Genomic DNA, 137,678 nt, shown 5'->3' with positions numbered 1-137,678 from the left:
ATCCTCACTTTTGAAAAATATCCTCAAACTTGAAAAATATCCTCACTTTTGAAAAATATCTTCACTTTTGAAAAATATCCTCACTTTTGAAAAATATCCTCACTTTTGAAAAATATCCTCACTTTTGAAAAATATCCTCACTTTTGAAAAATATCCTCACTTTTGAAAAATATCCTCACTTTTGAAAAATATCCTCACTTTTGTAAAAATATCCTCACTTTTGAAAAATATCCTCACTTTTGAAAAATATCCTCACTTTTGAAAAATATCCTCACTTTTGTAAAATATCCTCACTTTTGTAAAATATCCTCACTTTTGAAAAATATCCTCACTTTTGAAAAATATCGTCAATTTTGAAAAATATCCTCACTTTTGAAAAATATCATTTTTGAAAAATATCCTCACTTTTGAAAAATATCCTCACTTTTGAAAAATATCCTCACTTTTGAAAAATATCCTCACTTTTGAAAAATATCCTCACTTTTGTAAAATATCTTACTTTTGAAAAATATCCTCAATTTTGAAAAATATCCTCACTTTTGAAAAATATCCTCACTTTTGAAAAATATCCTCACTTTGAAAAATATCCTCACTTTTGAAAAATATCCTCACTTTTGAAAAATATCCTCACTTTTGAAAAATATCCTCACTTTAGTAAAATATCTACACTTTGAAAAATATCCTCACTTTTGAAAAATATCCTCACTTTGTTAAAATACCATATCTTGAAAAATATCCTCACTTTAGTAAAATATCTACAATTTTTAAAAATATCCTCACTTTTGAAAAATATCCTCACTTTTGTAAAATATCCTCACTTTTGTAAAATATCCTACTTTTGAAAAATATCCTCACTTTTGAAAATATCCTTACTTTTGAAAAATATCCTCACTTTTGAAAAATATCCTCAATTTTGAAAAATATCCTCACTTTTGAAAAATATCCTCACTTTTAAAAAATATCCTCACTTTGTTGAAAAAATATCCTCACTTTTGAAAAATATCTTCACTTTTGAAAAATATCCTAAATTTTGAAAAATATCCTCAATTTCCAAAAATATCCTCACTTTTGAAAAATATCCTCACTTTTGAAAAATATCCTCACTTTTGAAAAATATCCTCACTTTTGAAAAATATCCTCACTTTTGAAAAATATCCTCAATTTTGAAAAATATCCTCACTTTTTAAAAATATCCTCACTTTTGAAAAATATCCTCACTTTTGAAAAATATCCTCACTTTTGAAAAATATCCTCACTTTTGAAAAATATCCTCACTTTTGAAAAATATCCTCACTTTTGAAAAATATCCTCACTTTTGAAAAATATCCTCACTTTTGAAAAATATCCTCACTTTTTTAAAAATATCCTCACTTTTGAAAAATATCCTCACTTTTGAAAAATATCCTCACTTTTGAAAAATATCCTCACTTTTGAAAAATATCCTCACTTTTGAAAAATATCCTCACTTTTGAAAAATATCCTCACTTTTGAAAAATATCCTCACTTTGAAAAATATCCTCAATTTTTAAAAATATCCTCATTTTGAAAAATATCCTCACTTTTGAAAAATATCCTCACTTTAAAAATATCCTCACTTTCACTTTTGAAAAATATCCTCACTTTTGAAAAATATCCTCAATTTTGAAAAATATCCTCACTTTTGAAAAATATCCTCACTTTTGAAAAATATCCTCAAAAATTTTTTTGAAAAATATCCTCACTTTTTAAAAATATCCTCACTTTTGAAAAATATCCTCACTTTTGAAAAATATCCTCACTTTTGAAAAATATCCTCACTTTTGAAAAATATCCTCACTTTTAAAATATCCTCACTTTTGAAAAATATCCTCACTTTTGAAAAATATCCTCACTTTTGAAAAATATCCTCACTTTTGAAAAATATCCTCACTTTTGAAAAATATCCTCACTTTTGAAAAATATCCTCACTTTTGAAAAATATCCTCACTTTTGAAAAATATCCTCACTTTTGAAAAATATCCTCACTTTTGAAAAATATCCTCACTTTTTAAAAATATCCTCACTTTTGAAAAATATCCTCACTTTTTAAAAATATCCTACAATTTTTAAAAATATCCTAAATTTTTAAAAATATCCTCACTTTAGTAAAATATCTACACTTTGAAAAATATCCTCACTTTTGAAAAATATCCTCACTTTGTTAAAATACCATATCTTTAAAAATATCCTCACTTTAGTAAAATATCTACAATTTTTAAAAATATCCTCACTTTTTAAAAATATCCTCACTTTAGTAAAATATCCTCACCTTTGTAAAATATCTAAGTTTTGAAAAATATCGTCACTTTTGAAAAATATCGTCAATTTTGAAAATTACCTTACTTTTGAAAAATATCTTCACTTTTGAAAAATATCCTCAATTTTGAAAAATATCCTCACTTTTGAAAAATATCCTCACTTTTGAAAAATATCCTCACTTTTGAAAAATATCCTCACTTTGGTCAAATATCCTCACCTTTGTAAAATATGCTTACTTTTGAAAAATATCCTCACTTTTGAAAAATATCGTCAATTTTGAAAAATATCCTCAATTTTGAAAAATATCCTCACTTTTGAAAAATATCCACACTTTTGAAAAATATCCTCACATTAGTAAAATATCTACAATTTTGAAAAATATCCTCACTTTTGAAAAATATCATCTCTTTTGAAAAATATCCTACATTTTTAAAAATATCCTCACTTTCGTAAAATATGCTTACTTTTGAAAAATATCCTCACTTTTGAAAAATATCCTCACTTTTGAAAAATATCTTCACTTTGTTAAAATACCTTACTTTTGAAAAATATGTTCACTATTGAAAAATATCGTCAATTTTGAAAAATATGCTTACTTTTGAAAAATATCCTCACTTTGTTAAAATACCTTACTTTTGAAAAATATCTTCACTTTTGAAAAATATCGTCAATTTTGAAAAATACCCTCACTTTTGAAAAATATCCTCACTTTTGAAAAATATCCTCACTTTTGAAAAATATCCACACTTTTGAAAAATCGTCAATTTTGAAAAATATCCTCGCTTTTGAAAAATATCCACACTTTTGAAAAATATCCTCACATTAGTAAAATATCTACAATTTTGAAAAATATCCTCACTTTAGTAAAATATCTACACTTTTGAAAAATATCCTCGCTTTTGAAAAATATCCTCACCTTTGTAAAATATGCTTACTTTTGAAAAATATCCTCACTTTTGAAAAATACCTTACTCTTGAAAAATATCGTCAATTTTGAAAAATATGCTCACTTTGGTAAAATATCCTCACTTTGGTAAAATATCCTCACTTTGGTAAAATATTACATTACATTACATTACAGTCATTTAGCAGACGCTTTTATCCAAAGCGACTTACAGGAAGTGTATTCAACATAGGTATTCAAGAGAACTACTAGTCACCAGAAGTCATAAGTGCATCTCCTTTCTTAAACAAGCATCTCAAAGTATAAGCCAGAGCAAAAGTATAGTGCAGAGGCAGATTACTACGAAAACAATAATTGCAACAGACTAATCCGAATATAGTAAGTGCTACAAACTACTACGAATAGGATAAGTGCAGTAAACAAATACAAATTCAATAAGTGCAGCGAACTGATACGAATACAGTAAGTGCAGCAACTAATACGAGTGCCATAAGTGCTAACTTCTGAAAAATACCTTACTTTTGAAAAATATCCTAACTTTTGAAAAATATCCTAACTTTTGAAAAATATCCCAACTTTTGAAAAATATCCTCACTTTTGAAAGATATCCTCACCTTTGTAAAATATGCTTACTTTTGAAAAATATCCACGCTTTTGAAAAATATCCTCACTTTTGAAAAATATCCACACTTTTGAAAAATATCCTCACTTTCCAAAAATATCTTCACTTTGGTAAAATATCCTCACTTTGTTAAAATACCTTACTTTTGAAAAATATCCTCACTTTTTAAAAATATCCTCACATTAGTAAAATATCCTCACTTTGGTAAAATATCCTCACTTTGTTAAAATACCTTACTTTTGAAAAATATCATCTCTTTTGAAAAATATCCTCACTTTGGTAAAATATCCTCACCTTGGTAAAATAATCTCGCTTTTGAAAAATATAGTCACTTTTTAAATATATCCTAATGTCAGTAAAATATCGTCACTTTTAAAAAATATCCTCACTTTTGAGAAATATCCTCACTTTCTAAAAATGACCTCGCTTTTGAAAAATATCCTCGCTTTGGAAAATATCCTAATTTTTTAAAAATATCCTCACTTTAGTAAAATATCTACAATTTTGAAAAATATCCTCACTTTGGAAAATATCCTCACTTTAGTAAAATATCTACAATTTTGAAAAATATCCTCACTTTAGTAAAATATCTACACTTTTGGCAGCAGAAAAGCTGTAAATGCATCCAAAAGTGATGAAAGTATCATGTTTTCATGAAATCACAAGGAAACTTGTTATTATGAGTCCAGAGGCCTTTACTTGAAGAAACTCATGTAAAGTATGGTTTCCTGTCAGAAAAGACACTTTTGGGGAATTTTAAGGCTGAAACGTCTTTTGGCAGTAGAAAAGCTGTAAATGCATCTAAAAGTGATGAAAGTATCATGTTTTCATGAAATCACAAGGAAACTTGTTATTATGAGTCCAGAGGCCCTTACTTGAAGAAACTCACGTAAACTATGGTTTCGTCCCAGAAAATACACTTTTGGGGTATTTTCAGGCTGAAACGACTTTTGTGAGCAGAAAAGCCGGAAATGCATCCAAAAGTGATGAAAGTATCATGTTTTCATGAAAACACAAGGAAACTTGTTATTATGAGTCCAGAGGCCCTTACTTGAAGAAACTCACGTAAACTATGGTTTCGTCCCAGAAAATACACTTTTGGGGTATTTTCAGGCTGAAACGACTTTTGTGAGCAGAAAAGCCGGAAATGCATCTAAAAGTGATGAAAGCAGCATGTTTTCAAGAAAACGTAAGGAAATTGGTTGATATTAGACCCGAGGCCCTTACTTGAAGAAACTCATGTAAAGTATGATTTCATGTCAGAAAAGACACTTTTGGGGTATTTTAAGGCTGAAACGTCTTTTTGCAGCAGAAAAGCTGTAAATGCATCCAAAAGTGATGAAAGTGTCATGTTTTCATGAAAACACAAGGAAACTTGTTAAAATGAGTCCAGAGGCCCTTACTTGAAGAAACTCATGTAAAGTATGGTTTCCTGTCAGAAAAGACACTTTTGGGGTATTTAAAGGCTGAAACGTCTTTTGGCAGCAGAAAAGCTGTAAATGCATCTAAAAGTGATGAAAGTGTCATGTTTTCATGAAATCACAAGGAAACTTGTTATTAACTTATTAAAAGATGTAAATGCATCTAAAAGTGATGAAAGAATCATGTTTTCATGAAATCACAAGAAAACTTGTTATTATGAGTCCAGAGGCCCTTACTTGAAGAAACTCATGTAAAGTATGGTTTCCTGTCAGAAAAGACACTTTTGGGGTATTTTAAGGCTGAAACATCTTTTTGCAGCAGAAAAGCTGTAAATGCATCTAAAAGTGATGAAAGTGTCATGTTTTCATGAAATCACAAGGAAACTTGTTATTATGAGTCCAGGGGCCCTTACTTGAAGAAACTCATGTAAAGTATGGTTTCCTGTCAGAAAAGACATTTTTGGGGTATTTTAAGGCTGAAACGTCTTTTTGCAGCAGAAATGCTGTAAATGCATCTAAAAGTGATAAAAGTATCATGTTTTCATGAAAACACAAGGAAACTTGTTATTATGAGTCCAGAGGCCCTTACTTGAAGAAACTCACGTAAACTATGGTTTCGTCCCAGAAAATACACTTTTGGGTTATTTTCAGGCTGAAACGACTTTTGTGAGCAGAAAAGCCGGAAATGCATCTAAAAATGATGAAAGCAGCATGTTTTCAAGAAAACGTAAGGAAATTGGTTGATATTAGACCCGAGGCCCTTACTTGAAGAAACTCATGTAAAGCATGGTTTCCTGTCAGAAAAGACACTTTTGGGGTATTTTAAGACTGAAACGTCTTTTTGCAGCAGAAAAGCTGTAAATGCATCTAAATGTGATGAAAGTATCATGTTTTCATGAAAACACAAGGAAACTTGTTAAAATGAGTCCAGAGGCCCTTACTTGAAGAAACTCATGTAAAGTATGGTTTCCTGTCAGAAAAGACACTTTTGGGGTATTTTAAGGCTGAAACGTCTTTTTGCAGCAGAAAAGCTGTAAATGCATCTAAAAGTGATGAAAGTATCATGTTTTCATGAAATCACAAGGAAACTTGTTATTAACTTATTAAAAGATGTAAATGCATCTAAAAGTGATGAAAGAATCATGTTTTCATGAAAACACAAGGAAACTTGTTAAAATGAGTCCAGAGGCCCTTACTTGAAGAAACTCATGTAAAGTATGGTTTCCTGTCGGAAAAGACACTTTTGGGGAATTTTAAGGCTGAAACGTCTTTTGGCAGCAGAAAAGCTGTAAATGCATCTAAAAGTGATGAAAGTATCATGTTTTCATGAAATCACAAGGAAACTTGTTATTAACTTATTAAAAGATGTAAATGCATCTAAAAGTGATGAAAGTATCATGTTTTCATGAAAACACAAGGAAACTTGTTAAAATGAGTCCAGAGGCCCTTACTTGAAGAAACTCATGTAAAGTATGAATTCCTGTCAGAAAAGACACTTTTGGGGTATTTTAAGGCTGAAATGTCTTTTTGCAGCAGAAAAGCTGTAAATGCATCTAAAAGTGATGAAAGTGTCATGTTTTCATGAAATCACAAGGAAACTTGTTATTATGAGTCCAGGGGCCCTTACTTGAAGAAACTCATGTAAAGTATGGTTTCCTGTCAGAAAAGACATTTTTGGGGTATTTTAAGGCTGAAACGTCTTTTTGCAGCAGAAATGCTGTAAATGCATCTAAAAGTGATAAAAGTATCATGTTTTCATGAAAACACAAGGAAACTTGTTATTATGAGTCCAGAGGCCCTTACTTGAAGAAACTCACGTAAACTATGGTTTCGTCCCAGAAAATACACTTTTGGGTTATTTTCAGGCTGAAACGACTTTTGTGAGCAGAAAAGCCGGAAATGCATCTAAAAATGATGAAAGCAGCATGTTTTCAAGAAAACGTAAGGAAATTGGTTGATATTAGACCCGAGGCCCTTACTAGTGGGGTCGTATAAGGCTCAGTCATTTCAAATTCGTGTTAAAGTTAGGTTTTCACTTCCAAGTTGAAGTTTAGGGTCTACAGAAAAATTTGAGTCCGAGTGTCAAACACACAGATGAAAAATGGCCTCTAGGGGGCGCCGCAAAATATGTAAACTGCTACAACTTTTGATTAGATTATCCAATTTTAACATATGAGGTATGTATGGATTCAGAATTAAAAGGAGAAACAGGTATACCAAGCATTTGGTGACCAGATAAAAATAAATACACTTTTATCCCAAAATATTACATGGACACAAGCGAAATTATGCTTTTTTTGGAGATAAAGTCTGGAAATGTCCTCAAAGTTGCTATGAAACATGATTTTTAAAGTTATTGTAAATAAAGGCTGTGTAATGACTCGACTGGATTTAAGATTGGTGTTCAGAATATCCCTATAGCACAAACATATCCCACATCACGCACTGCAAGCTCATCCTTCCATGGAACTGGGATTTCACTATTTCAGTTTCCTACATCAGAGAAGCCTGGGTTGCACCAAGAATGTCTGAAAATCAACTCAAAGAAATCAGGAGAAAGCAGCATAGTAGGACCCATCCTGCCTCATTCGTATACATCTGTACCACCTGTGGGCCGGAATCTTGTTACCCAACCTCCAGTTAAAGTTGTGCAGCCAGTGGTGAGAGGTTCATTTGATGCAGAGAGACAGCATGAGGAGGCATGGATGAAGGCAGTAAATGACATCCTCTATGTCAATTCTGATTTAGAAAGTGGCACTCCAACAATGTGGTCTTCATTCCATGCTGCTCGATCTGATGTTGTTGGACAGCCGGAAAAAAGCATTGAGGCCCTCCTGCCACTTTTTCATGACAAAGCAGCAACCCCAGAAATGATTCACCATGGAATGAACCTGGTGAAGAAAAACACTGAGCACCTCAACCCACAACAAGTCCCTGTGATGGTAGTGGACCAACCCCTGTATGACCTTGCAAAAAAAATGCAGTGGACCTTCCCTGACATCTTCGGAGAAGACAAGTTTGTGGTGATGTTAGGTGGGCTCCACATTGAAATGGCTTTGTGGAGTACCATGGGAGATCTTCTGCGTGGATCAGGATGGCCTGAAGCCCTGAAAGAAGCTGGGCTAGTGAATTCAGTGGCAGCAGCCACATCATTTCTGAAGGCATCCAATGTAATGAGAACAAGATATGCCCATCAAGTTACTGTTGTGGTACTCCACAGCCTTCTACAGCGAGCCTATGAGGACAGTGGAACTGAGATGGTCCTTGAGGACTGGGTTGAGAGAGTTGCCCATGAGAGCCCAACATTCTCCTTCTGGCTGCTTGTGTACAAGTACCAACAGAGTATCTTCATGTTCATACGAGCACATCGCGAACGGAAGATCGAACTCATGGTCACAACCCTGCAGAAGCTTGTTCCTCTGTTCTTTGCTCTCGACCATCATAACTATGCCCGGTGGCTTCCAGTCTTTATAAAGGACATGGACTGTCTCCCAGATAGTATCCGGGCAGAGTTCGAAAAGGGACATTGGACGGTAACTCGCAGCAATCGACGCTTTTCAGCTATGCCGATTGACCAAGCACACGAGCAAGCCAACAAAAGGGTGAAAGGAGTGGGTGGCATAATTGGCCTCACAGAGAACCCGGACATGTTGGAACGCTGGATTGTGACAGGCCCGGAAATCAGCCGTGTCCTGGAAGAGTTTACCACTGTAAATGACAGTGATGACTCCGAATGGCGTCCTCATCACGAGGAAGGATCAGCATCACAGCAGCGTTTTCAACGTCACACCAAAGACCTGATGGAGCTGTTGCTCAGCAATGGGAATCCCTTTGAGGAGAGCAGTAAAGACCTGGTTACTTTAGATAACAAGGTGTGCGAGTCTGCAGCCGCTGCAGCATCGGTCCTTAAAGTTGAGTCAATGGGACAAGAGCAGTACAACAACTTCAAAAAGAATGTGCTGGACTCACATGACACACCACTGACAGCTCCGATCAAGCGAAACAACTTGATGTTGTTCCATGAGAAGAAAACACGCAAGAAGACAGCAGCTAAACTGAGGATGCAGCACTTCAAACGTCATGCAGAGCTTTATGGGAAAGCTTTCATTGTGCTGGAAAGCCGGAGTGGGAATTTGGAAGATTTTTTCTGCCACGAGTCTTCTCCATACCCACCTGCATTGTCATGCGAAGGATCCCTCAACTCCTGTACGAAATCAGATTTGTTGTTTTACATCCTGGGGAATCCTAAGAGTGGAGGAATATCTGACAGTGAGGAGATAGTTGCACCAGATCTTTATGATTTCATTGTCATTGATGGTGGAGCACTTATCCATTCACTGCCTGGCACGACTGTCCAAGGGAAGACCTTTGAGTCCTACTTCGACAAGGTGTTCTGCCCAAGAGTTCAACGTGACCTGAAAAGATCAACACGAGTGGACATCGTCTGGGACCAGTATCGTGCTTTGACAATCAAAGGAGGAACAAGAGAAAAGCGAGGATCAGGCACCCGACAACGCATCTCTGGCACTGCCAAAGTCCCAAGAGATTGGCAGGCATTTCTGGCAAATGAGGATAATAAGACAGAACTGTTTTCATTCCTGTCAACTGCGCTTGTAACAAATGGACAGTTCCCAGATGACAAAGATGTCTACATAACAGCAGATGATTGCGTCCACCATGTTGGAAACAGTCCTCCAATGGATCGCTGCAACCACGAGGAAGCTGACACTCGTGTCCTAGTGCATCTTCTCCATGCCCTCCAAACAGCATCAGTTGGGATGGTCTATACTGGAGACACAGATGTTGTCGTAATCCTGCTGAGTAATTTCCATCATATCAAGGCTTTGAATGCAACTGCAGAAATCTGGATCTGCTTCAAAACTGGAAAGACATCAAGAATGATCTCCCTGAACACTCTCGCCACAAAACTGGGCACAGAAACATGTAAAGCCATGGCTCTCTTCCACGCATTCACGGGATCAGACAGCACATCTTCTTTCAAGTTCAGGGGTAAGCGATCCTGCTGCAAATTGATGCACGAAGTTCCACACTTGACAGAGGAGTTCGCAACCATCATTGAAACTCCATTCCAAACCTCTCCAAGGCTGAAAGAAGTTGCAGTAAACTTTGTCTGTAGGCTGTACTCCAGTGAATCAAATGAGGAAAATGATGTTGATCTTCTTCGAATGAGGCTATTCTCACAGAAGACGAGGGATGTTGAAAGAATCCCCCCAACAATGGATGCTTTGGATCTACATCTCAAAAGGAGTGTCTTCCAAGCAAGCATCTGGACAACAGCCCACATGTAAGTATGCACCTGTATGGATTTGAGTACTATATAATCACAAAAAAACCATGCATTTATGTATTCATTCATTTAGGTCTATAATGCCTGACAACAACCCCACTGACCATGGGTGAAGAAGAGGACAGCAAACTTCTTCCCATTTGGACTACGCTACCACTTGCCAAAGACGTATTCCAACTAGATGTGAAGTGTGGTTGTACAAGTACTTGTACAAGTCGACCTGCCAGTTCTCGGTGCAAGTGCATGAAGGCGAAGTTAAAGTGCACACGTCTGTGCAAGTGCACATGTCAGAACTTCTAAGACTGACATAGAATAAATCAAAGAAGTAAATTATAGTTATCATTGTAGAGTGAAGTTCTCAGAATAAATGTTAGCCCTATGGTCCTCTGTTCATTTTTTGAATGCCAGAAAAACTATTGTTTATCTTCTTATTGTTATTGATTTACTTTCTTCCAGATATAAAGTTATTTTGTGAAAATTTCTTGTGAATAAAATGATGGCTTGTTGGCTTGTTGGCTTGATTGATTGATTGATTGATTGCTTGATTGATTGATTGATTGATTGATTGATTGACTGACTGAAAAAAGTTGAGACACCTGATCCTAAATCAATACATAGAAAGTTCATGGCTGTTACTACATTTTGCGGCGCCTCCTAGGGCATAGAATAGAAGAGTGAGGAGCATTTCAATTTCAGTTTAATCACCACACAGTCTTGACTTGTGAAATAACATTAAAAAGTAAAATTCCTTAGCAACTGTGAGGATATTTTCAGACTTTATCTTTAAAAAAGCATAATTTCGCTTGTGTCCATGTAATATTTTGGGCTAAAAGTGTATTTATTTTTATCTGGTCACCAAATGCATAGTTTCTCCTTTTAATTCTGAATCCATACATACCTCATTTGTTAAATTTGGTTAATCTAATCAAAAGTTGTAGCAGTTTACATATTTTGCGGCGCCCCCTAGAGGCCATTTTTTATCTGTGTGTTTGACACTCGGACTCAAATTTTTCTATAGACCCTAAACTTCAACTTAGAAGTGAAAACCTAACTTTAACACCAATTTGAAATGACTGAGAAAAATTACACATGCATCCGACCCCACTACTGTACTTGTATAGCGCTTTTCTAGTCTTCCGACCACTCAAAGCGCTTTTTACATTACTAATCATTCACCCAATCACACCCATTCATACACTGATGACAGGAGCTACCATGCAAGGTGCCACCTGACCATCAGGACCCTAACTAACATTCATGGGGTCCAGAGCCTTCAGCAGATCTGCCCCCCACCTCTGGAACACCCTCCCACCTGACATCCGTAATTCCGACACTCTTTCCACTTTTAAGTCTCGTCTCAAAACACATCTTTTTAAACTGACATATTCCATCTAACCCATCTCACCCCACTTATGTAAATTGTTCAATGTCTCTTGTTTTTGTGTTTTTTATGATTGTTGATTATGTTTTCTGTTTTTAAACTGCCCTGTAAGGTGACCTTGGGTGCTTTGAAAGGCGCCCTCAAATAAAATGAATTATTATTATTATTATTATTATACACATACATACACCGCAGGAAACAGCCTGCGGGAGCAATTTGGGGTTAAGTGTCTTGCCCAAGGACACATCGACATGGACTGCCGGAGCCAGGGATCGAATCGCCGATCCTCTGATTGGGGGACGACCCTGCTCTCCACTGAGCCACAGCCGCTCAGTGGAGAGCAGTAATCTAATCTAGAGGTAACAAATGCATGAACTAGTTTTTCTGCATCGCTTTGAGACAGGATTTGTCTGATTTTCGCAATGTTACGTAAATGAAAAAAGGCTGTCCTTGAGATGTTTTATATAAGAGTTAAAAGACAGATCCCGATCAAAGATAACTCCGAGGTTCTTAACGGTAGTGCTGGATGCTAGAGCAATGCCATCTAGAGAAACTATATCGTTAGATAATTGATTTCGAAGGTGACCTGGGCCTAGTAGGATAACTTCTGTTTTTTCGGAGTTTAACATTAAGAAGTTACAGGTCATCCAGGTTTTTATGTCCGTAAGACGTGCTTGAAGTTTAGAGAACTGGTTAGTTTTGTCTGGCTTAATCGATATAACTGGGTATCATCTGCATAACAATGAAAGTTTACTGAGTGTTTTCTGATAATATTCCCTAAGGGAAGCATATATAAGGTAAATAAAGAAGTTCATGAAGTCTCTACTACTGAGGTTTATAGGAATACACGGCTCAACAGAGCTGTGACTCTCTGTCAGCCTGGCTACAGTGCTGAAGAGAACCCTGGGGTTGTTCTTATTTTTCTCTATTAATGCTGAATAATAGGCTGCTCTAGCATTACGGAGTGCCTTCTTATATATTTTAAGACTGTCTCGCCAGACTAACCGCGCTTCATCCACATTGGTGGAACGCCATATCCTTTCAAGTTTTTGCGATATTTGCTTTAATTCGCGGGTTTGAGGGTTATACCATGGAGCAAACCTCCTTTCTTTTATTAGCTTATTTTTAGAGGAGCTATAGAGTCTAGTGTCATTTGCAGTGAGCATGCAGCACTATCAACAAGATGGTCAATCTGAGACGGACTAAAGTTAGCGTAGGAGTCCTCTGTTATATTGAGCAATGGTAATGAATAAAACCCTGAAGAAATCGCTTCTTTAAATTTAGCTACAGCACTATCAGATAGACATCTAGTGTAGAAACTTTTGCCTAATGGCGTACACTCTGGTAGTAAAAATTCAAAGGTTATTAGATAATGGTCCGATAAAAGAGAGTTCTGTTGAGAGACAATTATATTTTCTATTTATATATATATATTTTCTATAATACCATATACCAGAACAAGGTCGAGGGTATGGTTAAAACAGTGAGTCGGTTTATGTACACACTGACAGAAGCCAATAGAATCTAATAATGAACTAAACGCAGTACTAAGGCTATCATTATCCACATCCACATGAATATTAAAATCCCCTACAATAATAACTATCTGTTTTGAGGACTAAACGTGATAAAAACTCTGAGAATTCAGATAGGAATTCAGAATACGCACCTGGTGCACGGTACACTATGACAAATAAAATTGACTTTAATGCTTTCCCGCTCGGGTTTGAAAGACTAAGAACAAGACTTTCAAATGAGTTGTAATTTAATTTAGGTTTAGGGTTTATTAATAGTCTTGAGTCAAAGATGGCTGCTACTCCACCTCCTCGGCCTGTGCCTTGAGGAATATGAGTATTAATATAACTTGGAGGAGTTGATTCATTAAGGCTAACGTACTCTTCATGACACAGCCAGGTTTCAGTAAGACAAAATAAATCAATATGATTATCTGATATTAAATCATTTACAAGTACACCCTTAGATGACAGAGATCTGATATTTAAGAGTCAACATTTAATTGTCCTGTTTTGATGCACTGTTGCATTGGTTGCCTTAACTTTTATTAAGTTATTTTGTATAACTCCTCTTCTGTTGACTTTAAATAATTGAAGTGGCCGTGGGGCAGACACAGTCTCTATAGGGTTTTGGGTGGGTAACTGGGTGGGTAACTGCTCCAAAGGAAGCGCAGAGAAGTGTGAAAGACTGCGACTCTGCTTCTGCTTCCTGGTGTTATTTCATTTTATTTCTTAGTTTAGTTTTATCCTATTGATTGTTTTTAATGTTTCATCTATTGTACTGTTTTTCTGCCTTGTCTGTCGAAGCACTTTGTAAACCCTGTTTTTAAAGTTGCAATATAAATAAAGTTATTATTATTATTATGACTAGCACCGTTCCTCACAACCACACCCCTCCAGGTTTTTCCATCGTGACCTACATGAGCATTGAAGTCTCCCAGAAGAACTATGAAGTCCCCAGTTGGCGCCCTTTCCAGAACGCCACCCAAGGACTCCAAGAAGGCCGTGTTCCAATGAACTGCTGTTCGGTGCATAGGCACAAAACAGCGGCGCTCAGCCGGGGGCTCGTGAATATCCGGAAAAGGATAGAGTCCAGCCCCTCTCCAGGAGTTTGGTTCCAGAATCAATGCTATGCGAGGAGGTGAGCCCAACTATATCTAATTCAATTCAATTCAATTCAGTTTATTTTGTATAGCCCAGAATCACAAATGACAAATTTGCCTCAGAGGGCTTTACAATCTGTACACATGCGAATTGGTACCGCTCCACCTCCTGCACCAACTCCAGTTCCTTCCCCGCCAGAGAGGTGACCTTCCACGTCCCTAGAGCTAGTCTGCGATGACAGTGGTCAGCATGCCCAGGTCCCTGCCCCTTTCTGCCGCCCGGCTCACATTGCACTAGACCCCATACCTACCCCTGCGGATGGTGGGCCCACAGGGCGGTGGCTCCATGTCGATTTTTTCGGCCCCATGTGCCAAGGCCCGGCCAACAGAAGCTCGCCGGCGAGCTCCCCTCCCAGGTCTGACCACTTTGCCTTGGGAGACCCTACCAGGAGCTATTGCCCCCGAAAACACAGCTCTCAGGATCACTGGGGCACACAAACCCCTCCACCACGTTAAGGTGGCGATTCATTGTACAGTTACCCAGCTTTAGCTTCACTGGGTAACTACAATGCCTATAAAAAGTATTCACCCCCCTTGGATGTTTTCCCCTTTTGTTGCTTTTATTCATGAAATCATGGTCAATATAATTTGGCTTTTTTGACAAGAATTTGCAAAAAAGCTTCTTTCATGTCAAAGTAAAAACAGATTTTTACAAACAAATGTCAATTAATTAAAAATATATAGTGTAAAATAAGTAAAATAAATATTCACCCCCTTTAAAGTGACTGACCTAATTCAACAGAGGTCCAGCTAGTTGATGCCAGCAGTGTCACAATTAGTGAAATGGAGATCACCTGAGTGCAGTTGATGTGTGTCAAGTGATGTAGTATAAAAACACCTGTGTCTGCAAGGTCCGGTCTCTGGTTCATCAGTATTCCTGCTACAATTGCAACATGAAGACAAAAGAACACTCCAAGCAACTCAGAGAAAAGATCATTGAAAAGTATAAGTCAGGAGATGGCTACAAAAAGATTTCCAACTCACTGGACATCCCACAGAGTTCAGTTAAATCCATCATTAAGAAATGGAAGGAGGATGGCACTTGTTCAAATCTGCCTAGAGCTGGCCGTCCTCACAAACTGAGTGACCGGGCAAGAAGAAGACTGGTGAGGGAGGCCACCAAGACACCTACGACCACTCTGAAGGAGTTAAAAGCTTCAGTGGCTCAGATGGGAGGGACTGTACATACAACAACTGTTGCCCGGGTTCTTCACCAGTCTAAGCTGTATGGGAGAGTGGCAAAGAGAAAGCCACTGTTGAAAAAAGCTCATATGAAATCTCGCCTGGAATTCGCCCAAAGACATGTGGTAGACTCCAAGGTCAATTGGAAGAAGGTTCTTTGGTCTGATGAGACAAAAATTGAGCTTTTTGGCCATCAGACTAGACGCTATGTTTGGCAAACACCAAACACTGCACATCACCACAAACACACCATCTCCACCGTGAAGCATGGTGGTGGCAGCATCATGCTCTCGGGATGCTTCTCAGCAGCAGGCCCTGGAAGGCTTGTAAAGGTAGAGGGGAACATGAATGCAGAAAAATATCGCCAAATCCTGGAGGATAATCTGACTCAGTCTGCAAGAGAACTACGACTTGGGAGAAGATTTATTTTCCAGCAAGACAACGACCCCAAGCGTACAGCAAAAGCTACACAGAAATGGTTCAAAGACAACAAGGTGAATGTTCTGGAGTGGCCAAGTCAAAGCCCAGATCTCAATCCAATCGAGAATTTGTGGCTGGACTTGAAAAGAGCACGCCAGATCCCCGAGCAACCTGACAGAGCTTGAGCTGTTTTGCAAGGAAGAATGGAGAAAAATTGCAGTGTCCAGATGTGCCAGCCTGATTGAGACATATCCACACAGACTCAGTGCTGTGATTGCAGCCAAAGGTGCATCTACTAAATACTGACCTGAAGGGGGTGAATATTTATGCAATCATTTACTTTACCTTATACATTTTTAATGAATTGACATTATTTTGTAAAAATCTGTTTTCACTTTGATATTAAAGAGTTTTTTTTTTGCAAATTCTTGTCAAAAAAGCCAAATTATATTGACCATGATTTCATGTATAAAGGCAACAAAAGGGGAAAACATCCAAGGGGGGTGAATACTTTTTATAGGCATTGTATACCAACTGTTGCTTAATATCCAGTCCAGTAGGCAATGGTGTGTCTTCATTTGGTTCCAATATTGCATACTCTTCCCTTAATATGCTCCTGTTGAGTTGCCCACTGACCACCTTTACCATCCTGTGCTTTGGGATCATAACATCCTGTCTTCCCAGCCTTGCAATCAGACTCTCTGAGATGCCTTTTTGCTTTTTCAAGACTGAATATACTGCTCTTGCCTTTTTGTGTCCAACATCGAGGGCTGATTCCAAGACTGTGCACAAATTTGCTTGCTTCTGTTCTGTCAGTAGACATGTTTGTCTGTGCTAACTCTTCAATAACATTGAACCCTATTATTGGTTTTGTAAGTGGGTTCGTTGTTACCAATAAGGGTACTAGTATCATTGTCCTTAGTTGCTGGTAGGCTGAACTCCACTCCTATTAATCCTTCATAAGGTATTTCTGTCCCATTTGCAGTGGAAAGATCCAATATAACCTCATAAAAGCGCTCTTGCACTGATCGAATCTCAGCATCTGGTAAGTGTATCTTTTTCCAGTCCATGTCCACAATAGACACTTGGGATCCTGTATCCCATAACACTGTAGTCTGAACTCCACCAAGGTTACACTGGAAAATACTTTTGCATCCCACTAACTTGGCTGTTCTATCCTGTTTTCTTGTCAATGACGCCTGACAAAGTAGCGTCGTAGCAGGGTTCAACTTAATATCTGCCATTTCAATTTTGCATGAGCTGGCAATGTATCTTTTCTCTTTCGACATCCAATAGCCCAATGTTCACTGCTGCCACACTTGTAACAGTGTGTACATCTGGTGTCTGGGTTTGATTTTTCACACAGAACACTTTCTTGGGTTTCGTATAGCAGTACCAGAGTACGACAGGGGGCGCCCTATAACTGTCTCTGGCTGCCCACTCGTCTCCTCACGTACTGATACATTCTCTCCACCAGTGTCAGCAGTCTCCTTTCTCAAGTTGTCAATAAAATCATTATTGGGTAAAAGCACTGACAATCCTGTATCCTCCAAACCAGTAACTTCTTCACTTTCCAGGTAACCCAGGATCAGCGTTCTCAGTAACCGATTTCTGTCTCCTCACCAGGCTGACATCCTAGCTATTCACTTACTGCACTGAGATCAGTTAGTGATAAAGTTACAAGTTTCTTCTCAACATCAGCCATCAGCGATTCCTACTCACTGGTAATCTTTTCTTAGGCTTTGGATTACTCACAGCTTGAAGAAAGCAAGTGTGCTTTGGTTATTTTTACTTCCATGTGTCTTTTCTGCTGCATCGATGAGCTGGTTGCTGCTGCTGGCCGACATAACAAGCTAGCTGCGCTACCCTCGTTGTCGACAGCAATGCAATCTGCTCCATAAAATACACTTTTCTTCCAGCTGAAAACTTGCTTGGACCGGGCGGAAACACCAAAAACTATTTTGCACCCTTAAAATGAACTGTCCAAAAACACGTTATGATTCAGGGCGCTACACAAATGATGGACTGTAGTGTGTGTGTATGTATACTAATTATGTAATGTAATACAACATAAAGGGGAAAACATCCAAGGGGGGTGGATTGTAATTCAATGCACCATCAGATATCAATCGAATCTGAAGCATCTAGGTCCCCCAAGTGGTACTCCAAAAATGTATCCAGGGTTGACCAGTGTGGGTTGATCAGCAGTGCTATATTTGTTATTTAATAGAAAACTATTCACAGAACAGTGTCAATATTGAGCTTCAGGTCAGTTTAAGAGAACTATTTGAAATGCTGTATTATAATGTTTTGATTCCCTACCTCTGCTGATTATGAATTTGCAAAGCTTACAAACGGCCTAGGAGGGATCACTTCAATAAACCATGAGAGCCCCACACTGTGGAGGTCCTATTGGTCCATGGTGAAAGAGAACCACTATCACAAGATGTATATTTTCCACTGACTTGATCATTACTCATTCTATAAAAACACTGATCATATAAGTGTTGCAAATAAAACAATGATATGCAACAAAGGTCCATGGCTGGGATCAAACTTAGGATGTTATGTGGCATACACATGACTTTCAGCTACCAAGGTCCTCAGCATGGAAGCATTTTCTCTGATTTCCTGCATAACTTGATTTCTTTGACAGACTTACAGCTTGAGCCATATACAGCTGATAGTGGGGTCTCTACATTTTACATTACTTACAGAAAACTAGATATTCATTTTCTAAAAGATCTTCTACAGCCATCTAACAGAGAGCCTTCTAATGAGAATACCAAATGTAGACTCAAGCTAGCTCTTTCTTGGCCAGCTGGCACCTATACAGACACTGTTATTTAGTCCGTCTGTGCGGTTACATATCTTAGATACTAACACACTTAGAACTCTTCTGCCATCATGCAAGCTGTAAGACAACTCCTATTAAGTTGTATTCAGCCTCTTGCATCAGCCCTTAACTTTCATTCAGAATATGCAGCTTATTCCCAGGACTGCAGACATATACTGCATGTGTCTTGGGTATAAGTAGACAACATCAGCTGCAGTCTCAGTCTGTCAAAATGCAGATAAGCGCAGACCCGCACTGAAGAACTGGGGCCCTACCTCCCCCACCCTCAGGGTCTTTAAATAGACCTGCTTCGTCTGTTAACTGCAGCTGCCTGTGTGTATCTACCATGGTTTGACCCATATGAGCCTTTAAAGGCCAGTGCCATTATGCCATTTTTAGATTTAAGCTGCTTATAGACAGAACTGTAAGCTGAGTTTTAATACAGTATCCTTAAATCTTACACATAATGTGCCTGTTAAATCACCCATCAGTTGAAACTTTGAATGCTTTCAGAATAAAACATATGGTTGGATAGCAACTAAAAACTTTTTCAGTTTTTTTTAATGGTTTTAATTATATCTGAATTAGGTTTTTCCTCACCACAGTAGATAGATTTTCATATCAGAGAAGTGTTCATATAAATTGGATTTATGGACAAACCTCTGAACTGTATGGTCTAATCCTTGCATTCTTTTTTCTCTCTCTTTCTCTCTCTCTCTCTCTCTCTTTGGTTCGCTCCTTGCACTACTCCTCTGCTCTCCCCTGCCCTATCTACTATTCCACTCCTCCCCCTCACTTGGTCTCCTTTCTTTTCTGCTTGTCTTCTCTTTAGTCTGTTAAGTTTTTAGTTTCAGGTCTTCTTTCTGTACCTCCTGTCTTCATTTACATATAGTCTATTCCACTTAAATTCTTTCCAAACAGACTTTCTGAACCCACACATTCACTAGACAATCATTTTTTCACCATGGCTGACAAAGGTCGTTCGCTAATGAGAAGAAAAGAGAGAAAAGAAGAAGTGTCCGCTGAAAGCACCAAGGATGTACAGAAAATGAAGAATGAAGGAGAGCGTGCAGTAGATAATGGAGAGGTCCCTTCAGCTGAAGCGGCAGCCTCTAATGGTGCAGTAGCTAGCAGTCAGAATGGCGATTCTCAGGTTGAGCCAATGGAACTACCTCCATTTGAAATCATCCAAGGGTAAGTTCATATTAACCAAGTATGGTTCATTAAACAATTCAATAGACAGAGTTAAGGATGAGCAGGGATGAGTTATCACATTCTACATGTGCTTTATTTACATAGTTTCTCTTTTACTGAAAATGCCTTTACCCTGTCACAATCAGATTGTGTGATCACAAAGGTAAGAGGATAGAGAGGATCCACTGATCTCAAATGATTGCACTGACAAGCAATCAGAGTTGACTTGAGTGGACTGTCTGTCATTAAGGAGTGAAACCTTTACATTCCCACCGTGGAAACATTTGAGATGTGACATATTGAACATGTGGAAAAATCCAAGGACCTTACACAAACTGATAATGTGAGAAACCCAATTAAATGTCTATAATGGTAGAGAATTAGTGCAGGTTGTTTTATGCAGTTACTATAAAACATCCAAATTTAGATTAAAACCATCCTCTAACTTTAAATCGATTTGTGTTAAAACACCAAAACCTACAAGAAACTTTTCGATACTAGAACGCTTTTACTTGGAAAAGCAGCTGCATTAGATGCTTGTGGTTCAATAGAGTTTGAATTTACAAGCATTATTTATGTTGTTTAGTAGAGCTGTTCTATGTTTTCCCCGAGCTGCTTCCAATAGAAAAGTCCTGTTTGGACTTATTTTTGCAATTTTGCAGGCAAAAATTATCTGATGTCTGTCTGAGCTTGTAAATATTTACATTTGTAAGTATGACATCCTTTTTTGGAGCTAGGGCCAGCTACTTTCATTGGAGTTGGCAAAACTGGTTCTGCCTTTGTGTGTCTTCTCAGGTGCAAGCCTCTGCTCCTCAGAGTTGTGTACTTAACCATTTTTTCTCTCGACACTTCATGAGCTTTTCTAAAAAAAGTGCCGTTGAACAAAGCACATGACTTTTGAGCCGGCCGTCCTTTCACATTACTCAATTGATAATAGCTGGCATAAGTGGTTATAAGGCAAGCTTTATTTATTTATATAGCACATTTCATACTCAGATGCAACCCAAAGTGCTTTACAGCTTACAATAACAACAAACAAAGGCACACAGAATAGATAGATAAATGAGATTTAAAAGAACATGAATTCAAAGCAATGGTAAACAGATTGGATTAGCTTGGAATTGAAAGTTTTCTTACCAGTACGAATACATGATTAGCTTTCATTTAAATCATTAGGCTCTAAAAAATAACCACCCTCCCAGAACCATCCCCAAATTCCACCTAAACTGTCCTGAAATGCATGTGAACTGTCCCAAATTTTAACATTTTAATCATTCAAAGTGACCTTTTACATAAAAAAGACTGTTTTTGTTGTGTCATTTTTTTATAATTATTGATCATACATTTTTTATTTAATTAAAACATAGTGTTTTATTTTTAACAATATTTTTGTTGTGTCCTTGGGCAAGACATTAAACCTCAATTTGCTCCAGAAAGCTGTGCCTACGTTGTGTGAATGTGTGCAAATGATACATATTGTATACAGCTGATGGGCAGGTGGCACCTTGCATGGTAGCCCCTGCCATCAGTGTATGAATGGGTGAGAATGGGTGAAAAATGACAAAGCGCTTTGAGTGGTTCGAAGACAAGAAAAGTGTTACACAAGTTCAGTCCATTTACCTTTTATGTGATGATACTGTCAGTCTGGACGGGGTTATCACTGGCAGAGCGGCGGCCCTGAGCTAACCAGTGGGGTACATTCACAAGCATGTACGGCCAGCTAGCTGAGTGAACAAAGCAAATAGAAGCTCTGATAACAACCCACACAGAGGGAGAGAGACTTCCCTCTCTGCTCAGGTAGACATAACTCCTCTATATCTTTACATATATGATAGTTTTGTGCTGCTATATAAATAATCTGAATGTAAAATACACCTTTTTTAAGTACTGCAAAAACAGTTTGTTGATAATACTTACATACTTTAAGTAAAATGCAGGAACTTTTTGGACTGGTTCTGAAACTGATGCCTCTATTGACTACATACAGTGAGGAACTTTTAACTGGTTCTGAAACAGTCTCAGGTTCATGCTGATGCCTCTATTGACTCTACATACAGCGGGTAAAATAAGTATTGAACACGTCACCATTTTTCTCAGTAAATATATTTCTAAAGGTGCTATTGAATAAAGCCTGGGCCTCCAGCAGCGTGGTGTTAGTGTTGGCTCCCAGCAGGGACTGGTTTAGCAGCAAGGCTAAGCTCTGCTCGTGGCTGGAGGAAGAGACGTTGTTGCCCTACCCTGAGTTATCTTTCTACCTTGGGAGTTAAGCCTGATCTGGCACCAATGATTAAGAATAACCATAAAGAAATAGACAATCTTATCTCTAACAGTCTTTTTTTTTTTACATACAGCGGGTAAAATAAGTATTGAACACGTCACCATTTTTCTCAGTAAATATATTTCTAAAGGTGCTATTGACATGAAATTTTCACCAGATGTCGGTAACAACCCAAGTAATCCATACAAACAAAGAAAACCACACAAATAAGTTCAGAAATTAAGTTATGTGTAAAAAATGGAATGACACAGGGAAAAAGTGTTGAAAACGCTTACTGAAATTTATTTAATACTTCGTACAAAAGCCTTTGTTTGTAATGACAGCTTCAAGACGCCTCCAGTATGGAGAAACTAGTCCCATGCGTTGCTCAGGTGTGATTTTGGCCCATTCTTCCACACTGTTTGTGTGAGAGAACTTCAGCTGGTGTCTTGGCTTTCCATGCCTTTTTGCACCTCCCTTTCTTCATGTGTTCAATACTTTTTCCACTCACTGAAGCTGTCTTCAAATCTTGAAAGTAAAAATTGTATTACACATAACTTAATTTCAGAACTCATTTGTTTGGTTTTCTTTGTATGTATGGATTACTTGGGTTGTTACCGACATCTGGTGAAAATTTCATGTCAATAGCACCTATATAGCAAATATATTTACTGAGAAAAATGGTGACGTGTTCAATACTTATTTTACCCGCTGTATGTAAAAAAAAAAAAGACTGTTAGAGATAAGATTGTCTATTTCTTTATGGTTATTCTTAATGCGCATCATTGGTGCCAGATCAGGCTTAACTCCCAAGGTAGAAAGATAACTCAGGGTAGGGCAACAACGTCTCTTCCTCCAGCCACGAGCAGAGCTTCGCCTTGCTGCTAAACCAGTCCCTGCTGGGAGCCAACACTAACACCATGCTGCTGGAGGTCCAGGCTTTATTTCTGGGCCCGCTTGAGGGAAGGGAGGCATTGGAGAACCACAAACAGTACGAAGAGGGTGACGACTATCAGATCCTGCTGTAGTAAAATGAGATGTTCTCTGAAGGGACTCTGGTACTTGGAAACTCTGCCACTTTTTTACAGGGATCATCAAAATCAACACAAAAAATGATTTGTATAAACTTTAAGTTAACTTCTAAATAAAGGACTTTAATTCTAAATGGACTATTTTCAATGTGGTATCTGTTTTTGCATAAAAATATGCACCCAGAAAATAGCATAATAGGGCCTGTTTAAATAAAGGCTATTAGATTAGAAAATGTGCAGCCAACAAAATTTCATGTGGATCAGATAGGATTTATTCAAAATTGATAAATGGTCCATAATATTTGTAGATTATTTTATATTATATCCTCACCCAACTCAAGTTCCAACTCAGAAATATTAATATCCATAATGCAGAGAAAGCCTGTGACAGGGTTCAGTGGGATTATTTCTTCTCAACCCTGTCAAGGTTTGGTTTTGGCTCGCAAATTATTTCATGGATCAAACTTCTTTACACCACTCCAATGGCCTCAGTAAAAACAAAGAAACTTGGTCTGACAACATTACTTTGAAGCAATCTACCAGACAGGGCCGTCCGACATATCCGCTACTTTTTGCATTAGCTCTTGCATTTTCTTTACGAACCTCAGTTGACTACAGCAAGATTTTTGGAGGTGGGGAGCATAAAATCTTGCCGTACATTATGATTAATTATTATATATTTCCAACCTCAATAAGTCAGTTCCTGTTATTAATTCTGTTTTAAGTATATTTATACGAATATCAGGTTATAAGCTAAACATAAACAAAAGTATATAGTCCTAAGTAATGTTTTTTCTGATTAACAATCTTTGTAAAAATGTACCCTGTAAAGTTTCAATCCAGTTTAAGTCAATGTTACAAAAATTGCAGATCTTTGGAAGGAGAACTTCTTAAAATAATTTGAACAAACAACGCATGATCTGCAGAGATGGTCCCATATGCCCACAGGCAGAATTTATATATAATTACAATTTTTATATCAATGTATTGTAATAAATATCAAACAACAAAGTTTTGTTTTTTTAGCAAAATAGATAAAATTATTTTAGAGTTTGTTTGGACAAAAAAATACCCAGATTAAGGAAGGCACTCTTTTCAATTTATTTAAATTTATTTTGTATAGCCCAAAATCACAAATTACAAATTTGCCTCAGAGGGCTTTACAATCAGTACACATGCGAAATTCTCTGTCCGGGAACCCTCACATCGGCACAGGAAAAACTCCCTTAAAAAAAACCTTTAACAATGGAGAAAAAAAGAAACCTATGGGAGAGCGACAGAGGAGGAATCCTTCTCCCAGGATGGACAGAAATGCAATAGTCATGTGTACAAAATGAACAAAATAACAGAGTTACAGCACATTCAATGTATATGACATAAATTATTCATATAATCACAGTAGTAAGCAGAGTAATGAAGGAAAAAATTAAGACTACTTATAATAACAGCAACAATGACTATAGTAGAATTATAATAATGATATAGGGAATAGTAATAGTAATGTGACTAATAATAATAATTGAAGTAGCAGTGGGTGTCAGCAGGAGGCACGACCACGGTCCAGGTACCACAACGATTCATGGAAACCTGCGAGGCGAAAAAGCACAAAGACTCCAGGGTAGAAGCAAAGCCAATAAGCATAATGGTACATGGAATGGTAATGGTAATGTGACTAATAATAATAATCGAAGTAGCAATGGGTATCAGCAGGGCCACAGCAGGAGGCACGACCACAGTCCAGGTACAGCCACGATTTATGGAAACCTGCGAGGCGAGAAAGCACAAGGACTCCGGGGAAGAAGCAAAGTCAGTAATGTGCATAAATAGGACATGACTACATAACGATGGAGGGAGAGAAGAGGAGCTCAGTGTATCCTAGGTAGTCCCCCGGCAGTCTAGGCCTACAGCAGCATATCTAGGGGCTGGACCAAGGCGAACCTGAGCCAGCCCTAACTATAAGCGCTATCAGAAAGAAAGGTCTTAAGACTACTCTTAAAAGTGGTGAGTGTGTCTGCCACTGGAAGCTGGTTCCACAGAAGAGAAGCTTTATAATTCAAGGCTCTGGCTCCCATCCTACTTTTATATACTCTAGGAAGCACAAAGAACCCTGCATTGAGGGAGCGCAGCTCTCTAGTTGGGTAATATGGAACTATAAGTTAATTTGGATAAGACAGTGCCTGGCCAGTTAGATCTTTGTAGGCAAGGAGAAGAATTTTAAATTCTATTCTTGATTTAACAGGGAGCCAGTGCAGAGAAGCTAATACCGGAGTAATATGATCTCTTTTCTTAGTTTTTGTTAGAACACGTGCTGCAGCAGTCTGGATCAACTGGAGAGATTTAAGAGATTTATTAGAGCAGCCTGATAATAACGAATTGCAGTAATCTAGTCTAGAGGTAACAGCAATGCAGAAAAACTAGTTCATGCATTGCTTTGAGACAGGATTTGCCTGATTTTTGAAATGTTATGTAAATGAAAAAAGGCTGTCCTTGAAATTTTTTTATATAAGAGTTAAAAGACAGATCCCGATCAAAGATAACTCTGAGGTTCTTTACAGTAGTGCTGGATGCCGGAGCAATTTCATCTAGAGAAACTATATCGTTAGATAATTGATTTGGAAGGTGATCTGGGCCTAGGGATCTGGGAGTTTAACGTCAAGAAGTTGCAGGTCATCCAGGTTTTTATGTCCTTAAGACATGCTTGATGTTTAGAGAACTGGTTGGTTTCGTCTATCTTAATCGATAGATATAATTGGGTATCATCTGCATAACGATGAAAGTTTATTGAGTGTTTTCACGATGTTTGCTTTAATTTGCGGGTTTGAGGGTCATATCATGGAGCAAACTTCCTTTCTTTCATTATCTTCTTTTTTAGAGGAGCTATAGAGTCTAGTGTCATTTGCAGTGAGCCTGCAGCACTTTCGACAAGATGGTCAATCTGGGACGGACTAAAGTTAGTGGAGGAGTCCTCTGTTATATTGAGCAATGGTAATGAATTAAACGCTAATGAAATCATTTCTTTAAATTTAGCTACAGCACTATCAGATAGACATCTAGTGTAGAAACTTTTGCCTAATGGCGTACACTCCGGTAGTAAAAATTCAAAAGTTATTAGGTAATGGTCCAATAAAAGAGGTTATGTGAAAAGACTACTACATTTTCTATTTCAATGCCATATACCAGAACAAGGTCGAGGGTGTGGTTAAAAGAGTGAGTCGGCTAATCGAATCAAATAATGAAATAAGCGCAGTACTAAGGCTATCATTATCGACATCGACATGAACATTACAATCCCCTACAATAATTACTTTATCTGTTTTGAGGACTAAACTTGATAAGAACTCTAAAAATTCAGATAGGAATTCAGAATATGGACCTGGTGCGCGGTACACTATAACAAATGGAATTGGCTGTAATGCTTTCCAGGTCGGGTTTGAAAGACTAAGATCAAGGCTTTCAAATGAGTTATAATTTAATTTAGGTTTAGAGTTTATTAATAGGCTTGAGTCAAAGATGGCTGCTACTCCACCTCCTCGGCTTGTGCCTCGAGGAATATGAGTATTAATATAACTTGGAGGAGTTGATTCATTTAGGCTAACATATTCTTCATGACACAGCCAGGTTTCAGTAAGACAAAATCAATCAATATGATTATCTGATATTAAATAATTTACTAGTACAGCCTTAGATGACAGAGATCTGATATTTAAGAGTCCACATTGAATTGTCCTGTTTTGTTGTACTGTTGCGTTGGTTGCCTTAACTTTTATTAAGTTATTTTGTATAACTCCTCTTCTGTTTAGTTTTGATTTAAATAATTGAAGTGGCCATGGGGCAGACACGATCTCTATAGAGAGTTGTCATGGATTAGGTCCACTAATAAACTGGGTCAGATTTCTAGATATGAGATCTGCTCCATCCAAAGTGGGATGAATGCCGTCACTCCTAATTAGACCAGATTTTCCCCAGAAAGTCTGCCAATTGTCTACGAAGCCCACATTGTTTGCTGGACACCACACAGCCAGGGGCGGAATGATGACATGCGGCAATACATTTCATCATTGACCAGGTTAGGGAGAGGGCCAGAGAAAACTACGGAGTCCGACATTGTCTTTGCGTATGAACACACCGATTCCACATTAACTTTAGTGACCTCCGAGCGATGTAATCGGGTGTCATTACCGCCGACGTGAATAACAACCTTACTGTATTTACGTTTACCCTTAGCCAGCAGTTTTAAGTGGGATTCAATGTCGCCGCTCTGGCCCCGGGGATGCAAGTAACTATGGCCCCTGTCTTCGCTAACTTCACGTTTCTCAGAATGGAGCTGCCGATAACCAGAGTTGGTTTCTCAGCGGGTATGTCGCTGAGTGGGGAGAACCGGTTAGAAACGTGAAGTGGTTGGTGGTGACCCGTGTGCTTCGAGTTAGAGTTATGCTTCCTTCGGACAGTCACCCAGCCTACCGGCTGCTCGGGGTTGCCGGGGGACGGCTAGCAGAAGCTACGTCTGATCGGCCCGCACCGGCTACGAGGGTGGGCTGGCTAACTACAGTAGCTAACGACTGAGCTTCAATGGTGCGGAGCCATGCTTCTAACTCACTGAGCCTCGCCTCCAACCTAGGAAATAAACTACACTTATTACATGTACCCTTATCAGTAAGGGAGGCAGAGGAATGGCTAAACATGAGACACACTGAGCAAGAGAGAGCAGGAGAGAGGGAAGCCATTGCTAGCTGTTAAGTTAAATTGAAATTCACTCTTTTGCACCCTCATTTGAAAAAACAGTATTTGTTGATTGGTTTGAAAAATAAATTCTTTGTTTCATAGACATATTTATGTATAAGGTATTTCCATCATTTGAGCAGTTAAAAAAAACATATAATATACTTTAATCAGATTTTTTAAAATAACTGCAAGTGCAAAACATTTTTAAACACAGTGCTCCATCATATCCTAAATCCCCAAACCAGTCTCCAATGGAACAGATACTTATGGCGAGATCCTGACAACAAAGAAGGTATATCAAAAGGTTATGAGTAACTGTTTTAGTACAACAACAATGGAACAATTGAAATCATGTACCAGCATCACAAGTTAGGTCATATGTTCTGGAGTTGCCCGACGATATCAAATTATTGGAGCTATATATGGAGACTGAAACATTATGTTTGAGACTCGAATAAAATAAAAAACAGTAATGGAACTTAACATGGTTTCATTTGTTAGCCTGCAACACAAATATGTATCTTACTCAATTGAAAACAAAGAACTGCACCAACACATTCAAATCTATTGGGTGATATTATGAAACACTTTGAACTAGAGAAAGTTTATTTCTCTCTGGAAAAACAGACATTTTTTTTTACAAAATATGGCAAACTTAAACAGACCAAGTTTACCATGGTATAACATTTTCTGGGCAGAGTTGAGAGGATCCCTTTGAATTTCACAATAAAAGCAGTGGGTGACAAAATTAAGGGATTCTTTCCATAGAGGGATGCCATAGGGCTATTATTTTGAAACTGAAACATTGTAAAATTTTAAATAAAAAATGTTTTTTCATGACTGTGACATGTTCTTCAGATATAGACATTGAAACTGTAGAAATGCTGTGAACCACGTGTGCCACGTGTGTGCTTACAAATCAAAGATTCAAAAGGCCCAACGCCAACTCGAGGCTTCAATACGGCAGTAAAAAAAACAATGGATGACGTCACAACGACTGTGTCCACTTCTTATATACATTCTATGGTAGGAATACTGTCTTTATCGGAATAGGTAAAAAACGGAATAGTATATGTTTGTATGGTCCTATTCGTGTTTGTGCAGTATGTAAATGTGTATGGATGTTATTTGTTTGATTTTGTTGTGGTCTAAACTCACAGGTAACTCAAGATTAATAAGAAGTTTTGAAAAATGTTCTTGAATTGTTCAGATTGCTGTTTTTTGTCGGGCTGAGTTTTGTTCCAGTGTTACCTGTTCTGTTAAAAGATTTAACCACTGTGAGCAATGAGTTGTCTTCTTTTTTTCCAGTTTAGTAGAATAGTTTTCTTGGCATTAGCTAGGGCTAGGTGTAGAGGTGTTGCAATTGGTTTATGTGCTATTTCAAGTATTTCCATGTGTGTTCCAAGTGTGAATGATAATAAAATATTTACTCTTTTACCCATCTCATATGTTTGGCTTGTAAAACTTAGAGCTCCTTCTATGTTAAGTTAACCTGTCTAATTTGCTGATCTGTACCGTATTGAAATCCCCACCAATTTATATCATCCACTTTCCGTTACTGCTAATAACATTAGCTATGTTTTTAAAGAGCATCTCCGTTTTTTCTCAGTAGAAAATCAGTTACCAATATTCATATAAATTTACATAGGTAGTAGTACTTGTAATAGCACTTTTATCAAGCTCCGCTTATATTCCATATGCATTATATTGGGCAGATATTCTGATTGGAGGACACAACATCCAATCTTACAATCACAGACCCAACCAATCTCATGTTTTTCCTGGCATAGATAACAAGAAACAGTCTCCGATTGGTTTTGCATCGTGCCAGAATATGACACTAACATACCAATGTTTCTTTCATTTATTCTGTTTTACACAGGGACCGGATTGATCCTTTTGCCTTTAAGTTCCAGTTCAAGAACGTGGAATACTCCTCGGGCCGCAACAAGACCTTCCTGTGTTACCTGGTAGATGAAGGGAACACAGCTGACGGGCTACTGAGGGGCTATCTGGAGGATGAGCATACAGGGTCTCACGCTGAGGAGGCCTTCTTCATACAGTGCCTCCCGAATTACGACCCTGCACTCAGATACACAGTCACCTGGTACATACCTATCTTAAACTGTCAGATGGTGTGATGATTAAAAGATGACTTATTTTAAGTCTGGGCAATATTTTCCTTGTTTCCATGACCATTTTTAAAGTTTTGCCACTTGCACTTGTATAGATGCTTGTACAAATAAACCAAATAACATGCATTTTCCAGTTGTGTTCAAATATACTTCACAACCCTCTCTCAGCTTTATATTGACAGATGTCAAATTTTATCAATATATGAAATACACAATAGCTATTTATAGTTATTATAGCTAAATGAATTTCACATATTATATTATTTGTCTGTTGTAATACAAAGAACACTATCAATTGCAGTTCAGAGCTTAACAATGAATCAGTAAAAAATATGTTTTTGTCGGTATTTATAGTATTTGTTTTATGTTGACATGCCAAAAACTCAACAATCAATCAAATGCCAAAGTAACAGCATCATTCCTCTAATTCTAGAGAAATAAAAAATATGTGAAGTACCCTCTGAAATGTGAAGATTCATGGAAAGCAAGGTCAAGGTTGAGAGTCATTAAGAATTATTTCTCTCGTAGGCTACTTCCAGATGTGAATGTTTAAAGCAGATATGTGATGACCCAGCTTGGGCACTATAGTAATAGTGATTCAGATTTCTCAGATTTGAAAAAGCTCCTTCAGTGAAAATCTGACCGTGACATCTAAAATTGGTGCAGTTCCCCTTTAGCAACAGACTTGTACATAAAAATGAAAAGTTTTCTGAAAATGATTATGCTAGTAATGCACTGAAACAAGGATAGTCAGAGATATGTGAAATTGTTTTGGTAAATTAAAAAATGTTTTTTCTTCATTCTGTTCATTTAAGGTATGTGTCTTCCAGTCCATGCTCTGCTTGTGCAGCAAAGATAGCTGAAGTGTTGAAGGCCAGGAAAAACGTCAAACTGAGCATCTTTGCTGCTCGGCTGTTAGAGTGGGAGGAAACAGAAATCCAGGCTGGACTGAAGGCCCTGCACGCTGCTGGCTGTAAGCTGAGGGTGATGAAGCCTTTAGACTTCTCCTACACCTGGGAAACATTTGTGGAGAACGAGGAAGAACCTCTGAACCTGTGGGAGGACTGCAAAGAAAACTATGAGTACTACCAGGAGAAGCTGGCTGATATTCTACAGTGACCACAGTAAGTGTGATAGTGACAGCAGAGATACAGGCAGTCGATGTGAAGAGATAAAAGGTCAAACATGCACCAAAGGTCCAAACCGTTGAACTATGGACTTTGATTACAAGGTCATCTTAACCAGGTTGCCAATGCCCTTATTTTTACTTATTTGTTTTATTTATTTTATGATTGAGCACTGTTGTGTAAAGCACTTTGTGTCTTATTGTTGAACGACAATTTCCTAAAACTGTATAGACTGATACAAAATAATACTACTCTTAAACATCACTTGAGGTGTGTGGTGGTGAACAGGCAGAGACCTGGCCCTCTAAGTGTACTCTTCTCTTTTCTTCTTATTTTGAATTGTTCCAAACAGATGAGTCTGGAACAAATCAAAATAAGAAGCTTTGTGAGGTGGGCTCAAAAAGCTTTTTACTTACGTCCTCATCTGGACTTGGGTTGTTACCCTCAGCCAATAAGCACAGGGTGCAGCACGTTTTCATTCCTTGGTCAAACACTGCTGCTTTGTGTGTTTGAGCATTGTGTTGCGTCGAGAAGCGTTTATAACTTAACCACAGAGATTCTAACTAAATGGAGACAAAACTTTATTCCTACCCTGTGTAGATCATGATACGTTGCATATAAAAACAACTGTAGCATAACTGCTGTTAGCAGGTTAAATAAATAATAATTCATCAATATCAGGATATGTAACGATTATAAATAATTCAATTATGATTGATACACTCAAGAATTAGTATAAAGAAATTATGGTAATCTATAATCTATAATTTAGGCCATAAATCACCATCAATTTATCTAACTGTGGCTCAGTGGAGTGTGGCTCAGTGGAGAGAAGGGTCGTCCTACAATCAGAGGATCGGCGGTTGTCCTTGGGCAAGACACTTAACCCCGAGTTGCTCCCGAAGGCTGTGCCATTGGTGTATGAATGGGTGTGAATGATTAGATAGATCCTGATGGGCAGGTGGCACCTTGCATGGTAGCTCCTGTCATCAGTGTATGAATGGGTATGAATGGGTGAATGATTAGTAATGTGTAAAGCGCTTTGAGTGGTCGGAAGACTAGAAAAGCGCGATACAAGTACAGTCCATTTATCATTTAACAGAAGAATCAAATTTGGTTTCCAGGAGTTTTTCTCAAGTTGTACAGGGACCTATTATGTCATTTACACACAAATCAAATGATCAAGTTCTTTATAAATGAAATATTTTTTGACTTAGACTTACATAACTAAACAGAAAATAAAGGAATAAATGATAAAATGATAAAATAAAAATGGCGTAAATGAAGATTATGATGAACAGTACAATGAATACAGATATACAGAAAATAAATGAAAAGGTTTGCAAGTGACCAGATAGTATCAGTGACTCAATTTATTGATTGTTTAATTAACAGTGGTCGATTGACGTTTTACATTAAATTTAGCTCAAATGATTTAGGCACAGTTCAGCAGCTAAGAGTTTGAGAAGCACCAGGGAAGATTGTGAAGCACTTTTGTATTAGTTTGATCTAAAATTTCTTCAGGTCTAAAATATTTCTATCTAAGATTATTTTATAATGGGACGTAAATTTATTTGGTTTAGGAACATCAAACTCATCTACATCTGGCAATGGTATTGTTTCACCTGACGACTCTGATAGGCAGATGGGAGGTTAACATGCATGCAATGGTGGCTATTTTTTCTTTGGACATCTGCATCTAGTTGGTTGATTGTAGTTTGTTGAATCACACTCTTCCAGCTGAATCTTCTTATCACCCCCCTTTGTAGCAGCAGTGGTCATTTAAAAGTTTCATCTCAGAGTCTTTTCTTTTAGAGTTTCTTGCTCTCAATAGTTGCTGGAATAAATCTTCAGCACGTTGGTGCATTGCAGGTTAGAGCTACATGGCACTTTAGACGGCACAGGTTTGCCAATATCCGACATTTCATAAACACCATACCAGAACTGGACTGAACTGGGCTTTAAAACAGGCGCAAAAACCACAAGCTGGAAAGAAGCAATAATTTCAGCTATACCGAAAGAAGGCAAGGATAAAATGGAATGTGTATAATTTAGACCAATATCGGTTCTAAATATAAATTATAGATTATTCACTTTCATCATGGCCAAACAATTAGAGGTGTTTTTCCCCATGCTGATACATAATGATCAGACAGGGTTTATACAACAATGCCAGACACAAGAAAATATACAAAGGACACTACACTACATCATGGATCATATACAAAAAAATAAGATCAAAGCAATAGTGATAAGCGTAGATGCTGAAATGGCATTTGACTCTTAACTGGACTTTTCTTTATAGAGTCCTTCACAGTTTTGGTTTACATGACACAATTATTAAAACTTTACAGGCATTATATCACAATCCCACTGCCAGGAATAAAATCAACAGATAACCAATCAAACAATTTCAATCTAGACAGAGGTTCAAGACAGGGTTATGCGTTGTCATTGCTACTCCTCAAATTATATTTGTAACCACTAGCTCAATAGATCAGACAAAATAAAGACAAAAGAGGAATTGCTACTAAAGGGACGGAGCAAAAATTGGCCTTCTACAGAGATTACATTTTTTATTTAACTGGGGCCACCAACATATTCTTTACTAAAAGTGATGCATTCTTTTGAACAGTTTGGTAACCTATCAGGATACATGCATAACGTGGGTAAAACCCAGTTTTCTAATGTAACTTAAGCCCACCAAGATAAATTGGAAATAAATACCCCTTGGCATGGCAAACAAGATCCTTTAAATATCTGGGCATCAATATTACAAAAGATCTTACAAAACTTGCAGAATATAATTATTTGCCAATAATCCTAATAAAAAGAATTAAGGAAAACATAGCAAGATGGAACTTAATCACTTTCCTAAATTTTAGTGCAAAGATTAAATCAATTAAAACAAATATACTGCCCAGACTACTGTATCTGTTTCAGACCCTACCAATAAAGATTTACGAAAAACCAATTTAATAAATTGGACAAGATGTAATATACCTAGATATTTGGTAAGGTAAAAGACCCAGGTCAGAAAACCTTACAACTATCCAAAGGATAGAGATCCGAAGAGATCTTTGCTTAGAGATTATTATTTTGCAGCACAGATGAGAGCAGTAATATGCTGGTCGTATAAGGCTCAATGGAAATACATTGAAGAGAAAATACCTTCCACCCCCATACAGGCAATCCTAGCTAATAGCAATCTACAAAGTCACATAAACACTACTGATATCCCATGGGTGAAGTGGACTCTTGAAGTATGGAAAACCAATATAAGAGAACATAAACTAGAGGAAGATATTGTTCTTCTGAAATGGTGTGCACATGATTCTGACTTCAAACCAAATAAACTGTATGCTAGATTTAGGGATTTGACAGCTAAAGGAACAAAAGCCATATGGAATATTATGAAAGGAGGCACACTGGTTAGTTTTTATCTCTTAAAGAGAAACACTTACTAGAAAAACAGGACTTCTATCGATACTTGCAGATGTGACATTATATTATATATGAAGATGAAAAATATGACAGAGACTATAACTCAGATATAGGTAGTAAAATAATTTCATGTATATATAAATGTCTGTCAAATTTTAAAACACAGTCAACTTCTTTTATTAAAACAAAATGGGAGATTGATGGAGGTATAACTATAAATGAGGAAGACGAAAATGTGATACGCTATTTTATTACACCCTCTCAGAAAAGCCACTATAATAGAAGCCCTCCTGTTTGCTGGAGAGGATGTGGAAACCAAAATGCGTAACGACTCACGTAACTAGCAACTAAAGTGATTATAGTACTAACAATACATCACTTTAGCTTCACATGTGACATGATCAGCTGTCTTCTGGGTAAAAGTCCTGAGTTTCCTTCCTACTTACTGCTACGCACTTTCATAATCTAAATTATTGTTTGAAATCAAGACCAAACATCCATAAAGATAAAGTGTGAAAAGGGAAAAATAGAGACATCATTGTTAGAATGACACAAATAAACAAAGATGGACTGAACAGGTGAGAATGTCAATCTTCTTCACAGTTTGATACGACGGCGACACAATTCGGTAGCACAAACATGAACCATAACTAGCCGGTGAGCTTGGAGACCCCCCCACAGTCTTTGTACTTCAGACCTACCTCTTTGCACTGGTTGTTGTACTCGTGTGACTAGAATAGGGCTCCTGGAGACTAAGATTATAAATAATTGAAGTGGATCCACGTGAGATTGAGGACATACTCAGGCCCTTAAAGACAAAAAAATGTACTGGTAGATTTTCATGGGATCAAAGCATGAGATTAGCTGCTTCTACATTCTTCTCTAACGTATTGAAAAAAGAATGGACTCGTCTCATTCACTGCTTTCGGACAGACATTTGGGCAAGATGTGGTTGATGTCCTTAATCAATGTAAAAAGAGGTGTCAGTTAGTAAGCTTTGGGAGGGGTGTACTCACCTTGTTGCCCTGTCACAACAGGAACTAGAGACCATTGAGTCGGCTGTGTGCAGACTTAAAGATTTTCTCAAAGGCTCTGGCAAATAGCAAAAATATTGATGGACCACTTCATACACCTAAATCAAACTTACTGTGTTCCTAGCAGATCTATTCAAGCTGTTTGCCTTATTCATTTGGAAGTCTCTTGCTCATTGGTCTCACGAACATCTCTGGACCAAGTGTTTGGCATGGTGGAGCCTCAGTACTTGTAGAATATGTTTGGTGCTTTTGGTTTCCCTACTGGTATTACAGCCATGATTGTGGTGCTCTTTGGTAATGAAAGTTTTGTCAACAAAAAATAAACAGTGAACAGGTATTCATTTTTTTTTTTCTCATGACAAAAGAAAAAATGTTGTTTAATTGACTTCCTTTTCTGGATGGGAAAAACTGTCCATTTAGCAGAAAACAAAGAATGGAATGAGGTCAGGGAGATGATAATTTAATTATACGAAAGAATTAAGTGAAAGCATGTATAATACTGGAGTGTCAGTATGATTCAAAAATGAAAAGGCATGGTCACTTCTTATTTCGATTATTTAGGGTGCTCTTTTCTCTTTTAATGATAATGACTGAATCTGTTTTTTCTGAGGAATAATATAATTACGTGTTTGCATAAATGAAGTTGGGCATTTGACCAGTGTATTGTAATAAATGTACATACAGTGTTTTTTAAAAACTAATAACTCTGCCTTCTCTCTGTTGACACAGGAATCCAGTTGGGAATTTGTGCATCCTCGATCAAGATCATCACTTCTTTACAGATGATTCATGTTGACATTATTATTATTGTTGATTGATAGTGATACTGGTTCATAGTGCATATGAATCTTTAAGAGTAGAATAGCTCAGTGTGTATGTGTGTTGTATTTTTATCAATGCTGTCATCAAATTGTCTGTGCCATGTTAAAAGACCCTTCTCAAGACAGTAAACCATCACATCTGGCGTCCACTCTGGAATTGTCATGGTCCCTGAACTACGAAGCAGGATTTGGGGTAACTTAAGGGTCCGACGGAGGTTCGCTTCTTACCTGGTAGATCGACATGGTAACTGATGCTGAAAAACCTAACCTGCTTGAACTGCTTACATCAGCAGTTCAGGATTCAGCCACTTTAGCTTGTGGTTCCCTGGACTGTTGGATTTACTGATCTCTGCTGGATTTGGCTTCTGTATGCGTGAGAAACTGGGTTTGATACACATTGTGTTGACATTAGCACTTTGATAAAGTGATGGAAGTAAAACAGCTGTAACGCACCGTTAGTCTTCTGCTCACCACTGTCTATATAATGTGATAGGTCGATCCGGCCATGTTAACAGAAATGTCAGATTTTTGTTTAACTGTTTGAACAGACTTGACTGACAGCCCAACAAGAAAAGGAGTTCAAATTTAATTTGTTTGTGGTGCACATTACAAAATCAATTAGAGTACATGATGTGTAAAGATCAAAATAGTCTGCCCTGTTCTTTCAGTAATAAACACATTCTAATAGCCTATTGCTGTTTCTTCTAGTCACACTCCACAACATAGCAGCAGATCGTTCATCAGTCTTTAAGCAGCTGACTAAATCAGTCAGTCTTACCACAGTCTTTTTCTTAAAATCCATCATTCTGCACCAGACTCTCTGGTCTGAATTTTTTTGCCAAACTCAAAAGCAATCATTTCGTAAACAGTATCTTTGTGTTTGCTTTATGGCTTATACTGTACTTTATGGAACTGAAAAAGAAATCCCATACTCGCCAAGGGGAATTCCCTTGTATCATTCACAATATATGGTGTGTAGGCGGGACTACCCCAGAACACCAGACACAAAGTAAATGTGTCAGATGACCCTTGTCTGCATGCAAATGTATGTCTGTTAAACAGCACATTTTTCATCATACAACAAAATAATTTGTGAGCATTTAAGTCTATGTCACATTAACAGGGAATATATATGTTATATAACATTAAAGTACCAGGTTCCTGAATGTTAATTATGTTTATTAAACACAAGCAAAATAATGTGTCACAACTGTGTCATTATATGTAGACATGTTTTTAATTATTCAGCTAGAAACGAATTTGCTCACTCTACTCAAAGATTTATTGTAAACAACTTGCACACAAAAGTTTCCAGTTCATTAACATGATAGTTATGGGTACCAAAGACACAAAATAAATGCAACCTTCGTCTGACCAGAGAATAATATCTGTTTACCCAACATTTTCAATCAAATCACAAAATACTTTTTGTTTTAATAACACTAAAATCCTTCTTATATTATTTGGAATATTGAGTTTAAATAACACAAAGTTATTGAGTTGTTAACTGCATATTATAGGTTTTTCAACAAAATCTAAATAATGTGGCTAAACATTATTATTATGTGTACAATTAACTAATACGTATCAAATTCTTGTAGTTAACTCATGGAGCCAAATCCAGGTCAAAAGTCCTGATCATTTGAAAAAAAGAATTGAAACTGAAAGTACAAGTTTCGATCATGAACTTTGAAAAATACAACAATGTATTCAAAATAAAAATAAGTGAATAAAAGTTTTTTGGGGTTGAATATAATTTTGATTCAATTCTGGAACTGTTTTGAATTAAATATTTATTTTCAATTTTCACTTTCATATATTTTTTGATATTTCAGGTCTTATAGTTTTCAGTTGCAGATTTCCTACTTTCAGATTGAGATCTTATTTTTTACAGTTTCAAATCTTATTTATTTGGTTCCAATTTTTTTTTTCAGTTTAAGATCTTATTTTTTCAGATTCAGACTTTTGGCCTTGATCTGGCGTGGGGGGCGTGGCTTCAACTGAGAGGGGCGTGTAATCATGAGTGACAGCTTAACAAAGAGAGCTGATGACCTTCCTCAACCCCGTGCCCTTCAGGAAACGTAGGTATTGCGAGAGTTATGATTAAACACTATCTATGCGCGACTGTGGCTCAGTGGAGAGCAGGGTCGTCGATCCCTGGCTCCAGCAGTCCATGTCGATGTGTGCTTAGGCAAGACACTTAACCCCGAGTTGCTCTCGAAGGCTGTGCCATCGGTGTATGAATGGGTGTGAATGGGTGATTGATAAGTAATGTAAAAGCGCTTTGAGTGGTCGGAAGACTAGAAAAGCGCTATACAAGTACAGTCATTTTACACACCATATTCACGTATTCAGTAAAAAAAATGACACCAGTGAAAACAGGTCTGTTTAGCAAGCTCTTTTAGACTGTATTTTCCACGAATCGCAGTATAAGAGCAATAAACTATGCCATACTGTGCCGTTGAACAACCACACTTTAATATCTAACGTTTCGCACTTCAACATACCACTGTGAACTCAGCGTAATAACCGCTTGCGATGGCGTCCGCTTCACACGGACAACCTGTTGGCGCCGGTGTTACACCCCAACTAGTTTTCAAACCTACTGGTTTCCCTATGCGTGCGTTGTGTTCGCTCAACAGCAGCAGCTGTGTCAGCGATTGTACAAGTGAGCACGACCTCACAGCCTCGTATGAAGAAATAAATGTAAGAAAATATATTTATGGAAAGATCGCCACGACCTTGGTTCGAACTCTGTTTAAGTACAACACATGGAAATGGCAACAAAAAAACCCCACTAGAATTTGATACAAAATTAAAAATTGCCGACTTACGTTTGGGTTTGGAGGATGAGTCTAAGATACTTTTTTATAAGTTTTCATGGGATAAATGTGCCGACCAAATTTGGTACATCTAGGTCAAACAGTGTGAGGGCAGCTTTGTAAAAATGTAGTAGGGGACGCTATTGAGCTGACTTGCCACTCAGAAGCATTAAATTACATGAGGTAACTACATTTAGGACTTAAAATGTGTGTGCCAAGTGTGGTTGTGTTTCAAGCATTTTTAGCCCTATAAAAACACCTTAGTTTTTCAGGGTTAAGAATGTGTCGCAACGGCGTTCCACGAAACAACAAACTCTTGTAAACTTTTCATCACAAAGGTCTGCTGCGGACATCCACCAAGACAATATAAATCTGTTTTGTGTGTCAATGAGACGAACTAAATGTATCATAATAATAATAATAATAATAATCAATCCTTTATTAGTCCCACAATGGGGAAATTATTTCTCTGCATTTAACCCATCCCGGAGGAGCAGTGGGCTGCAATGAAGCGCCCGGGGAGCAACTTGGGGTTAGGTGTCTCGCTCAAGGACACCTCGGCATGTTGCCGGTAGAGGGGCTTGAACCACCAACCTTGTGGTTACGGGACAAGCGCTCTACCTCATGTGCCACAGCCGCTCCCTTCAGGAACTGCTCTCATGACCTATAAGGGCAGTAAGTGGTCCTGTGCCTGGACTATCTCAAGATAAAGCATGGAGTCACCCCAAGTGACCCCAAGTTGGACGCCACCCTATTTTGGAAAAATAGGGAAAACTTCAAAATGTGATATTAATCAATCTAATCTTAATCTCAGGGTTGCTACGGAGTTCTTTTCAAGGTGTACAGTGAGCTATTGTTTCATATACAGACAAATCGAATGTGATTAAGTTCTTTATAAATGAAATATTTATTAGACAAACTACATAACTAAACTACAAAACATAAAATAAACAGAATAAAGGGAAAGAATAAAGAATAGAATGAAGAGTAAACTGAACAATGAACCACAACTAAGTGAAAAGGATTGAATGTGACCAGGTAGAGTCAGTGACTCATATCATTGACTGATTAATCAACTTGAAGCATTTTTATATTGGTTTTAAGTTAAATCTAATTTAGATGCTTCACAATCTTCCCTGGTGCTTCTCAAACTCTCTTTAGGCACTCTGAACGGTGCCTAAATCATTTGAACCAAATTCAATGTAAAACGTCAATTGATGAAGAAAAGACTTGAGAGGGACCTGATTAATCTGTAAGGAGGAGGACGTAAAAGTATTATGATTCTAGGAGAAGGAGAAGTTTGGAGCAGATTAGACAATGAACGGTTGAGTTACAACAACTACCTGTTTCGTGGCGAATGGGGATTTTTTGCCACCAAGCCACTGATACATTATTGTTGCTGAGGCTCAATAATTACAGGCTGGCTACTCACAGTTACAATCGCAGAGTGGGCATCTGCTACAATACTCTCCCTATATTCCCCAAGACTTGATGTGAATAATGATGCCTGAGACAGATGATCAGTTTGCTGCACTTTAATCCAATACACTTGTCTGTGTGTATGGGTATGAAAAGGTAAACAATACAATGTTAATGTTAACAACAGTTCATTTATTTATATGCCATAGCCTTAAATAGCTGCATATATCCTAGGGCTGCAGGATATATCGGCTATGTACGATATATCGATATAATTTCCAAGGGGATACAAGATTTGACAATATCGTTTATATCGATATATGCGTTAAAATGGTCAGTTTCGCCTCAAGCGTCTGTGTTTGCCTTGGGAGACTGTGAGCGCGACCGCGACCCCTCCCACTCTGTCGTTCCGAACGTGCCGTGTGCAAAGACGCGTCTTTCCCGCCCCCGCCACCCCCTCACAACAAATCAAGCATGGAGGATCCCGATAAAAAAAACGAGACGGCGGAGCGAGACGACATTGTTTCTAAAAGGAGAAACAACGGTTCCATCATATGGAAATGGTTTGGTTTTAAAAAAAAAGATGAGCAGCAGCTGCAGGTCATCTGTAGGGAATGCAACAAAACAGTTGCGTCCAAAAGTGGAAGCACGACCAATCTTTTCCACCATTTGCAGCAGCGGCACAAAGTGCAATACGAGGAATGTGTGAAACTCCGTGGCTGTGCTGCTGCTGCTGCATCACCGACCGCGAAAGCATCTTCTGCGGCTGCCCCAAAACAATGTCTATTGCAAGAATCCTTCACTCGTGGTGAGCCATATGACAAGAAAACCAGAGTTCCATGTTCCATTCTGGTGAAAATGACTATACAAAATCACATGTTGATATATGTTGCAGTCATACTGATCTGTGTTTTATTAAAAGTGCTTGCAACGTCTCACATGTGACTTTTGACTTAAAAAAAAAACATCTAACCCACTCTATCGAAAATATCGAGATATATATCGTATATCGCCATTCAGCCAAAAAATATCGGGATATCATATTTTGCCCATATCGTGCAGCCCTAATATATCCTATAACTTACAACTAGCATTAACAACCAAACGTGCAAGCTAACGAAAATGAAAGTACCCTAGTCACAGTGAACATAACATAACCTAGGAATTCACCGGCCTTTTAAATAAGCTTATAATAAACTGTATGCATCCTTGTCAGCAATATATACATAAAGGTAAAATGATAAACTGTCCAGCATATAAGTATTAACATAGTGGGACCGTTCAGTTCCGTAATCGCAGGTAAATTACGTATTTCTACCCCTATTTATACACACTGTAATAACAGAATCATAAAGAGAACAATAATAACGGTATATCCGGTAAATAAACATCATAACTTACATTTCTCCAACTGTCACTCTGTGTAGCACATCAAACATGAACAGATAAAATAGAAAAAGTCTGAATCATGCTGCTCTCCCTCACTCCCAAAAAGACCAGTAGACCCTAATCGGCCGAGTCTGCGACAGCGACCCTAGTGGCTGAGCCCTCAATAGCCCGCCCTGTTATGTCCTTCAAAACAATAGTAATTTTTTGATCTTTTGATAACTTTTCACTGCAAAGGTCTCAAGATTATAATGACCAAGTTGGAAGTCAATCGGGTTAAATCTCCAGGGGGAGTTTGTTAAAGTCGGCACCTTAAAATGGTCCAAAAATGTCATAAAATTCGAAATAACTGACTTCCTGTTGGGTTTAGGACCTACTTTGAAGACTTTTTGTACGTCCCATCATATTTTACATACTTTGTTTTTCTTTGGCCTGGGCTGTGTGATGATGAAAATAATTTCTTGCAAATATTCCAACACTTCCTGTATTCACTATGTCCTGCTAGATAACACAGGCAAACATGCATAATAGTGTTCTATATCAAGTGTAGACCACATCATGTAAATGGGATTCTGTTTGTAACATAACCCTGATTTCCTTTCAGCAGCAGGTGGCACTTTGACAATAAGTGGAAATAGGCTTGTTGACATCCTCAGACCATGACTTATATGAAGCATTTACATTTTGGGGCAGATTCTAGCAAGTCCAGTTGAGTTACATCAGCTAGTTTAATGGAGAATCACCTAAAATGGCTGCCCTGCCACAGTTACGCCATTCCAAGAAAGATAAAGATTTTCACAAAGGTCTTTGGATCGGACTGACCAAATTTGAAGTGTATCTGATAAACTCACTAGGAGTTTGTTAAAATATGGCACCTGGAAATGGCTAGAAAAGTAGAGAAAATGAACAGAAAATTAAAAATGGCCGACTTCTGGTTGATTTCAGAACGTGGTCCCAAGATACTTTTTTTAATCCATGTGATACATGTGCCTACCAAATTCCATACTTCTAGGTAAAACATAGCGCTGGGGCTGTTTTGTTGAAAGTTGATTTCATTTTTTTTAATGACATGGCGACTAGTGGACCAGCAACGGGAGAATTCACATTTAAATATAATTATTGGGTTTTAACTCACGTGAATATTTACAGATAGTGTTAAAACTAAAAACAAGGGACCTGATCAGATCACACTTATGTTAAATTGATCGGTTAAGTTACGTGACGCTATTAACTAACCAGCTAACGCTACCGAGAGCCGCTACGCTATTTATAGCAACTCGTCCATTTCAATTTTTTAACTTAGCTTTACCTCTTTTATGACAACCACAGCTGGTTGCTAGGAGACGGGAGCGGCAAAGGGTTGGGGGCTCGCTTGGTCCAGCCTTCGCGGTATTCAAAGGACACGGCCGACGTAGAGCCCGAAGGCTGCAGCCGCTGGATTGGGACACAGCTACAAACTGTCTGCTTAGAGGGTTGATACCTCCCACAAGTGTGTATGACAAATGGTGCCTGTGTCCTGAGAGGGGCGGGGATCATTTTCACTAAAGACACAGGGACTCTCTGCTGAGCGATGCCTCTCACCAGTGTCTACGACAAACGGTTGGATGATCGGGCCCTCGCACTCTGCGCACGTCAGGGGCACTGGTGAGACGCAGGACGATGTGGCCATGAGTGTCTGTGACCGTCGCAGACCGCCTCCACGAGTTGAAGGGGCTTTGTTCTTGTAAGAACAAATTAGTATGGGAGCAATAAAGAAAAGTGAAGATGAACAGGAATTCACATTATAGACACAACTGTATATCTAACGATTAGGTCTCAGTTTAGCACAATGGGTGTGTGAATTGGGAGAGCAAGATAGATTGTGTCAATATATTTGTTTCTGGTTGATTGCGTTATCAAAGAATGTACACGTAAAAAGCAATGTCACATTTAATATGTTTGTATATGTGTTTTTACATGTGTGCAGAAGTTTTTTAAGGCGTCCAGTCAGACAGAGGAGGAGACAGACAGTAGACAGGAGATGGTTGTGGCAGGGGATGAGTTACTGGATGAAGAATGTAGATTTGTTTTAATTTATAATTGTTCAACTGTTTTTTGTTCATATATTGTTATTTTAGAATTAAAAGTTGTATTATTACTTTGGTTCATGTGGTTGTTTATTGTCTATTGGTGGATAATATTGACAGTATGTGGGTCATTTAGACGATAGCCAAAATTCCGAACCTGAGGCATCAAATCTACAAACCAATAGTTACGTCTACTTCTTATACACAGTCTATTCATAGTTTTCAGTCAGGTGACCTGTGCGGTGACCTGGAGGGCAAAAGAACTAGCCAACATGGCAAGCTGGTCAATTTTCCTCCAGTTTCAATCCACGAATGTTTGAAATACCTCTCAACTGAAGAAAAACATAGATATCAGATCAAACTGTATGTTTTGAGTACTTGCGATTTATAGACATCGCCTGTCGCCATATTTCAGTGGCTTAAATCCGCCATGTAACTGCCAGAGCTTCACTTCGGTGATGTTTACCTCTATCTTGTGGATAAAACCTCACCTTACATGGTCGCCAGTGTGCAAGCGTACAACAGTGTTTACAACTCTTATTTTTGCAACATCATATGCTAAATCCAAATCATCTGAAGGCAAGGCCTGTTACTCTGGGGTGCCTGTCCTGCATAATGATGACAGATCTGAGTGTAAATCATGAATCTGTAAAAGTCTGTACATTCACAATAGTTGTTTAAAGCTTGACGCCACACATTATAAAATATAAAGGTGTAAATGCAACAACTGTATGCAGGAGACATTTGCGTTCAACAAATTGGACGAGAGAATTTGGAATTTGAATTTGCGATAGAGTGACACCAAAACACACACACACAGAGAGAGAGATTTCGAGGAGGATACTGAGTACATTTTAGACTCACGATGAGATATTTTTTAATGAGCACTCATACAAAAGTTACGAGACCAGAGGGAGCGGCACTAGCTTGTTAGCATGCTAACGTATCTGCAACTTCATGTAATGTTACTTATGTAAATATTATCGCTTTGCGCGACTTTGTATGTGTTGCCCCTCTGGCTTCGTGGTAACCAGGAGGGTCAGTGAGGATAAATCCCTGTTGTTTAAAGAAACAAGAAACACGATGATTCGCTTTCATTAGCCTTGACCGCAGGATTTATTCTGCATAATTATGCACACAAAAACATTTAAATTATATTTCCGACTCTTTACTACAGAATACACCTTTGATAAGTGTGCGTGTAGACGCCATGACACATTCTAGCGGTAGAGACACGGTACGAGTTACACCCTTCCACTGTCTTCACACACCACGTGTCATTATCATCTCACTCACCGTATGGCCAAATGACCAATCTATACTAAATACATAAATACATATCAAAAACCCAGACCTATATAAACTGTCTATAAGCACTCACTAGATATATAGGCTAACACATTAGCATGTAGCTTCATGGTCTCGATCACACACACATTAACAAAACAAACCATCACTATCACTCAGACTGAAACTATTACACTCGTGACCTAACTAACATGTTTACCCTTTAAGATATGTTGTGTTCGTGCATTTTTGAGGAGTTTTAACCCACCTGTTGTTTAAAGAAACAAGAGACACGATGATTTGCTTTCATTAGCCTTGACTGCAGGATTTATTCTGCTGCGCTGTGTCCCTGTGGTATTAATGACCTCCTCAGCATCGTGCGCCCCCTACTGGTCTAATGAATTCTTATTTTAGAAAGCTGACATTGTTAAACGATATATTTAATCTGACACAAAACAAAAAAATAAAGGGGTGTCTGTTTTTATCTTATCAATCCTTTTTGATCACACTATGATATATTATCTTTTAACCCATTACACATGCTGTCACGGTAACGTTTGCTACTATCACTGGTCCAGTAACGTAACTCAGCACTCGGACGAGAGCTAGTTAATTGTTAGCAGCATGTGCTTGTTGAGGAAAATCATTCAAGTCCAGTTCAGAAGTTGCTGTGGTGGTGTGAGTTTAATGAAGTATGCCAGCACACTGGTGAACTGTCAGGCACATCTGAGCCGGTGAGTTGACCCAGAGCAAAGGGAAAGGAAGACCATGACCAGACATAATAGTTGTGTCCCAATCCAGCGGCTGCAGCCTTCGGAGGAACCAGCCTTCGCGGTCTACGTCGGCCGGGTCTGCGAAGGCTGGACCGAGCGGTCCCCGAAATGAGACGGTCTGGTACACAAATGATTTCCTGTTTACGTCACCAGCTTTTCGCGCCCCCACCCTTTTGCGGCTCCCGTCTCCTAGAAACCAGCTGCGGTTGTCATAAAAGAGTATAAAAAAGTTAAAATATTAAAATGGATGAGCTGGTTAGTTAATAGCGTCATGTAAATTAACCGATCATTTTAAAATAAGTGTGATCTGATCAGGTCCCTTGTTTTCAGTTTTAATGATAATAATTAAGCCTTTATTAGTCCCACAATGGGGAAATTATTTCTCTGCATTTAACCCATCCCGGAGGAGCAGTGGGCTGCAATGAAGCGCCCGGGGAGCAACTTGTGCCACAGCCGCCCCTTTAACACTTGTATCTGTAAATATTCACGAGTTAAAACCCAATAATTATAATTAAATGTGAATTCTCCCGTTGCTGGTCCACTAGTCACCATGCCGATAAAAAAAAAAAAATCAACTTCACCGGCACGCAATGCATCTTGGGATATGTTGGGCCGCGAAGGATCCATCAGTTGTAGCCACCGAATCTGGGAAAAGTAGGCTGCATTTGTCGGCCGCATTAGAAGGAGTCTTTGAAATGGGACAGAAAAGGGGCATTTGCATTTAGACCTGCAGGAAGGACACACCTTTGGTATTTGATCACGTCAAGGGGTCAACACAGTAGAGGGGCCGGAAGTTGCACCCAGGCCCCATTTTGTTAGTCAGTCTTTACTGGTCAAAAGTTTATTCTTCATCATGCTCAGCAGGAGTGTGTAGTTGTTTGGCTAAACGGAGCTAATAAAGCTAACAGCTAAGCAGGTAAACACAGAGACGGAGTGACATTTCTGTTCAAAGTTATGACGCATCAAAACAGTTTACTAAGGTTCTGAATGTGTTTTGTTTTACATTAGAATTGTTTATCGAGATTTTTAAATAATGCTTTGAGTGTCTGTCGTCGTTATTATATCATATTATTATGTCACCCTAGAGAAAACAAATTTCTTTTGAACATATTGATTCTAACGTAACATGGTGGTTAAATCGATTTACTTAGAATTTTTGTTTGAGTGAAAACAATGGTATTGTGCTTTTTTAACTTGAAGTGCGCAGAGCTGGCGCTTAGAAAAAGGCGCTCTGTGGACCTCATAAGAAAAATAGTTATACACGTCTTCTGTTTAATGATGTAGCTTTTATATCATTGACTTCTTTAAAAATCTATATATTTTTTACTCATTGTTTTGCTGAGCTGTTAGAGAAGACAAGAAAGAGACCACATAGGTTGCACTCACTGTAACACAACACAATTAAGAGGTGTTTCTGAGCTTATGCAAAGCCTGCTAGTTGTCATTATAAAAAGTCCCAATGATGTTACTGATGTATTGCTTAGTTATAGTAATATATAAAGATGGAATTGTAGGCCAAAAGTCTCTTGTAATGTCCCTATTAATTATTAGTACCCCAAATACCTTCAGATGCCGCAAGGGAAGTCTTACCGCCGTTCTGAGGCTGCCAAGATGAGGGTGGTGGAGCTACGTACTGTCGCTTTTGAGTCTCAGCAGCTTGGAAATGCCAGTTGTGCACGTATGGAACCAACCATCTTTCCGAGAAATGTTTTCTTATATGTGTTGATTGTCAACTGTTTTTTCCTCTGTTTTGTAAAGTTTTCCTATTAAGAAGATGTGTAATTGTATATGCGATTAATGATTGAAAAGGTACTTTAGGTTTAACTTTTGGTGTTTTAGTTTGTTTATAAATTGGCCGCTACTGGTTACCGTGACGTTCCGCTACAATGGCCAATTTCCCCCTTCACTGGACAAAGCCACAAGTTGTCAGAGTCTCCATACAAGAAGGTAGTATGGCTTTATAATTTATGAACAAACTAGTTGATGTAGAAGAGTTTTTATAATTGTTCATTCTAAAAAAAATGCTCAACAGAGTTGAGGACTGAGGTAGCGCATGCTGCTCTGCCTTAGGCACCCGATGCAGTCTTTGTTATGGCTCCCAGCAACAACTTGGCGTGGCAGTGGCAGACTTTGGCAAGCCTCTGGCCAGCGTCTCCAAGCTTATTTCATATTGTTTTTATTTTTGTATGTTTTGTACTATAAGTGTTGTGTTTAGGATTCGTCAGACACCGGAGAGAAACAGTTGAGTTAAAGTCAAAACGCTTTATTGCAAGCTTTGTGAGAGTATTACATTTCCGGCATTTATACGTGCACGGTCCTAATTATGGATGTCTAACAAAGTTAGAGTACCAAAGTAAAAAAGGCGCTTAACACACGGTGCGCAGCGGATTTCATAGGTTCTCCTTTAGGGAGCCTATTGGTCAAATATTAAAGTAGCAGGCGGTGCTTGTTTTAGCTATAAGCGGCCTGGTTGGAGCTCTGGGCATATCCGCCCACACTGGCTCACGTCCCATTGGTTGCTGTCATCTTTCAGTGTGTGTGTATGTTGTCGAGTGCACATGTGCGAATCTGGTGTGGACGGGTTTTATTGGGCAATCTGTTCTATCTCCTTATCTTTATTACTTGCCTGTCTTCTACAGAGAGGGTATTTTCCTCGTAGAGTACGACTTTGCCTACTCCTTAAGCCAGGTGGTTGTTTCATCTTGTGTGTGTGTCAGGCCCTTCCTGGCCTGGTGTGCATTTATATATGTGTGTGTGTCAGGCCCTCCCTGGCCTGGTGTGACTGATTCATCATTTGTATATGTGTGTGTCTCAGGCCCTTCCTGGCCTGGTGTGGCTGTTCAAAGTTGGTGTGTAGACGCGGGGATGCTCCCACGCCGTTTCTGACCTTTTGCAGCACCTTTCCACTCTTTCTGAGTGCCTGAGCTTACGTGTAATAAAGTAAAACGTGCTTGTTAAGACAGCTGTCATGGTTACTTTATGTTTGTTAATACAACTGTCATGGCTATCCTATATCACTAATAAGGTGAAGTGTGTTGTTTAACACTGCTGTAATAAGGTGAAGTGTGTTGGTTAATACTGCTGTAATAAGGTGAAGTGTGTTGGTTAATACTGCTGTCATGATTATTTTATATTACATAAGTAATGTATTTGTTTGAGCTGTTTCACATAATGTATATTTATTTTAATGGGCATGGGGGGGGGATCTAATTTTGTAGAATCTAACTGTTTTTGCAGGTACACCTGAGTGATAGTGATGGGATGAAGATCCTGGTGCAGTTGCTGTGGCGTCATGCTTATGAGGTAAGATTCTTTTGTAAATGCTCTGTTTGCCTTTAGTTTTGCAATTTCTTTCCTGTGCTTTAATTCTTGTCTTTGTATCATATGTATGCACGTAGGTATAGTTTGTATGTCTTTATTCTATGTGAAGTACTTTGTAACTGTTTAAATAGACAGCTATATAAAAAGAAATATTATTGTTATTATTTGCACCTTGACACACCACCAGCACCAGAACCGAATCCACAGATTTCTCCCAGAACATCACCACCAAAGGAGAGGTCAGCGTGTCACGTCAACCAGCCCTCTGTGAGTGGTCACTTGTTTGACAGGGCAGGAAGATATTAATTGTTATGTTGAGTTTTTGAAGAAGTGATATTCAAAGGGTAGGTATTTGTTAACCAACCTGGGCAACTTGAGACATCATGTGGTGCACCCAAAAACTGAGGTCAAGTGAGCTGTCATCTGCGAAACCTCGGTCAAGCCAGCCGACGCTGGAAATGTTATGCTCATCTATTCGTGGTGCTACGGTATGGGTGCTTAGATAGCCCAAAACACGAAGATAAACCAACAGTTTAGCAATAATTTGTCGAATTTGATGTATCAATGGCAAAATCAACATTATGTTGCACATTATATGAAATCCAATTCAAGTTAAAATATGAAATCTACTTACACTACTGTACTTATTTTAATAACAAAAAGGGCATCGAAAGTTCAAATGTCATAAAAACATTTTCTTTATTGGTTAGCTAGAATTTTTGTTTAGCTGCTGTCATGTCAAGAAGACACTGTGTTCTGCTCTGAGAAAGGAAATGTTATTTGTATGAACCCACAAAGGAAGATGACTTGAAGAATAAGTGGCTAAACTTCATTTTTTTAATGCATTTTACTGAGGACAACTTTCAAAACTGGACACAGTTCACGGCTGGATTTTCGAAACGCTTACTGCCTAAAGATGATGACGGTTCAGGATAACAATCTGTAAGTAGATTCATTATTTGTGTATGATTAATGTTTAACACAACAAAGGTAGCTAACGTTACTAGCCGGGATTCAAATGTTAACATAGGGCTCAGCTGTAGCCTCGGCTAACGTTGGCAGCTAACGTTATTGAGTTCTAATGGCTCTGTTAATCAGCTTTAGCCCGACTAACACTATGTAGAATATGAGGACTGAATATGTCCATGGTGCAATAGTGTTCAAGTGAGGAGGTAGGTTTGTGATTACAAACTGTAATGTTACTGCCACTATCCATTTTGGTTTGGCTAACTTTGTAGCTATTTTCATGACTGTTACGCTGTATCTGCTCTGAGCCACTGCTCCTTTCATTAAACTGCCAACAATAGGTCAACTAGACACATCCCAGCATAAGATGAACAACGTAAATTTGACTCATAGCTAGACAGCTGGGCTTTATTTGTGTTAAAAAATAATATTGTGAATCTTTGTGCATGTGCTTACATGTTTTTTCACAGGACATGACTGTTTAGCTTGATAAATGTTGACTGTTTTCATCTGATGCAAATAAGTTTTAATGAATAAATTTGTCTGTCTTTTAGAGTACATCACTGAAGGACCGTCAACAGACTGTCCACAAAGCTGTCCGGGGGTACTCTGAGGGATACTCACCTGAGAAGCTAAGGTCTGTTATACATTTAATGTGCTTTTGTGTTTCATTTTTAAATATAGTACTTGCTAACATTGTAGACTTGTGAAATACTCTTATGGGGACTATGGGGAATACAGAGCATTACAGTTTCATGAAAACTCAAGAATTTCATCTTTCTCGTAAACCTTTGACTTTGTTATAATGTTAGAGCATTATTTTATTGTAGGTTGTGCCTTTTCATTTATTATTATGAAAATGAGGACCGTGAGCAAGCAACAACATCTGCAGGAACATCTGTTTATAAGGTCTTGTTCCCTTAGTCAAAGAAGGGTGAATGCAAAGCCAGTTAAAACAGACCCTTCATACAGTAGGTTGTAAAATAATATTTACTTTTTATAACATAAAATTAACCTAAAATGTGGAATATGTTTAAAATACAAATAAGGAAGGAAGGAAGCATACTAAGTTTAAAACAATAAAATTACTGTTTAAATGCTATGTTACAGAGTCATGTATGAACTGATGAGGCACGTGATTGAGACAATCCCCAAGGACATGTCGTCCCAGAGTGACAGATCCTCAAAGGAGAAAGTGTTGCCCGCCATGTGTCCCTCTTCTGTCAAGGAGCAGCCTGAAGCCAACATTCTGACCAGCCGGATCAGGAAACACCCTGCGTTTCTGAAATACAACACATGACGGGATGGCGAGCCTCATGTGTCGTCCTAAATATCACCAGCTGACAAAGCCACGGTAGTTGAGAGGCCGGCATCGCCTGTATGGAGAGGATCACACATCATTACCATTGCAGCTAAAAACTATCAATTCAGTTTTACAGGATTAACAAATGTTTATTTTTTTTATATTTGAAAAGAAATAAAGTAATTTGGAGAAAAATAAACAATTCTCATTTCTTCATTAGTTCTTATGATCTTGTGTTATAATGAAACAATTGTGTTCAGATGTAGTTAACACTGATTTCATTATATGTAATAACAACTTACTCCTCTTCAATACTACGCCTCAAACATCCAGCTCTGTATATGTTGTGGATAATCTGAAGGTTGTATGGATTCAAACAGTTTGGATCAAGGTCAGGATGGTGAACCATGCATATATGAGGGACTGGAACCTTGTTAATTTGTTTCAAAACCTGATAAGAGAGGACGGGAAAATAAGACACTGATTTACAAGAAATACTGTGTTACAATTAAGCAAATAAAATGGTTTGATCATATTGTTGGTTACAAACATAATTCAATTCAATTCAGTTTATTTTGTATAGCCCAGAATCACAAATTACAAATTTGCCTCAGAGGGCTTTACAATCTGTGCACATGCGACATCCTCTGTCCTTCCCTCACATCGGCACAGGAAAAACTCCCCTAAAAAACCCCTTTAACAGGGAGAAAAAAGGAAGAAACCTATGGGAGAACGACAGAGGAGGGATCCTTCTCCCAGGATGGACAGAATGCAATAGATGTCATGTGTACAGAATGAGCAGCATAACAGTTCTTAGATACAACACATTCAATGTATATGACATAAATTATTCATATAATAAGACTACTTATAATAACAGCAGCAATTATTACAGTAGAATTATAGCCATGAAAATAGGGATAGTAATGTGACTAATAATAATAATCGAAGTAGCAGTGGGTGTCAGTCGGCTCACAGCAGGAGGCACGACTACGGTCCAGGTACCACAACGATTCATGGAAACCTGCAGAACGAGAAAGCAAAAGGGCTTCAGGGTGGAAGTAAAGCTAAAATGCTTAATGGTACAGGTAATAGTAATAGTAATGTGACTAGTAATAATAATAATGGTGGTAGCAGTCGGTGTCAGCAGGGCCGTAGCAGGATGCACATCCACGGTCCAGGTACAGCCACGATTTATAGAAGCCTGCGAAGCGAGAAAGCACAAAGACTCCAGGGTAGAAGCAAGTCAATAAGCGTAATAGTACAGGCAATAATAATAGTAATGTGACTAATAATGATAGTGGTAGTAGTAGTGGGTGTCAGCAGGGCCTCAGTAGGTGGCACGATGACAGTCCAAATATAACCCCGATTCCTGGGAACCTGCGAGGCGAGAAAGCACAAGAACTCCGGGGAAGAAGCAAAATCAGTAATGTGCATAAATAGGAGATTAATACATAAAGAAGGAGGGAGAGAAGAGGAGAGAGGAGCTCAGCGTATCCTAGGTAGTCCCCCGGCTGTCTAGGCATATAGCAGCATATCTAGGGGCTGGACCAAGGCGAACCTGTATAACAAATTCCGTTAATTAAAACAGAAACTCGTCACATTCTGTTGTTATTCTTTTTATCGGGAAATCAATGTTAAACGCCAATAGGCTAATGAGACACAACAGAAACCCAAACACCGCAATCATATAATACATATATTGTCTGTGTTCGATGTCATGCGTGTGTGGTTATTTACACAACAAATGAACAAACAATAATGATCCGTGATCAAGTCCAAAGTGAACCAGAGTCTCGCAATGCCGCAGTGTCAGCCTGGTTCCGCGATTGTCTTTACCATGTATCCAGCAAAACAGTCTCTGATCGTAATCCAAAGAAGTAAACAGTCCGTCTCCAAATCAAAAACAGCAATCCATTGCGCAGCAAAAACCAGGAACAAAATCACCGCTTCGCTCACCAGATCCCGAGCTGAGTAAATCCTTCCGAATTCTGGTACTCCTATATATGTCTCACTTTGTGGATCGGTCCAGAGAAAGCAGTTGGTGGAATGTATTAAATAAACATACATATAAACAAAAGATCGCTATAACAACTGGCATTTGCTGTCTAAGTCGTATTGATATTCTAACTTAGCTTGCCGCCACTTCCTCATTCAAACTCCCCCGTGAGAAAAAAACACCTCTGGTCCGTTTGTGCGTCCACCCCTCTCATTCCCAGGTGCGTACCTATTTAAAGGGATAGGCCTACACATAAGGAGGCTAAGTGATCGCTAAAAATACTGTCCCATACATATTTTAGTCAGTGGGATAATATACCGTAAACATAGCATATGGCCAGACAATGTATTATTTCCAGCTCTCATATGTCAACTGCCTATGAGCCTATATGGCTCTTTTCCAGCCTCTATGTTTGATAACAGACACTCATTATTATGTGAACATCACACCTGAACCAGCCCTAACTATAAGCGCTATCAAAAAGGAAGGTCTTAAGCCTGCTCTTGAAAGTGGTGAGTGTGTCTGCCCCCCGGACTGAAACTGGAACCTGGTTCCACAGAAGAGGAGCCTGATAACTGAACCCACACAGCAAAAGGACTCCGCGGCGGATCCGCCGCGGAGATATTGCGGCTTCCGGAACGGACCCGCGAAACGGACCCGTATCGGAGTTCACTTGCACTCAGGGACGGATCCGCGCCACATCCGCTCCGGATCCGCGATTACCCGGAAATGTATACAGACATCCGCCGCGGAACCGCAACGGACTCATAAAGATCCTGGCTCATCTGGCCCGGGTCCGTTTTGGACCCGTTTATCTTATTTTCAAAATCCCTTCTGTTCTTGCTGTAGGATAAAATAGGATAAACTAAACTATAGGATAAACTAAACTATAGGATAAAACTCAAAACTATCATTCCTAGCCTAGGCTACAGCAATATACGCCTAGGCATACGTTTAAATATGCATTGCCTTGTATGTTTTACCTAACAATATTGTCAATAGGCATAACAATAACAGAAAAGCTTCAAGTCAAGACATCAATTTACTGCACAAAAGTAATCACTACTCAATAGAAAAATAGAAAATTGACATTTACATTTATGCAAAATTATAGGTTATAGCCTATTCTGTTTTTGTTACGTAGTCTACGTTGGCTAGGCTACTTTACATTCATTTTGTGGACCTAATTTAGTGCTTTATAGGCATAGGTCGGTGCAGACATAAAATATGTTATCTATTAGGCTACAACATGAAATGCTGCGCTATATACAGCTAAAATATCAGAAAATGAATAACTGGTGAACGACAAGAAGTTCAATCAAAAGATTGTTTAATTGTTATTCGGGTGGAGGAGTGGATGGAGGAAGGACAAGTCTCCTCGCCGCCCGATCCGCCGCCAGGTTGAACCACCTGATGGCGTGTTTGGTGACCTCCGCGTCCGTGGCTGACCGTGTCACCACGTTTTTCCTCACAGCACCTGTAATCAAACAGACAGATTTTATGTAATAGGTTTTTACTAACTTTAAGAAGAATGCACACATTTGGTGAACAACAGGGTGCATTAATGGCAACTGTTAGGCATGCAAACATGCAAAGTGCTTCGATAAACCGAGTATTTTGTTTTGGGCCTACTGTAGCAGCAAGGAGAAGACTACTGGAGCAAGCACCTTGAAACATTTCGAAAACGAAGCAATAAACGGCAAATAGAACCAGCTGAACAACCTGGAAGCTGGAAATGAAATCGCGCGCAAGGCAGCATGGGTATACCCAGGCTAGTATTGGCATATCCACTTTCTAGAATCGCACCCATGGTCAACGCCGAAGGAAACTGAAGGAATCAAAAAGAGGAAGTCTCACAGCAGAGTGCATGTCAGAAAGGTAGGATTTTTGTTATTATCATTCATTATTGCACTGTCTGATAGTAAACAGGAACATTTTCACTAGCATATTGTCCCTACTAAATAAGTGACCGTGTCAGGTTTTCACTGACGCGCTAGCTATTGCATTGTGTTAAACATACCATCAGGCATAGGCCTACCTGCCTAAGCACTAAAATGTGCTTAGGCAAAGTAGCCATCAGCTGCTCAGGGTGTCATGGTCATACTATGTTTGATTTCGAGTAAAAAAAAAAGAGACATCAAATGTAAAAAAAAAAAGGTCTATGCCTGGTATAGTAGCCTAGTTTAAAAAAGGCAACCTTCATATTGGTATGAAGGTTGCTAAGATTGTTAAGGCTGCCCCAACAAACGTGACTTGGAGCGTATTTAATATTACTGTGAATTATATACTTACTGAAAAGCAAGGTCTTTGTTGCCATCCTACTAAAAGGCTTTTTGTTGTTGACACCCTTCCAATTGATCTGATGGGAGACCTCATCTGTGAACAGCCTGCCCAGGATGTTCCAGGTCACCCTCTTCACATCCTGGCCTCCAATGGTGGCCAAAGATGAAATCTAAAAGGCAAAGACATCTTTTTTAAATAGACAGGTAGGTAAACATTCCTGAGGTTAGTTGCATTTAAAATGTTTTTGTTTCTGTTGAAAGCTTCCAGAAATGTAGAAAAACTGAAAAAAATCTAAACATGTACTTGGCTCACATCCTCATGGACCTGTGCCACCTTTACACACAATGTCAAACCAGGGAGATTGTCACTCACTGACTGTCCACTCGGAAAAGGCGGTTCAGGACAGGCCTGTTCAGGGCTGCTTAAATAGAATATTTGCAATAATCATGGGCAATCAATAAACCTAATGGCACCATTCAGATTAAGTAAGAAAACTCACCACTCTCTGTCGAGCTGGGCCATTTGACGGTTCCTTTAAAAACATTTCAAATGCCTCCACTGCCTCCAATTGTTCCAGGGGAAACTGAAAGCTGTCTGGCATCTCCGCATCTGGCCCCGGGGTGCTGTTCATCCTACTGGTGAGCAGGTTCACCTTAGCCACAAGCTGGTCGTTTTGCTGTTTGATGGTTTCCAGCAAGCTAAGGATTTGGAACTCGGCCGCTGTTGACAAACATGAAATATAGCTAAAATGTAGTGTATCAAATATATCACGTTTCAGTGTTTATCCTCATTACTCATAATACCGACATTAGCTATTGACATTATTAATTAATGACAAAAGTTATAGACAAAGTTTGAGGAAAATATGTGATGGTTGTCAGAATTTTTTCCAAAATCTGTGGCACAGAATGACCCTCCAGTATTTGTCGGTTATTGCTCACCAGAGCAGGGAATGGTATCAGCCATTCTTCCCCCTCGCCATGTTGGTCTGTAGGCCAGGCTTGAAGAAGGCTCCATGTTGAGGGCTGGTGCCGGGGGTGGAGGGAGTTGAGGAGGGACTGCAGTTCCTGGCCCATAGTGAGGTGGGCGGTGTGCGAGAGTCATCTGTTAACCATGACTGATAATACCAATAGGGCCTTTCTATTCACTAATATTTCAGATTTCAATATATCAGTCCTTACCTTGAGTAACTCTCTGCATGCTCAATGCGGGTGCAGGGTGATGCAGTCCTGCCCCATGGTGAGATGCTAAGGGAGATAAATTGGTATTAAATGTTTGTGATCTGTTAACCATGGTAGGCTGCGAGCTACAGGGCCAAACAATGGCAAACAAAAAATCTCCATTGCGATACAGCCACCGTAAACAGAGCGCATGGTACTGTGGCTACAAGCTGCTCAGGGCCACACCCCCACCCCCCTCCTTGACCTGCCTTGACACGCCCACCGAAACAGCGCATTTGGGGGAAGCTCAATGTGCGACTGGTTCGGAGTGGCTGTAACTGCACCACGGCTGAATTTCGGGGACGTCTTTGAATACTGGGTTTGTGGCCCACTAATACCTATATTAAAGCATCCATAAAATAGCATGGCATGGGATCTTTAACCATATCTCTAATATTAATGTTATGATTTTGTTATTTAGATGTTAAGAGATTATTCCTTACTCTGCCAGGGAAATTGGCTTGGGCTTGGAAGCACTGGTAGTGCTTCCAACTGAGACACTACATCTTCCACATCTTCTTCGCTCTGGTCAGAGTCTCCGAAACGATGGCTGTTAAGTAACCTTATCATTAGGGTTATTGCAATCTCACAATTGCCAAATATACATTTAGTACAAGCATCTCTGGTCTATTTTTAAATAACCTTCCTATCACTACAAAAACATAAACAAGACAGAACACACTTACACTGGCCTCCTTTGCCTCTTATCTGGTGGCCCACACTCCTGCTCTGCCTCAGACTGTAGGTCAGAGGTGTTGCAGCCGGTCTGATACTGCTCCATAATCCTACAGGCATCTTTGTAGTTGTCTAAAATATAATATGTTAAAATTATCATAAGGTTGAAATTAGCTGTAGACCTACACAGAATGTTAATATTATTACTAAAGATATGAAAACTAGGCACAGAAAGTAAGGAAACTTGTTTGGTTGATTTTTTCATTGCTGTAAAAATGCTTTTTAGCAAGAAAACTTATATCGTTGGAAAGCCTGAAGCCTCCCCTTTAAATGATACCACATTTGTAAGGAACATGCATTTGTGGTATGCGCAGCAGAGCTGAGTATGTAGATTGTGGCCAAGAAAAATGTGCCAAACAGCACTCTGCCATTGACTCTTATTTTGAGCTTTTGGTACTCCCAGGTACTCTCAGTGGCAGAGCACTGAGAGTCAGACTCAGAGAGTCAATGGCAGAATGCTGTTTGGTACATTTTTCTTGGGTGCAACCTACATACTCAGCACTGCTGCTCATACCACAAATAAATGGAACATTTTAAACAATGCAAGGCAAAGACAATTTTCATAACCTAGACAGAATTGGTTATTCCAAGCAGAAGGAGAAGAAACCATGAAATTATCTTTAAACTAGAGTTTTATGAATTGGCATACCACAAGTTCTGATGATCGTGATATCATATTTTGGCCAGTTTGGCTCATGGTCCTCGCTGTTGGCAGCTGCCCTTTTGGCACGTTCTGTGTTTTTATATTTTGGCCAGTACACCATCCCGTCATCACACCACTTATCCGGGACAACAGCAATGTCCCCATTGGCAAATCTGATCAGATGAAAACTCATCCCTAATGTAGAAAGAAAGACGATAGCGCAATGACAATCAAAATGTCTGTTTTTTTAAATGGAAAGTTCTGCAGAGAAGGGAAGTTGAAAAAGTTGAAAGTTGAAAGTTGGCACATGTATCAATTCAGCATAAAATTCAGCATAAAATGTAATTTCCCCTGGCTTTTTTATGTATAATGTTATGTATTATATGTAATCTCATATTTAGAAAACATGAAATTATGGATTATGGAAAAATACAACCTTTTCTGAAATACTCACAGCAAATTTTCATCCAGAGTAATTAAGTAATGGAAGTCATTGTCAGAAGTCAGTAGTCAACCATATTATTAGAGTTTTTAACTTGAACTGATTGTTTAAACTGATTGATTGATTGAACTGATTCATAGTCAGTAGTCAACTACCGTATATAATTAGAGTTTTTAACTTGAACTGATTGTTTAAACTGATTGATTGATTGAACTGATTCATAGTCAGTAGTCAACTATATAATTAGAGTTTTTTACTTGAACTGATTGTTTAAACTGATTGATTGAACTGATTCATAGTCAGTAGTCAACTATATAATTAGAGTTTTTTAACTTGAACTGATTGTTTAAACTGATACATTTATTGAACTGATTGTTTTTGTTTTTTGTTGTTTTGTTGTTTTGTTTCATTTAGTGGAGGAGAGGTATGGCCACAAAACCATCCCTGTACGGCAAGGCTACACATTTCTGTCGCAGCGCTGACACCTCAACCGACTTCAGCTCATCAGATGCATCATTTACAGCAAATATGTTCATTCTGTCAGAGTTGAAGGGGTAGGTATAGAATGGAGACTGCCGGGAAAATTCTGTGTAAATAGCGTACACACCATTATCATTTTGGATAATGTTTTTGATAAGGCAGACTTTATCCCCCACCAGAAACATGTTGTCCCCTGTTGATAGTTTTACCGTCCACCTTTCACATCGCATTTCCCCATATTGCGCATGAACTCCCATGCCAACAACAATTGGGCCCACAAAATGCTCCCTTTTCAGAATAATGTCTGCATCAGCATCCAATTTGCTAGCTGTAACCTCTGAAAGGCGCCGAATGAGCTGAGCTAGAGGGAACTCAGGTTTTCTAATGAGTTTTTTTATTTTCCCAAGGTGGTTCTCGTATGGGAACGCTGAAAAAGAGTCCAGACAGCCATGCCTCTTCACCTCGTCTGCCAGGTGGACCAGACAGTGGACATTGTACACAATCTGGTCTGTCCCATAAAGCTCACCAAAATGGTTTACAAAAGATTTTAGCATTTGTCCAGCATAGTCAGCAAGGTTGAGATGTTCAGGGCTCACCAAAATGGATATAGCAGTTGACAGGAGCATGAAATTGCAGTACATGTTCCGGTCCAGGAATCCTGCCAGCACCACAGGGCCAGTGTACAGTAAGAACTGTCGGAATTCAGTTGCCTTCCAACGGTCCAACTCCCTAAGCGACCGTGGTCTCCTGGCAAATTCAATTGGCACGTAGGGCCTCATGGACTGGAGTTTGCCTGACATCCTGTCCACTATTAATGCCGGCAGTCTTACTGGTAACGGACCCCGGAGCCAGGTCTGGAGCAGTTTCCTTACAATGCCCAAACACACTAGATGCATATAATCTAAGGGAAACTGTGTTACCATGCCAATCTTGACATTCTGAAATGGATGTGGCCCCTCATGATGGTGTAATTCATCAACCTTCAGGTTGAATGAGATGTCAGTTCTAAGGGGGTACTCTGGTCCAGGGAAAGACATACGCCGGTTCTGGTATTTCCCTGGGTGTAGGCACTTATCGCACCCATGGTAAGCATTATGGGCCTTTGTTTTTTTCACAAAGGCCCGTGCAGGGGTATCACAGACTACCGTGTGAAGCTGAATCTTAAGGTTCTTATCTCCAAAACAAAACCCAGCCTCTAGCTCCTGCAGTTCTCTGACAAAATCAAATAGGAACTCTGTGGCCGAACTAGGTTTTTTTGGTCCACAGTAAGCCCCAATGACCACAGGTTCCTTCATGGGGACGCTAACCAGTAAGCCAAGGATGGGCCACAGCTGTACAGTGGAACTTTTAAATAAAGGTAGACCATCGATATTAATCTGCAGCCCCAATGTCATGCCCTCTGCCAGTGTTTTGGCATATTTGCTTAGGGTGGACTTCAAGGAGGAAAGGATGCCAAAGTGATGGTAGTTCCCCCAGCCTTCTCCTGAATAGCATAATGCATTTTTGTCTTGAGAAGGGTCCTACCATCCTTCGGCAGATTGGGATGGGTTATATGGAGTATACTCAACAGTGCAGTCAGGGCAACCATGGAAATGCCAAAACTCACTGCCCAGTTGGCAATGTTATCAGAAAGTGATGTTGGGTCATCATCATTTTCAGAATCTGAACCTGATGTCCCATCCCCATCACATCCATCCCAATGCACATCATCAAAATCTGCCTCAAATTCCATGTCCTCTTCAGTAAGAACTTGCACCTCTGGCATTGCATGTGCACCTGAAGAGGGTTGGGCAGTGTTCTCAGAAAGAACTCTGTCATCTGCCCCTATTCCTGTCATGTCAGTCATGTCTGTCCTAATTTGATTAAGCCTTTTTTGAACGTCTGCACGTGTCCTTCGTCTTAAGGCTGATAAGGAGACAGGCACAGTCTATCTATTCATTTTTGTTCTAAAAGACATTTCAGAAAAAAAGAAAAGAAAGTAAAATGTATCATTAATCATTGTTTCTAATGTTGTATTTAAATAAACACATTGTTGAATGGTGGTGTTGTCTGTTTCATTGCTACAAACTAGACAAGAACATAGAAATGTGCCATTTTCTGCAGGAAATGCATTGTGTAGTTATTATTAGTAGTAGTAGCAGTAGTAGTATCATTATTTGTTCTGTGGCCAACTGCTCCAACTGCTAGAAAATGTATAAGCAACATTACATTTTAAGAAACCAGAAAGTATCTTACTTGATCAAGCGAACCCAGCAGAGGAAATTGTAGCAACAGTCAAATCCAGAACGGGCAACAGTCAAATCCAGATGCTGCAGAACACACAAAATAGAAGATGGGGACCAAGTTCTATACAGTAGCATAAGAAATCAGAAACTGGCGCGAATACCCATTAGTTGTTTGAACCGAATCCCTTCACTTGATTTAAGCCATTTAACTGCATTTTCTGCAGGAAATGCTCCAACTGCTAGAAAATGTGTAAGCAACATTACATTTTAAGAAACCAGAAAGTATCTTACTTGATCAAGCGAACCCAGCAGAGGAAATTGTAGCAACAGTCAAATCCAGAACGGGCAACAGTCAAATCCAGATGCTGCAGAAAACACAAAATAGAAGATGGGGACCAAGTTCCATACAGTAGCATAACAGTGATTAAAATGGCAAATTTTCATTATAAAGAGGATGGCAGATAACCACTACATATGAGACCAAACTTGCCAAAATGTTAACTTGCTGCGATCTATTTGTATGGTACGCATGCCTGGAATTTCGTGATATGAGGGGCAAGGCCACTTGGCCTGCAGCGGGGCAATTTTTTTGAGGGCACAAAGGCCACATGCCAGGGCATCAAGGCCATAACATGATTTTGATTTCACTAATAGACAAATGCATTTCTCAAAGCATTAACGCCTTGTTAATAAACAGTCTAACACTTCTCACTTCTGCATCTTGAAGAGCACTTTTGTGATAATTCTTCAAATCTTTTTCTTATTGTCTATAAGATTAGAATTAGAATTAAGTAATATATATTTTTTAATTACACATAATTAACATTATTTCAAAATGATAATAACTCTCCCTCTGCCGTCATGGGGGTCGCCAGTGTTGCAAGATTCCGGCCCAATCTAGCAACACTGGGGGACAAGCAGTTTTATTTGTTCAGAAATGCTTGAAAAAATGTAACTTTTATGGAGATACCGCATTAGGCCTACTTGGTCAATAAAAGAGCTAAGCTACTCAAAAGCTATTTTATTCAGAAACGCTTACGATCTTAAGTATAATTGACCGCTGTCAAGGACAGGGATCTTTTTTTTTTATCCCAGCGTACTCGGTGACCCAAGCGTACTCGGTTGCTAGGCGACGCCAAAGACGTTGGTGTTTGGCGGACTATTTCTCTGCTAATCAACACTACGAATGCTGGTAACAGATAAATTGTAAAAAGACACACCGTGTGAAGTTATTTTTTTCGTTTTGGCAAGTAGCCATGTAATAAGCGGGATAATGTATAGAACGTCGCCGGTCATTATCGAAAATAAGCCACCAGCACCACCTTCAGGGTGAAGCAAGCCGGTTCGCCCTGTCGGGGCTTATTTTCCCGATGACCGGCGTTTTATACATAACAGCGACACATTAAAACAGAACAGACCAACCCTAACCCTAACCCAATGAAGGATAACTTAACTTAACTACCATAACATATTCTGCCGTAATTGCTATTCCATTTTAAATCAAATAGGCTACAGTAGGGTGACCATATTTTGATTTCCAAAAAAGAGGACACTCAGCCCGGCCACGAGATAGCCTACTTAAATGATACTCGCAGTTTACCCAAAGATTCCCTATAATTTTAATATATATATGTATGGATAGAATATTTTGTTATATTACAAAATAATATCTCTCAAAGACAGAAATTCAGATAGGCTTCATAGAGGTTATTGAACTTTCTTTATTATGCCTCAATTGTAAAAAAAAAAAATATATATATATATAAAATGTAAAATAAATGTAAAATCTCTGGAATAAAATAATGATAGAAATAATGTCTCTTCTGTGTTAGAAAAATGAACTAGTAAAATAATAGCTCTCTTTCAAAGTTAAGTGCCATGTGCAAAGACAGCTGCCAGACCAGTAGCTAGTAAATATCATTCAAGATGTAATTAATAATAATTACCAAGTCATAACATATGAGTATATTAATATTATACATGACTCAGGGCATCAGCTAATCAGATGGTCTGCATTTATAACTACTACAGTCATTAGTTACCCACACAGCCCGACACAAAATACAGAAGTTAGCCTAACACACACAACTATCAACCATTGATTATTATTATTTTTAACAGAGTCTCATGTTCCTATGCCTACAGGAAAATCACATGTTACCAAAGCAGTCTTCCACCTCCCCTCTTCCAAAACAGGGCCACATACAATGTCATCACCTGGTAATCTCATGCTAACGTTAACGTTACAGCGTCACTAATGACAGATATGAAAACATTGTCATAATGTTAACGTCCACTGACTTTTATAACGTTACGTTAGGTCTTCAATTCAGACCTAACGTCCAAGTCTACTGCCAATTCACACAAAATAAATAAGTTCATATACACAACATACCATTTATGACCGCTGGTCTTCTTTTCTTTCCTTTTTGCCGCCTCTAGATTGTTGACGCTGCCGCGTCTGGTCGTACGTCCTGATTAACGTCTGTACGTCATACGACGTCTTCTCTGGCGATGCGTTAAATGGCTACTGTAATAACGCTAACCCACAATGACAACCGGGGGAGGGGGGGCACACACATATACACACATATACACGCACAGAAGGAAAACCGGACATTATCATCAATTAATAAAAAAAACCCGGACGCCCCGGACAGGACGTAAAAAGTGGACATGTCCGGGGAAAAGAGGACGTTTGGTCAGCCTAGGCTACAGACTGACATGATTATCGCCTCTCAGCTAACAATAGCCTGGTGCAAAAAATGATAGCCTAACTGAAAAATTATTTAGGCCTACTGCTAGTCCTAATATCAAACAACGTCATTACAATCATACGTAGTCTAAATGATGATTACAAAAACACAAAGGCCAATGTTTACTGTGAATGTCGCAATATAGGCCTATCAATAAATAATTAGGCCTACATAAATCAAAATCAATAATAAATCATGCTTACGTAACGCAACCGTGTTCCAGCAAAGAAAGAAAGTCTCAACTGAATGATCTGCTCTTTATAGGCTTTCAACGTGTTGGCGCGTTCGCGGATCAGACACGGGTCCGACACGGGTCCGCTCAGGATCCACAATATATCAACAAATAAATCAAATAATAATAATAAATCAATAATAAATCATACTTACGCAACCGTGTTCCAGCAAAGAAAATCTCAAATGATATGATCGTCTCGGCTCTTGGTGATAGGCTTTCAAACGTTATGGCGCGTCCGCGTTCGCGGATCCGACACGGGTCCTCTAGGCGGCGCCAAAACGGATGTGACAGTAACGCGGGTTTGGTGACTCCTATGCGGATCCGCATAGGAGTCTACTGCTGTGTGGGAAGGCTCTGGCTCCCATCCTACTTTTATATACTCTAGGAACCACAAGTAACCCTGCATTGATTGAGCGCAGCTCTCTAGTTGGGTAATATGGAACTATAAGTTCCTTAAGATAAGACGGTGCCTGACCAGTTAGAGCTTTGTAGGTAAGTAAAATAATTTTAAATTCTATTCTTGATTTAACAGGGAGCCAGTGCAGAGAAGCTAATACTGGAGTAATATGATCTCTTTTCTTAGTTTTTGTTAGAACACGTGCTGCAGCATTCTGGATCAACTGTAAAGATCTAAGAGACCTATTAGAGCAGCCTGATAATAAGGAGTTACAGTAATCTAGTCTAGAGGTAACAAATGCATGAACTAGTTTTTCTGCATCACTTTGAGACAGGATTTGCCTGATTTTCGCAATGTTACGTAAATGAAAAAAGGCTGTCCTTGAGATCTGTTTTATATAAGAGTTAAAAGACAGATCCTGGTCAAAGATAACTCCAAGGTTCTTAACGGTAGTGCTGGATGCTAGAGCAATGCCATCTAGAGAAACTATATCGTTAGATAATTGAATTCGAAGGTGATCTGGACCTAGTAGGATAACTTCTGTTTTTTCAACATTAAAAAGTTACAGGTCATCCAGGTTTTTATGTCCGTAAGACATGCTTGAAGTCTAGAGAACTGGTTAGTTTCGTCTGGCTTAATTGATAGATACAACTGGGTATCATCTGCATAACAATGAAAGTTTACTGAGTGTTTTCTGATAATATTCCCCAAGGGAAGCATATATAAAGTAAATAAAATAGGTCCAAGAACAGACCCCTGTGGAACTCCGTGACTAACCCTGGTTTTCATCGAGCTTTCATTGTTTACATATACAAACTGAGATCGGTCTGATAAATACGACTTAAACCAGCTAAGTGCGGTTCCTTTAATGCCTATTAGATGCTCCAATCTCTGTAATAGGATTTGGTGATCAATGGTATCAAATGCAGCACTAAGGTCTAGCAATACAAGTACAGAGACAAGTCCTTTGTCTGAAGCTATTAGAAGGTCATTGGTAATTTTCACCAGTGCCGTCTCTGCTATGATTCACTCTAAATCCTGACTGAAAATCCTCAAATAAACTATTGTTATGCATAAAGTCACAGAGCTGATTTGCTACTGCTTTCTCAAGGATCTTAGAGAGGAACGGAAGGTTAGATATAGGTCTATAGTTAGCCAACACCTCTGGATCTAGAGTAGGTTTCTTAAGAAGAGGTTTAATTACAGCTAGTTTGAAGGCCTGTGGTACATGGCCCGTCAGTAAAGACAGATTGATAATTTCTAATAAGGAGTTGCTAATTAAAGGTAAAACTTCCTTAAGCAGCCTAGTCGGAATCGGGTCTAAGAGACAGGTGGAAGGTTTAGACTTAGAAATAGTTAAAGTCAATTGTTGAAGGTCGATGGGAGAAAAGCCATCTAAATATATTTCAGGTTCTACAGCTGTGGATCGATCGGTACTGGTTGAGGGCAGTAGATTATACATTTTTTCTCTATTAATGCTGAATAATAGGCTGCTCTAGCATTACGGAGTGCCTTCTTATATATTTTAAGACTGTCTCGCCAGACTAACCGCGCTTCATCCACATTGGTGGAACGCCATATCCTTTCAAGTTTTCGCGATATTTGCTTTAAATCGCGGGTTTGAGGATTATACCATGGAGCAAACCTCCTTTCTTTTATTAGCTTCTTTTTTAGAGGAGCTATAGAGTCTAGTGTCATTCGCAGTGAGCATGCAGCACTATCAACAAGATGGTCAATCTGAGACGGACTAAAGCTAGCGTAGGAGTCCTCTGTTATATTGAGCAATGGTACTGAATAAAACCCTGAAGAAATCGCTTCTTTAAATTTAGCTACAGCATTATCAGATAGACATCTAGTGTAGAAACTTTTGCCTAATGGCGTACACTCTGGTAGAACAAATTCAAAGGTTATTAGAAAATGGTCCGATAAAAGAGAGTTCTGTTGAGAGACAATTACATTTTCTACTTCAATACCATAAACCAGAACAAGGTCGAGGGTATGGTTAAAAGAGTGAGTCGGTTTATGTACACACTGACAGAAGCCAATATAATCTAGTAATGAACCAAACGCAGTACTAAGGCTATCATTATACACATCCACATGAATATTAAAATTCCCTACAATAATAACTTTATCTGTCTTAAGGACTAAACTAGATAAAAACTCTGAGAATTCAGATAGGAATTCAGAATACGCACCTGGTGCACGATACACTATAACAAATAAAATTGACTTTAATGCTTTCCCGTTCGGGTTTGAAAGACTAAGAACAAGGCTTTCAAATGAGTTGTAATTTAATTTAGGTTTAGGGTTTATTAATAGGCTTGAGTCAAAGATAGCTGCTACTCCACCTCCTCGGCCTGTGCCTCGAGGAATATGAGTATTAATATAACTTGGAGGAGTTGATTCATTAAGGCTAACGTACTCTTCATGACACAGCCAGGTTTCAGTAAGACAAAATAAATCAATATGATTATCTGATATTAAATCATTTACAAGTACACCCTTAGATGACAGAGATCTAATATTTAAGAGTCCACATTTAACTGTCCTGTTTTGATGCACTGTTGCATCGGTTGCCTTAACTTTTATTAAGTTATTTTGTATAACTCCTCTTCTGTTGACTTTAAATAATTGAAGTGGCCGTGGGGCAGACACAGTCTCTATAGGGTTTTGGGTGGGTAAGTGGGTGGGTAACTGCTCCAAAGGAAGCGCAGAGAGGTGTGAAAGACTGCGACTCTGCTTCTGCTTCCTGGTCTGAACTCTTGGTCATGGATTAGGTCCACTAATGAACTGGGTCAGATTTCTAGAGATGAGATCCGCTCCATCCAAAGTAGGATGGATGCCGTCTCTCCTAATCAGACCAGGTTTTCCCCAGAAAGTATGCCAATTGTCTACGAAGCCCACATTGTTTGCAGGACACCACCTCGACATAATAACAGCCAGGAGGGGATTGTTAAATGCAGCTACATTTTTGCAGAAAAGTTACAGTTAAGATGACATTTTATAGTACTGTTGTTGTTACTCTGTAGTACTACTGTAGTGTTTTTACTGTATACAACACAAATCTGTAATCTCTAAATCTGCTGTGCTTTACATAATATAACCAAAGTCACTAATAAAACACATTTGTATTTTACAGGGAACATGTGTTAGTAGCTAACTCACAGGCAGCGGGAGTGTAATTCTTAGCTTCTTAGATAAAGAGAAGCTGTCTTTGGCTTACATTTTTTTAAGATCTGTACATGTAATGACTTGTATTCTATTTGGAGCAAATACTGCCACCTAGTGTAAGTGTAGATGAGGCAGTGTTCAACTAGTAAATAGCTGTGTCCCAATCCAGCGGCTGCAGCCTTCGGAGGACCCAGCCTTCGCGGTCTACGTCGGCCGGGTCCTTTGAATACCGAATTCGAGCGGTCCCCGAAATGAGACGGTCTGGTCCACAAATTATTTCCTATTTACGTCACCAGCTTTTCGCACCCCCACCCTTTCGCCGCTCCCGTCTCCTAGCAACCAGCTGCGGCCGTCATAAAAGAGTAGAAAAAAGTTAAAATATTAAAATGGACGAGCTGCTGTAAATAGTGCAGCGGCTCTCGGTAGCGTTAGTTTGTTTGTTAATGGTGTCACGTAAATTAACCGATCATTTTAACATAAGTGTGATCTGATCAGGTCCCTTGTTTTTAGTTTTAACACTTGTAACTGTAAATATTCACATGAGTTAAAACCCAATAATTATATTAAATGTGAATTCTCCCGCTGCTGGTCCAGTAGTCGCCAAAAAAAAAAATCAACTTCACCGGCACGCAATGCATTTTGGGATATGTTGGGCCGCGAAGGATCCATCAGTTGTATCCTCCGAATCTGGGAAAAGTAGGCAGCATTTATCGGCCACATTAGAAGGAGTCGACGAAATGGGACAGCCCCGTCGCGGCCGCTGTGACGTAATCGGTCTACAAATGCACCCTCCGAAGGATGCAGCCGCTGGATTGGGACAGAGCTAATGTGTGGCACATGGGACAGGAAGTAGTGTTATTTCCTTTTCCTGTTTTTGTGACAAGATGGCTCTGTTCAACTAGAGTGATTGCAATGTTATCGTTATCCATCCTGCATTTTTTTTTGCACTCAGTGGCAATGCCAGTGAGTGCAATTTACTTTTATGGGTTTAAGTTTATTTCTGAGTGCTTATTTTGTTAGTTTGTTTGAAGTAAAAAGACTTTGATGACATGTGCAACATAACGTAACTGATTGAATATGAGTTGATGGTACAGGAATGTATGTTTCATTATTTTGTGTGACATATTGAAATGTAGTGATGATTTGTAAATCACAACACATTCTTTAGTTTGGTGAAAAGTAATTATTGTATATCTTTTGCCTGTTTTCTAGTTTCACACTTCTCCATATTAAACCTGTCCAAATGCAACAGGCTGGTCTGTTCCTTGGAGGAAGAATATGAGGAAGAGTTTAGCTGACTGCAAAGCCCAATACAGGACACAGAGTCGACATTAGGTCTGAGCAGTAAAATCTCATGACATTTGACATGGACATAGGCTGGGTCATGATGAAGAAGAATCCAGTTCAGTAAAACCTCTTAAGGATTATTTATTAACAGTTCAAATATGGGGAAATTCTGAACATCATAATAGCTGACTTTGCCTTCCATTTTTTCAAAAACTGGACAGTAAAATCTCATGAAATTTGACATGGCATAGTAGGTCATAATAGGTCATCATGAACAAGAATCCAGTGAAGTTTGATATAACCTCTTAAGGAATAATTTTTATTACAGTTCAAATATGAGTAAATTATGAATATGAATGCCATTTAGCAGAATGTGGCTTTAATTGTCTCAAAAACTGTACAGTAGTTGGGCTAGTAGAGAACCAGAATCCAGTGTTTGCTACAACCTCTTAAGGAATTCCTGTAATCAAAGTACAAATATGAGGTCATTATGAATATGAATGCAAATTGAGCTGACTTTGCCTTTAATGTTCTCAAAAACTGTACAGTACAATCATGTGAAATTTGAGATGGACAAAGTCGGGATCACCTTTAACAGACATCCAGTGGAAATTTTAGCTAACGATAAAGGAAATGTTTTAATTACAAATCAAATATTATTATTTGATTAGATTTGAACTTTCAATGCCCGTTTTTTTAAGTACAGTAGTGTAACTACAGATTCTATTATAATTTGATTTAATACAATGTACAACACAGTTTTTTCAAATTGGACATTTTACAGTTTTTCTCAGTTGTTAACACACAAAAAGCGAAAATTCGGCACAGTTTGCACAACCTTCACTTCATGTACCAATTGCTCGACCCAATTTGGCACTACTTCACACTCCCTTATCTGCATTAGACTCTGACTTTCCTTCTTTACACTCTGATGTCAATTACACATCACCTTGTTGTCAAAACACTACACAATGTTCAGTTGTTGCACACAGTAAAATCTCAAAGCATCAACCTACAACACACAAATATTCAAATCTCTAAACATTCAGGTCTGTTGAGCAATTTGCAATCAGGACTGCAGCATAAAAGTGCCTTGAGCCTCTGTTTTGTTTGGTGAACAATGGAGAACTTTGAAGAGATCGACAACCAGAGAAGGAGAGGGGTAAGAGTGAGAGGAGGAGGAGGAGGAGGAGGAAGAGGAGGACAATGAGGAGGAAGAGGAGGAGAAGGACAAGGAGAAGAAGGAGGAGGAGGAGAAAGAAGAAGGAGAACGGTCATCTCTAATGAGATTCGGGCCACTGTGGTAGACCATGTGCTCAACCATGGTTTGAGCATGAGGGAGGCTGGCCAGAGGGTCCAACCAAATCTCAGCCGGTTCACAGTTGCTGCCATCATTAGAACCTTCAGGATGGAGAACAGGTACGAAATCTATTTGCCTTGTGTACTGTAATACTGCATATCAATAGAATACAGTGTGCTCACAGTATTTGTATTTTGCAGGACTGAAAGAGAACCACACCGTGGAGGAAGAAGACACACTTTCACAGCCGAACAGGAGACTGAAATTGTAAATATGGTTCGTGAGAACAACGCTATCACACTCCGACAAATACAAACTAGGATCCTGGCTGACCACGCTACATTCAGGAACGTCCAGACCGTCAGGCCGGTTTACAGTACTGTACTGTTCTCTGTGTGTACCGAAATAAAACTTTTTTTGCTGCATATTTGTGTGCTGTTTGTGTTTGACTATGAAAAAAGTAGGCCTACACTGAGACATTTTACAAAAGGAGAAATGGCTCATTCTCCAGAGTCGTTGTCATTCATATGGTGTGTTCCATTTCTATGATTGTGTTTTCAATTTTGCACTTGCACACGCTGTAAATGCTTGGTAGTGTGCAGCAAATGCTTAGTTGTGTGTACTCAATGAATGGTATGTGTGTGTCATTTGAAAATATGGCTGTGTGTACCAAATGAAAACACAAGTTCCATTTTGTGAACAGTTAAGAGATTTGATGGCAAAGAGTTATCTTGCAAAGGGAGTGTCAGGTTTAGCATTTTGTGTGTGAGGTTTTCAGTTTTGTGTGTGCAGTTTTGAGAAAGCCGTTATTGTTTTGAGAAACGTGTGTTAACAATTGTGAAAAACTGTAATGTTAAACATAAGTTTTCTCCGTGCTTTTTGAGCTATCCAATCCCCCGTACCTTTACACCATGAATAGACAAGCATTACATTTCAAGCGCCGGCTGGCTTGACCAAAGGTTTGCAGATGACACCAGCAGGTTTGTTATGTTTGTATGGTGCCGTGCCTTAAACAATGAGAATGTTTTTTGATCATACCAGTAGCGTTTGCTTTTTGCCAAGAGAAATGTCAGAATTATTCTTTCTGCATTTTTATTTAGCAGGTAGCGCTGAAGGACAGCCCGCTTACACCTGCCATGTTAGTTCAGATGGATAAAATGGTTCATCCCATCTTCCTAGCCCTGAGGAGTGCACAGCAGTTTCTCCACAAGTCAAAAAGGTATGCATGCAAATTCTATGTTGGTGGAGGCCTTCCCTTAAAGTGTCTCCTTCCTGACACACTAACAGTCGTCATTTTTATGGTCCAAAATGAGATAACTCCAAATATGGCTTCAAAGAGCTCTTTTTTGTTTTCTTGATTTAGAAACCAACTGTGGAACATCGGCAAATATAAGAGGACCCTGTCAAAGCGCCAGGTTAGTGTTTTTTTGATCATGCAATATTTGACTTGTTTAAAAAGTTTGTTGTACAGTTTTAGTGACGGGCAGCAATGGCATGTTCGTATTATTAAGTTAATTTTAAAACCATGATATATTTTGTTTTAAATGGTGCATGCAAAGCTATTTCATTGTCATTGTTAATGCAGTATAAATTAAAATAAAACACTTCACTGTTATTTTTGCTCATTTATTATTATAACTAGTTTGATTTGGTAGCCTTTTTAAAGTCAGGGTTGCATGATGTGTACACATTAAAATGACAACAGATATCAATTGAGTTTCATTCAGGAAGTGTATGTGTGTGCAACTATGTGAAAGCAAACAAAACCATATATACAGACACAGGATATGATTCTGGATCAATATGTAAATTCTGTCCAATTTTGTCCATCAGCAACATCAGGTGTGGATGGGTTTGCAAGGTCTTCGTCTTCTGGTGTTGAAAAAGTGGCTGTGCAGGACGAGGTCGGTGCACTTTGTGTGAAGAATGTCCCATAAATTTCACAGATTTTTGTTTTCAATGGTGCATGCAAAGTTATTTAATTGTCATGGTTAATTTAGAAAATTATAATTTAAAACAAGAGTTCACTGTTTGTTGAGCTCATTAACCCTCCTGTTATGTTCATTTGTCAGGAACAGCAATAATGTTCCCGGTGGATGTTTAACCCTCCTGTTATGTTGCGGGTCAAATTGACCCGTTTCAAACTTTGAAAATCTAGAAAAAATATTGACTTTATATATAAATATTTACTTTTTCAGTATGAAACATCTTCTACTTGCCTTAATTAGTGTAATCAACGTTAAAACAATGGTCCATATCATGTATTTGCAACCCCCCCCCACACACACACACACACACGCATGCACATACAGAGACACAGACACACATACAGAGACACAAATACACACACACCATATTTCATCCCAATCAAACACGCACACACTCTCTTTCTCACTACCCCACCTGTGCGAGAAATACAGATACTATTATGACTTTGATGGGAACCTTTTATTTTCCCGCAGGAAAACTCCGCCCACACTAAGCAGGTGAGGGGCGAAACATGTCAAAAAAAATGGTGAAATACAGTGGTCATCCTCACCCAATATACACCCATACACACACCTCGTTCATTGTGCTCATCTCTTGTTCATTTTTGTAAATTTCTGTTTCTTAACACTATAAATAAACATAAATAGAGTTCACTTTCAATACAAATCCTTATAACTCATTTGGCTTGATTTTAAGTGAGCGGGTCAATATGATCCTGAACAGAAGAGGTGTCTCATCTCTATCTACATCCCCCCCATGAAAAAAAGAACAACAAATTCCTGTTTATTGGGCGAATTGCGCAAAATGGGCACCATGCCACGTCAAGGTCCTTCCATGAAAACTTCTTGATTTTGATGACTTTTCATCATCGAGGTCTGGAGATTATCCTGACTAAATTTGAAGTCGATCGCATAAATTCTGTAGCAGGAATTCTTGAAAATAAAACGTGTGAAAATGAGTATAAAAGGCTAAATGATGGCCGCAATCAGGTATATAACAACTCAACATGTACTTATTTGTTATACTACTTTTGTAGTTTACAATTTCTAATTGGGTTTCAATTTCTTCTTGTCATCATTCAGCAGTACTTTTTGAATGAACTCTAACGTGAACGCCATGCCTGAGGATATCCATCAAGCCATACAAATAAAGAAAAGCATCCAACCAGCACCATTTACCATGGGGGATGGAATGGCACCATGTTCACATTATCACCGTCACCAATGATGGACATTTTGGCAGCTTATTTCTTGATCGTAGATTCAAGAAACCCTCCTGCACACTATTAACACACAGCCTAAGCACTAGAAAGAGTTAATCAGAAATGATGAGGGCCTGAGCACTGCCCTATGGAAACTGGTATGTTTATTATTCTTCTGCAAAAGCATTGGCTTTTTGAGGGGCTTAACTTGTGCGAAAACTAAAAGTTGGCATGCTTATTGGGACTGGTAAAAACTCTAGGGTCTCATTTTTGGGTATGAAAAATGAGTCTATAGCGCCCCCTAGAGCATTTTTTAAGTTTGAAATGCTAAGCCCCTCACTGCGTATGTCCAGCTGACTTGAAATTTGACACACATGTCCAGTTCCTGGTACCAATTGGACCATTAAGCTCTGCTTCTGAGATTTTCTGCAATTTTGATAGAAAAACTATCAAACCATTCAAATTCAACATATGTCCATATAACTACCTTAAACAACCTGAAATTTTAATTTTATTTAAACACGAGGGGGTGCTATAGTAGCTCAGCAATTTTAGCCCATTTTTAGGCGCTGTACTTTAATGAACTCCTACAGAATTTATGCGATCGACTTCAAATTTGGTCAGGACAATCTTAGGACCATTATGACAAAAGTCATCATAATTGTGAGTTTTTATTGAAGGACTTTGACTTGGCCCATTTTGCACCATTCACATGAAACAGGAAGTTATTGTAACTCCAACGTACACTGTCCAATCTGCCCAAAATTATTAAAGCATTATACGGGTCCGCGCTTGAGAACATTTCCAGAGGAGGTAATAATTCAGTAATAAATCTCCTTCTCAAACAACACATCCATTCTGGTCAGCTGAGTCAATAATTTGCCAGTTTGTACTGTTATGCCTCCTGGAAGCACATATAAAAACAGGACTCATTAGCAAGAGACTGAGAGATAAGGTGTAGATAAAACAATCTATACTTATTGGATATGGTTTGTTACATAGGTAGGCAGTTAGTAAAGGCAAACAAATCAGGCAGGGATGAGGCAAAAACTTGGTTGGGCAAAAACAGGAAGAGATCCCAAATACCAGGACAAGCAAACACAGGGAAATTGCTAGAACCCTTTACACAGACAACTAAGACAATCTGGCACGAAGACAGAGTACACTGTCAGGGGCAGGGCAGATAATCACAATGGCGGGAAAAAACACACAAAGACAGGAAGCGATATGAAACAAGAGGAGAGTTAATAACACAAAAAACATGAAATACTGACAAATGACGAAAAAAGAAAACATTACTTTGGAGGCAAGACGAGACATGACAGACAAAGATGTTGCACACAGAAAAGGAGGGAAGATCACAAAGACAGGAAATGAAACAATCATGTGACATAAGAGGCAGGGAACTTCAAAATAAAACAGAAAGCCAACAAAGATCATGACAGATGCTTGATTGTGAATATTTTGAGCTTTCTTTGACCGCTGTTGTTGTGGCAACACACCATACGCCATGAATGGCTGCCTCTTACAGCAGCTCCTGCTCACCTGTGAGCTTTTTCCTTTAAATTGTGTTTTTTTTTTCTTACTTTCTGTTTATAATACTTTTTTTTTTTTTATCTTGTCTTTCTTTACTATGTCTCTTGTATGCACTTTAACTCTATGTTGCTGTAAGCCTGCAAATTTCCCCGCTGCGGGACTAATAAAGGATTATCTTATCTTATCTTATCTTATGAAAAGGAGGCTGATCTTTCTGTGGTTTGGGATGCTCAAAAAGTCATGGAACTTGGGACATGTGTGAAAGGTGATGGGAATTGTAATGGCAAATTTTAGGCTTTAGTTATACTGTGTGAATTACACTTGTGTTGTTTGACGTTGTTATTCTGTGTAAAGGATTTACGTCCTCAGGCCAGGTGCAGGGTGGTAAACACCTCGGTACAAAAGGTCGTCTTGTTCCCCCTCTGACCTTCACACTCCCCTCCCTAACCTACTCCTTATCCTAGGCGTCAGTAGACATACTAAATCAGAACAGAGTCTGCAGACACCGAATTATAGCCTTGACCACCCCTGTCTTGTTTTGTCCTTATATTCAGGGTGTGAAGCCTTTCTCTTCAGTGCATTACTTTGCGAGCTTGCCAGTGCATACTTTGTTGTGCTCTGTGTGATCCTGTAAACTTCTGCCTCTTTCTAATTAGAAATAAAATACTATATAGACACTCTTTGTCATCTGATTGTTATTTCAACGCTCACTTTGGACTCATCTCAGTCAGTATTAGTATAGTATTATTTGTTTCCACAACAATTTGGCGTCACGAACAGGATCCATAGAAGATCGTCCTGAGGAGACGGAGGAACAGTGACTGATCATCCAGGAGGAAATCTCCTGCCTCTACCTTGACATTGAGAGATGAGAGGACCGATCCACCGACGACTCTGGGCCATCTCTACTGTGATCCAAAGGACCGGATTGAGTCCACGAATCAACAAAAACCGGGTGAGACGTTGAAATTCTGATCTATGATTTATTGCGATATAATCAGTAATAGAGTGGTTTTCAAGGGTTGTGATTATTCACCTTTGTTTTGGTAATATCTGGGTCATTGTGAATTTTAATTAATTTAACCTTCCTGAATTGTTTTGGCTTTTGTGACATCTTACGTCCCTCATATCCTTTCAATGAGGATAGATCAAAAGGAGAACTGGTAAAGAGAAACGGACGTTCAGGTTAATTAAAATCTGGGTGTTGTCGTTCTTGACCTAAGAAACATTTATGTAAAGGTGACCATTGTTCACACACAGTGTTTAAAGGAGAAGTGACAGTGCAAGAAAGAGAAAAAAAAAGAAAAAAAAGCGCACTCATTTTCTGCCGTAGCATTATCTTGGATGAGCTATAGTAACCGAGGCCTCACTGGGACACCTGTGTTGTAAAAGTCAAAAGTGTATACACACATCTGAATTATGGGTTCGGGTGAGAGCAAGATTCAGGTTCCTCCACCTGCAGGGGGATGTATTGATGTCATGGGGTCCAAATATGGAACAGGGAGCATAGATTGTGTTGGTGTATGGATAGAACAATGTGGGTTTCCTCCAGGAGGATCATTTAGCATAGCTCAAATAGGGAAATTAGAAACAAAATTGGAGGAAGAGCAGAAAAGAGTATGGGGAACCAAGGTAATCAAAGTTAAGGATTTGGAAGAGATAGAAAACACAGGAAGTGTTTGAAAATGTGGAAGGATGAAGCAGAGCATAGGGAAAGAAGGAAAATACGCAAACAATTGCCTAAAGTCCTGATGTACATGAGAATGAGAAAAAGGGCTCGAACTAACTTAACCCCCTATGTCTTTTTGCAGCTCCTCCTCATGTTGGAATCCATCCACCAGGAGGGCCTCCTCCTGACACTGCTCTCTGTGAAGATGCTATGCTAACCTATTGCATTAACCTTTCTCGTGCCCTTTCCGATATCAGGAAACAGGTTGCTACAGCTCTGCCATCACCTGCCGGCAAACCTCTGCACCTCCTCCAACCAGGTGACTATGTGGTAGTGAAAGACTTCAGGAGGAAACACTGGAAAGCAAAACGTTGGCAGGGTCCCTACCAGGTGCTCCTGGTTACCCACACAGCTGTCAAGGTAGCTGAAAGAGCCACGTGGATCCACGCCAGCCACTGCAAACGGGTTCCTCGGCCGAGTGAACCCCCACAGACACCGACTACAACCAAGGAAGCATCTCCTGATAAGTAGGCATGTATATGACCATAATAACGTCATATTTGTGACCAGATATACTTCGTTGATTCAACACAGGACAGGTGTGAGCCAAGCGCCGCCTTGGTCCTGCTCCGCTGAAAACACTACACACACACACTGATACAAGCTGTAACGTGACGTGCAAGCGCAGTTCTTGTGTCACCACCGTGGGATCAACGCACTCCATCATGGAACGACCACGACCATGGCATCCATTCCATCGTCTGGGCTGTGGCCTTAGGGCTTCAACATGTATCCTAGGGTTTGGTTCTGTAATCATTGTATTCACCATCTTTTTCCTGTGTGAACCAGATCGTAAGCAGCCCACAACCTCTGCTGATGGTAATTTTACATCAGGTAACACAACCAACCATTCACGCCTGAGGCGTTTTGCGGTTCCAGACTCACAGATCTCAGGTCTGGGAGACAATTTCTGGTATCAGACTGTCCGTTCATCGGTTCACATGGTCACTAATACTAGTTGTTATGCTTGCTCTCTCTTGCCTCACTCGTTGAATAGTGCCCCTTTGGTACCTGTTCCTTTAAATAAAATAGAAACGCCCTCAGTCTTAGTTGCCATGACTGGATCAGGTCCCCACGGAGTAAAGAACATGATACGACATCGCAACATGATAAATGAGACAACGATCGACTATGAATACCATCACATAAGAAACATGTCTATGTATTCCTACGTCACCAAAGTGACGTTGAGCTCACCATTGATTAATCTACCCATACCACATTCGTATACTTCAGAGGTATGTTTCAGCCGCGCGTGTGCTAACGACTCGCTTAACTTAGGTATGACCGGTTCCTGCGAACAAACTGTTAAGTCTACCTGCTCTGTTATTAGACGAGAAAATGGCCTTTCTCCTTGTCATAACAAAGAGAACACACCATATATAGCTAGAGCTAATCTAACTAGTTCACCGCTCAAGGAAAACACTACCTTAGCCACAAATTCTACTGTAGTGATTCCAAATTCAGCTGGCTATAGTTGCCTGACATCACATGCTTGGGTATGTGGTTCAGGAGTGTATCTTATTCTCCCACCAAGATGGTGCGGGGTTTGTCATATGGCTAAGTTGCTTCCAAACGTTAGAATTACGAAAACCATCTCTTATCACAGTAAAAAGTCGTATTCACATTATTTTCCTCACCAGCAGCGTGAACGCAGGTCAAAAAAGAAAACACCTGGGCCTGACGGAGGGTCAAAAAGAAAAGAGAACTGTGAACGAATCGCGGGTGAGGTAAAATTCTTAAGCGGTCTGGTTCCATGGTGGGGAGTGACAAATAATGCGCATGAAATCGACAGATTAGCCCTTGAGATAGAGGATCTAACCGCGGATGTAACTATTGGATTTGCGATGCTTACTCCTGAATTACAGGCACTCAGAAGATATGCGATCCAAAACAGAATGGCACTGGACCTTCTCACTGCCTCCTCGGGAGGTGTGTTGTACTTATATTCCAGATGCAAACGATAATCTCATTCACGTTGTCTCACACCTGAATGCTCTGTTAAATGCCGAGTATGCCGCAGACAAGTCCATTCCTGGGGGATGGGACTTTTTCTCTTGGCTAACTAACTCATGGTGCTCACTGATTTATAAAGGAGCTATAATGTTGTTACTGTTTTTTATACTGTTGACTTGTGTCCTTCCCTGTATCAGATCTATGGTCTCCAGTATGATCTCACGAACGATGATACAGTATACTGCTCTTAATGATAACCCTGAACCTTGTATTCCATATGAAATTCCAAGTGACACTGATGATAGTGACTGGGATGAAGAAACCATCCATCCATCCATCCATCTCCTTCCGCTTATCCGGGGCCGGGTCGCGGGGGCAGCAAGCTAAGGAGGGTCCTCCAGACGTCCTTCTCCCCAGCAACACTTTCCAGCTCCTCCTGGGGAAGCCCGAGGCGTTCCCAGGCCAGACAAGATATATAATCCCTCCAGCGTGTTCTGGGTCTACCCTGGGGCCTCTTACCAGTTGGACGTGCCTGGAAAAACCTCTAAAGGGAGGCGTCCAGGGGCCATCCTGATCAGATGCCCGAACCACCTCAGCTGGCCCCTTTCGGCGCGAAGGAGCAGCGGCTCTACTCCGAGCTCCCTCCGGATGTCTGAGCTCCTCATCCTATCTCTAAGGCTGAGCCCAGCCACCCTACGAAGGAAGCTCATTTCGGCCGCTTGTATCTGCAATCTCATTCTTTTGGTCACTACCCAAAGCTCATGACCATAGGTGAGGGTTGGAACGTAGATGGACTGGTAAATCGAGAGCTTTGCCTTACGGCTCAGCTCCTTCACCACAACGGTCCGGTACAACGCCTGCATCATTGCTGACGCTGCACCGAACCGCCTGTCCATCTCCCTTTCCTGGAAAGCTTTGTGCATACTCTCAGTCCATTGCACCAGAGGAGGAGCAGATTGCAATGTTGCTGCACGTAAAACAGAGTCCATTGCAGCATAATCAAAAATCCAGTGCCGGCAGTAATTTGCCATCCCGAGAAATGAGAGCATGTCCTTTTTTCTCACAGGGGGAGCCATGTTAGATGAATCCTAAAATGTTATAGAATAACTATAAATACAATAATAACATGCACATAAAAATAAGGCAGGGAGTTCCACAAGGTTCTGGGCTTGGACTAATTCTATTTACCTTATGTATGCTTCCATTAGGCAGTATAATCAGAAAACACTCCATGAACTTTCATTATGCAGATAATACCCACTTATATCTATCGATCAAGCCCTTTCTGACGCAAGGGTCCAAGGATAAAGCATGCTGCATGTTGCAAAGATTGTAAAGTCCTCTGATGCAAATTCGGATAATTGGGCTGTAAAAATCAATGTAACTGAATGCAATTCCTGGTGTGTTTTATTCATTGACATGGAAATACAATAAATCTTATACTGTAAGAAGTGTTCTTGGTTGTTTTTGTCTGAATGTTGAGTTGAAGCGAGCCATTTCGCATTAAGAACTCCCCAAATTACCTCTAGAGTTACTTCATTGATGTTATAATATGTTATAGGATAACTATAAATACAATAATACCATGCATATCAAAGTAAGGCAGGGAGTTCCACAATGTTCTGGGCTTACGCTAATTCTCTCTACCTTATGTATGCTTCCATTAGGCAGTATAATCAGAAAACACTCCAAACTTTAATTATTATGCAGGTGATACCCAATTATATCTATCGATCAAGCCAGATGAAACCAAACAGTTAGCTATACTCCAAGCATGCCTTAAGGACATAAAAACCCAGGTTACCTGCAAGACCTGATGTTAAACCCAAACAAAACTGAAGATTTGTTCTATGCCCTGGACAGATCAGAAATGAATCAACTAATAATAAAGTCACTCTACCCTACTCTCAAGTTATCTTTGATCAGGATATATCCTTTTACTCCCACATAAAAACACTTCAAGCACTGCCTTTTTTCACTCACGTTGTCCATGCCATTGTAACTTCTTGACTAGATTAAAGAATTCCTGATTATCAGGCTGCTCTAATATGTTTTTTTAGACTCAGCAGTTCCTGAATGTTGCAGCACGTGTACTGACAGAAACTAAAAAGTTATCATATCACTATCGTATTAGCTTCTCTGCACATGCTCCCTGTACAAATCCAGAATACAATTTAAAATCCTTCTCCTCACCTATAAAGCCCTTAATGGTCAGGCTCAACCATATCTTATGGAGTTCATAGTATCATATAACCCACATACAGCATTGCACTTTGAGAATGCAGAGTTACTTCTGGTTCCTAGATTATCCAAAAGTAGGATGGGAGCCAGAGCCTTCAGCTAACAAGCTCCTCTTCTGTTGAATCAACTTCTAGTTTCAGTCTGGGGGGCAGACACACTCACCACATTTAAGAGTAGGCTAAAGAGTTTCCTCTTTCATTACACTTATCGTAAGGGCTGGTTCAGGTTTGCCTTGGACTATCCCCTCAATATGTTGCAATAAGCCTAGACCTCCGGGGGACTTCCTAGGATACACTGAGCTCCTCTCTCCTCTTCTCCCTCGCTGTCCATATAAATTCATGTCCCCTTAATGCACATTACTTTTACTTTGTCTCTTCTCCACAGTCTTCGTGCTTTCTCCCCTGCCAGGTTTCCATGAATCTTGGTTATACTTGGACCGTGGTAACCCTGCCACTACTCATTTTCGTATTATTAGTCACATTTCTATTACTATTAGCGCTACTATTACTGCTATTATTAACATTATTATTCCATTATATCCACTGCTACTGTTATTATTAGTAGTAACATTATCTTTCTATTATTGTTCTGCTAATATTGGTGCTACTCATTATGTCATTATTTCTGTCATATGGATTGACTGCTATTTCCTAAAAAAAATTATGTTGTTTATTCTCAACACCATCTTTTTCCTGGGAGAGGGAATCCTCCTGTGATGCGTTCCCGGATATTTCTTCCTTTTTTTCCCTGTTCAAGGATTTTTTAGTAGGGGAGTTTTTCCCTTTTCTGACGCAAGGGTCCAAGGATAAATTAAGCTGCATGTTGCACAGATTGTAAAGCCCTCTGAGGCAAAACTCAGGTTATTTGGCTGTAAAAATAAATTGCTGCGGAAATACAATAAATCTTATACTGTAAGAAGTGTTCTTGGCTGTTTTTGTCTGAATATTGAGTTGAAGTGAGCCACTTCGCATTAAGAACCCCCAAATTACCTCTCGCTGTACTTCATTGATGTTATAAAATGTTATAGGATAACTATAAATATAATAATACTATACACTAATATAACTTGTTAGCCCTTATTTTGAAATGTTGATTCATAATCAAAATTCCAAACATTAAGAGTAAACCATTACTATTACTTTACAATAGACCAGTTAATCAGCTTCACAGGCTTCATAGAAGAGGCCCACGGAACCTTCAAGATTTGAAGACTGTTTGTGTGGAAGAATGGGCCAAAATCACACCTGAGCAATGCATGCGACTAGTTTCTCCATACAGGAGGCGTCTTGAAGCTATTACCAACAAAGGCTTTTGTACGAAGTATTAAATAACTTTCAGTAAGCGTGTTCAATACTTTTTCCCTGTGTCATTCCATTTAATTACACATAACTTAATTCCTGAACTTATTTTTTTGGTTCTTTGTATGTATGGATTACTTGGGTTGTTGCCGACATCTGGTGAAAATTTCATGTCAATAGCACCTTTAGAAATGTAGGTAATGGAAGCATGACATACAGCATACAGCATTCGATCCCTGGATGGGGCCCAAATTGAGCGTGTCACGGATGACAAATATCTGGGCCTTTACATGAGAAGCTTTCATTTAAAACAAAGAGTGAGAATTCAACTCTTTGGATACGGCAAGTTACCCTTCTACCTCAACTCTCTTTTAAAACTCAAATATATTGGTCATTGTTTAGCTCTTGAAACTGCTCAAATGAATCTTGAGCTTGCAATTAATTTTTTGTTTTTTTCGCACCAAATAAATGGAACAAATTACGAGAAGTATTGAAATTAGACAGGTATGTGTCAATAGAAAATTTAAAGTGTATGCTACATGACAGGGTTGTTGTACAGTGTCCGTGCACTGTTTAATTTGTATACATAGTCTTTATTTATTGTTGCATTTCATATTTCTATATTTTCCTATTTGTATTGCTGTTGATGTTGTTATATTACTTTCTTTCTGATATGTTGTATATCCTTCTAGCCTGTATAAGGTAAGAACAAATATTTATCTTCTGCTCTTGCCAACCATTGCTCTCCCTTTTGCATCAGCTCTTGGTTTGCAGGGCCACACTGCCCCGCCCGAAACTTTGCTGGCCCGCCTGCCCGGAATACAGTTGTACAGGAGGACACCCAGAATGCCTGAGAGCTCCAGGGAGTCACCTCTGTGAGAATTGTCTCTTTCCTCCCCTCCAGCTATCTTCTGGCCCTCTGAAACACCAGTTGAAACTAAAATCTTTACTGTAAATTGAGGTTGATACTATAGATTAATGAGAGTGATTAAGAGGAGATAAGTTAGAAGTAAGGTTTCCCAACTCCCATCTATTCTAACTTCTCCCCTCAGTTAGGCGCTACAGAACACTGTACACCAAAACAACCAGACACTAGAACTGTTTATTTTTGTTTAAATATACACCCTTACTTGATACATATCAATGGCAAATAGCCTTCTAATCTAAGCTGCTGCTTAGTCATTCAATATTTTACAGCATATTTGCACTATTACACAAAATTACAGGAGCAGACACAACATAACAGTCATGAACTGAGTGGTATATCACAGTGTCAATGTCCAGTCCGGCAATTGAATGGTTTATGGACAGTACTTGTATCGCACTTTTCTAGTCTTCCGACCACTACATATCATCATTCACCCATTCACACCCATTCATACACTAATGGAAGGGGCTACTAAGATGCCCATCAGGACTCTAATTAACATTCATACACATACATACACCGCAGGAACAGCCTGCGGAATCAATTAGGGGTTAAGTGTCAGAGGATTCAGGGATCGCACCGCCAATCCTCTGATCGGAGGACGACCCTGCTCTCCACTGAGCCACAGTCGCCGCCCCAGTTCTCCCAGCTTTTGAGTGCAATTACTCAGTTGTGTGAGTTAGTTAAAGTGGTGTCTGTTGAGATGTCAGTGTGCCAGCTAAAGGGTGAGCTGGGATGCAACCATTGTTCAGATCCAGTAAATTGACATTTGACTCACTTTTTGTGTTCTCAAAATAGGTTTCATTGTGTTTAGGTAACTAGACAGTTGCTTTTGAAGTGTATTAGAAGTTTGTAAGAAACATAATTGTGTAATGATTGGAAATTTCTGTCTTGGAGAAAAAAAATTATTGTCTGATGATGATACTTAATTCAGCACTCACTTGTGTCAACTCACATCTTTGATAAAGATCTAAAAAAAATCTGACGATGGTGTAGGGATTCATATGCTGTTGTCTTGGAGATTACTTAACAGGTCTACCGGGCAAAGGTCAGAGTCAAGGGGCCCTAAGCAATAGCCTCTGTCTGGAGATACTGTCCCACTTTTATTGAGAAGTTGTATTTTTTATTTTAAACCTTTTTTAATCAGTTCTAACCTTTATTTGGTCAGGTAAGTCCCCTTGCAATTGAGATCTAATTTTCAAGGGAGACCTGAGTACATTCCAAAGGCTGTAACCCATGAACTTCACAGGTAGCCATTACTCCACAATATCTTTACATTACAGTTAGTTGTTTGAGGCTTAATCAATGCTCTGATTTTGAATTAAGCAGCCTTGAGGAGGCTTATCACAAAATATTGTTTTTGTTAACCTTTAGAAAAGACAAAATAACATATTTTAAATGTTTTGGCCAAGAGCAATAACGGGAAGTTTCAGGTTAGCAATATAATACCTTATCATTTGCATTGAACACATCTAGATTTAAATATTTATGATAGAATCACCTTTTAACAATGAAGCAGCATGGGGTAAATTAATCTTCATTTTATTTGTTAGTTGTTTATTTTAGTCACACAAGTTCACTGACATATACTGTAGATTTAACTGATAAACAAGCCTATCAGCCCTTGCAGACATATTATGGTAAATGCCCCTTTAAAATTAGCATTTTTGGCCCTTTAGATTACCTTGCTATATATCATGACGTGTCCCACCAAATGTTCTTGCATGTAACCATTCCTCCTCCCTACAGTTTACTCAACCAAGTTAATGTATGTTGTTACAGAAACCACTCCCTGGCTATGACGTCTACTATCTCAGGCTCATGCCAGTAAGTATTTACTGCTTGTTTTTTTACAGCTAACAGTAAAAGTTGCATTTAACTTTATGAGTGTTCTATCTACTTAAGCTGGAAGCTGTTAGAATGACCATCAAAGACACATCTGAGTTATCACATGGGCAAAGGCGGCTCCAGGTTTTGTTTGAAGCAATCTGATGAATTGAAAAATGGTCAGGAAATTCACCACTAAAGGAGCACCAAAATACTGAGCAGCATAAATTGAGTCTTGCTACTATACCTATACTATCTTAGAAAATTAGTTTTGTCAAACTGTTTTCCAGTTTTCTCCTTTGTTCCCTTGTTGTCTGGGTCTTTTCATTTCCAAATGTGTCTACTGGATTCCTTCCTCCTCAATCATCCAGCTCGTGTCCCAAAAATAGATCTCAGCGCTCCATCTTGAAATACTTTAAAAAATTCCGCTCGAGGATTGAGGAGGCTTGCTGGAGGTCCTTTATGCAAAGAAATGCATGGTCTGTTGTATTCTGATGTAGAAAGTCACACAAATGATTTGCAACTGCTTTCTGAAGGATCTTAGAGAGGAAGGCAAGGTAAGAGTTAGGTCTACACTGTAACAATTTTCCCTGTTAATTTACAGTAAACTACTGGCAGCTACAGCTTCCAGCAATCAACTGTAATCTCCAACAACAGTTTATTACTCATAAAAATACTACAGTACACTTTATATAAAAGTTTTCCTACTGTAATCTCCATAAAAAGTTTAATACTGTAATGTTATATTTACAGTAAAACACTGCTAGAAGCTGATTTTAAAACGTTACATTTCAAAATAAAAAACCCTGAAAATTGCTAGAATAAAAAACGACTCAGACAAGAGATTTCCTTACAATATTAATCTTTTATTAAAGCGAATGCATTATCAAACACATTAAGTAATCAACAATTTAAAAGTGATTGCATTTTTGCAAAATACAATTAATAAATTCATCGTTCATCATGCTGAACAAGTTTTTAAACTGCGTGTCCTAGTCCATGTACCCTGAATTTAGTTTCCATCTAGTTACCTTTAACTCCCATGTGTATAATGCATTACAAACATACTTTTTTTACGTAATAATCCACTTATTCATAGTTTTCAGTCACGTGACCGGTGCAGCGACTTGGAGGGCAAAAGAACGGATTCTCTACACTGGATTCTCCATAGAGATGCGTGGTCAATTTTCCTCCAGTTTCAATCCCTGAATGTTTGAATTACCTTTTCACTGAAGAAAAACAAAGATATCAGATCAAACTGTATGTTTTGGGTACTTGCGATATATGGACATCGCCGTATTTCAGTCACTTAAATCCGCCACGTCCCTACCAGAGCTTCACTTTGGCAATGTTTACGTCTATCTTGTGGATAAAACTTCACTTTACTGTCGCCAGAATGAAAGAGTACAATAGTGTTTAAGACCACTATTTTATTAACACATATGATAAAACCAATTCATCTGAAAGCAAGGTGTTACTGTGGGGAGCCTGTCCTGCATAATGACGACGGACCGGAGTGTAAATCAGGAATCTGTAAAAGACGGCACATTTACAATAGTTGTTTAAAGCTTGATGCCACACATTATAAAATATAAAGCTGTAGAGGCAACGACTGTATGCAGGAGACAGTTTAACTTAAAAGTGATAACAGAAAAAAACGGCACACTCTATATGTATGAAGAGGTTTATTCAACACAGGACGCATACTTTCTGAAATATATACATGCATATTTTCAGCAGATATGATAGCTGATAATTACCTGCTTCTCATAACCAATGCCAATAAGATAAACGATCATTTTACATTCCTGAATTTTAAAAACAAGTGGGCATAACCTGTAGCTTATGCACACCTTCGGGTAAGAAAGACTCAGATGTAGTGGGCAAAGATGGATGATTTAATATTCCAAGGCTCCGACTGAATCAAATCTAACTGACATCATTGTCGATTATTTTTTAGATTAATCAATTAATTGTTTGGTTAAAAGAATTGTCAAAATGTTGATGTATTTTATCTTCTTCTTGGTGGCTGGTGTGAGAGGAGACGGATGGAACCCAGTTAGGGGACAACGGGTCATCAGATTTAACACCTACAATGATAAAAGATGTTAAAAGTAAAAAAAAAAACATCAGTTAAACGTGTGTTATCATTTCTGCACACTGGTTAAAACCCTCTCTCCCTTACTACAACTGCTGATAACTCTTCAGACTGGTAGTTAACCATTACTATTACTTTTACTAATATTACAACATCAATTCCCCAAAAGTTGAGTTGCTGTGTAAAACGTAAATGAAAGTGTCTATTTTTACAAAAAAAGACATGTTTATCAGTCTGAGCATTAGCTCAACATTGTTTCTGTACTCTATCCAGTTCAACCTCGAGTCAGGGGCAGAATGAGGACATGCGGATAAACATTTCATCACTGGTCAGATTTGGGAAGGGACCAGAGAAAACGATGGAGTCCAACATTGTCTTTGCATATGTACACACCGATTCCACATTAACTTTAGTGACTTACAATCTTACTGTATTTATGCTCATCCTTAGCCAGCAGTTTTAAATATGATTCAATGTCGCCCGCTTTGGCCCCAGGAATGCATGTGACTATGGCCCCTGATTTTGCTAACTTCACGTTTCTCAGAATAGAGCTTGCCGACAACCAGAGCTGGTCTCTCAGCAGGTGTGTCGCTGAGTGGGGAGAACCAGTTAAATAAATTGAATTGGTTGGTGACGAGCATGAGCTTCTGCTTCATTAGGACAGTCACCTAGCCTCCCTGCTGCTCGGGGGTTACTGGGGGCCAGATGGTAGATGCTGTCTGGTCGGCTCTCCCCGGCTACAGTGGGGAGGCTGGCTAACTACAGTAGCTAACGACTGAGCTTCCATGGTACGGAGCCGTGCTTCTTACTCACAAAGCTTCGCCTCCAACCTAGCAAAACTACACTTATTACATGTACCCTTATCAGTAAGGGAGGCAGAGGAATGGCTAAACATGAGACACACCGACCAAGAGAGAGCAGGAGAGGTACCGAGGAAAGCCATCGCTAGATGCTAAGCTAAGGTAAGGTAGCTAATGTTAGCAGAACTGAACAACGTGTAAACAACTGTTGGATTAAGCAAGAAGCCACTTAAAGAGGGAGAGAGCTATTAATGTTGAGTGAGGTAAATAGCCGCTTGTAATGAAAAGTAACACAATTAACTCAGTTAAGCTGGAGCTGCAAAAGTACGCTATTAGACAACAGCTACACTGACAACAGGAAGAGAGGCAATACACTTAAGGCTGATGTGCAACGGCCTTCCTGTTATCCATGCGACTGAAAGGAGAATTGAATTCTGTCATGTCAAATTAGCATTCACCCTTTTTTTTGGTGTATGATCACATCCCTTATGTTTCTTCATTAAGAAAGTAAAAGGCAAGAGTATGAAAATATTGCACTACTTGATGAATAAAATACTTTTTATTTCAAGTCAATTCACTTTGTAAGGCCCAATATTATAAATATTGACAGAGCTTGACAATCTGTGTAACATATTGTTATACAGCAATGCAGTGGTTAATTTCTAGCTCCAATATAGTTGTATTAAAGTTCACAAGTTAGGCTGTTTCTTAATAGAGTGATTAACAGTTGCAAGAAACAGCCTAACCAGGTGGCAACGTCCCGTTTTGAAAAGTGAATAGAATGCAGAAGTGCCTTTAACTTGCATTCTCTCTACTGAGTAGGTAGGTGGCAGAGGAGAAGTTCAAAAAGGCTGATGTCACCTGATCACAGATATATCGTTGTACTACAGGAAGGATCTCTGGGATTTTTATACCATTGTTCAAAATTAGCCTAGGTTCACTAGGTTTTCGGCGATCTTGTGCTTAAATATGGTGCTGTGACAGCAGCTTTTAAAGTTGACTTAACTCATGTTCCTCTTCTCTCCCTGTCAAGCACCAATAATGCACAAATGAGTTAAAGCTGAGCGACAGAACAGAAACAAACTTCAGCAAGGCTCTACTTCTGGCCTATGATTATTGATTGAAGTCTTAAAAAAGGACAGGAAATCAGAGATGCGTCAGACTTGCGTAAACATGGCTGTAAAGATCAACATAAACTATTGACAGGATAACAGTAAGCATTTTTTTCCATTGAAAGGAAAGCTTAATATTACAGCATCCAATGATATTTTAGGCTTTCAGCTTTGTGTCTAAAGTTTGTATTGGTCCTTTTTCTGTTTCACTGTTTCACTGTGCACAAAGCCAGATCCTTTAAGTTACATGCATCAACTTTTGAAGAATCTTGACAGCCTTATTATCAAACATCAGTGTCTGACCTCTCTAATAATCATGGCTGGTTAGAATCCTGGCCTCTACAGTCCACATGCTGAGGTGACTTTGAGCAAGACACTTATCCCAAAATCGCTCCCCGGGCGCTTTTTGGCAGCCCACTGCTCCTCAGGGATGGGTTAAAGAAGGGAAATTTCATGTTTATATATGTATGTATGTTCATGACCATTAAAGCTGACACTTATACAACCCTGAGTAGGCATTAAGTACATAGTGCTGACAAGAATGAGACGTAGATGGCTGCAATTTGGTTTAATTCAAAATAGTGGGATGGAAAAGTGTGGTGCACAAAATGAAAGTGTAAGAGGTTAGTTTAATAAGTAACTGTGGGGAAGGGCATAATGACTCTCTCTGTGTTTATCCAGTGACAATGCAGTGAGATCATAGCAGTAAAAATCCACCCCTCCTTCCCTCTGGTATTTTTTCTGGCACGGATCTTGAAGTTTCCAGTAAGCTACGTGCTACACACACATTCTGGCCCGTGGCCAAATCTACCTACCAGACAGGTATGTTGACCTAGTAGGAGGAGATCACAGTTGCTTTCACCTTACTAAGGATTGTGTGTGTGTGTGTGTGTGTGTGTGTGTGTGTGTGTGTGTGTGTGTGTGTGTGTGTGTGTGTGTGTGTGTGTGTGTGTGTGTGTGCACAGGCATGTGTACCTATTTGTTTTACGAGTGCCGTGCTTAGTTAATGGATAGATTAAACAATGGCAGTGAGTGATGATTAAATCAGGTGTGTTGCTGTTGGGAGGGCTCTCAATTTAGTTAGATAAGCAATGTATGGAAGATTAAAGATCAAAAATCAAATAAATTCCTGCCCACTGCAGTTGTTCTCAGTTCTGTCAGAGACAAACCATATTATAGAGGGCTTTGGTTTTGAGGGAGTGAATCAGTGTTTCTTGGCTTGCTTTCACTCTTATTGGTCCATTGTTATGTTTAATTTCTTGTTTATATGGTGTTCACACTGAGTTATTTCAAACAAACAAAGAGATGTACACATAAATTACATGGACTGACAGCTACAGTCACATATGGATAGGACAGTTAGGGCTTTCAGCCTGCACCATCAGGACCCAAAGGGGAAACAAACTTACAGTGACTGACAGCAAGACATGCCGTACTTTACTGAGTTTCTTTCTTATCTTCTCTATTTTCACAAAGAGCAGACCAAGAGCCTTTCATAAATACTAAGTTACAGTTTGAAACTGGATGAAAAATATGAATTTTATTGTTATAAGTAAATGTGTGGATTTACTTTTTTGTTGTTTTTAAAGAGGAATTGCTAAAATACACAGCATGACTCTTTTTTAACTCCTTTTCACTTTCTAGTGTATAATAAAAAAATCCCTTACTGACGGATCATGTCAACTGTGGTTACTAAATTATCTGGCATATTGTTACTTAAACAATTACACAAGTTATATCCATATAGTGTGGTGGCTAACACTGTCGCCTCACTGTCAATTCCCGGGCTAGACGGGCCTTCTCTGTGCATGTTCTTCGGAGAGCGTGGGTTCTCTCCTGGTTCTCTGGCTTCCTCCCACAGACCAAAGACATGCAGCTTAGGTTAATTGAAGACTCGGAATTGCCCCTAGGTGTGGATGTGAGCGTGAATGGTTTTCTGTCCATATATGTCAGCCCTGCGATAGTCTGGCGGCCTGTCCTGGGTGCACCCTGCCTTCGCCCAATGACAGATGGGATCGGCTCCAGCGACCCTTAACAGGATAAGCGGTTATGGATAATAAATAAATAAATTATTAATTATATCCATATTGTGACATGGAAGCAGACTGAAATCCACTTTTCATGTGTACAGAGTCTGGTTGTATAGTTCACAACAGAACTGGAGTGACATAATTCTAAATGAACCAAACGAAATAGGCAAACTACCCAAACAGGTTGGGTGAGAAAGCACCCCTGAGGACTCCCTTGGAAATCTGGCAAGAAGTGCTCGATACTAGAGTGAAACATACACCTAATTATGACACCATTCAGTTTTTTATGTTGTATTTGCTTTATTTCTCAGCACTTCCCTTCTACACACCAACATAGTTTTGCTGTTTTTAAATGAGCAGTTCCACTCACACAGCTGGGGTCAAACACCTTGAAAAGGCACCAACCAAGGTGGGTAATTGCCAGAAACACACAGTTTATTTACGCCCTACCCAAATTGATCCTACTGATCATGGATTGATCCATGTCCCCAAAAGATTCAGCAATATTAATGTCTGTTGAGATTGGTGACTTGTAACAGAATGTAACAGCATTGACATATATGGTAGTCTACTGTCAGTAATCAATGTCAGTTCATAATTTCTAAAGTATGAATTAGCTGATCTGTGCCTATAGCTTTAGCCACTCAAATTCACTAGGCTCAAACCCTAGCATCTCGCTTCTGCTCTCCTTCTGGCTTTGCTTGCAGCAGATAGCACAAACCCAGCCGGCTACCAACCCACTGTTCTGCTTATTTTCTGTAACCACTGTAATAGTAGCAACCCCCTGTTCTGCTTATTTTCTGTAACCACTGTAATAGTAGCAAGGAAACATGGTGGAATTAGCAAGCTAACTTTAGCTAGTCTAGCCATCCTCTAAATGAAAAAAATAAAGCACTTTAATGCTTCATGTACACACTCATGTCACAAACACACTTCTATCGCCAGATAGTCAGTCATTAAAACTAATAGACCAGAATCCAGTCCACAGAGAATATAAACAGGCTTTGATTGTAATGCTACGCAGTGGTTACAGAAAAGAAAAACAATAGATGCTGTGGGGAGAGGTGTGAAGAGGGGTCTAATTAGAGCACATTAACAATTTTTCATTTCAATTATTTTATTACAAACAATTGATTTTATCTCATAATTGGCTGATTTAAAGCGGAAGATGCCATTTCCAGCTATCTTCAACCATGACATACTGATTTTTATAACATTTCGTAAGAAATGTAAATATTAATATGCACACTTAACATGTTTAAGTGTGCAGTTACTCTTTAATGACAACTACATATTTTATTACTTTTCAGAAGGATTTTTTTTATCGCAATAGACACTGGGCGGCTGTGGCACATGAGGTAGAGCGCTTCTCCCGTAACCACAAGGTTGGTGGTTCAAACCCCTCTACCAGCAACATGCCGAGGTGTCCTTGAGCAAGACACCTAACCCCAAGTTGCTCCCCGGGCGCTTCGTTGCAGCCCACTGCTCCTCCGGGATGGGCTAAATGCAGAGAAATAATTTCCCCATTGTGGGACTAATAAAGGCTTAATTATTATTAACTGTTCAACTGTACAATGAAATAGTTCAGCAGTTCAAATGTTTTCTTGTGTGTGTTTGTGTGTGTGTTTCTTTCTCTCACAAACACAAACACACAAAGTAAGGAAGGCCCCATCTACATAATGTTCTACCTGACGGTGTTTCATTGAAAGTAGCTAAATCTAAACTAAGTGTGATGAAAGTCCTCTTCATAACTAGTATTTGTAGCACACTTTGTATAAATGACTGCTTAAGGAAATAAGACACACACTTAAAGGGTTGAATGTTTTATTGACATGTATCAATGATGTGTTTCTGGTGGATGTTGTAACGACTTCAGCTGGAATCCATTGGAGTCTGGCCCTGTCAAGACAAACATTGCTTAGTTTGGCTAGTTGTGTTATCTCAACATAATGCGTAGTAATTTAACCCTGGCCAAAATGATGATTGAAGGTAGTGTTAATGGTTGCTTGATTGTGCCTTAAAATAAGGTGTAATGTCAAATTTCAAGTCACCTGTCTCCTCTTCATGGTGTTCAGGCTTAAAAAGTTTCCAGTTTATCTTAGCACCAATTTAAAGGTTGTGAGAGGTCCTCCTCATGTTACATGGAGAAGATGAATATCTTGCTGTATGTAAATGGTAACTGGACTTGAACTTCTGTAGCTCTTTTCTACTCTTCCGACCACTCAAAGCGCTTCAACACAAATGTTCATTCACCCACTCACATGTTCACATATTTAACATTCATACCCATTCACACACCGCAGGCACAGCCTACTATGTCACTATCTGACATTCACACACTGTAGGCAATTTTGGGTTAAGTGTCCAGCCCAAGGACACATCAACATGGACTAGCGGTGCCAGGGATTGAACTGCCGATCTTCTAATTGAGGGAGGACGCGCTCTTCACTATTCTCCCAGTGTAAGGACCCTGGAACTAGAAGGTTAAAGTATGAGGTTAGGTTATCTTTATGACATTTTCATGGCTTCTTCAGTAGCCAAAGAAATATAATTGTTTTTATGTATGCAAACATCACAATAGGTCCTGCATTGCTCCAGAGCCATCAGACATATAGGCTATAGGACAGGATGATGGCAGCCATTCACACTAAAGAAAGTTCTTGTAGAACAGATAAGCCATCTAGATGTTATCATGCCCTGTCATTTCCAACAGGCCAAACCTGTTTTACGCCAAGCTGAAACCAGAAACCACTGTCTGCAAGTGTCAGTTGGAAGAAGCAGACAGAGGTGTGTAAACCACACAAATCAATTTGTCTGCTAAATGTTGGGAAACTAACAATGGTGGATTTATAGTGTGTGTTTACAGTCAGAGATATCACATAGCTGTCAAAGACCAATAGTTATCATTAGTCATAATGTAATTATACTCACACAGACCTGCACAATCTATCCACACACAATGTCTGCTTTTTCTTCTGCTTGTTAACTTTCACAAAAAAGTGACGGATATAACATGGTTCATTTGAAAGCTTTATGTGTTGGATTGCATAATGCTGTCCAATTGTGACACTTATAAGGTGCTTTTGTGCAACACTGGCATTTTGTGAAACCATTTCAGTAAACAGGTGTGACAGGTTTTTTTTATGGCACCACTTTGGTGAGTTTACAATATGGATAAGAATGAAACCCCGTTTTCATGATGGTTCTTGTCGCATGGCAGGGCTTTCTCTGTATTCTGTACCCCAGTGCATGCTATTATGATGGGCCCTTGTGTATGCCAGTTACTCTTGGGGGAGGGGGAGCAGAGCAGCCCATGATATATATAATCCAGAATGATATTCGATCTGATGCTCATTATTAATGTGTCATGCAAACAGATGCACAATGTGTGGCTCTTCTGTTGACAGATTAGCTGCTTCAGGCTGGCAAGTGGTTCATGGATTTCAAACAGAACTGAGGGTGGCTGTGAGGTATATGTGTGCCGGTGGTTTAATCGTCTGCTCCTCGTGTCTATGTAAAATTGTCTTGAGAAGAATACAAAGCCCACAAATTGATTCTGCCAGATAGCTCTGCCTACATCATTATGAGTGTGTTTGTGTGAGGCACTTAGTAATGAATACACTATATAAATGCATTTTAGGACATATAGTCCAGTGATAATGTAACCACACACAAATTGGAAGAAAAGCTAATTTAAAAATAAGGGAAAATCCCGAAATCTGGGAAATTCAAAAAAGCAATATTTAGTGCATATTTGAAAAGGTCACAATCAAAGATGGGCACTATTTATGTTACTTATACATGAAATACAATCACCTTTGAGCTATTTGTAATTGGCATTTGAGGGCTGAATTTTTTTTAAAATAACATGATACTGAGTGGAGTATTTTTGAAATTCCAAAATACTTGATTGATACATAATTCATAAAACAAAACATATATTCATGTACACACAATACTTTTTAAAATGAGGAACCAAACAATAAGATACAATCACACAGTGATTTTGTAAGCCCAGTATTTCCGTAATCAGTTGATAACACCAAAACTGGGTAAAATAAAACACAATCTTGTTAGAATAGGACCAGATTTGGTTATAATAGTATAAGAATTGGGTACCATAGGACCAAATATTGAAAGAAAAAGATCAGATCTGGGTAGAATAGGACCAGAAGTGGGTATAAATGGATCAGATCTGGATAGACGAATACCAGATCGGGGTGGAATAGGATCTGATCAGGGTGGAACAATGGGACCAACCCAATGATGAGATCATAACCAATTCTCATCACTGATGTACTGTATGTGTTAAATACAGCAGGATCCATACCAGGATACACATCAATGTAGGCTTTCATGGTCACCAAAATATGGCTATAAAGGTGTTTTGGGTGGAATCATATTAAGGTGGATTTCAAAACTTTCCCTTACAATAGCCATGTTTATTGTTTAAATTCAATAGGAAGTGTTTCGTTCCTAATCACAATCTTTACGGGCGGGCTGTTAGATTGCCAATTTGGAACTTTTGGAGCTAGTGCTACTAGCTAGTTTTATTGGAAAAGAGTTGGCAAACTGGGCTGGGTTTTTAGGTTGGATATCATTTTTAACATCCAGTGTACTCTTGCTAGTTTCTCAAGATTACCAAGCCTAGCTTTAAGGCATCTGCAACACTTACACTAACAACATACTGTATTCCACAACATCAGATCATGTTGTTACCCTTCTTCCCCGATTACAGTCCCAATTACCTACTTGGCACACTCATTAATCATCCAATATCATCAAACAACTCAGTCCCACCTAGAGAGGTGTGGCAGCTGGCCACAAATGCCAGCTTTACTTTAACCTCCTGTAATTTGACTTTGGATGATGCCCACCAGAATGAAGAGTTTTGTGTTGGAGGGGGACACTATGGGGTTTAAAACTGTATAGTGTGGTTTTAACACGTTCAATTACACTAAATGTTCACATCTTCCACCCTTCATTAGACAGAAGGATATAACAGATATATACCAATAAGATCCTTAAATAGGCCTACGGCTTTAAAGATCAATCCCAAAAAAGCATGCACATGTCAAAATGTATTTCTATAAAAAAGAATGCCAATAATCAAGAGACATTATAAATTGTGTGAGATTTACTCCATATATTAATATACATTAAGGTGTATCAATCACAAATACACATAAAACAGGATCACAAAAACAGTGTGGAACTGATTTAATGACTAATAAATACAAACTTTTTGTTATAGATCATATATAAGATCTCCGATAGTTACTCAGAAACTACTTTTTACTCTTTGCATTGTGTAAACACACTTTAAAATAAGTGACACTAACATGCACCAGCATGCAGTGAACATTGTTACTGTATTAATGTGAAGTAGTAATAATTATTTCATCGTTGTTCTCTTTGTTCGGTTTTTGTCCTTAACATAGAGTTTACCAGAAGAACACAAATATGTCTCAACTTCCCGCTCCACAACTGATTTAAAATGAACGTGGAAAAACTGATAAAAGTTTCACCCTTTTAGAATAACAACAGCAATATATGAAAGTAAGAAAAAGAGGAATATAACATTTCCAACACCACAATACAGTCATCAATGCCCATATGCCCAAACAAACTCTATCGTGACAGATGAGGATGAAGTAGTCCTGCATCACTAAAAAAGTTAAAGCAGCTAATTCTGTGCAACTGTAAAAAGTTTGCTTTTTCAGCCTCTATGTGCTTACATTAATTCACAAGCATCCAAAACGATGTCCATTTTAGTTACTGCACAAATAGTTTCTGCAGTGACGAATGAAAACACAACATTAATATTGGTTCATAAAACCTACTAGAGCCAAAAACACTGGCTTACATTTTCTGCAACACCTTCCTTCTAAGAGGAAGTTAGTGTCTTAAACATCATGGGAAGAAAGTTTTGTTTTTTTACTGACAAGCCACACAATTGATTCTAGTTCTTGAACTACTGCACTGATTGTCTTTTTGGTTTCCACCCATTTTTTGACTGATGCCTCATATGCCCATGCCAATCTCCTCAATCTTCCAGCCGCTGGAGTTCTTTCCAAATTTGTAAACGAGCCTCCGGCCATCGACTCGCTCCAAGATCTCCCTCTTATAGTAATATCTGAGGGAGTAGGAGATTTAGTTAGTTCAGGTTTAAGACACAAAGTATGCACTTCCCTTCATCATCTGAAAAACTTCAATAATTCAAGACACTTGTTAGTAAATTAAAATGTCTAATTGGTTCCTAGTCTCTTTAACAATATAATTCCATTAGTGGCCAGACCAGGATTAAAGCAGTCAAGGTCAATCGACCAGTAAAAAGGAAGTATTACTGAGCCTGTCTTCTGTGGCTTTAGAGGAGCTTTGTCAACTGACATCATCAGGGTTATTTTGGCTTAAATACTTCAAAGTTACGGCAACAAGCCTGTGATACAAACAAGATTGTGGTAAATCACTGAAGAAGCCCTTTAAATTCTGCCTAACAAGGTAAAACTGCAATCTCTTGGATGGTTGTTTATGTTTAACATTTTCTTATGTATACATAAAAACAACACATATTGACACAATTCTAAACTCTTGAACCACATAAAGTAAAAGCTTAATAATTTAAGATCCAGGCAGGTCCGATGAAAAGCGGATGAAAGAGCTGGAATTTCAACATCAAACTCTTTAAGCTGCTACATGAACTCACCTCATGGCACGGCTGAGTTTTTCGTACGTCATGCTGCTGTTCTTCTTCTTCTGGCCCCACATTTGAGCCACAGCTTCGGATTTGAGGAACTTAAAGACACCCTCACGACGGTCCTCCCACTTCATCAGGCCCTGGTTCCTCTCAGGGTGGATCAAAATGTCCCTGATGAATTCCCATAAGTGAGTACCCCGGGGCGCTGCAGACAAACGGTGGGGCACCATCAGCTAAATGTGTGTTTGTATGTGCATGGATCCATATGCATAAGCAGGCAAATAAAATAGATATGAATGTTGCCTGATTATGATGCAAAGTAGAATCTGTAAAACAGCTCAGCAGTGTCATGTACAGAGAACCATGTTTTATAAGATGAATGACAGTACTGATTCTCCAAATATATCCTTACCGTGTTTGTTTTTTTTGGGATTGTCATAAATGCTGCTGGTATGCTCTCTGCTGACCTTGGGAGGTCGCCCACGTGGTCGCTTAAGTCGAGACGCTCCTTTTTCTGTTTTGATGTGTGCCTCTGTGAACACAACATTTAATTGTAAGATATTTACTTAAACTCACTGACACAGCTGAGACTGTGGAAAGAACCTTACAAACAATAATGTTTGCCTGCTTGGTACTCACTTGAAATAGGAGGGTAGGAGAACTCTGGGTCTGATTCGCCACTGCCAGACTCCTGTGAGTCGAGGCTTGAGGAGTCAAACATGCCACCTGAGTCACCAACATGAAAGACATGTTTCAGATTTACAGCATTCTTAAGAAACTGAGAGCCAGAAGAGTTGAGCAAGATGATGAGAATGAAATACTGACTTTTGGAGGAGGAGCTGTACTCGCTGTCAGACAGGTACTCAGTGTCCCCCAGAGGTGTCTTGGGTTCCATGGTCAGACTAGTGAAATTATAATCATCCCTGTAGTCAAACTCTCTCTTGTTGACAGCTCCTTCAGCTGTTGGTAGCAAGTTGCATCATTAGCCTATGATTTACACACAATATTGATTTATGCTAGTATGTCACATCGCTATACAATATGTACCTTGGCCAAATCTAATGGTGCTGAGCAAAGGGAAGTTTAAGTTGTCGAGGAAGTTGTCAAGTAGCTGGCAGGTCTCATTCAGTTCTGGTCCTGACAGGCTCTGCAGCTCTGATATGTTGAGATGAAAAAATTATTGTGTTAGCTATAACGCTGGTCCAGGAAAAGAAAAATCCAGCAAAGCATATGCTAAGAACTACATTGCTGTCTTTTGTCTGAATAGAGGCCAACCCTTGACCTACCTACTAAAATATCTGCATTGCAATTGCTGTCCAACAGTCAAATAACAAATTGAACTATATATGCATATATTTCTGCTCTGAAATGCTACAAAACATTCCCCATTACAGATGCAGTTTTACCAAATTTGGTCTTGTGTTCCTCCAGGCTCTGGTGGAGGTGTAGGCCAAGTTGCGGTCCGAAGATGACGATGATTTCTTCCTGGTTCATCTGGCAGATAGCGGGGCCATCCATGGCACAGTAGGCCAAACTCAGGGTGCTTGCATCAAACTTGGTGCTCTCTACATGGTCACTGATCCACTCCAAAACGTTTTCTGCTGTCCAGTAGTGAGGGTTGATATGCCTGTACCACTGGCCTGCATATAGAGAGACACTAATTACTTAAAAGTAATCATGGGATATTTGTTTATTGAATGATCCCTCTGTGCACTAGTTGCACTGACCAGCATTGAGCAATTCTAGCTATATATGGAAGTGAGACAGATTAAGAAACAGTATATATCATTTTAAATCTTAATTTTGGTTCATACATCTAATTAAGTTCAGTTGTCTCTTCCAAACTACAGAAGGAATATGTTAAAATTGCTTGTTAAATGTACTGCAACATGTCCGCCCTGCTCAGCTATTCGTGATGTGGACCGATACCAGTCCGCATCTTCACTGGATCTGGATTTGTGTCTCTAAGGTCGCTGTTTCAACTATGAGGTGGCAGCATTTTCCTGTTTGACGGTTATGCTGAGTTAAACATTTACCTGGTAAATGATTGAGCCAACAGTGTCTAAATGAGGTCAAAGCAAAGTTCAGTGAGCTTTGTCACAACGGCTGAAGTTTGAAAATAAAGGATCATGTTTACGTAGAGTTTAGTCTTCAGTTGAAACTGCCAACGAAACTCGGACACTACCGAGACACTAAGCAATTTCAAATCTCAGACAGATCACACAATTAAATCTGACAGCAATGACAAGACAGAAATGAGGGTCACAAAAACATTTGGTGTTCCTCTTACCGCTGCTGTATGCTGAATTGCTGATCTGCAGGGTGTTGATGCTGGGCAGCACAATGGGCTGCTGTGGCAGGACATCAGGGATACCAGTCTGATACATGGTAAGGTTGGCATGAGTCAAGATGCTGCTGAGGCACGGTGATGACATGGAGACACTACCAAACATAGAAGATACACCAGTTGAAAAACTGAAGGCTTGCTTTCAATTCAAAAAGAAGTTAAATTTGTTTGTTGTCTTCTAGCTGTGTAACAACCAAAATCTGTATCATAATGACAACTCTAACATTTCCAATAAATAGTTAACTAATGTATTTTACCTGAGTACAGCACGAGCAAAGAAATATTGCTGTAAGACAATCCGCAGTTCGAGCTTGTATTTTATAATTTCCACTGTTCAAGTATCAGTGCTCTCCGCTGCCTGTTCTCTTTGTAACCTTTGTTTCTTAGGTAGAGGTGCACCTGTTGCTGCATTTAACCACCTGTGGAGCTTTATACTCCTGTAAAGGAGTGGGGGATGGACGCAGGTGAGTTCAGGGGAATTCCACCTGCAACTGGCCACACCTCCAACCCTCCTCCACCTCCCCGTTCCTGAGAACTTGATCAACAAAACAAACCTGCTCTGCGATTCTCTCTAATGTTTTTTCTCTCTCTTTCTCATCATCAGTTGGTGTCATATTATATTAATAGACTGGGTTAGCTTTTATAGGTTGCTTTGTGTCATTACATACGTTTGAAATGTGTAACAGGATTTTACTCACAAATACAGTGGTGTATTCTCTTCTTTAATATATGTTGAAACATCAGTTATCACATTGTACAATGCAACAGTTTTGAAATTACTTGACTTTGTCATATTTCTATGACACAGCAACCTTAACTCCAGCAAGAAAAGGGGTGGGGTGACAGTCGATGACAGAAGTGTTTCAAACATGGCCACAGCCGACTATGTGGAGAGAGTTTTTTCAATCAACAGCCAAGCCTGTGTGAGTGATCACCGATATATGACCAACCTACTCTATTACTTTATCTTTCTCTCTCTGACTTCAATTTAGTATGCTTTAATGACTGAAAACAATGAAGGATAATATTGCCAATGTGTAATAAGGAGCTTATAAAGAAAAGGAGCATTATCATTAAATAAAGCAATTAGCAGAAAACAAGGAAACCCCCTCTCCTTCTTTCTCTCTCTCTCTCTCTCTCTCTCTCTCTCTCTCTCTCTCTCTCTCTCGCATATATATATATATACAAATATATTAAATTCAATTTATTTTGTATAGCTCAAAATCTCAAATTACAAATTTGCCTCAGAGGGCTTCATAATCTGTACACATACGACATCCTCTGTCTGGGGACCCTCACATCGGCACAGGAAAAACTCCCCTCCTTTTTTTTTTGCATGTGCTGTACATACATATATATATATATATATATATATATATATATATATATATATATATACATGCTCAGATGAACCCTGAAGGGAGACTAAATTGAAAAAAACACTGACACAAAACTAAGGGCAAAGGTGAACAAGTGGAATGTTGATGCCAATGTATCACTAACAGTGAGAAAGACAGTATACTTACTGTGATAAGGAGGGCTGTTTAGGTATCATGTTACAAAGAGAGTGCTTCAAGTTTCTGAACTGCAGTAAACCTCTGAGACTTGCGGCTCACTACTGGTCCCTAGTGGTTAGTGATCAACTGCCTAAGACTTCTACTTCACCTACTACTGCTAACCAATGAAATAAAATATGGTAGTAGGTAAATCAGATCCACATCAAATTTGTTCCACACAAATGTTAGATGTTCATAACGTCAGCCAATGAAGCTTTTGCATTTCCAGGTCCTGTACCTTTACAAACTCCTCCTAGGGAATACATTGGATCAACTTCAAATTTGGTCTGTACAATCTAAAGACCTTTGTCATGAAAATGTATCAATAATGTGTTGTTTCGTGATGCATTCTTTGAATGTAAATCGAATGTGTTTTTAAAGGGCTTAAATGTTCAAAACATAACCAAACTTGTCACACAGATTTGAAGTTCCAACGATGCAGCCCTTGCAGTACATTTCCAATAGATGTATGAAATTTGGTAAGCATATGTTTAACATGTGGCCTTGAAAAAAAGTATCTTAGAGCCATGCTCTAAACCTAACCCGAAGTTGGCCATTTAAAATTTTGTATGAATTTCTCGTGTTTTTTTTTACATTTTCAGGCGCTTACTTTAACAAAACTCCTCCTAGGGAATTTATCAGATCAGACTTCAAATTTTAGCAGTATAATCTTACAAGTACAAATCCTTTGTGATTTAAAGTTATTAAAAGCTTTATGTTTGATGGAATGGCGTGGCTGTAGCATGGCAGCCATTTCAAGTGATTCGCCTTTAAAAAATAGGCTGATGTAACTCCACTGCACTTGCTCTAATGTCCCAAACTTGCCATGCTTGTTATGGCCTTAGGATGTCTACAACATTTTTTTCTTTTTTTGTTTACACATAGTCATAGCACCATCAACTGCAACAGGAAGTTAGCGTTATGTGACAAACCACATTGGATTTAGATGACATTTATATAACGTGTTCTACACTTGATACAGAGCAACATTATGCATTTTTGCGCCTGTTTTCTAGCGCCACATATTGGATACAGTAAGTGGTAGAATATTTGCAAAATATAACTTCCGGCGCCAACCACTCCATGCAGGAAAAAAACATCTAACTTGTGCCGCTGTGTCCTATCATCGCAGACATTCAGGGCCTCGTCAGCAGGCATCCCGCCAGTAACACAACGTGCGCAAAGATGCGAGGGCCCGATCAATGCTGCTTCCTGCTTTAATTCATCCTTTTTTTTCTTGGGTTCTATCTGCATTAAAAACAAGAGCATGTCCGTTTGAACTGACACCTGGATTTTATCTCCCAAAATTTAAAGCTGCAGGAAAACACTGATCATCACAATTTAGAATACGCAAGCTCCTCTAGCCACAAGTAGTGTATTGTGATATATACACGTCTACAACTTATAGACAAAATGTAAGGCTTCATTACTATGGCATTTGTCGCTTTAAGTACGTTTTTAGATTAGTTTTTTACTATTCATTAGTGCAATTTACAGCTGTGATGTATTGCTATGCGTTATTGTCTAGAGTTGAAGTGTAAAAGGCATGGGTCGCAGCTGACAAATGGTAGGGCTGTTAAGTGTTTTGGAAAAACAAAACATAAATCTTATCTTTTTAACACTGATTTTATTAAATATTTTTTTCAAAAGCAGCATGGGGAAAGGCATCCTTATTTACAGTGAATGTGCTGCTCTTTGTGGTTTATAAAAGGATGACATAGAGATGATACATAATTACAAAAAAGATGGCGGCTAGTGTTTCACTGGCCTGAGTAAAGGTTTGATGCCTCCTACACTTCTGCTATCATCAGGAGGAAGATGAAACAGTATGTGTGGGCAGATGGCGAACACATTTTTCCTATAATCCCATTCAGCATTGGCCTTTGTAATGTTTTTCAACCAATAATGACTGGCAAAGCTCAAAAAGAAATTCCCAAAATTTCACAACATCACTCACACCCCGTTTTCACAGCATGTGACAGGAAAAGCTTAGCGTGGAATGCAGCCCCTCAGGTTTCTGCTTTCTGACGAGGCACCAGCTTTCATGGCCTGGGCCTTTTCACTGCCTTTCTTTACTATTCTACACCTGGCCTGTAGCTGAATAGTGGGGCTTTCCACAGATAGAGTTTGTGTGCCTTTAAAAATACATGAGGTGTAAAGCTATATAGAGTTTTAACAGAGGTGTGTAAACCATTATGAAGGTGTATTAGTCATTTCTGTTGTATGCAAGATTTGGTGGTGAGACTAATAGAAATTAAATTCAGATATTAAAACGTCTTTGGTTGTAATATTAAATGTTAAGCCTTAAGCGGGAAAAACACACAACACAGCAAAAAGCAACATCACTCAAGAAGAGAAATAACAATGAAAAAGTAAGTATTTAAAAGAATAACCCTAATATACACCATATATATTGTATAATACTATATGTTGACAACAGATCCAGGATCCTTTGCTAAATGGTATCATGGATATTTATTTTTTAAGTTTTGTAGACATGCATGTATGTCTAATACGGTGGAGCAAACATTTTAGGCCTTGGCTCCACATCATACTGATTCATTATGTCTTAGGATGTCTTCTTAGCTCACTGTTTTTTCTGTCATGAAACAAGCAACATGACAATTCTACTAAAATAAATGACAAATTGAATGGATAAAAAGAAGGAAAGAAAACATCACAAAAAACTGACAAGACGTAACTTAAACCATAAATTAGATGCAAAAATATAGCACTCATGGCAGAAGGTATGCAGTGAAAAAAGAGGAAGACAATTATTTAAACAGGCCCTATTATGCTATTTTTCAGGTGCATATTTTTATCTCAAGTTACAGTTACAACATGTTTACATGCGTTAATGCTCATAATCCGCCTTGTTTTTCTCATCCTGGCTGTCCTGCAGCACCTCTTCTCACCCTCTCTCTGAAATGCTCCGTTATAGCGCTTATTCCTCCCTCCAGAAAGTAAAGTCCGCCCTGATTGGTCAGCTAGCCCGTTCTGTTGTGATTGGTCAACGTTTCACATTTAAAAAAAACTCAGCTCCGTCTCTCTCTTTTGTTGTTTGAGGGCGGGCCAAACTAGCCGGAAGGAGTTTTACGTCACTTCCGTAACATTATGACCTCATAATGTTTCGGAAGTGAAGGAGAGAATTCAATCGAGCCATTTCAGGCAGCTCAGGAGCAGTGTTTCTGAGGGGGATGGTAACTCCTTTTAGGCGTTGACTTCAGGTTTTACACTCTACACACCTTTTACATGTACAAAAATATATATAACATACTAGAGGAGACGGAAAAAGTGGAAATAGGGCCACTTTAAAGCCCCAAAAACACATTTAAGCAGGACTTACAGTCAAATATGGATAATGTGAAATAATGTATAAAATTTTCTTCAAGTAACTGCATCTAGACAGCAGAAGTTTATGTACTTTTCATGAACAACTGTAGTTTTCATCACTGAACTGTTAAAAGGCACCATTTCACAATTTGAACTCCCAAAAACATGTTTTAGCAGGAGTAACAGTCATATTTTTATAATGTGAAAGAATACACTGTATGAGTGAATTTCATCTAGTTACTGACTAAACAGATATACTATTTTGATGTACTTTTCATGAACAACTGTAGTTTCCATCACTGTACTGTCAAAAGGCAACAGTCAAATATGATATGTATAATGTGAAATTATACACAGTATAATTGATCTTCAATCTCTAAGTTGTGTGACTTTCTACAGAACATATTTTATTTGAGGATCTTCAGTCAGTATTTAATGTGAATCATTCCACAAGGGTGTGCTTGGACCAATTTTTATAACCTTCATATAAGCTTCCTTTAGGGAATATTATCAGAATACCCTGCAAAAGCTTTCATTGTTATGCAGATGATACCCAATTATATCTATTGATCAAGCCAGACGAAACCCACCAGTTCGCTAAACTTCGAACTTGTCTTAAGGACATAAAAACCTGGATGACCTGCAACTTCTTGATGTTAAACACCGACAAAACGGAAGTTATGCTACTAGGTCCAGAACGCCTCAAAAATCAATTATCTAACAATATAGTTTCTCTAGATGGCTTTGGCCTGGCATCCAACACTACTGTAAAGAAGTTATCTTTGATCAGGATATGTCCTTTAACTCTCAGATAAAACTAATTTGGATGGTAGCCAGAGCCTTCAGTTATCAAGCTCCTCTTCTGTGGAACCAGCTGGCAGTTTCAGTCCGGGGGGCAGACACACTCAACCCTTTTAAGAGAAGGCTTAAGACCTTCCTTTTTGATAGCGCTTATAGTTAGGGCATGCTTAGGTTTAACTTGGTTCAGCCCCTAGTTTTGCTGCTATATGCCTAGACTGCCGGGGGACTACATAGGATACACTGAGCTCCTCTCTCCTCTTCTCTCTCTCCATCTTTATCAATTTATGTCACATTTATGCACATTACTGACTTTGCTTCTTCCCCGGAGTCTTTGTGCTTTCTCGCCTCACATGTTTCCATGAATCGTGGTTATATCTGGACCGTGGTCGTGCCTGCTGCCATGGCCCTGCTGACACCCACTGCTACTAGCAGTATTATTATTAGTCACATTACTATTACTATTTATTATACCATTACTGCTTTTATTATTCTACTATATCCATTGCTGCTGTTATTTTAAGTAGTATTTTTACCCATTATTATTCTGCTACTACTCTGAATAATTTATCTCACATGCATTGAATGTGTTATAACTCTGTTATGTTGCCCATTCTGTACTCATGAAATATATTGCATTTTATGTCCATCCTGGGAGAGGGATCCCTTTTCTGTTGCTCTCCCTAAGGTTTCTTCCTTATTTTTTTCCCCAGTAGAGTTCTTCCTGTACCGATGTGAGGGTCCCCGGACAGAGGATGTCGTATGTGTACAGATTGTAAAGCCCTCTGAGGCAAATTTGTGATTTGTGATTTTGGGCTATACAAAATAAATTGAACTTAATTTAATTTAATCGCTTCTAATCTGCGTTGGTCTAAGTCTTCTTATACATTACATTACATTACATTACAGTCATTTAGCAGACGCTTTTATCCAAAGCGACTTACAGGAAGTGTATTCAACATAGGTATTCAAGAGAACTACTAGTCACCAGAAGTCATAAGTGCATCTCCTTTCTTAAACAAGCATCTAAAAGCATAAACCAGAGCAAAAGTATAGTGCAGAAGCAAATTACTACGAAAACAATAATTGCAATAGATTAATACGAATACAATAAGTGCTACAAACTAATACGAATAGGATAAGTGCAATAAACGAATACAATAAGTGCAGCGAACTAGTCCTTCATGAAGAGGTGAGTTTTCAGCCTGCGCCGAAAGATGGGCAGCGACTCTGCTGTCCTGACGTCAGTGGGGAGTTCATTCCACCACTGTGGGGCCAGGACAGAAAAAAGCTGTGACCGGGTCGATCGCCCGCAGGGACCTCTGAGCGACGGGGCAACCAATCGCCCCGAGGCAGCAGAGCGAAGTGGTCGGTAGGGGGTGTAGTGCTTGACCATGGCCTGGAGATAGGAAGGGGCTGTTCCTTTCACTGCCCTGTAGGCTAGCACCAGAGTCTTAAACTGGATGTGAGCTCTTACAGGGAGCCAGTGTAGAGAACGGAGAAGGGAAGTTGTGTGGGAGAACTTGGGGCGATTGAACACCAGACGAGCTGCAGCTTTCTGGACAAGCTCCAGAGGTCTGATGGCCGACGGCGGGGCTCCGGCAAGTAGTGAGTTGCAGTAGTCCAGGCGGGAGATGACAAGAGCCTGGATGAGCACCTGCGCCGTCTCGTCAGTGAGGAAGGGGCGAATCCTCCTGATGTTGTAGAGGAGGAATCTGCAGGAGCGTTGCTGAGAACGACAGTTGGTCGTCCAGGGTCACACCCAGATTCCTCGCAGTCCAAGTTGGCGTCACCACGGTATCATCAATGGTGATGGACAATACACTATGGGGGAATGAAAAGAATGGATAATAATGGTCAAGTAATAGAAGAGCTCTTAGATGAAAAAAACTTAGTGTGCTTAAACAATGGAAATAAAACAAGAATAGATGTCAATACCAGAAAGGAATCAGTACTTGATATCACACTGGTCTCCAATAATATGGCACCATTGTGTGATTGGAAGGTATATCAAGAAGGATCCATAGGGAGCGACCATTATCCAGTCTTATGTAAACTTAACATTTCTACAGCGCTGACCACAGAACACAGAGGAGGGAGATGGGTGTTTGAGAAGGCTGACTAGGAGAAATTTCAAAAAGACAGTGATAGATACCTGAGTCAAATTGATTATAATATGGACATAGAAATGTTAGATAACAAAGTAAGACAGGAGAGAGTGGAACTATCCTGTTTTGACTAGTGGAAATGATGTTGCAGTAACCAATAAGGAAAAGGCTGAGATAATGGTCAACACTTTTGTTACAGTACATGGCTCCAATAATTTGTCTGAGGAAGGAAAGAGAGGCAGAGAGAAAACCAAATCTGAAAAGAGGGAAAAATGTGATCGTTACAAAAATACAAAATGGGATTCGGCAAGTTGAAATGTGGGGGACGAAATGGGGATTTAAATTCTCAGTGGAGAAGACAAAAGTTATGCTCTTCACAAGAAGGAAGCTCAGGGAAGGCAATAATGTGAAATTATATGGTAATAATTTTTATCCAAAGCGACTTACAGGAAGTGTATTCAACATAGGTATTCAAGAGAACTACTAGTCACCAGAAGTCATAAGTGCATCTCCTTTCTTAAACAAGCATCTTAAAGCATAAACCAGAGCAAAAGTATAGTGCAGAGGCAAATTACTACGAAAACAATAATTGCAACAGACTAATACGAATATAATAAGTGCTACAAACTACTACGAATAGGATAAGTGCAGTAAACGAATACGAATTCAATAAGTGCAGCGAACTGATACGAATACAGTAAGTGCAACAACTAATACGAATGCAATAAGTGCTACGAGGAAGGCTCAGGGTAGTACTTCTTGAAGAGGTGAGTTTTCAGCCTGCGCCGAAAGATGGGCAGCGACTCTGCTGTCCTGACGTCAGTGGGGAGTTCATTCCGCAGAGTTGATTGTGCAACCTGACAGCAGCAGGAAGGAAGGACCTGCGGTACCTCTCCTTCACACACCGGGGGTGAAGCAGCCGGTGGCTGAAGGAGCTGCACAGAGCTGCCAGGGTGTCCTGCATGGGGTGGGAGGTGTTGTTCATCAGGGATGACAGCTTGGCCATCATCCTCCTGTCTCCCACCACCTCCACCGTATCCAGTGGACACCCCAGCACACTGCTGGCCTTCCTGACAAGCTTGTTGAGTCTCTTCTTGTTGGCTGCTGAGATGCTGCTGCTCCAGCAGACCACTGCATAAAAAATGGCTGATGCCACCACAGAGTTGAAAAAGGTCCTCAGGAGTGCTCCCTGCACTCCAAAGGACCTCAGTCTCCTCAGCAGATAGAGTCTGCTCTGACCCTTTTTATACAGTGAATTTGTATGATTAGTCCAGTCCAGTTTATTGTTCAAGTGAACACCCAGGTACTTATAAGATTGCACAATCTCAATGTCCTGTCCCTGGATGTTCACTGGTTCCGGAGGACAGTGTTTACCCCGGCGGAAGTCCACCACCAGCTCTTTGGTTTTACCAGAGTTGATCTGGAGGCGGTTCCGCCGGCACCATCCTATGAAGTCCTGGTTCAGTTCTCTGTATTCCCTCTCATCGCCGGCGGAGATGAGGCCGACGATTGCAGAGTCGTCAGAGAACTTTTGCAGGTGGCAGGTAGCAGAGTAGGTAGCCATCCTGATGGCTTTAGAATGGGGTAGAACAAAACAAACCAAACAAAGTGTTAATCTGTAGTGATTCAATCTCTGCTCTGTACAGTCTTGTGCCAGGTACAGCTAGCAATCGCCAGGATTTAACTTATGAAATAATTTCAAGTCATGCAAGAATAAGGAAACAAGGTGCTGAGGTTGCATTAATCTGGGTTCCTGCGCACATAGGCATTCTGGGAAACGAAAGAGTGGACAAACTAGCCAAAAAAGCTGCTAACAAAGGGATCATTGATACACAAATAAATCTATCATAATCAGAAGGAAAGAGCATTGTACAGAAGGAAACCAATAAAGAGTGGCAGTAGCACTGGGATCAGGAGAAACCCCAAAAGAAGAAGAAGAATACTGTCATGTTGTTTGTAATAATTGTGGGTGAAATAAACACCTTTTGGTCTGCACCAAACCTCTCTGTCAAGCCTCATGCTTTTAAAATGAAGCCGCTATATGGCCATCCTAACAGGTATGAATGGAGGAACTTCTGATACGCGCGCAGGACTTTTCAACCAGTAGACCGGTGTTTGAGACTGGAGTAGAGTTATTTAGAGGTTAGGTTAGCTATGTTTGTGTTGTGTTCTTATGTTAACTTGTTACCTGTTTTTGTTGCCTCAACCTAAGCAAGTGTTTCAGTTAGAATTCACAACTTTAACCACGTGTTTTACGGTGACCGTTCACCGGGTGACCCTGTGCGGTAGAAAGTGACACCAAGTGGTCTAACAAAGCGTTTGGTAACTTCAGCTCTACTTGCAAGAGAGGAGAGGAGGAGGTGGGAGGGCAGTATGAAGTGTGTGAACTCTGTAAAAGGTAAATAATCTCTATTAAAGGTTTAAGCTTGAAAGCTTTGGCATCATAAACCTCGCTCTATGTCCAATGTGTTGTGTTTCATGAGCTTTTTCTGAAAAGTAACAGCCGTCAAATATATGTTGTGGAGTAAAAAGTTATATTTTCACCTGAAATATAGTCAACAGATATTGGAGAGCAATAATGTATAGTTAAAATTGTACTGAATACAGTACTTGAGTTTAGGTATTTAGCTCATTTCTATCACATTTGTTGTGTTGCAGTGGTAGAGTCAGCCAGTCATTCCACGAAAAACGTACCGTCTACTGTTTAAAGGGTAATGTTTTCTTTGGCGACTAGTATATTCAGAGCTGTGGACAACCTGAAACAACTTCCTTCATGTGTCAATAGTAAAGTTGATAATGATTCTGGTTACAATGATTGTACTAAAACCCATCTGTGATATTATTGGCTGGCTCTGAAGAGTTTCCTGCAGCTACAACGAGACACTGGCAGCACTCAAGACGTGTTCTCTACGTGTATGTGTGCTTCACAAACCCCCAATTCTTGGTTAACACAACTACTATTATTGCAAACAATTACATTAACATGTACAGATTAACATGTTATAAATTAGTAAAGTCACATCCTTTAAAAACATTAAATGTCTAACAAAAAAAATGGGATCAAAGAGAGTAATACAAGTTCGATACAGGAGTGTTTAATGTAATGTCTCTGGAGAGATGTTTGTCCAACTATGGCCAAAAGACGGACAGGATGTGGACCAGTAAACACACTGCAGAAAATATTTGTTCATTTTATTGTAAATTGATGTTTGTGTCACTTATTCTGAAAATGCTTCCTGGTATGAATGCATCACAACAACAGAGGAAACCTGTAAAACATCAGGACCACATGATGTCAACCTGTCCCCAAATAGGACCAAGGACAGTGTCCAACCTGACGCCCTCAAAGCTCCATGTAAACATGCATTTCTATATTATTGGACTTAATCCAAGACAGTGTTTTGTAATAGGTCTGAGAGGAGAATTCATTTGTGGTTGACCCCTGGGCAGGTCACATGTCTCTCAAACATGACAGGAGCAGAATCGCACCATAACATTCCGGAACATCAAGTCCATCAACCTCCCCTCGCTCTCCTCCACCTTGGCTGCCACCGTCTCTGCCTCTGCCCCTATTTCGACTGCCTCCCCCACTGCCCTGGTCAATTACTATAATGATGCACTCTCCTCCTGTCTTGACGTCATCGCCCCCAAAAAATCAAAACTTGTCTCCTTCACCCACTCCGCCCCCTGGTACACTGACCAACTTCGCCACCTCAAAGTGCAGGGCCGTCAACTGGAACGTCTTGCCAACAAAACTGGACTCACTGTTCACCTTGATGCCCTCAAACTCCACCAACAACAATATAAAGATGCCCTCAACACTGCTCGCTCCTCTCACTACTCCTCCATCATCCAATCTGGCTCCAACAACCCCAAAACGCTTTTCTCCACCATCAACAAACTCCTCAAGCCCATGGACACCATCTCTACCTCCTTCACCACCAGCAAATGCAACTCATTTATATCCTTCTTCAATGACAAAATCATCGCAATACACAACCAGCTGGCTGCCCCCTCCCCCTCCACTACCACCCCCCAGCCCTCAACATGACCCTCCCCTACTTCCAAGCCACTCACTCTCATCCTTCAGTTCAATCACTGAAACGGACCTCTCCTCCAGCATGAAGACCTCCACCTGTGCCCTTGACCCCCTCCCCTCTTCCTTAGTCAAGGCCTGCCTCCCCTCACTCCCCTCTCATCACCAACATCATCAACCCCCCCCACTCAAGCTTGCTCGCTGCACAGAAACCGCCCTACTGAAAATCACAAATGACATACTTCTCTCTGCTGACTCTGGCTTCCTCACCATCCTCATCCTCCTTGACCTCAGCGCCGCCTTCGACACCATCAACCACTCCATCCTCCTCTCACATCTCCAGCACTCCCTTGGCATAACTGGCACTGCCCTCTCCTGGTTCACCTCATATCTCTCAGACCGACATCAATTCATTGCCATAAACAACTGTAAATCCTCCACCTCCCCAGTCACCCACGGTGTCCCCCATGGTTCCGTGCTTGGTCCCCTCCTCTTCATCATTTACATCCTTCCCCTTGGACAAATCATCCGTCGTCATGGTCTCCATTTCCACTGCTACGGGAGTGACACCCAACTCTACTTCTCCTCCAAGACCATCACCTCAGTCACCCACTCCACTCTCACCACCTGTCTCACTGATATACAATCATGGATGCAACAGAACTTTCTCAAACTCAGCTGCAATAAATCTGAAATACTCATCATCGGCCCTAACTCCCTCACCCACTCTGCCCAGACCTTCTTTCTCAACATTGATGGCTCCATCGTCACCCCCTCCACCCAGGACCGCAACCTCAGAATCATCCTCGACCCCAACCTCTCTTTCCTACCCCACGCCAACCACATCACCAAAACTGCCTTCTTTCACCTCAGGAACATTGCACACCTCCGGCCCTCCCTGTCCTCTGCCACCACCGAAATTCTCATCCATGCCCTCATAACCTCCAGACTCGACTACTGCAACAGTATCCTCTATGGCTCTCCCAACAAAATCCTCAATAAACTCCAATATGTTCAGAACTCTGCCGCTCGACTGCTCACCTCCACCTGCCGCTATGAACACATCATCCCGGTCCTACGCAACCTCCACTGGCTCCCGGTCAAATACAGGATAGACTTTAAAATATTACTCACCACCTACAAAGCCCTATAGCTTGTCAGGAAGGCCAGCAGTGTGCTGGGGTGTCCACTGGATACGGTGGAGGTGGTGGGAGACAGGAGGATGATGGCCAAGCTGTCATCCCTGATGAACAACACCTCTCACCCCATGCAGGACACCCTGGCAGCTCTGTGCAGCTCCTTCAGCCACTGGCTGCTTCACCCCCGGTGTGTGAAGGAGAGGTACCGCAGGTCCTTCCTTCCTGCTGCTGTCAGGCTGCACAACCAGCTCTGCTCCCAGCAGACCACATGACACATGACAATAAAAACACTGTGCAATAATAGTTAAAATAGTTTTTTTCTGTCTGTAAATATTATATTTCAGTTATTGTGTTTTTCTACTGTTTGTATTGCTTATTTATAATACTTGTTTTTTGTTTTTTATTTTTTTATTTTTTTATTTTTCATTTTTTTATTTTTATCTTGTCTTTCTTTACTATGTCTCTTGTGTGCACTTTACTCTATGCTGCTGTAAGCCTGCAAATTTCCCCGCTGCGGGACTAATAAAGGATTATCTTATCTTATCTTAAACAACCTGGCCCCTCCCTACCTTTCAGACCTCCTCCCCCTCCATGCCCCAACCCGTTGCCTCAGGTCCGCCGGCGCAAACACTCTGAAGACCATCAAGACCAAGCGCCGGACCTGGGGTGACAGGGCCTTCTCAGTTGCTGCACCCTCCCTCTGGAACGCCCTCCCCATCCACATCCATCAGGCTCCCACCCTATCATCATTCAAACAAGCCCTCAAGACCCACCTCTTCAAACTCGCCTTCACCTGCTAACCCCTGCTCCCTTTCCCTTCCTACCCTCCACTACATGACTCATTCAGCACAGCTTCTCCAGTTTTCTTTTTTACTAAAATGTTCTGTTTGTTTGTTTTGTTTGCTCCTTTGTGTTCTTTTTTGTTTTGTTTGTCTTCGCCCTATGTAAAGCGTCTTTGAGTACCTAGAAAAGCGCTATATAAAATTAAAGTATTATTATTATTATTAGGAGACAGTGAGTCAAAATGTAGTTTTATTATTTGAGCTTATGTCACGTGATGGATATTCCTCATAAAGTTGTATTTAATTGCTGTTTCTGCAGCGGAGGACTGTTAATCTGGACCTGATGGAACTCTGAGGTAAGACCTGTTCTCAGCAGCAGTGGCAAATCGTAACTATCAGAACGGGCCCTTCTATACATACCTACAAATAAAAAAAATACTAACTACGAATATGGTCGTCACTGGCCACTTTTATGTTATATGCAAAACATAATGTTACTGCTCCATCTTCAAAAATGATGTTGATCTAGTTATGCACATGCACGTGCTGTCGGACGTCATGACAGACAGAAGTGTCTTTATGAACAATAATCACTCAACAAGTGTGTGGAAAGAAAATGCAACCAGTTCAATGAGATGCAACACTGAAGCAAAACCAGCAATTAAAAATGTCAAAGTTTCACTCACCAATGACGTTCACTTGAAGTGATTTTTTTTCATTAACCCTGTCATAAAGCTGATCCTTTTTTTTAACAATGTCCATCTTTTCATTGAACAATTGTCTTGAAAAGGGCACTGATAATAAATCGGCGATAATATCATCTCCACCTGCGACGTGAATATTCTCCACCTGTTGCCATTTTCAGAGTCAGCTATCAATCGCTAAATTAAGTTTTAAATAACGTAGTTCGGGAACAATGACCACGCCCTGAACACCTCATTTTCTCTGCACAAAGTATTTAAGCATGACGGATCCATCCACTTCCTCTTTGACTCTGTTTTCACATGACGTGAGAATCGCGAGCCAAACGCAACAAGAAACTCTAAACTGCTTACCTAGCATCATGGACCAGGAACTCTTCCTAAATCCTTCCGACAACGAGCTGTTCGAAGAACACGAGCTTACTCCCGAAGTCCCGAGGCTCCAACCTTCTCCTACCATCCTTCGTCGCCAGCAACCTCGGCTACGTTCCACCATCCACGTTCCTCGTGGCTCCCGGCATTCATCCCCGGACAACTCCGAGGTCATCGGTCCCTCGCCTTCCATCAGCCCCAGGGGGAGAACTCGACTTCGGCGCACGAGGGACATCGTCCCTCCCCAACGCTGCTCTCCCATCCGCTCGAGATCCAGGCGCTCGATTGACGGGCAAAACCACCCTGACCCTCCTTCACCAGGAGGGTCAGGGTGGGATGAGACTCTCCAACAGCCCCAACATGTCCCACATCTCCAAGTGGACAGTCTCCCATCTAAAGAACGTACTCACCCAGCGCAACATCCCGTTCAATAAGTCCGACAGAAAAGCAAAACTTTACAAACTTTTCACGGACTCCCAACACAACAACACTCAGCAAACCTCCCAAGCACTTCCGGATTCCCGCCGCCGCGCCAGCCGCTAGCCGCTACGCCGATGATGTCACGCCGCATCCGACGGCCGCAGAATCCGAGTCAGCCACAGCAGCCCTTCCAGAGGGCCAGGTTGTATCGCTCGCTCTGCCCCAGAGACATCACATTCTGCAATTGTTTCCCCCCAATCTGCACTATCAACCCATGCACATGCATCCCTTGATCCTTTCCTCTTCTCTCCCTCCTGCCTTTCCTGCCTCATCTACCTTGGCCAACTTAGCTCCACCCAACATGAATCCAGCTACCTCAGCTGCTCAGACAGCTCCAACAGCAGGGGCCCATAGCGGAGCAACCGGCCAAAATCTATTCTTTCCTCCTGTTTCTGCTCTTCCCCATCCCCTGTCCCCACAACCCCACCAAGCACAGCCTCTGTAAGTACCTTAATACACCAATCAAGGTCCAAGCTCTAGCTTCCGCCTTACAGAACCACCCAGACCGCCAGTTCACTAGCTTACTAATACAAGGTTTCACACACGGCTTCCACCCAGGTTTGCAGGTTAAACCAGAATATTCCTATACATGCCATAATTTGAAATCCGCCATCTCCGAGCCCGACATAGTTGACAAACTCCTGGCTCAGGAAGTCAAAGACTCTTTCATGATCGGCCCACTTAATAGCCCACCTTTCCCCATATTCAGAATCAGCCCCATTGGCATAGCTACTAGGAAATACTCAGGAAGAAAGAGACTTATAATAAACCTCTCATCCCCCCACGGCTCTTCCATCCCAAGCATCAATAGCCTAATCCCATCCATACATTTCCTTCTGCTTATTCGGGGCCGGGTCGCGGGGGCAGCAAGCTAAGGAGGGTCCTCCAGACGTCCTTCTCCCCAGCAACACTTTCCAGGCGTTCCCAGGCCAGACGAGATATATAATCTCTCCAGCGTCTTACCAGCCTTACTTAGCCTAATCCCGAGCCCGGACTACTCATGCAGTACACCACAATCAACAACGCCACATCCCTCATTCGCCTCGCAGGTCAAGGAGCCTGGTTGTCTAAAGCGGACATCATCAGCGCCTTCAAAGTTCTTCCGATCCACCCCGAATTCTGGCATCTTTTCGGTGTCCTTTGGAAAGGCTCATATTACTTCGCAGTGCGCTTGACCTTCGGGTGTAAGAGCAGCCCAAAAATCTTCGACTGCTTATCCGAAGCACTCTGCTGGATCCTGATCAACGTTCAGAAACTTCCGTACGTCATCCACCTCTTAGATGACTTCCTCACCGTCACGCCACCTTCCTCACCCCCAGCACACGGCCTCAACACTTTAACCTCAGCGTTCAAGGAACTCGGCGTTCCTCTGTCTCCAAAGAAAACTGTAGGCCCCAGCACCTCCCTGGAATTCCTCGGCATCACCCTCGACTCAGTTTCATTCCAAGCATCCCTACCTACCGAAAAAATCAATCGGATCTCCTTACTAATGTCAAATGACCTCTTGGCCCCCAAATGCACGAAACACCAACTCCTTTCGCTGTTAGGCCACCTCAACTACGCCATTCGCATCATCCCCCAAGGTCAATCCTTCTTGTCCCACCTCCTTTCAGTCACCGCCTCGGTCCCAAATCTCCATGGCCACGCCACACTGGACAAAGCATGCAAAACGGAGCTAAAACTGTGGCACCAGTTCCTCTCCTCATGGAACGGCATCTCTTTTTTTTTTTTTTTACGACGACCACATCACCAAGCCGGAAGACATCCAGCTTTGCACAGATGCAGCCCCCTCCATCGGCTTCGGCGGCTCCTACGGCAGCAAGTGGTTTTCAGCCAAATGGCCGCACAAATTCTCATCCCTCACCCCTTCTTCGGCAATCTCTGAAATGTATCCGGTAGTCATAGCAGCCAAATTCAGACGATTGGCACCAGCCTCGGACCCTCTGCCAACTCCGGTCCCACCGTTTTCAGCCACCATCTTCAACTGACCCCGCGACTGGAACACCTAATCTCTGCCTCCCAAGACGCCATCCTCAACAGCGTCGCCCCCAGAACACTCTCATCATACCTCACCGGATGGAATAGCTTTAAAGCCTTCCACGCTTCCCTCGGCCTTCCATTCCCCTCACTCGACGTCCTGACCCCCACGAACTTCATCACGTTCGCCCATTCACTCCTCAAGATCAAGCCTTCCACTATACGGGTCTACATAAGCGGAATCAACTTCTTCACCAAACTTTCCTCAGGCACTCCTTGTCCAGCCGCGTCCCACTCACACATCGCCATGTTACTCAAAGGTCTCCGTAAAGCCGAACCACACCCTACGCCTAAACGTCTGCCCCTCACCTCGGACCTCCTTACCCGCTGCATCCAAACACTCCGTTCAGGCTACCTATCTCCCTTCATGGACAAAGCATTGGAGTCCATGTTCTTGCTGGCCTTCTTCGGCTTCCTGCACTGCTCAGAATTCACCGCTCAGAACTCTGACCACCATCCATCACGCCACCATGTCCGACATCTCCATCCACCATCCTGACACCATCATCTACCACCTCAAACGCAGCAAGACCAACCAGTCTGGTCCGCCCCAGCCCATCTACATCTTTCGACTAAACTCATACCTAAGTCCATTCGAACCCACATGCGACTACATAAGCGCAAGATTAGCCATCAGAACTTCTCCACAAGACCCACTTTTCATCACAGAGACAGGCAAAGAGGCCACACGAACCTGGTTTCACCACCACTTCCGCCAAATCCTACATAAATCCGGTATACACCCGGAATATTACTCAGGCCATTCATTCCGTATCGGGGCCGCCTCCACCGTCTTAAGCCAAGGAATCCCAGACCACGTCATCAAGATCCTCAGCCGCTGGTTGTCCCCCGCGTACCTCACCTACATCCATTCCAACCTAAGCGACATCAGAAACGCGCATCGCCACCTGTCCTCTTGAAGCTGTCTTTTGGGGACTCTGCGCCACCTGACCTTCCGGAGAGACAGCCCCCACCCTAGAGTCTCCAATCCCTCACATCCCTTCATCCCTCAACCCCTACCCCTTCATCCCTCGACCCTTATCCCTTCATCCCCTCCCCTTCGACCCCCTTCCCTAACCCATCCCTCTGACTCACATTCGTAATAAATCAGTCATAACCTATATCGTTATAAGCGTGGCCTTTGTTAGTGAAATTAAGTTTTAAATAACGTAGTTTGGGAACAATGACCACGCCCTGAACACCTCATTTTCTCTGCACAAAGTATTTAAGCATGATGGATCCATCCACTTCCTCCTTGACTCTGTTTTCACATCCCTCCCCCCAACCCCCTTTTATTTCTTTACCATTCATCTTTCTCCCTCTTCTCTCCTTCCTTCTCTCTCTTTCACAGGATTACAGGAACAACAGGGGACTCTGCGCCACCTGACCTTCCGGAGAGACAGCCCCCACCCAAGAGTCTCCAATCCCCCTGTTCCTGCCTGCCACCGGGCACCATCGCTCTCCTCCCACCATCAGTCATCAACCTTCTTTACCCTCCCTGCTTCTCTACCCTACACCCCTCCTTCCCTTACCCTTACCCTCCATCCCCTTCCCTAGATCCCTTCAGAATTCTCCAAACTGGTGTGTTTGTGTTCTTGTTCGGTTAAAATTGGGTCATTCAATGTGTGGGGTGTACATATAAACTGGATGTACAGCCTTTGTGACGGTTGTTTGGTATATAAAAAGAGAAAAGGATAAAATTATTAACATAAAAAGCAACTGTGACTGACGCATCTTAAATGCCAGGAGAGAAACCTGGCTGGCACCCCTGACAAAACCACATCTCAGTTAAACTGTCACAATGTAAGGCCTCCTGCAGTAACAACACTTAGTTGGGTCATCTATAGAAGTTCCGTGACCGTGGAGAGGAAAGGTTCGTTTCTCACTGGATTTGTCATCTATAAAGGTTAAATAAAAAAATGAGCCGGGGTGCCCCTCACAAAAATGTGGGGAAATTTTTGTAGAGCCCTATATCCAAAATGGCTGCTGCCAGCCAAGCTGGAAATTTACTTTTTAATGGTTTTGCCCACAGTGCTGCATAATACATGGTTTCTGAGACTATTTGGGTCAAGAAATTCACAAATGATGTAGATTTATTGATTTGACCTATTTTTGACCTTCAAATTCAAGATGGCTGCCACTTTTGGCTCTTTAAATGTCAATTTTTCAAAATCGTCAGAGAGCCTTAATATTAGGCTCAAATGAAAGGTCTGCTCATACTGAGTTCAGTTATGGACAGTAAAATTACAAGAAGGTGGTTGCCAGATTATTGGGCAATGCTCTCCTCGCTGTCAGATGAGAGAATGGCATTTTTTAACATTCACTTCACCCAGTCAATGACAGGGCTACCTTACTCCTGTCAGCCACTCGACCTTTGGATTGAAACTACAATGAATCTGAACTCGAAGCTAAAGCAAGGGTGGATTCAGCTTCTACAGAATGAGAAGCAACTGTTCTCAACAATAAGAAATGCAAACAATGTTGCCAGGGTGAAGTCTACTGTGAAGCAGAGCCTCAAGTGCCAGCGCCGCCATAGGAAGCATGTTGAATGCCAGCCAGCAAGGATGAAGAAGGATGAGCAGGCAGTTCAGGACCTGCTGGCATGCATGACGGATTTTGAAGCTGAGCCCTTTGACATCTCTTCACCTATACTGAGGTCGCTTCAGTCTGGCCTGGTGGCCTCACCAGAGTTAGTGCATGACCTAAAGACTGCACTTCCAGATGGCCAAGCTCAGGTTGAAACCTTCCTGCAAGAGCGAGTGTTCGCAAAGATCAAGCCTCTCACTGCAACCATCCACAGGAATAAGAGGCGAAATTTCACTGGAGAAATGGTCTGTACACCATCTGGTGCTCATATGAAGGTTGCCCATATGGAGAGATCGGGGCTGGCAGCCCTAGTGGACCTTGCAGAGGGATCAGGAATGATCCAACTTGAGTCAGCCCTTGAGAGGAGAGTGACTCAGGAGTGCCTTTCACTCTACAATGTAGATGGGTCAATGCGCAAGACTGTGAAGAGCAAGTTGTTAGAGCTCTTCAAGCTAGACCCAGTAAGTGAAAAACCGAGAGACCACGTTAGCCTTGTGGACATGGGGCTGATCTGGCGGCTTGCCACCCCCACACCTGAAGACCGTGAGTCTCGGAAGCGGGACGGTTCAGAGTACCACTGGGGTGACTACTTGGATAAAATCTGTACTATGATCTTCTCACGCCACGCCAACGCATATCTCATCATCCTTGTCAATGACATATATGACCTTCCTTTCAGCATCAAGGATGATGAGCACGATCGTCGTGCAGCAAAACATCCAAAAGGCCCAAATGTTTTTCCCAAGCCCGAAGACAGGTTCCCAGGTGCTGCTGAGTTCAACCAACTCATGGTTAATTCCGGAAATAAGGTCAGACTACAGAAACTTGTAAAGGAACAGCTGAAAAGACAAGCGGGTCAAGTGCATGGAGACATCATATACTGCGAGGGAGAAACATCAACCAACCTGAGCACTGGCGTGGCTAATGGGGACTATGTCTTCAGACATCCAGAAGCAGATACAATGCTGCTCTCTGCCTATGCAAAGGTGAGAGCCAGTAAGTACACTGGACCTGTTGTTCTAGACTGCGAGGACACAGATGTGTATGTCCAAGCAGCTTACGTCTCGCAGCAAGTCAGAGGTGATCTGCTGATTAAACGCAAGCATGTGTTAATTAACTGCCGTGCTATGCTCTCGGAAGAGGTTGCAGATATCATCATACCTCTCCATGTGATCACTGGCAGTGACCACACCTCAGGGTTCTATGGGCATGGGAAGAAGAAGGTGTTGGAGAAGGTGAAGATCAATTCTGAGGCAAGAGAGCTCCTGGGACGAGTGGGCGAGAGTCTTGAATTAAAACATGACGTCAGAGCGGATATGAAGGCATTTGTCCTCTCCGTCATTTATGCTGAGAGTGCAGATGTGAGCTGCGGGCAGGCCAGAGTTTCCAAATGGCACAAACTGAAGAATAAGAGTACAATCCGTCTCCCACCTGACGATGACTCTTTGAATCTTCATATGGAAAGGTCAAACTACCTTACATATTGCCAGCTCCATTACAATCTACAAGAGCATCCTTCTCCCATTGGTCACGGCTGGGAACTAGTGAATGGAAAGTGTCGACCAGTGCGTCACACCCTGCCCCCTTGCCCCAGCAGTTCACACCTCATGACTGCTCAGACGAAAGTAGCAGTGATGATGAGATGAGTCAGTGTGGAGACTCAACAGATTCAGATGGAGAGTCTTTTTAGTTAATTCAATAAATAAATTGTTAAAAAATGTTAATGTTATGTTAATAAAAACAACCCCAAGCTAAAGAATCTTCTCTGTCTCCCTGCTTTCATTGGTTCCACCCAAGACATCTGATAACCTATGTGTATGTTGTAATTTTACTATCCATAACTGAATTCAGTATGAGCAGACCTTTCATTTGAGCCTAATATTAAGGCTCTCTGACGATTTTGAAAAATTGACATTTAAAGAGCCAAAAGTGGCAGCCATCTTGAATTTGAAGGTCAAAAATAGGTCAAATCAATAAATCTACATCATTTGTGAATTTCTTGACCCAAATAGTCTCAGAAACCATGTATTATGCAGCACTGTGGGCAAAACCATTAAAAAGTAAATTTCCAGCTTGGCTGGCAGCAGCCATTTTGGATATAGGGCTCTACAAAAATTTCCCCACATTTTTGTGAGGGGCACCCCGGCTCATTTTTTTATTTAACCTTTATAGATGACAAATCCAGTGAGAAACGAACCTTTCCTCTCCACGGTCACGGAACTTCTATAGATGACCCAACTAACTGTGAAAGAAATGCAGACAGTTTGGACTGTACTGTTTTTATTTACTGCTACTTTAATTCAATATGTGATGTGATAAATGACCATGAAGTGCATCAGTGGTCTGAGGGTTGTGTTTGTTTTTATCCTCAGATTGCCCAACAGTGCACCTACACCAGCGTCTGGATCCCGGACCCTTACCGGCCCGGCGTCTGGACCACCTGCATCAGGATCACCAGTCCAACCTCCCTGATCGGCTGCTCATCCGGTGCCCCACCTGACTACGACCCTGGCAGCAGGGTTACAGTCACTCCAACCAGGAGCACGGTAAGAACACCAAGAACCTGAAAATCACACATTTATTGTTGAGTTTCTTTCATTATCTCACAGACAATTGTTTACTGCAGAGTACATTGCACCTGTTTATACTTCTATACAAGTTACATTTACAAATAGCAGAAAACAACTAAGAGACAGAAAACTCAACCAAAGCGAAAACAAAACAAACAGACAAAAGGGGGAGTGTAGAAGAAGATGAGGGATCGTATATTACAAGTCTTAGACTAGATTGAAGTAATGTTATTAAAAAAAGACTGTATCCGACTTGAGCCGCTTATCTGAGGCCTGAGACTCAGTGGGGGAAATCCATAAACTGTATGTCTACGGGGAAAACAGTTTACTTACTTTTATTGTTTTTGGATGGTGTGTTTGGCTCACAGCTAACGGAACTACACCGTCTCTGCTGCCAGAGACAAAGTTATTCTGTGCCTTTTAATTGGGCATCAACTGCGCTGATGGCTGTCTTCAGGACCTGATCAGGCCTCCATCGGTACTGACCCTCTCTGAGAGCTGTTGTACAGCAGCTGAGGATGTGTTCCAGGGATCCTCGCTTGGAGCAGAGTGGGCTGCTCCAAGCGAGGAAAGTCTATTTCTTTTGTATTGTCAAAAGAAATAGACTTGAAGCCTAAATTAAAGCATCATCTGCGTAGATTAATCTTCAAGTAAAAACTAGTCTGATACATTTACAGAATATTTGCCAATTCTGGGTTGTTTTCATTCAATCATAAATTACAGTAGTGGTCGTTGCACACACACCTGGCAGAGATCTGAACCTTTCTAGTGTTTACTGCACACACTTCTTTGCTTTTGCTTGTGTATAATTCATTAAATATTACTGCTTAGTGGCTCTGATCCTCTTCATTCAATATATGATGTGAGAAAGTCCACATGATGTAACAATCCATGGTTTGTTACCATGATGTGGAGCAGTGGGCTGATGGTAGTACTTTGTTTTACCTTCAGGCGGGTCGTCGCTTTACCTGGAGGGCTTTCCTCATCCAGGACCCCAACCGGCCCGGCGGCCCCCGGCTCATCCTCTGGAGGACCCCAGCCTCAAAACCCAAGCCTGGCTTCTCAACTCTCTGTGACCCTCTGTGTCCCTCCTCTCACTCCTCTTGTATCTTCTCCTCTCCCTCCTTTTCTAGCTCTTCCTCTAAATCCTCTTCTAGTTCCTCCTCTTGGTCCTCCTCTAAATCCTCCTCTAAATCCTATTCTAGCTCCTCTTCTTCTTCTAGCTCCTCTTCTAGCTCCTCCTCTCACATCTCCTCTAGCTTGTCCTCCAGCTACTCCTCTCACATCTCCTCTAGCTTCTCCTCCAGCTACTCCTCTAGCTTCTCCTCCAGCTACTCCTCTAGTTCCTCTTCTTCTAGCTCCTCCTCTTCCTCTTCCCGTAGCATCCCCCCAACTTCCCCCCAAAGGTGACGCAAGAGAAGGTAAGATTTAATTATTCAGCACATTTTAGCAACAAGGCCATTGAAAGTTCTCTTCACAAAACATCAAAAGCATTGAGACAAAGTTTGAGACACACCACAAAATTTAATTAAAATACGATAAAAACATTAAAGAACCAAGAGACCAGAAAACTAAATAAGCTGAGAAAAAAAAGACAGGAATAAAATACAAGACTAAACGTTAGAGTGCAGTGTAAGAAATTATTTGATAAAAGGCAGCGGCGAAAAACAAGAAAAAGAAGTGAGACTTGTAGTCCACCTGTAGTTTTCTGGGAGTTTTTCCAGATTAATGGTGCATGGACAAGTTTTTTAATTCCTGCTGAGACAAAAATCCTAATTCTTGATATATTGTGAAGTGATAGTGGCTGACTTTATAACTGTCTTCATGTGGCTGTTGAAATTCAGAGTCCATGACTACACCTAGATTTTTGTCTTGGTCTTTGGTTTTCGCCATTGTCGATATTAACAATCCATTGACTTATAATCGTTCCTCCTTGGCTTCGAAAACAACCAGCTCAGTTTTGCCTTTGTTTAATTGAAGAAGATTGTACTATTCAATTGTTGATTGGTCCAATTCACTCTGTGCTTATATTGGACAATAGTCCTCTGTTGACATAGTTAAGTAACATTGTGTGTCATCTGCATAATTCTGATAACTTATTTTGTTGTTTTCCAAAGCTCCTCCGATCCACCTCAGGGACCTGATAAGTGTTTTAAGGTAAGTCCCGGTGAGCGTCAGGGGCAACCTGAGCCGGATTGGCGAGGAACCTGGGGCCTGATCCAGAGTGGAGAAACCAGTTAAACAGCTGGTGGTGGAACTGGGGCACTGAACCTCAAGGTAAGGTAAAGCACCCAAGGTGCGCCTTCAAAGGTAAGTCCACCTAAAACACCTCAGGGACCTTGTTGACCTTTAAGGTAAGTCCACCTACATCACCTGAGGGACCTGATGGACCTTTAAAGGTAAGTCCCTGTGATGGTCGGCCGTTGTCGGACCTTCCTGAGCCGGACTGGGCGAGGGAAGTGAGGCTCTATCTGGAGTGGAGGAACCAGTTTGACAGCTGATGGTGCAACTGGGGCACTGAACCCCCAGGGAAGGTAAAGCACCACGATCCAGATAAACACTACTATTCATTTATTTAGAATTAATTTATGAGTGTTAAATTGTTTAGAGTTTAAGTTGTATAAGATGTATTAAGTTTTATTAAGTTGTATTGAGGTATATTAGTTTGTACTTAGTTGTTTTAGATTTCAGGACGTTGCTGTGGTGAGAAGGTTCTCCTTGTCGCTGCACTGAGACTCCTCTGTGCAGAGAACTAATAGGATGGCCACACCATGTCAAGGGGGTCCACATGTCTGTCACTGCCCACCCCAGTCTGACAAGAGTCCTCAGTGACAAGGAGAGGAGGAGAGGAGATGGGAGGAGATAGGAGAGGAGGTGGAGGGTGAGTATGAACCTTTATATAGAAAAGGTGAGTATCAGTTTATTTCTTATCGAAATTGATGTTGTCAATCAATAAATAATCTCTTCGATTGATTTTTAAACTATAACTATAAATTGTGTTTCATTAATCTTTTAGGGAGAGGAGGGGAGAGGTTTAGTTTTTAAAGTCCCTTTATTGTATCATTGCAGGTAGACACTATATCACTGCATTGGACAAAATAAATTAATAAAACTTATAAATTAATGAAAAAAGATGGACTGATCACAAATTAACGATCAGCTCTCCCTCCTCCCCCCACGGAGCATAAACCCCCCCAACAGCCCAAATGCGGCAGAAGGCCATCACATTGTCCATCATGTGGTAGTATGTATGTTCCACCCTGAGTCGGGCCTTGAGCAGCCCCTTAATAACCGGAACCAGCTCCACACTGCTGGCACTCTGAGACTGGTTCCTCCGTGTCAGCCAAATGGCCAATTTAGAGGCACCAGATAAAAAGTTCATCAAAGTATGTGTACATTTCTTCTTCAGAATACTACGGACCAAAGATGAACAAACTAACAGAAAACACCTCCCCGAGACCCTGGAACCACCTTTTTAAAAGTTCAAACATAGTTGACAATCGATGACACTGAACAAATAAATGATGAGACGAGAAAAGACTTTCGCACTGAGAACACCCCTCACCCAGCTCAGGATCAAGGTGCGCTCTGTATCTGTTCGTAGCTATCGCTCTGTGTACAACCTACCACTGGAGGTCTGCTGTCCGCTTCTCAACGGGCAGCTTGTACAGAGACCGCCAGCTGCCTTTCGGGGAAACACCTGGACCAAAGTACTCAGTCCACCTCGACTCCTTCATCCCTGCCAAACAGCGCAAGTTCTGAACCTTGACGCGTGTGGTAGACAGCTTGTCCAGGTGTGGGGTTGTAGAAGTGATTAACTGATGTTCTCCTTCCTGCCACTCCCCCACAGAGGGGGTGATCATCAGAGAGGGGAAACAGTACTCAAAGCCGTCATACCACTGGTCACACAGAGTCCTGTTCATGACAAACGCTCTCCGGGGTATCGACAGGGCGGCACAGACTTCCTCCTTGATCAGCCTGACGGAGGTGATGTTGATCAGCCTGACGGAGGTGATGTTGCTGCCTCCTCTCAGGTCGTCCACCGATGTTGCTGTCATCTTTAACAGATGGCCCAGTTAGGTGCAGCCAGCCTCTCTGAGACCGGCTCGCAGGCTGGCAGATGCAGTGTTTTGGCCTTTAGAGAGGTGTTAAAGAGAAAAGGCTCCTTAAACAACCACATTCCAGGAACCGAAATGGTGGCGCGTGTGGTCTTGATTATCTGCCATGCCTGCAGTACGGAGCTCGTCTGTTGGAAGTGTGTGTCTCCTGCAGAAACAACACATCCTATATCTCCCACCGTTGATGTTTAATGACCCGATTTTAAGGCTTTGCATGGGGAAGTTAGGAGAGACAGACAAGACGTAACAAGCAGAGAACAGTACAGAGAAGGAAACACTGAGATACATGATCATTTACTTTTTAGTCTTTCTAACAATTTTCCCTTGTGTTTTTCTAAGACTGAGGCGGAAACGTTTCCTCTCATCCAAGAGATCGAAACCTACCATTCTTTTAAGTACATTAACAGACCTTATGAACTTGGTTGTGTCACTGAAGTAGTCACTCACTTTGACAGACTTTTTGAATGTCTCATCAAGAAATTTGTTAATGTCTTCTAGGGAGTATAGATCTGTGTTTCTATTGGGAGTTCCACTGACAGATACTGTGTCTGTATATCTTCTCCACGTGACACCTGGTTATTAAAAATGGCCTGTTTTTCATTGGTGCTCACAGTGAGACTTATGGAAGCTGCTTCTTCCAAGTTTTTCCAAGTTTTCTAGGTTTGAGAGAGCCGCTGTTCTCTGCAGCAACAGAAGCATGTTGCTCCTCAGCTTGGCCCTGCTCCTCTTCCTCATCCTCATCCTTGTCTCTAACCTCAAACTGTGAGTCAGTTACACCAGCCACCGCGTCCCCGGGCCCGGCCTCGGCTGGCGGCCCCTCGGCCGAATCTATGGCCGTATGTTCGCACACAGGTCCCCTAGCCGCTGGAGCGGCAAGGCGCCCGCGGAGGCAGTCGCTATAACATCCACGTCAGCAGAGCCGGCCTGCTTTTTATGCGGACATGCAAACCGTTTGTGTCCAACATCTCCACACTCGAAACATTGGAGCTGTCCTGAGCTGGCATACACCATGTAAGAGCCGTCACCGTGCTTCACTCTGAAGGAAACCTCCAGTGTTTGTGACGGGGAGTCCAGAAACATGAACACCTGCCGCCTCAGAGACTGAACGTGCTTCAGTTTGGGATCTTTAAATCCCAAACTCACCGTTTTTAGACCACTGGGAAATTTCCCAAACCTACGGAGCTCGTTCTCTTAACAACTCGTTCGGGATAACAGGCGGAACACCGGATACGGTGGAGGGAGCTGACAGCGGGGAAACCTGCATGAATGTGTCCCTGATGACCACTTTATTCATTCTGGATGCAAAGCAGAGTTTATCATGTCCTAACTGCTCACCAACAGCCAACAACACCTCCTCCACAGTGACGCAGTTATCCGGCGGGACTATCCTCACTCCCTGCCGGATAGACGGAGGCGGCGTCTCGGAGGACGCCATTCCTCCCGAAAACCCCTTGACACAACCACCGATCACTCGAACACACCTCAGTAAAACTGTTAGAGACTTACCTGATCATGCACATCAGACAGATGATGAAAACCTGTAGAAAACCCGAAGAACAGGGACATAAACCAGTTCAAAACTCCGCGCCACTCGCACATCCACCACCACCACTCACGCTAACACTCACCGGAAACGGGAGTAGCGGAGAGGAGGGGAGGGGAGAGGAGAGGAGGTGGAGGGCGAATGTGAACCTCCTCTTTAAAAAGGTAAATACTCATTTCTATAATGTTTTTCTCATACTGTTGTATGCTTTATATGTTTATCCTAATTATCTAAAGATTTTAAATTTGCTTAACGTCTGAATTTGTTTTTGCCAAGAGAGGGGAGATGAGGAGAGGAGGTGGAGGGCTAATGTGAACCTTCTCTTTTCAAATATCACTTTCTCAAAAGAATGTCTGATACAGATGCAATATTTATATGTTCACCTTTAATCTCTGAAGATTTGTATCTCTACTTCTTGTCTGTATTTGTTTTAATGGAGAGGACAGGAGAGGAGAGGAAAGGAGAGGTTTTGGTTTTTAAAGTCCCTTTATTGTTTCATTGCAGGGAAACACTATCACTGCATTGAACAAAATAAATAAATTCAACAACTCATAAAGCACAGGAAATTGAAAGGTTAAACTGATCACAAATTAATGATCAGCTCTCCCTCCTCCCCCACGGAGCACAAAACCCCCCCAACAGCCCAAATGCGGCAGAAGGCCGTCACATTGTCCATCATGTGGTAGTAAGTATGTTCCACCCTGAGTCGGGCCTTCAGCAGCCCCTTCAGAACCGGAACCAGCTCCACACTGCCAATACTCTGAGCCTGGTTCCTCCGTGTCAGCCAGATGGCCAACTTAGAGGCACCAGATAAAAAGTTCACCAAAGTATGTGTGTGTTTCCTCTTCGCAGAATACTGCGGACCAAAGATGAACAAACGAACAGAAAACATCTCCCCGAGACCATGGAACCACCTTTTTAAAAGTTCAAACATAGCTGACAATCGAGGACATCGAACAAATAAATGTACAAGATTTTCGCTCTGAGAGCAGAACAAACACCTCCCCCAGCTCAGGATCAAGGTGTGCTCTGTATCTGTTCGTAGCTATCGCTCCGTGTACAACCCTCCACTGGAGGTCTGCTGTCCTCTTCTCAACGGGCAGCTTGTACAGAGACCGCCAGCAGCCTTTTGGGGAAACATCTGGACCAAAGAACTCAGTCCACCTCGACTCCTTCATCCCTGCCAAAGAGCGCAAGTTCCGAACCTTGACGCAGGTGTGGTAGACGGCTTTTTTTCCCCCATATCCTGAAACTTGTCCAGGTGTGGGGTTGTAAAAGTGAGCAACTGATTTTCTCCTTCCTGCCACTCCCCCACAGAGGGGGTGATTGTCAGAGAGGGGAAACAGTACTCAAAGCCGTCAGTCCACTGGTCACACAGAGTCCGGTTCACGACAAACACTCTCTGGGATACCGACAGAGCGGCACAGACTTCCACCACCACTCTGTTGATCAGCCTGACTGAGGTGATGTTGCTGCTTCCTCTCAGGTTGTCCACCGATGTCGCTGTCATCTTTATCAGATGGCCCAGTTTGGTGCAGCCAGCCTCTCTGAGACCGGCTCGCAGGCTGGCAGATTGAAGTGTTTTGGCCTTTAGAGAGGTGTTAAAGAACAAAGGCTCCTCAAACAACCACATTCCAGGAACCTCAATGGTGGCGCGTTTGGTTTTGAGTATCTGCCATGCCTGCAGTACGGAGCTGTAAAAAGGTGTAAGTCCAGTGGGGTCCAGGTTCTCCGGTTGCAGGAGAAACAGCTGCTTGTCGTAGCCCAACCACCCGGCTCTCCTCAGCAGCAGTCGAGCTGTGTCGAGCCAGCTTGGGCTACAGTTGTACAGATGTCTTTGAGCTGTCCGGAGTCTGTCCGGAGCTGCGAAAAGTACGCTATCAACTACGCTGAGAACCGGAAGTGAGGCAACACGCTTACCGCAGTACGTCAGCAAACAAGAGCTGGACTCTGTAGGAGCTATAAGTTCCTTAAGATAAGACGGTGCCTAGCCAGTTAGAGCTTTGTAGGTGAGTAGAAGAATTTTGTAATTCTATTCTTGATTTAACAGGGAGCCAGTGCAGAGAAGCTAATACTGGAGTAATATGATCTCTTTGCTTAGTTTTTGTTAGAACACGTGCTGCAGCATTCTGGAACAACTGTAGAGATTTTAGAGACTTATTAGAGCAGCCTGATAACGAATTGCATGAACTAGTTTTGAGACAGGATTTGCCTGATTTTCGAAATGTTACGTAAATGAAAAAGATATAGATATCAGATAGACATCTAGTGTAGAAACTTTTGCCTAATGGTGTAAACTCTGGTAGTAAAAATTCAAAAGTTATTAGATAATGGTCTGATAAAAGAGAGTTCTGTTGAGAGACAATCACATTTTCTATTTCAATACCATATACCAGAACAAGGTCGAGGGTATGGTTAAAACAGTGAGTAGGTTTATGTACACACTGACCATATAATCTAATAATGAAATAAGCGCAGTACTAAGGCTATCATTATCGACATCCACATGAATATTAAATCCCCTACAATAATAACTATCTGTTTTAAGGACTAAACTTTATAAGAACTCAGAAAATTCAGATATGAATTCAGAATACGTACCTGGTGCGCGGTACACTATAACAAATAGAATTGACTAATGCTTTCCCGGTCGGGTTTGAAAGTCTAAGAACAAGGCTTTCAAATGAGTTATACTTTAATTTAGGTTTAGAGTTTATTAATAGGCTTGAGTCGAAGATGGCTGCTACTCCACCTCCTAGGCCTGTTCCTCGAGGAATATGAGTATTAATATAACTTGGAGTGGATTCATTTAGGCTAACATATTCTTCATGACACAGCCAGGTTTCAGTAAGACAAAATAAATAAATATGATTATCTGATATTAAATAATTTACAAGTACACCCTTAGATGACAGAGATCTGACATTTAACAGTCCACATTTAATTGTCCTGTTTTGTTGCATTGGTTGTGTAATGGCGAAAAAACCGTGGTTGGGTTTTTCCTATAACCCCAAGATCCCAAGTTGTCCTTTTGCCACACGGAGAAAGCTGGTGATGGCATTGTTTGACGCGCAGTTTGTGTCCAAAAAAGAGTAAGAGTTTGACTGTCCAAGGCCGTCCTTTGGCCGTCATTTATTGTAAATAAAATATAACAAATTAAGGATGCATATATATCAAGTTGCACAGTTCACAAACAGACGGTCAATAACTGTATCTGCTTGCCAGCCTTCTCCCGTCATGCACTTCCGTGGCCTATTTAAAGGGTGCACCATCAGCACCTGTCGCAGGTGTGCACTCACCAAAGGTGGGAAAGAAGGAGAGATTAGTGAGTCACTCAAATCATAAAAAACGTAAATGCGGCTCCTACAGGTTGCCTTAACTTTTTTCTAGATACAGTGGGGCAAAAAAGTATTTAGTCAGCCACCAATTGTGCAAGTTCTCCCACTTAAAAAGATGAGACGCCTGTAATTTTCATCATAGATACACTTCAACTATGAGAGACAGAATGGGGGAAAGAATCCAGGAAATCACATTGTAGGATTTTTAATGAATTAATTGGTAAATTCCTCAGTAAAATAAGTATTTGGTCACCTACAAACAAGCAAGATTTCTGGCTCTCACAGACCTGTAACTTCTTCTTTAAGAGGCTCCTCTGTCCTCCACTCGTTACCTGTATTAATGGCACCTGTTTGAACTTGTTATCAGTATAAAAGACACCTGTCCACAACCACAAACAGTCACACTCCAAACTCCACTATGGCCAAGACCAAAGAGCTGTCAAAGGACACCAGAAACAAAATTGTAGACCTGTACCAGGCTGGGAAGACTGAATCTGCAATAGGTAAGCAGCTTGGTGTGAAGAAATCAACTGTGGGAGCAATTATTAGAAAATGGAAGACATACAAGACCACTGATAATCTCCCTCGATCTGGGGCTCCACGCAAGATCTCACCCCGTGGGGCCAAAATGATCACAAGAACGGTGAACAAAAATCCCAGAACCACACGGGGGGACCTAGTGAATGACCTGCAGAGAGCTGGGACCAAAGTAACAAAGGCTACCATCAGTAACACACTACGCCGCCAGGGACTCAAATCCTGCAGTGCCAGACATGTCCCCCTGCTTAAGCCAGTACATGTCCAGGCCCGTCTGAAGTTTGCTAGAGAGCATTTGGATGATCCAGAAGAGGATTGGGAGAATGTCATATGGTCAGATGAAACCAAAATATAACTTTTTGGTAAAAACTCAACTCGTCGTGTTTGGAGGAGAAAGAATGCCGAGTTGCATCCAAAGAACACCATACCTACTGTGAAGCATGGGGGTGGAAACATCATGCTTTGGGGCTGTTTTTCTGCAAGGGGACCAGGACAACTGATCCGTGTAAAGGAAAGAATGAATGTATCGTGAGATTTTGAGTGAAAACCTCCTTCCATCAGCAAGGGCATTGAAGATGAAACGTGGCTGGGTCTTTCAGCATGACAATGATCCCAAACACACCGCCCGGGCAACGAAGGAGTGGCTTCGTAAGAAGCATTTCAAGGTCCTGGAGTGGCCTAGCCAGTCTCCAGATCTCAACCCCATAGAAAATCTGTGGAGGGAGTTGAAAGTCCGTGTTGCCCAGCGACAGCCCCAAAACATCACTGCTCTAGAGGAGATCTGCATGGAGGAATGGGCCAAAATACCAGCAACAGTGTGTGAAAAGCTTGTGAAGACTTACAGAAAACGTTTGACCTCTGTCATTGCCAACAAAGGGTATATAACAAAGTATTGAGATGAACTTTTGTTATTGACCAAATACTTATTTTCCACCATAATTTGCAAATATATTCTTTAAAAATCAGACAATGTGATTTTCAGGATTTTTTTTCTCATTTTGTCTCTCATAGTTTAGGTATACCTATGATGAAAATTACAGGCCTCTCTCATCTTTTTAAGTGGGAGAACTTGCACAATTGGTGGCTGACTAAATACTTTATTGCCCCACTGTATGTGGGATGAATGCCGTCTCTCCTAATCAGACCAGGCTTTCCCCAGAAAGTTTGCCAATTGTCTACGAAGCCCACATTGTTTGCAGGACACCACCTCGACAGCCAGCGGCGGAATGATGACATGCGGCTATACAGCTCATCATTGATCAGGTTAGGGAGAGGGCCAGAGAAAACTACGGAGTTCGACATTGCATATGAACACACCGATTCCACATTTACTTTAGTGACCTCCGAGCAACGTAATCTGGTGTCATTACCATTTACGTGAATAAACAATCGTACTGTATTTACGTTTACCCTTAGCCAGCAGTTTTAAATGGGATTCTATGTCGCCCGCTCTGGCCCCGGGGATGCAGTTAACTATGGCCCCTGTCTTCCCTAACTTAACGTTTCTCAGAATGGAGCTGCCGATAACCAGAGTTGGTTTCTCAGCGGGTGTGTCGCTGAGTGGGGAGATCCGGTTAGAAACGTGAAGTGGTTGGTGGTGACCCGTGTGCCCTGACATATGCTTCCTTCGGACAGTCACCCAGCCTCCCGGCTACTCGGGGATTGCCGGGGGACAGCTAGCAGGAGCTACGTCTGGTTGGCCCGCACCGGCTACGGGGGTGGGCTGGCTAACTATAGTAGCTAACAACTGAGCTTCAATGGTGCGGAACCGTGCTTCTAACTCACTGAGCCTCGCCTCCAACCTAGCAAATAAACTACACTTATTACATGTACCCTTATCAGTAAGGGAGGCAGAGGAATAGCTAAACATGAGACACACTGAGCAGGAGAGAGAAGGAGAGAGAGAAGACATCACTAGCTGTTAAGCTAAATGAGGCTAGCAGAACTGAACAACGTGTAAACAGCTGTTGGATTAAGCGAAAAGTCGCTGAATTAAGATGTGAGCTATGGGTGTTAAACTGTTTATATGTAAAGCAGGTAATCAGCCACTATAATAAAGAATATCACACAATTGACTAGTTTTCGCTGGAGCTGCGAAAAGCACGCTATCAACTACGCTGGTAACAGGAACAGGAAGTGAGGCAATACGCTTACCGTAGTACGTCAGCACTCGGTTGAGAAATGGGCGCAAATTTCTCAACCAACCTCACAGTCACCACAGAATCAGTCCCAGGCTGCCGCTGGATTCTGAAGGGGCTCGAGAAGCTGGTGAAGTGGGCCTGGATGTGTTTCAAAATCCCCCAAATCAAGATCCGTGGTGCTGAGGAAAGGGAAGGTGGAGGACCAGTTCTGATTCAACATTGCAGGCACAGCCATTCCAACCATCACAGAGAAGCCTGTTAAGAGCTTGGGCAAGGTTTTTGACAGCTCTCTGAAGGACACAACTGCAATCCAGTCAACCTGCACTGAGTTGGATGGATGGCTGAAAGCCGTGGACAAGTCGGGACTACCTGGAAACTTTAAAGCCTGGGTCTACCAGCATGGCATTCTTCCCAGAATCCTTTGGCCCCTCCACATCTATGCAGTCCCAATCTCAACAGTTGAGACCTTAGAGAGGAGTTTCAGCAACCACCTCAGGAGATGGCTGGGGCTGCCAAAGAGCCTGAGCAGCAGTGCACTCTATGGACACAACAACAAACTGCAACTGCCTTCAAATCATTGGAAGAAGAATTCAAGGTAACAAAAGTCAGAGAAGTTGTACAGTACAGAGACTCTAGTGACAAGAAGCTAGTGGGAGTGGTCACACGAGGCCGTGCAGAGCTAGGATCCTTTCCAACTCCCCAAACAAACACCATCAGAGGGAAGGAATGCCGTCGCCTGGTTCCGGAGGAGGTGAGAGCAGCACTGGAGGAGACAAGAACCTGCAAGGCAGTGGGTATGAAGCAACAGGGAGCTTGGACTAGATGGGAGAATGCGGTTTGGAGGAAAGTGACCTGGGCTGAGCTTTGGAATGCCGAGCCACATCGCATTAAATGTCTCGTCCAGGCAGTGTATGATGTGCTTCCAAGTCCATTAAATCTGCACACATGGGGCATAGCAGAGTCACCGGCATGCCCACTCTGCTCCAAGCGAGGATCCCTGGAACTAATCCTCAGCTGCTGTACAACAGCTCTCAGAGAGGGTCGGTACCGATGGAGGACCTCGAACATCAGCTGAAGTTCCCCAGGAATATTGTATCAAAGAAAACTTAGCAGAAATTAATGAAAATGTATCGTGAGATTTTGAGTGAAAACCTCCTTCCATCAGCAAGGGCATTGAAGATGAAACGTGGCTGGGTCTTTCAGCATGACAATGATCCCAAACACACCGCCCGGGCAACGAAGGAGTGGCTTCGTAAGAAGCATTTCAAGGTCCTGGAGTGGCCTAGCCAGTCTCCAGATCTCAACCCCATAGAAAATCTGTGGAGGGAGTTGAAAGTCCGTGTTGCCCAGCGACAGCCCCAAAACATCACTGCTCTAGAGGAGATCTGCATGGAGGAATGGGCCAAAATACCAGCAACAGTGTGTGAAAAGCTTGTGAAGACTTACAGAAAACGTTTGACCTCTGTCATTGCCAACAAAGGGTATATAACAAAGTATTGAGATGAACTTTTGTTATTGACCAAATACTTATTTTCCACCATAATTTGCAAATATATTCTTTAAAAATCAGACAATGTGATTTTCAGGATTTTTTTTCTCATTTTGTCTCTCATAGTTTAGGTATACCTATGATGAAAATTACAGGCCTCTCTCATCTTTTTAAGTGGGAGAACTTGCACAATTGGTGGCTGACTAAATACTTTATTGCCCCACTGTATGTGGGATGAATGCCGTCTCTCCTAATCAGACCAGGCTTTCCCCAGAAAGTTTGCCAATTGTCTACGAAGCCCACATTGTTTGCAGGACACCACCTCGACAGCCAGCGGCGGAATGATGACATGCGGCTATACAGCTCATCATTGATCAGGTTAGGGAGAGGGCCAGAGAAAACTACGGAGTTCGACATTGCATATGAACACACCGATTCCACATTTACTTTAGTGACCTCCGAGCAACGTAATCTGGTGTCATTACCATTTACGTGAATAAACAATCGTACTGTATTTACGTTTACCCTTAGCCAGCAGTTTTAAATGGGATTCTATGTCGCCCGCTCTGGCCCCGGGGATGCAGTTAACTATGGCCCCTGTCTTCCCTAACTTAACGTTTCTCAGAATGGAGCTGCCGATAACCAGAGTTGGTTTCTCAGCGGGTGTGTCGCTGAGTGGGGAGATCCGGTTAGAAACGTGAAGTGGTTGGTGGTGACCCGTGTGCCCTGACATATGCTTCCTTCGGACAGTCACCCAGCCTCCCGGCTACTCGGGGATTGCCGGGGGACAGCTAGCAGGAGCTACGTCTGGTTGGCCCGCACCGGCTACGGGGGTGGGCTGGCTAACTATAGTAGCTAACAACTGAGCTTCAATGGTGCGGAACCGTGCTTCTAACTCACTGAGCCTCGCCTC

The 137,678-nt window shown here is 40.6% G+C and overlaps 4 protein-coding genes across 4 annotated transcripts; 1 reads left to right on the top strand and 3 right to left on the bottom strand.

The window, feature by feature from the left end:
• The first annotated feature begins 19,992 nt into the window (after positions 1-19,992).
• Positions 19,993-31,486, top strand: apobec2a (apolipoprotein B mRNA editing enzyme, catalytic polypeptide-like 2a). The gene is made up of 3 exons (XM_054617698.1): positions 19,993-20,222; positions 30,115-30,339; positions 31,183-31,486. Exons 1-3 carry the CDS (start codon positions 19,993-19,995, stop codon positions 31,484-31,486), a joined length of 759 nt encoding a protein of 252 aa, XP_054473673.1.
• Positions 31,487-55,472: 23,986 nt separating this feature from the next.
• Positions 55,473-59,209, bottom strand: LOC129106234 (uncharacterized). The gene is made up of 8 exons (XM_054617594.1): positions 59,023-59,209; positions 58,325-58,445; positions 58,082-58,188; positions 57,600-57,665; positions 57,360-57,485; positions 56,918-57,138; positions 56,428-56,587; positions 55,473-55,612 (listed from the first exon to the last, which is right to left on the bottom strand). Exons 1-8 carry the CDS (start codon positions 59,207-59,209, stop codon positions 55,473-55,475), a joined length of 1,128 nt encoding a protein of 375 aa, XP_054473569.1.
• Positions 59,210-65,465: 6,256 nt separating this feature from the next.
• LOC129106229 (uncharacterized) lies at positions 65,466-74,535 on the bottom strand. The gene is given in 5 exon segments (XM_054617588.1): positions 65,466-66,100; positions 66,103-66,569; positions 66,571-66,893; positions 67,025-68,180; positions 74,480-74,535. Coding segments are annotated over 5 exon segments (2,637 nt in total).
• A 22,721-nt stretch (positions 74,536-97,256) lies between these two features.
• elf3 (E74-like factor 3 (ets domain transcription factor, epithelial-specific)) lies at positions 97,257-101,514 on the bottom strand. The gene is made up of 9 exons (XM_054617446.1): positions 101,359-101,514; positions 101,045-101,196; positions 100,161-100,394; positions 99,802-99,909; positions 99,580-99,714; positions 99,394-99,480; positions 99,167-99,286; positions 98,764-98,959; positions 97,257-98,193 (listed from the first exon to the last, which is right to left on the bottom strand). The coding sequence occupies exons 2-9, from the start codon at positions 101,187-101,189 to the stop codon at positions 98,082-98,084; spliced, it is 1,137 nt and encodes a 378-aa protein (XP_054473421.1). The 5' UTR covers positions 101,190-101,196; positions 101,359-101,514; the 3' UTR covers positions 97,257-98,081.
• Positions 101,515-137,678: the final 36,164 nt, after the last annotated feature.

Source organism: Anoplopoma fimbria, chromosome 17 (assembly GCF_027596085.1).
Source record: "Anoplopoma fimbria isolate UVic2021 breed Golden Eagle Sablefish chromosome 17, Afim_UVic_2022, whole genome shotgun sequence".
NCBI lineage: Eukaryota > Metazoa > Chordata > Actinopteri > Perciformes > Anoplopomatidae > Anoplopoma > Anoplopoma fimbria.
This window is presented reverse-complemented; position numbering and strand designations above follow the sequence as displayed.

Excerpts from the sequence above, each read along its gene's own strand:
- apobec2a (XM_054617698.1), top strand. The coding sequence starts at position 19,993 with ATGGCTGACAAAGGTCGTTCGCTAATGAGAAGAAAAGAGAGAAAAGAA. Across the intron at positions 20,223-30,114 it reads CCATTTGAAATCATCCAAGG|GGACCGGATTGATCCTTTTG; the intron begins GTAAGTTCATAT and ends TGTTTTACACAG. Across the intron at positions 30,340-31,182 it reads CTCAGATACACAGTCACCTG|GTATGTGTCTTCCAGTCCAT; the intron begins GTACATACCTAT and ends TGTTCATTTAAG.
- LOC129106234 (XM_054617594.1), bottom strand. The coding sequence starts at position 59,209 with ATGAGTTTTCATCTGATCAGATTTGCCAATGGGGACATTGCTGTTGTC. Across the intron at positions 58,189-58,324 it reads AAGAGGCAAAGGAGGCCAGT|CCATCGTTTCGGAGACTCTG; the intron begins GTAAGTGTGTTC and ends GTTACTTAACAG. Across the intron at positions 56,588-56,917 it reads GCCCAGCTCGACAGAGAGTG|ATTTCATCTTTGGCCACCAT; the intron begins GTGAGTTTTCTT and ends TTTGCCTTTTAG.
- elf3 (XM_054617446.1), bottom strand. The coding sequence starts at position 101,189 with ATGTCATCACCGTGCCTCAGCAGCATCTTGACTCATGCCAACCTTACC. Across the intron at positions 99,715-99,801 it reads CACCATTAGATTTGGCCAAG|CTGAAGGAGCTGTCAACAAG; the intron begins GTACATATTGTA and ends TGCTACCAACAG. Across the intron at positions 99,481-99,579 it reads GTACAGCTCCTCCTCCAAAA|GTGGCATGTTTGACTCCTCA; the intron begins GTCAGTATTTCA and ends TTGGTGACTCAG.